We start from the raw sequence: 144179 nt of genomic DNA on the forward strand, positions 1-144179 counted from the left end.
AGAATTTACATAAGAAAATGTATGTGGCATCTTCTTAAACGCAATGTTAATTTAACAGACAGTCGGAGAAGAATTGGACGAAGCAAAAAAATATCGCTATATTGTCTGAACTTATTTTAACAATGTGAATATGAACCTGTCGATCTTCGAAACGCTGCTTCTTTATTTGAACATTCCGAGCTTGAATTATATATAAAAACTTGTTCACATGTTCCGAAATTACACACACACACACACACATATGTATATATATATATATATATATATATATATATATATATATATATATATATATATATATATATATATATATATACACTGCAGATGAAAAGAGCCTATGATAAATGCATTCATTTGTCTCCATGTATCTGACATATTTTGTAGCTGTAAATGTTGAAATATCGATGATTCTGATGTTTGCATATTTCCTTTGGCAGGATAGACAGAAGGGCTTATCGTTCTCCGTGCTGTTGTCGGCTCACTTTCAGGTCTCCTTGTCATCAGTGTACTTCTCAATTACTGTCAGTTCCGAGAGATCCGAAGGCGAGATATTAGAAAAGCACATACGTATCGTTTCTTAAATTATAACAGATATAGTTTTCTAATTTAATGCTGACAGGGACAATCAGATGCATTTAAACGTGCTTGACCGATTCCTTATTGGTTCCGCAAATGCAATATAAACATTGCAGTGCATTCTTTAAAACAGTGCTATTCAGCTCCTTTAATTACAGTCTTAAGCTGGTGCCAACGATGCTAATATCATACGCGATTAGAACGCCATTGTTTATATTTGACAATGCTTTAACGGCTGCCTTCCCTGGTCACCGTCGGCTTGTTCGCATGCATGCAGATTGAATCCTTAATCCACCGTAGAAACCAAATCTCGATCAATGATTTTTACTAAGTCTCACGTTACAGTATGTCCAGGGCAAATATACAAACATATGGATACATGTCATACATCAGATATGTTAACATCGCTCACCATTCCATCGAGCGATGTTAACAATCATAGAGATTAAACGCGTCTGCTGTTGAAGTCCTTTGCGTGAGGTTAGCTTTCTCTATAGTGCATGTGTATGTGATTAAAAGTTCTAAAACTTTGTCAGATATGAATAATACTATGACACAGTTAAGCCTTCACCAAAGAAGACGAAATTGCGTTGTTAAATAGTTGCAGCTAGTTATCAGTTGGAACGTGTTTAATCGGAGATCTCGACAAGATTATATATTGATGTGTCCTACTCTATGCAACACCATATTGACACTATATAACACATTTAATATATTAATATATCCCTATAACTATGTTACACACTACATCAGTAACTCGTCCTGTGTTCACCCTTACCCGATATAAGATAAGATAAGAATCCGTTTTTCAGACTACATAGTCCATACATCTATATTAAAACATAGATATAAAGTAAAAACATTGTAAACATAAAAGAACATCTATATCATACGTAAAGGTATACAGATACATCTACACAATTAACTGCCCAGCTTTGTTAAGAATGAAATTAAGTGGCACATTTAAAGAGTATTTTGTTATAGATACATACCCATTATGTAAATTGTTTTGTTAACCTATAATTGATTATAGACTTCGCAACATGTGTGTGAGATAGTGAGAACGAGAGACGTACCATTGATTAAAACTATATTTCGTTGTGGAAACAAAATATGGGAATATCATTATGTGCATTTTATTTAATGTATGTTGCTTGTATTTTCTTCAACTTACAAAATATTGTGTTTCATTACTGTCAGATCGCAAACGGAAAACAAGAGCAAAAATAAATTTGAAGAGGAAAACAGGGAGTATTACAATATGTATGTTAAGGATAAAACCAAGATCACAAGTATTCAAGATGCATCATCCACCTCCTCCACCCAGATTGTCTTGAATGAATCACGGAGTGATGATCAGGGATACACAACACTCAATGAACTGGAGAGAAATACTGAAAATGAGTATTCGAACCTGAAACTAACGTAAAACACAAATCTGCATGAACAAATACCATACAACCAGATATGTCATATACCAAGTTATTTAACAATATACTGCAACTATGTAGGTTCAAATAAAAGTGTATTGTACGTTTTAATTTGACTGTGATTGGACAATTTAAAAAACCGCAATGAGACGTGTTCTTATATTTAACCTTTTACTTATAACTTAATATAATGCCGTAAACATATGATAAATAATATACATATTTGTCTTCATTGATATGTGTGTGTGTGTGCATATATATGAAATGGACTTACGGTGTTGTGAAAATAAATAAATAAATCTCAAATAATCCTAGAATTTCGAACACAAGTACTAACGATTTAAGTTCTGAAGAAACATTAGTGGTATTCTAAAACAAATAATCCAATGCCGGAAGTGTTGATATGCTTGTGGTGGCCTGTGTTGTAAGGATGTGCATCAGTCTTTCCCTGAATCATAAGAATACAATCCAATATATTTGAATGTATCCTTAATTGAAATTTCACTAGATATCCAATCTATTTTACAAGAATGATTTTTGAGCACATTTCATTTACAGAGAAGAATAACATGAAATCCATACCTTGAAGAAATAAAGTCTAGGCCAAGTTATATACTGGACACAACAATAACTAACACAACTGCTTCCCCTCAGATATTGCAGCACGAATGAATATTTTTTTCCAGGAACAAGATTTTATACTGATCTTCCTGAGAGATCAGATTACTTATGTATTTTACATGTATTGAGCCTGTTTTGTAGGAATTATCATAACATATTTATCTACGACTTAAAACCTGGGTCACAAAACGATAATTATGCGAACTGATTATACAAAAAACAAAAAACAAAAGAAAAATACAGAGGCGAAGTTAGTCTCGTGAATGGTTGAACATGGCTTTCCTAGCTTTTCAAGGAAAAATTACTCTTAGTAGTTGAAGAATCCTAAAGTTATAGCGTCTGCCGTCGTCTGGAGGAGTGAACCAATGCAATAATATCTCAAAAACACACTCGTGTATTTAGATCTCATCATTGACAAACGATACGTTCTGTACTACCCGTTACAGTGTACTTGAATCACTTGACTGGACAATATACAATAATGGAAGGTGAAATTATAAAAAATAAAACAGATGATACTGAATATACAGCTGAGGTTAGAGTTGGTGTTAACAATAACGATATAATGTCGTTATTTGACAGTGTTACGTATATAATCAACGGGAGAAATATTGAATGAATTCAGAAGGTCGTCGACTTTGCCACGACGATAATAGGTCTAGCAAGATATTCAGATGATTATACAAGATCAACGGGCCCGAAAATGATATTTTACAAAGACGATACTGACCATCCTGACATCAGACAGTATACTATAAGACGACCAAGCAACTTTGCCGACAACGCTGACGCTGATGTTTGGCAGGTGTTTCATGGTTATAATCAAGATTACAACTTAGGATTTGCATCACGACGATCAATGTTGAAGGCTGATCGTAGAAGATTTTCATGCGCAATTCCACTATCTTACATCTTTGGATTTTGTAGAAACGTGAGTAAAGTTATATTTGGGGCAAACACACAGTTGCACCTGTAAGAAAGGCTACCAACGATGATGCAATTTGGCGACCTGCTGGTGACGCTGGTAATGTAATATTAACGATACTTTCTTTGTGGATGCCCATAATGACTCCGAAGAACAAAAACTACTTTCTTTTATGGATCAGGGTGGTAAATCATTATCATGGTTAACAGTTACCACAGACAGTGTTCAAACTAGCGCTAATGGTTTATTTACATGTTATATAGCATCACAGCAGGGTGTTTCTGCACCACAACCTATAGGTTTTGCTTTTCAGGATTTTGCGTGAGTAAATTCACAAACACGTAGTCATAAGATATCTGACAAACTTGGTGTTAGTGAAGTGTCTTTACGGATAAACGAACATCAAGAACCACTTGAGGATATATTATTCAGTTTTTATCAAATTTATGTAGCACGTGCATATCATCCGTTAATGACATTTACAGGACGCGATCAAAATGTAGAGACTGGTTTGCAAAAATCACAGCTAAATTTTACGACGCTGTTTCCGATTTATTACTTTTCGTTGGAGCATCTTGATTTATCAAGACAATCAGTCCTTGATATTCATTTTCGAGTTCAAGTAACACAACCTCCTGTACAGACTCTTGTTGCCATAGGCGGTCCACCAATTAGTCATGGTGAATACAGAACAATTGCGGTTATACTCAGCGACAGAGCAATGCTGCTTGAAGGTGTTGGTGAACGAATGAGAGTTATTGATGCCCCCGTAAAAAAAAACAATAATTAAATCACCTACGATATTTATAATGTCATATCATCATGTTATTGTCAGTCTGACCCCTGGCCAGATTAAAAAGTTTCAGTCAAATTCAGCAAAGAACTGCTGAATAAAAATATCACTAAAGCGAGTTCAGATCACAGGTGTTCAAAATAAATTATCGCTAACTGAACCTCAACCTAAACAAATAGCACAAAACAATCAAAAACGGGCGATAAAATTAATATTCTGCGGGTGCGACTTAAGACTCAATTAAAACAGGTGGCATATTTCCACTTCTCGCAAAAATATCAGCATTCATAGCCGCTGCACCTCCAGCTGTAGCAAACGCAGGTGCACTTTGTACTTTTGGATTTGCTGGTCATAAGTTAGCCGAAAAATATATAGGAAAAGGTATAAAAAGAGGGAGCGATCTAAGATTACCAAGAGCTTATCGACTCGGACGCGGCCTGAGCCTTCCAGGAACACTTCGCTGATTCTTCCTGTGTCAAATTTTTATTTACTTGATGCTGCTAAGCGATTAAATATCAAACATTTTAGAGGTGTTTTTATGCGTGATCAATTACCAGAACGACCAAACAGCGTTGAAACAGGTATCATTAATCTTGATAACAGTTTTGGTCCTGGTATTCATGGGTGACATACGCAATTGATCCACGTGGAATTATTTATTTTTATTTGCATGGGTTTGCTCCAAGGAAAGAATTTTTAAGTTACGTAAAAACATTTAAAACTCCAGTCTGGTATTCAACATTACCAACACAGACAGTAACCGATCCGCCAATATGAGGTCGTGAAGCGATTGCTTTACTCGACTCTATATCAAAATCAACATTAGCACCTCATAAAGTCGTGTATGAGTATAAAAGTAGCCGTTAATCGTTTTAATCAGATCTTAAAGTATATATTTACTGAAGATCTTCTACGATCACTGGAGGCAAGAAAAACAAATTATATCGATCTGTCGAATTACGCGACTAAAGATGAACTTGCCGGTATTATGAACCTCTCTGGATCTGACCCAGATGAAGTTGTTTTTTTTGGGTCTTGTTTAAATGCTTGGGATATTACAGGTCGACTTCAAACAGATGTCCGTGGTCACCGTGGATGTTGTGATCATGCGCGTCCCTTTTTAGACCAATGTACGCAGTATCAATCCACTGAAATCCGTCAAGATTATGGGGTTGCGCCGTGACCCAGACATACAAACTATTGTCATATAAATACATGATGTGACTGTTGGTGTAACAGGATTATACCCTGATACATTGGTGATGTTGGCACAAGCCGATCTGTGACTGGATATTTCGCCAATAAGCGATCGCTCGGTAGACAGATGCTCCTCGGTATTAGTGAGCAATACCGGCTCGAATCTGGTCTCGGACAACAATGCACTCTAGCCTATACACGGTTACGAAAAGTTTGAACACATGCATATCGGTATCACGCAATGTTCCAAACACGTCTGCGAGCAATGCAGCGTCCGTGCGTAGATAAAAATCTTGACAAACGCAGACGCGCTAATGTACTCTACAAAATAAATTGAGTTGGGATGCCATTCTTATCATTATGGCACCAAAGCACCTGTTTAATTACAATCCTCGTCGCTGACCTCATCAGAAACGTCAGGCACTGTAGGCGATATGTCATGTTTCTTTGTGGGTGGAACTCTTTCGATATTCGATATTCTACAGCTTACATTTAGTTTTGCTTGTCTAAAAAGTCTGAGTAAATTCGTATGCCTCTAGTTCTGTGATCACCCCAAGATTTACCAACTTATCAAGGCGCTCTGACTTTGATTCGGATAATTCGTACAGCATTTTCTGCGCCTCTTTAATGAACCTATGTGACTTATTCAGACAATACAACGATCTCAATTTTTCGGTCATATTCTTTAGATTTCAATAGCTTGAAAAATGTACGCCGCTCCTTTTAAATTCCATATACTTTTATTGTATATATACAGCCAATGATAATCTCTTTAACACGAGAATATGTTATAACTCTATTATATTTGCCTTTGTATATATACCCGTAGAAAAATCAATACATCGCAGAAACTGCTATAGGCACAATATCAAATGAAAACATGTTCTATATAGACTTAGCAGCGTGTGCAAATTGATCGTTCCTATAGTCACACCGAAGATTTATATTAATAGTCTTAGTAGCATGTATTTATTGATCGCTACCATATATTTTCCTCCCTGCCTGCATGGCAGCAATATCATCACTCTATCTGCGTTATTTTTCTTTCCACATTCACTACAGAGTAGACTAGTACGGGAATGCTGCTTGACCTTATTCGATACACCATGGGGACACGGACAACAGTACGAGACTCTCATCTCATTGCCTGGCGTGCTCGAATCACGTGTGTGTTTCACCTCGATCAGAAAAGTAATCAAACATCAATGGGGGATAGCATGTAATGGTAGTTTTGAGGTGAGAACGAGTGTCCAGGGACTCATAAGGTATTGAATGAGGCTAATGAGGCAAAGACAGCTTTGTCGAGTGCAGTTTTAATTTGAGATGAATTCTTGTTTGTTAAATTATGCATTGGGATTACAAATTGTTCATTGATAGTTTGGACTAAAACGTTACTTTTGGGATTGTTATTCGTTCAAATGCATTCTGGATCATATCATTGTGATACACATTCAACATAAAAATTAATTCAGAGTACCAATATAATTCATTCTGAGCACCCAATTAGTTAAACAACTGCGTCCATAGTAACGTCAAAACTTTACCTTGCTGAACACAAGATTGATACTGTAGAAAACGTTGCTCGTACAGATGACGAGTATTCTTTGGATCTTAAAGTTTTATTTCTCAATAAGTTGTCTTCTCAGTAAATGGATAGTTAGAGAAAAAATCAGATTCAGGATAGTAATAGCAATGTTCAGTCTGGTACAACTAACAAGAATAAAACTCCTGATAGGACTGCTAAAAAATCCTTAACTCTTCCTACGTGCGCTTATTGGAAGAAAATGGAGCACATTATATCCAATTACCTTAAGTTAAAAAGTAATCAACAAAATAAAGATAGAATAGTTCCAACTGCTTTTGTTTCTCATTGGTTAATGGCATTCACATGTATTGGAAACAGTACATTTGTGGGGTCAAACAAACCTCAGTCTAATTCTATTATGGAAACTTATGAAATATTCATGTCACTTATTGCTGATTCGAACAGTCATATCTCGATTAAAATATTAAGGGACAAAAGAGCTTCATAGAGTCTTGTCTGGTACAACTAACAAGAATAAAACTCCTGATAGGACTGCTAAAAAATCCTTAACTCTTCCTACGTGCGCTTATTGGAAGAAAATGGAGCACATTATATCCAATTACCTTAAGTTAAAAAGTAATCAACAAAATAAAGATAGAATAGTTCCAACTGCTTTTGTTTCTCATTGGTTAATGGCATTCACATGTATTGGAAACAGTACATTTGTGGGGTCAAACAAACCTCAGTCTAATTCTATTATGGAAACTTATGAAATATTCATGTCACTTATTGCTGATTCGAACAGTCATATCTCAAATAAAATATTAAGGGACAAAAGAGCTTCATAGAGTCTTTTATTGTCAGGTCCTTTGCTTTTGTCTGAGCCATCGTCTTCTTCTGACAATGTTCTTTTTCATGGAGTAGAGTGCGGTTTTATTCAAATTCCTTCCCATAATGCTAATTTAGCATCATACTTAGTTTCAGGGCCAGTGTCTGTTGGCGCTGTCAGTTCTACACCATTAAGGGTGTTGTTAATTTATTGCTAGGCAATCACTTGGCTGGAGGTAGGGTTGTAACTGATAAGTCTTGTTTTTTCAGAAGGTTAATCCTATTGAAAATGAGATACCTGATTTAGTCCCCGCTAGTGCAGTTTCTTGAGATATGGGAAAAGGAGCTCTTGAGAATGATGTTGATCAGGAAACTAGTCTTTTGACTGACACATGTAGAGGTCACCTTTGCTTCTGTTACTGATCAAGCACAAACATACTGATCGTTTACTTCCTCATTTAACCACTCATTCTCTTATGTCTAATCAGGGTGACAAACGACAACCGCTTGTCGTCGAACAGGAAAAAGATCCCGAGATCTCATATTTATTTCAGAGAGCTATTAGCGATGTTGGATCCGTAGTGGTATCTAAGTCATATGGTATAAACCTAGAAACTCATTTGGCTGGTCATTGGGAAGTCCTCATAACTTACCATTAAATTTTCCATCATTTTTATTTGCCGGATATTAATTCAATGTTTTCAAATCGTGTAAATCTTGTTTTTTATTTGTAAATTGGCCAGTTTAATTCTTTTAAACAACTATTTGTGCATGTTGTCCATGAGTTGTTTTTATAGATTCCGACATTAATCTCTTAGATTATGTCTTTGATTGTGAAATGTTTACAAACAACATTCTTTTTTCTTACACAATACTGCCATTGAGGAAGGTCAAAACGTCAAAGGTGACATTGAGGCAGGTCAAAGCTTCAGAGGGTAGAACTTTTCAACTTAGTGATAAAGTTAGAGATATCTTGCCTCTGCTTCAAAATCCTGTTCAAGATAGATAGAATGGTCCGTATAAAGTTGAAAAGAATGTGACTTCGAGTATGTAAACACTAATTGGAAGCGGAAAAAGAAATAACTTTGTCACAAGTTATATACGTATTTCGCGGGAGTATGTTGCTCGAGATAACTTTGTAAATCAGTCAATATATTTAGTTTTTCCTGTCCGACACAATGACACTTGAAATGATGACATACAACCGGAAATAATTTATCTTTTCAACCAGTCTTCAAAATTCTAAATTATTATAAAATAAGGACAACATAATTTTGCATCTACAGCCAGAGGAATAAAATAGATTAAAGCAACTAATATGTGAATATGAGCTCATGTTCTCAGATGTTCGATCTCAAACAAACAAAATTTACCAAAATGTTGAAGATTTTAAACAGGATTAATCATCTTAAGCAGGAATGTTTGAAGTAGGAAGTTCAGTATTTGCTGGAGAATGACTTTACTAAACCAATACAAAGTAAATGGAGTTCAATGTGTATTCGTGTCCTGAAACCAGATAATTCTTTCCTAACGTGTACATACTACAGAAAAGTGAGCAGCGTCACCAAAACTTACTCATTTCTAATATCTATAATTGCTGACTGTATTGACAGGATTGGAAATACACAAGATATCATCAAGTATGACATGTTAAAAGGATTCTGGCAGATTCAACGTACTGAAAGAGCAAAATAAATTTCGGTGCTTGCAACTCCCGATGGCCGCTATCAATATAATGTGATCCCATTTGGCATGAACAGTTCTCCCTCTACATTTCGTGGCTTAATGATCATGATTACATTTGACATATGTGGCAGTGATGCACACATTTACAACGTCATTATTTACAGCTTTTCCTGAGGGATCACCTGGAAAATATCAGGATATTGTTCGATCGGTTGAGTCAGACAAATTTGACAGATAATCTAAGTGAAAAGTTAATCTAAGCGAAAGTAAATTTTGCCAGACAAATAAAACTTGTTTTTCATACTTCACATTTTTAGGATATATTGTGGAACATGGTAATGTTAAGCCTGTAAATTTAAAGCTCTCTCTGAATTGTCTGTGCCTATCAGTAAGATGCAACTGATGCGATGTTTGGGTATGGCTGCGTATTATCGGATGTTTGCTCTACTCCCAAACCTTTCCATAATTGCTGAGGCCCTGAACAATTTATCAAATATGAAGACCCATTTTAATTTGTCTGACAAATGTCAGGAGGCGTTAGAAAAATTAAAGCTAACCTTAGGAGTGCACCAGTCCTCTCAGCTTTCAAGAGGTCGAACTTAATCAAATATATTTACATTTCAATCCTGTTCATATAGTCACCAGTTCTTGGTATTGAAAATGAGTTTGATTTGGTGCCAGATTTGACTTTTCTGTGGTATGTACATATTCGGAAGAATTATCTGTTTTCGGCACAAGAATACACGAATAACTCCAATTACGTTTGCTTGGTTCAAAAAGTAATTCTCTAACAAATATTCAATTTCCTTCTGCAACCATTCCTGATTAAGAGGATTCATCCTGTAATGGTGCTATGTTTTTGGTTTTGAATCTACAATTTCAACATCATAGTAGAGTTTATTTGTTCTAGTTGGATCATCTGTGATCAAGTTCTCAGATTCACATATTAACTGATGTAACTCATTCTTCTCCACTGGCTGTAGATATGAATGTTTATGTCGCGATTTAGTAATAGTTCAGTAGTTTGAAGACTGGCTGAACCACATTCATTATATTCTGGTTGTTTTTCATCATTTAAATCGTTATTTTGTGGGACAGGAACAAATAAATTTATCGAATGATTTACATAGCTATCTCGATCAACATACTACTTTAATATATTGATATGGCTGAGTTGTTTCACTTCCCGCCTCCCAGAAGTATAGATAATATAATTTAAATCATTTACTTTCGTTTAAACTGTATAGGGACCATAGTACCCTGCATGTGCAAAAGAGCTAGAACTTTATGATCAGGTTGAAAAGTTGTTTTATTTGCAATTTGGTGACATCTCATTTCTATCTCATATCTCATATCTATCCTTTGACAGATCCTATGCAACAAAAGTTTCCAGTTTTGTACAGTATGTGATAAGATTTTTTTTTCCTTTCAAGTGTTTTCAGATATCGCAATATTTATCTCTCCCACATTGTTTCAGTCAACTCATTTCCTTGAAGACATCATTTCCTCGACATAAACAACTTTAACTTAAATATAGGCCTCTGATATAAAATCAGCTAAAGTGTAAACAAGAACCAAAATGTACAAAATAATGTCTCTTTTTTATACATGTACATACAAAATGTTATTTTTTCCCCTTATATGTTTTACCAATTCCCTACAAAGGTAAAACCTTTATCCTCAGTTCGGTAAAGTCTGTTTCCATTGCTGCAATCATTAAGTTGCATCAACTGAAAAATTACTGCAGTATGAGTTAATATAACGAAAATGAAGATATATGAGAGTTACATGTGTATTACTTCTTGAGCATCTTCATGCATATTAACTCTGGAAGAAACATCTAATACTGTTTTTCATCCTTCCGCTTTGTCCTGTGAAGATTTAGCCGATTGGTCCATACATGCTGCATTTAATTTCTCGATATAAACATTCTTGTTTTGTTATTTAGAGTTATGAAAAATTCCTACTATTTCTTTGTAAGCTGTTGACATGAACAAAAGACAACTCGTATTCACTGCACAGGAGAATTCGAAGAGTTACACCTATGACGTAATATAATAAGGAAACATGATTGAAAATAATGCTCGAAGAACAAAGCATTTTACTACGTCTCTTTAGTCCATCAAATATCATTAATTTACGGCCATACACACTAGGTGAGAAAAGAGTATAAATAAAGTGAAGTAAAATATTGATAAGGTGAAAAATCTACCTTCAGTCATGGAGAAAGCGATTAAAATATTTGCATACGTAACAATCTATCTCATTTGTTTTGATGGTCAGTGGCACATATGCATAGTTGAGACTCATGTGTGAAAGATAACAATATCTACAAATACATTGCGAATGAGATAGCTGTTGGTTGCAATTATGCGTGAGCTGGGTTCTATTTTCAAATTTAAATCAGCTCATATAAGAAAACAATAATACGCGGTGTTTTGTTAGCAAACGTTTTATAAAGCACTTGGGCAAGATTCAATTCTGTCTGGCCTCAACTCTTTCCTAGTGATCACGAAAATATATCTGCCAAAAGCAAGCCAGATACTACCGGTATATTGTTTGTTAGATTTTAAAAAGGTACAAGAAGCCTGAAATAGATACGACATACTGTTTGGGAGATAATATTTGGAAGAATGGGTAACGACAAGAAAAATGGCACAATCTATCCGTTTCATTTTTGTATATGTACATGCTATTAGTTTTGCTTTGAATACGTTATCTCCTTTTCAGTAAGACATACTTCTCAGTTACAGCATGCTATGCTACTTACTATTAAGTCCTTCATGTACATAAAAGATACCATACCTGTAAAATCAATTTACATATATTTATGTTTTATATATACCTGCATACCTCAGAAATGTACTTAATGCTATTCTAACAGGTTCATGTGAACTTTAAAGCAAAAATAATTCTTGTTCAAATTAAATTAGATTATAAATTTAAAATCAAATTATCATAGAACTGAAATGACGAAAGCCCGTAGTAAATAAGAAACGACCGGAAGAAACTGTATATTGAATCATGACAAACCAATAAGTGTGTGTAGCAAAATATAGAAAGAATATTAATAGTTATTAGTGAATGTAGTTTTACTTACAAATATACTATTATATATTTCCCTTCGCTTAGTTACAATTTTTCCATGGGTTAATGTGTTTAGTGACTTTAAGGGATGCTTTGGCAACAGTAAGTTCCAAAACGTATTTGATAGTGTACATATTGGTATGTTTCGTGTTAAAATTATTAAAACATTGCATAATTTAAAGGGGGGGGGGAATGTAGCTGTCCATATATGATTTCAAATTTATGTTTCATTCAGAGTGCTGACATAATCGTGACTAAATGAAAACAATGCTATTTAATGTTATTTATATCAAACCATTTCCTAAACATTGTCAGACGGTATATTATCTCCTTTCATAAGAAAGGGTCTATTAATAGAGTAAATATTAACAAGGCATACCCTATTTAGTTCACTTGGATAACTTGTCACAATTATATGGAATGTTATTTGATGATCGATAAATGTTATTTTGTTATAATGAATCATAGTTTAAGAATACGGAAGACACTAAGGATGCAATTCAAATTTGTATGCTTTAGTTATCCATGCAATAAAACGAACAGAGAAATTATATTGCGAAATCAGTAATTTTAAAAAAGCTTTTCAAGATGTTGTTAAAGATAATATACGATACAGATCTCTGAAAATTATTATTCGTGGCAAACTGTTAAATTTTATTAAGAGTTGCATGCAAATGCAGGGACAAAGGATTTAATAATTTTCACGCATCTTAGTAGAAAAACAAAGCGTTTTAATTTCCAATTACTTGTTTTAATTTCCTATTACTAGATGTGAGGAAGAATATAAATTCTACATTAATAGTATAGACAAGGTGGCAATAAGTATGATAATACCATCTTTTGTCACGTATTATTATATTACTATCATTTTCTCTTGATTAAGTAATTGGTTCAAAGAAAAGGAAAGGTCACTTTAAAATTGTACTGTAATATATGGAAATTATCATTGAATATTTCAATGTAAAATACATACTTATATTCTGGAAAAGTGTACCTCGAAATTAGACATTATTCTTTCATAAGAAGGATATAGAGACTATAGAAAATGTTTCCTTATTTGGGCATTGTTATTACAGTCTGAAGCTTATTCCAGAAACACAAAACACCATCTTTCTGCCCATGTTCTGAAAGTTAGCTAACATTTATATAAATATTTTACGTATATTTAATTTATAGTATGTGCCTGAGATCTGTCTTTGACTGTGGGTAGATATTCGACATAACTACCATTGGCATGTAAAATCTACCTGATTTTGTCATTGCTTTAAGTGTTAAACAAGACGTATACTACGCTTTAGTCGAATGCCAGATATTGTTAATAAATTAGTGAATTGTTATATTAATACTCATGAGTTTTCCAGCAAATTGTCATCTTAAAATTGTTCTGTAATATTTGGAAATCATCAATACATAATTCAACGAAAAATAAGTAATTATAATCTTCAAAGGTGTAAGGCAACCTCAACATTGTACATGTTTCTTGCATTAGAAGGATATAGAGATTGTAGAAAATGTTTTCTTATTTGAGTATTGTTTTTTACAGTCCGTAGCTTAATCTCAGAAAATCAAAACACCTTATTTCTGGTTAGGTTCAGAAAGCCATCTAACATTATTATAATTATTTTATGTTTATTTAATGTATAGTCTATGCCGGACATTTGTCCGTGACTGTGGTTAGAGTTGCGGCCTAACTGACAATTGGCATATACAATCTACCTGAGTCCAATGGCGTTAAGTGGTAAACAAGATATATATTAACGTTTAACTTGAAGGCCATAACTTTTAAACCATAAAGTGACTTATTCCATTAGAAATCATTAGTTGTCCCGCCAATTAAGTCGGGAGAGAGTCCGTATATCAAGGTTACAAAGGAAACAATTATTCATTTCTGTTTCATGTCGGCCTTTGGGAACCTATAATCAGTGTTTGAAGTCGTGTATAGTTATAATTTGAGAATAAATATTCATATAAATTATTCAACGAGTAAAAATCAGCAAAATAAATTATTTCCCTAAAATACAGAATGAAACTTCAATGGCACTTACAGTATTGGGAATACAACCCCAAACAATACTAAAAGTATATACTTTTTCGAAAGAAATGCAATCATTTTGAATGTCTAAATGTATAGAAATGACATAATCCAGACTGTCTTTGAATGAGTCCTCAGCAGTCCCAAATTAGTGTTAAGTTCCAAAAGTAAATGAGCATTACTGTATTTAACATTGCATAATTTATATGAATAATTCCTCTTAAATTATATATGAGCGCAATTATAAGTAATTTCAGAGATTGATTATAAAACAGGAACGAAGTTTATTTTTACAAAGTTGCTATAAACACATAATTTGCTTGATGTGAGACAAGCTATTTTTTATTATGAAACAACCCCCCCCAAAAAAAAAAAATAAAAAAAAACAAACTACGAACTCGTAAAAATCTTTCAATCTTGAATCGACATTCAAGTTAACATCTTATTTACTTATTTGACAAACTTCAGGTAGCCACAACCCTCGATCAAGGACAAAACTCCAGGAGACAATATAGGTATACATAACAGATGTCGGTTAGGGGACGATTAATCTCTTATCATAGCCGCAGTTACATATATCTATTAAATTCAGCATTCTTTATTTTCCGCAAATTACGCATGTTGGATATTAAATCAGTCGTTTACATGTTAAATATTGTTCTTAGGGGCATTGATTTTTTGCGATTTATAGAACTTTACTGAATTGGAGTTCTTTTACTTCATGATATATCAGTCAAATTTTAGTTTAGTAGTTTAGTAAGCCATTTTACGATGCAATGTCAGGCTTTATTCTGCATCACCACCATCTGAGGGTAAATATAGTCATAGTACTAGATATGATGACCTGGTTGTGGATTTTGAATGACTTGAATGACATTTAAATTGAGTTGCTGGATATATGGGGCTGCAAATGGGAGCATTTCTATGATCGAGACAAACGTTTGGTTTGCCAAAAATGCAAAGACAACACATGCTGGTGCACATGCATTACCTGTTTGTAGGTTAGAGCTTTAGACCATGCTATATATCATAACAATGTGTTTAGCTCTTGATTCACATTAATATTTCCAAGCTGGAAGTGCCTTCTTTTATGTTGTTGTTTTCACGTGGCGGTTCAGTATTAGGTTGCATTCCATTGCAAGAATTGAGGCAATTAGCTACGATGCGATTAAATGCACATCCAATATAATATCTTCAACACATTCAATTTATTATCTGATTTTATGGTGCTTCAAATGAGGGCATTCAATTAATGCTAAAGTTCGGAATCGTGTTAGAGTTTAATTAAATTGCTTAGTAGTGAAGAAAGTACTAAATGTGCGTGCAAATGAATATCTTGATGTCACAAGGAATGCACATTCGTATACATTTATAATGATGATATGGGCTGAACCGATTTATACGAACTATAGTTGTTGGGTGAAGGTATATGTTTATCCTGTCTGCATATTATTTTGTCTCGATATAAATGAGGGTCTATCTTGTGCCGTTCCCACAAATGGATATCACGGCGGTAGTAATGGAAGGCTACCTCTATAGTCATTCCAATACCATATGGCAGGTTTCGCCATAAAAAATAAACTAAAACTAAATTGATTCAGAAAACAATTAATTTTTCTTACCCGCATGTGTCTACTGCTTTCACACGGTTAAAGTATTGGCAATTGACATGTGTTTTCTAGGGTGAAATACAGGTTCGTAACTGCAGTAATCAATGATAATGTCGATATAATGTTGATGTTGATTGTGGTTGGATTATAAGCAGTTCTACATTTACGCCGGAAAATATATCACATTTAAGAATGTACTAACGGAACAATATCAATGATTTGTTCGTAAACTACTGAATCTTATATAGTGACTAGAAATCTGGTTCTAGGGCTATATTTGTTCACTAATACATGTTAGTCTGATTAGTGGTATATTGAATATTTGATCCAGAATGAGGACTAGTGAATGAGTCGATACGAACTGAAACATTATCGTCTAGTACGTAGGGATAAAAGGCATTTGTCCCGGTGCAAACTATCTGTTCGTTATCAATGTCGGTCAAGATGCAAAGATCAATGTTGGGCACGCCGAATAACTGGAAAATATTCAAGTACTTCTGCCATATCGTATGTGGCTAACTTGTGCTTGTTTGAAACTTGTATGACAAAACTGCCCGGATAAATTCGGTATATAGAAATTTACCTGAAACTGAACTCTGTCATGGACTTTTTAAAAGTCCTAATTGCAGTATTGTTTGGCTTTGGGATCACGAAAACAACTAGTTTATCAACTTCAGGTAAGTGAAATTGTGTAACACTGCTAATTTAAGGAGTGAAACAAGTACATACATGGTAAATGACAATGTATAACATATTCATTTATGTTGATATTCGAAATGAGGAAGACGGTTACCAAACTCAAGATGAGCATATTAATGACTGAGGATGATTAAAATTAAATCCTGTACACTGTGCCATGACTTTTTGTCGTGCACCAGTACTAGGAAGACATGCATAGAGCGATATTGGGAGGAAAGATCTCTCTCATTAACCATGTCCATAATTTCACGACAATTGAGTTATTTAGATGGTATTCATACGTTATTCATACTGGTCCTTAAATTATATGTTTGTTGTTGTACAATGAATTCTCATAAAGTAAATGAACAGAATATTCAGTTCAAAATTGAGAAGTTTGACAAAATTGCTAAAGGTTAGTCACTAGTTAAAGTGTGTCATCCCGATTTCAACTCGATATCTATTTTCTAACTTGCTACTGCTTTTAAAATGTGCTTAGGTGGGACTCCTTATCCACAACGGGATAAGGGAAGAATGACGGAGACTGCAAAATATATATTTGAATGATATTGTTCATTACTCTTAGCAGATAACTGCATTAACATGTACTGTATCTACCTATCTATCTATCTCAAAAATATATATACCATTTTTGTAATACGTATGATGAGATGTATATTTATTTGGTAGTATCTGGAAAGGATAACTTTACGACATCAACTGATACAACGGATTGGATCAGCTCGTGCAATGGACGAAAACCAGCTTTAGTCAATGTTCACTGGGGCACACTCAGCTTAGATGATGATATTCCAATCCCTGAAAATGTATCAAGAGTTTGGATTGGGTACTATAGACAATATCAATATTTCAGTGTAAAAGGTATGTAAAAGTGTCGTACCTTGCATGTACAAACGAACGCAAGCAAAACCGTGATTGGATGAAAAAACAAATGATTGGATGCGTTTCTTTAAATTGTGTACATTTAGGCCAAACTATTTTATTCGGAAGGAATTTCTTTCCTGCTCAATTAAATATTTGTTTATCTATGTATCCTTGAAAGTTTGAAAGCTGGGGTACATTTTATTATTTTAGTTTTAACTAACAGGTGAACGACTAGCAGATATTCTGAAGAAAGAAACTTTTAGTTTAGTAAAGCGTTAAGTGGGCATAACATGGAATTATTTACCATATTGGCTTGAATTAGTATGTGTTCAATAGCGCGGCATATAAACGTACTTCCAACAAGCCATTACTACCTAGCGCCTCTGGCATTTCGATTATTGTCAATCAGAGACTCCTAAGGACTCCCATTTAACCATGGAATTGTTAATACAGCATAGGCCCATAGAATTTTAATGCAATAATGCAATTGTCTCCTAATTTGCTTTCACAAAGGTCTTGACGTTTTCCTGGAGTTAATCAGGTACACTCTGGAGAGGAGTGTCGATAAAAATTGACTCACAGAGACAGAGGAGAGGAATTTTAGACATTTATAAGAAAGTGCATTGGTTGAATCAAAAAGAAAACATTTTTTGCAATCCCTTTTGGAGTTCATCTTTGAATACATGACTCAAGAAACAGAACAGTACCGCAAATGTTTATAGTTTTACCCATTCAATCAAACAGTTTATTTAAAATATTGATATATTATGCCATCAAATGAAGATCTGTACAAAGAAGATAAAATAGTATGAAGCAAAAGAATGGTTACATAATAGAAAAAGGACTTACGCCTTTCAAGAAAACATGTCAATTATTACCCTAGGAAATTAGTGTAGGCAGGCCGTGTGGAAAACGGAAGGTTGTCCATATATATTCGTAAACAATATTACAAAAACATTATGAAAATGATAGATGTATCTTTTATATATGCGTAATGAGTAAAAATAAAATCGGAACAGGAGAGATGACATGTACTTTACGATGAATTTAAGTTTTCTGAAAGGACGAAAGCCTCTAAAATGTCTACGCACACATGTATGAAGAAAGAGATGATACTATATATCGCTCGTAATGTTATCGACGAACATTGACCGAAATCATTCTTTTTGAAATACTCAATAGGCACAGTCTAGCATAAAATAAATACTTTTTAAGAAAGTGACACAAGTTGAATTTGTACTTCAGCTGACTTGTGTTAAGAAGGTTACATTATTAAAATTGTCTTTGACCAAACTCGGTTTGTGAGTGTCGGTTTCCCTAGTGTGGGAATAAAATGAGTACCATGTATGACGGCGTTACTTCCCTGAATTTGTATTACTGTAGCGTTCATACCTTTGCAGTTTCATGCTCTGTGGAATGTATCAGGGGCAAACAATAAAAGGTTGAGCTAAACAAATTTGTTACCTTTAAGAACATTTTTTCCAAAGATATAAACCAAAACCATGATGTTTACAAGTACCTCTAATTAATAGTTGAATTATTTTAATAGTGATTTAGGATATGATCGATGCTGATTTAGAATATAAGCTTAAAAGAACTACTGCTAACGAGGCACTCCGAACCATGGTAACCATCTTGGAACTTAATAGTGTTGCATTGTGTCTAATGAATTATATTTACTGGTTACTGCATTTGTATGGGAAAACGTGAACGAGGTTTGTGTTCTCGTACTACTGCCCCGAGCAGAGACATTTAAACTTCGTTGCGCACTCGACATTACTTTAGAAACATTTCTCGTTTTAGTCTAATTAAAATTGAAATTTAGATACATATTTTCAATGAATACACATTAAGAAAACATGTCCAAGTTCGTCTGTAATGGATGAATTTTGTTTAGCTTTTGATCAAACTCAATTCTGCTTTCTGCTTATTATGGACTGGGTTTATTTGGTCCGATCAGTGCAGTAAGGAGACAGAGATCTCATTTGGAAATCTAGTCGAAATGATAGTTCCTGTGTAAATAAGATTTTCCATGACATGGGAAATGCCATTCTGATTTGCAGAACAAACAAAGAACGGACATTTTGAGGAAATTCAGGATGCTTATATGTATGTATATTTATTATAATTCTTATGACTAAATAAAGAAGACATACGTTTATATCATGTCACTTGCATGACCGCTGTTGGAGGGACTCAGTGATATGACCCGTATGATACGGTGTATGTCTTTTCTCGTTAGTCTAACATTTTATCAAAATAGTTACACGGGGAAAATTGCAAAGCAGTTGTTTTGTGACAGTTCATTTAGCCAAGGGAAATACTATTTTTTTATTCATCTTTACTTATAAACTCTGAGGATCTTAGTTTCCTAACAAATTCTTCAGCTGCATTTTTTCACCAATTTCGTGTTTGATTGACTTGTAAAATGGTACTTTATCGATCGATATGCGATATACCTTTTGCATGATATATTTAATGAACTTAGAGAGCACTAATCATAGTCGAAACCTATTTGTTAAAAGGTACGATTATTTCTTCTAAATAACTGTTTCAATGATCAGAACGGGATTTGCATTTACTACATCATTCACGTTTGTTGTTGATATTGCGAACGTCATGTCCATTGGTTTACTTGTTTGAAAATTAAGTTAAGTGACTCAGTGAGCTACTTTCACATCGTTACTTTTATCATCTCTAGTTTCAAATGAACGAAACTGCTTGTTTAGTCCATTCTCTAACAGATCTAAGCAGCAGAAACCTAAAGCGCCTAGTGCATGAGTGTACATGGTGAAAAATAAACTAGTTTGTTTATAAGATGTATGCATATTTATTTGCTTGTACATCCAAGCAGAGCATATGAATATCTGAAGCACATGTACTTCATATTTCTTAGAGCTGTTTAAATCAAGATTCGTGGTTCAAAGCTGTAGATGAATAATTTCGTTCAAAGATGAATGTTGATTCGTCAGTTTCATGGGCAAATATTGACTAATTACTGCTGTTGCTTTATATTGTACATATCAGGTGTTAGGAAACATCAATAACAGATGTCACATCAAATGCTAGCAGGCATCAATAACAGAAGTTACACCAAATGTCTCTTTTCATTTACTGAGCCTCATGTACCGGTTATATATGCACTTTTGTTGTATTGTGATTACCCGTTGTTACTACTTGCATAATTTATCAGGTTACAATTCAGACTTGTTTATACAAATGATGTTGGTGAAATATGACCACAGTAAAAATTGTACACTTATCACAATGCTTATGAAGAACACACAAAGCAGAGAGTAAAGAGTTGAGACTGGACATGTTTCTACATAATGGACTAGAAAAGTTATAAAAGAAACAAAAACAGCACCATAATATCAAATTAATTTTAAATTCATAGAATAAGTCTAGAGCAAATAAACCGAAAATATGAATATTTTTAGAGATGAGACTTTGAATAGTCTCCAACACATGGTGCCGGGTTGGAAAGACCATTTTATAAGTGGATATAGAAATGCTGAGGTCTATACCCAAGATGTGTAAAGAGTTCACTATCACCATTATGGAAACTATTGTATGTCTTACAAAATAAAGAAAACTGTAAAATATTTAAAGCCACATTTGCTTTCAAAAACACGAAATGAGCTTTGTAGTGTTTTAAGTCGGCCACTTCAATACCCGTTAACAGGTCATGTTCATATTAAATAGATTCCAATTATTAGTTTGGTTTACTACCTTCAGTAACCTATTACGCTTTAGTAAGGGTAGTACAAAATTGAACACTCTGAGATAGAAGATGCGCAAAGTGACCACGATATATGAAAACTTGAAACTGAAAAGTGTTTTCTATATTTATTCTTGCACGTTATACCGGACAACGTCCCTGTACGCGGTTGGTGAGAAGACAACACACAATCATCACTATTTAAGTTACATGGATAATTCCAGATTATTGCTGGCAGAACTTACACATATGTGTAATACAAATATATTTAATACTTAAATTTAGAAAACGAAATTGATACATTTATCACCTCGCTTGGAAAAGTTATGTGATTGGCAAATAAATGTCGTACATTTGTCGACCACAAAGCTGCTTTGATCACTTTTCATGTAGACATCGAAAATAAAATAAAACAAACACTATGTTAACAGCACAGAGGCCGACTTTTGTATATGCATACTAATTATGTTTTCTCTGGTGTCGCATCAAAATGATAGTAAATCAAGGCATAATTTCTCCAGCAGCGTTTCAAACTTTAAATCAATGTCTTCGATGAACATTCGGATTCCAAAAGCAAATAAAGAACTATTTTAAGACACTTGTGATATAACAAGTAGAACCATTTGGGTTTTAATTCACAATAGTATAAGTTCTTTAAATCTGTATTGTCTATTCTATGCAATTATTTGTTGCATTAAACGAAACATATAGTTTTTACTCTTTTACGTTACTTTGTTCACGAACATAGAGCATTCCTTTCTAGGTCTGAACTCATTGCTATATTTTATGTATTTTAGGGTGTGCTTCTGCAGGACCAGTAGGTAAACGTATCGGAAACGTTGACAATCCACTTGGACACTGCTTCTATCTATGCAAACACTTCAAGCACATTGGCTTAGCGGTAATTTATTCTCAAGACTTACACAACTAGCTACAGTTCGTCACTGGAAATAGACGTCTTTGCACCAGTGAACATAAATGTGAAGACTCTTTCAAGGAAAATAATTAAATTTGGAAAAAAATGTACTGGCTAAAATGCATTGCTTTAGCATGAATACACAATAGAAATAAATTAAATACGTCCTTTTTGTTTGACTATAGAATGATCTTTTAGTAAGAAAAGTATTTTGACTAGTTGTGTTTGATCTTTAAGTATCAGTCATATAAAATAAAAAGAAATATGCAAGTTTTAAATATTTTCTCTCTTTTTAAGCATTTACTTTTATTCAATTATAATATAGGACTTCTAAGAATTCAATATATATCCAACTAGTAAATTCTAAATATTAAGGAAATGTCAAGTGTTCTGTCTAATGCACACCATGAAAGCGTTATCGTCAATTGTTGAAGTTTCTTATCTTCTCCACCAAAAAAAATTAACATACGTTTCAAGCTTAATTACGCAAAAAACCATCAAGCGAACGGCAGGGTTATTGTTATATAGAAAACCAAATATATACGTTGACTGAATTTTATTAATATAAAAAAACGAAAATTAATTTTATTTACTTTTGTAATATACGACAGAGTTTCCATATCTTATAGGGTGCAATGTGTTATTGTTTACCAGACGACACTTATACAGCTTTACCAATCAAAAATGCAACATGCTCATATGAAACATGTGGGAGCGGTCTTGTTTGTGGCAACAATAGGACTATGTGGATATACGGAGTTGGTGAGTACGAGTAACTAAAATGTAACTGGAATTATATGCTGTTGACTATGATATATTAAATGCTTCACTGTATATGTCTATACTTGAAGAATAATTTATTCAACAAACAATTTTGGTTCCATAATGTGACATGTTCAATGTTTGCATATAAAATAAATTCATAGGATGCAGCTTTCATGGTGATCAACTTCCTTGAATTATTATAATATGACATCTAATCGAACAAGAAGCAGTTTACTATATCATTCATGGTCAATGGCTATGTGTGGAAAAATAACCTATTAGTATGAAACTTACGTATGTATTAGAAATCAGTGTTAATACTGTATTAATATACCATGAAAGTAGGTTTTCCCCGGATTTACAGTTTGAAATGAATCTGGCAATGATGTATAATGGGGATATTTTAATATAACGCTGTTGCTGTAGATCTTGCGTTGAAAGTGGAGTTGTGGTAATAGTGTTTGTTTTCCACATCAATTCATGCAAAATTGCTATTTCATAAATTGTATTCATCAAGTTTATGAACACAGATTGATTACATTTAAAAATGTTAGCTAGAGCACAAAGAAACCAACTCTTCCAGATACAAAATTTTATGTTGTGTGCGTGCATATTAGGTATGTTTATGATATGCATTTGCTATGATATTTATAATACACTTTCTTCAGGTAGAATGTTTTCTTTCATGAAATTCATGCCTTAGTTTGATGAAAGACCAGAGTAAGAAACGCTCACATTTTGTTATTCCTTCCTGTTTATGCTGCCGAATAAATCTCCTGGAGAATATATATTGTGTGTGTATTTCCTGGGAGCAATGCCTCCCGCACATGTTTTCTGGGTTTATTCAATACTATTGAGTAATTATGTCTGCGGTCAAATCACAATGATTATCATCTCATTTTCTGCAAAACTGTGAACCTAAATTCACAGGATACCATAGTTCTTGCATACAGGTCTTGCTAGACGTGCTTGTTTAGTATGGTATGCAGGTGGATGTAGACGAAACTGGTGTGTTGTTTGTTTTACTTAATTAGCGAACATCAGATACAAACAAATCGCTATGTTCCTGCCTATCACAGAATAAACCAACGATGGCTGCCAATAAAGGCTCAAAGTGAAATGACCATTAATTCAGAATGTATGCATATGAGTAATAACTTCTAATATGAGAGCCTGTAATGAGGCATTCAATTAACGGAAATCAGATTGATTCCTACGAATTTTGAAATAATATATTATTGCAGCAGTCTATGAGTTTTAGCGATACTCTTTCCATTTACTGCACGTTTGTGCATCAACGTGTCAACAAGACTTACTCTATACAATCGAGAGCAATGAGTGTGAACTTAATTTATTTCATATCCTTTTTGATTACCACCTATATAATATTTAGAGACATTAACCGCATTTGTGCCATGAAATACACCTTTGTTATTGTTGATGACTTTAATTGGTCATCAATAATGATCTGAATTAAATGATTTTGCTCACAGGAGTTAGCCAAGTATCAACAAATGATGGCAGCAAGCCATACACGCATCTAGGGCACACATATTTATACAAAAACGTTAGTGATCTTGGCAATATATGAAATGTTTGAATATTAAAAAATAATTGTTGTACGAGAGGATTTACTTATGAATGTTTTAATTTTTGTGTGCTTAATCTACAAATTTTTTCTTTCAGAAGGGAAAAACTTCAGTTGGATCTCTACGGACCATAATAGTGTCAAGGAAAAGTGTGTGTCGCTAACACAGACTACAGTTGGTGCAACCTGGCATGCTAACGAATGCAGTAGCGGTTACCGATCACTTTGCATGGAAAACGGTACAATAATACCCGTTACTATAGACTGCACTTTTCGAACGACTTGTGCAATTTATGTCGAAATTGCTGACAATATCAAAATTATTGACTGGTTATTGATAGAAGCAATGTTTGCTGTGTATAGTTAATATACATGCATTGCCTAAACTTGTATCCCGACTAGTCGTCAATCTATGGCAGTTGCTCGCAGTCTGGCAATATGATAACTGTACACGATTATATAGATAGGTATTATAGTTTTGCATGAGTTAAAACAATGCATGTAGATGTAAAGCGTATGATCGTTTTAATACTAAATCTTAATATATCATTGAGGAAGGTACACGAAGTTTATTTAAATACACCATCGTGCTAGAGAACAAAAATACGGAGCACAAAACTCAACACATCAGGAGCGAAATCCGAACTATACCAAAAATATCTCTGCTGGCGGTTTCAGAAAAAAAGGTCATGGTTATAATTACTCACGGATGACCGTAGAATGAATATATTATAAACATACGTCTTTGTTAACATTTCTAACGTCAGTTTTGCATACTTCAATGCATTGACGACGTATATGTGTATTACTTTTCTAACAAACCTGTTATAAAAACTGTTGAGAAGTTTAGATTTTACAAGACTATTTTTTATTAAGGATTTTGATTTGTTCATTAATTTTAAGTTTTACATTTTCAGTAATTTTGTAACAATTTAGATAATTCTAGTAACAGTTTTAACCACATTGTCAATTCAAGAGAGTTCAAGATTGTTCAGCATATACATTGCATACAATTAGAGTATTGCAGACTAGACGAGATCCGTAGTAATTTGTATTTAGCTTTTCCTTCACATCATTTGATTCATAGTTAGTATTATGCAATCTCGATTCGTGCAGATAAACTAGTGCAAGCGTAAACTTTTGGTCAATAAACTAATTTATAATTTTCAACTGTGTTTGCAAAACATTTGTATAAAACATTGATATCGTTAGGGCAAAAACAATTCTACCATCATGTTATGAGTAAATATAAGTGATGAAAGGTTAAAAATAACTAACGGTTTAAGCCAATTTCTAGCAGATATGGATATCACGGTGAATGGAACATTCAGTAATGAAATGAATGAATGCAAAGGTTTTTCGTGTACATAACCCTAATTTATGGCATTCTTTCACACCTTGAACAAAATGAATCTTTCTGTGCCAGCACAATATTGGCAGAGAATAAAAGTCTTAAAGCATTGTTTTCGTTTCCAATTTATGTCTGTTATGCCTGTTTGCACCAGATTAAACTAGAGACATGTTCATTATTGGTTATTGTTGGAAACAACAATGCCATAATGTTTTAACAAACAATTATACTCGATCTCCCAAAAGTATCTAAAGGGTTCGGTCATTTAAACATTATTTTTAATAATCACCCGTTGAACATTTTCTAGTTCTAAAATAAATAATTATGATATAATATCACAACACACGTATAAATTCCTAAAGGTAAGAACCTAAACAAAAAAGGATCATATCAAGTGGTATTTAATACATTTGAGTTTGAGTAGTGAAAGTGTTTCAGCTCTTTTAAGAAGAAAGAAGTGAAGACAAAAAAACCTTAAAAGATTTAGGTAAAAATGGGAAAAAAACTTACGGTTTTAGAATCAAATCCAAACAAATTCCAAGAATAATCCAAGAACTAAAAAATAGAAGTCCAAGCAATAAAATGTTCTAAAGAATCTGAGTTCGAGTCTCGACGAAATCCAAAATGGAAGGCAATGACGTATGCTGTAGTCAGTGTAATACTGATGTGTCTACAGTTCTTTGTTGAATTTCGGAAAATAATATTCCAGTTTATTAATTCTGTCAATTTTGACAACTGTCTTTGTCCAATAATCAATTCTGAGCACAAATATTTCCAAAGAAACTTAATGTCTTCGAATCCAAAGAATTGGAAGAAAAAAATAAAAAATAAAACTCCAACTTGTCACAACAAAAAGAAAACACTTAGACGTCTCAGTGTTTAAAGCCCAACTGAAATTATTTCTCAAAACATCATTATCAAATCTGGCTACTGCGCCAAACAGGCGCTCGGATGAGGGTATGTCCACTATAGAAACCAGAGTTTCAAAATGATTGCTACATGTTTCTAGAACAACATATCAGCTATTTACATGTCTATATCACCTAGTTCCAGTACGGCCTCAATTTTACTCTATGCATCCCACACTAAGAAAGAATGAAAACAATATAAAATAGTTGCTCACTTCAAATCAAGAATTAAGGTCAGAGACTAGGTCAGCATTAGATACAAAGTTTCCATATTTGTATTAACGAAAAACTGAACTTCATTTCTGGAAAATGTTAAATCCAGTATATAAAATTACATTACAATAGCATGTCCTGGAATAAAATAATTAAATAAAATTGAAAAGAAACAAACGAACAAATAAATAAATCAAATATCAATATTATCAAATATACCTAACAGTAGGTTGGAGCAGACATAATATGGAGTGATGCATGAAATTAATGAATAAATGTCTTTGTTGTATATCACTGATTCTTCCTAATTATACTCCAAAAGAATCAAACAACATTAAATTTATTAACATTTACTTTAGACAGTCCTAATACATTTTTGTTATGATCAATGCTCCTTTGTATTGGTGGTTAAACTCATTCAAGTCTTTGCACCATTACTCTGGAGTGGAAAGGAAAAAATGCCATATGAAAGATGGGTCACACTTAAACAAATGAGCAGTTGTAAATTGTCTGAATTCACCTGGCTTATCTAATATAGTGAGATTTACATTTGGTTGATATCAGTAATACAATATAGTTCGGTTTTAAATCAAATCTCTTATCATGAGAAATAGATTCCTGTTATATAAGGGTAGTCTTGAATATTTTGTCAATGGCATATTTCAATAGAAAGAAAGATATCAGACTTCAAGACTTTGACCTATATCATTAACCGACAATACTATAGCTCTTATCGCGCAATAAACAAAGCAGCCACTGTTTATTGTTTAACAAGTTATATTTAGGCCTATGATACTGTACATTTCTGTGCATCATCAGAACTCGGATTATTGATCAAACTACACTGTACATTTGGTTCTATATAGCTGTGTTCGTATTATACGTTAACTGTGAATCCAATTTACACAATATAAATGAAGTAAAATTTTAATGTGTAGAGTATTTTGAAAGAATGTACAAGTCCATCTGATTCTGGGTTTAATCTGATTTCAGTGTTTAGTTTGCATAACGTTACGAAAACGTTTAAATTTCCTTTTGTCTGAAATACATCACAGCGATGTCAAAGCGGCCGAAAATATGCCGTATAAGGTGTTACACACATGTTCCGAGTAAACTAACCAGCTTAGTAACTATCACGGAACATCAAAGATGACCAGTTTAGCTAATATTATGAGGAAATATATTATTTGATTTTGTGCAGGAAAAACTGACATTGACAAAACCACTTAGTAGTGATAACAAAAGGAATAAACACTACAATGATGCTGAAATATAAGAACAAAACAAACACCTGAATATCTTATCTTACTTTTGATGAAGATCACCAAATATAAATCACCTAGGAAAATCCTTTTTCTGTGACAATATAGATAGGAACAATCTCAAAAAAAACATTGGAAGACAATTATTATCTATTACGATGTGTATAATATTTTTAGAGCACAAAAATACAATGTGGGAGTAATATTCAAAACAATCTAATTTGGTAAAAGCTAATCATGATAAAATCGTCAAACAGCAATGGGTGCAGACTAAAATGACTTGCTGGGTGGGACAACTAGAAAAAACCATTATATACCGAGGAAAGAAACAGACAAAGGATCAAATCAGCTGCAAAACATAAGATAACAAAACAACAGAAAATTCCATTAAAAATAAACTTTCCACACATAAAAATGTTCAATAGCATCGTCACGTAATCCATGCAAACGTGTGTGCTATGGAAAACGTGAGCTATATGGGACAACGTGTCACTGAAAACACGTCAAATACTCTGGTGGGTGCTCATAATGTCTTAAATGAGACATCGGACTACAATCACATAATCATATATCCTGACCATGCTAGAATATTGTCATGCACTCCGGCGACGGTTCGCAGTGCAGATATTGTAGATATACCTGACGAGGTTGTATAAATGCCTGACGATGTTAGCAGCGTTGAGGAAACATCCGCAGCGTCAGCAATGGTAATGGAATAATAGTCTGGATTCAATTAAGGCAACTCGCGTCTGCTCGTGGGAAAAGAATTATAATACGTACACAAGAAGCGGCCATACATGTGTTATTAGGTCCAAAACAACGCCGCCTTTCAAACGACAATTTGACAATTTGTAATTCTTGCACGCTTGGTCTAGGATAATCAAGATTCTTTGTATTGCAGATGACATCACCACTGAGGCAGCTGAATATGCTCGTATAAAAATCAGCCGATGCCGTATTACACATAGCATCGCTATTGAGGTTGCCCAAATACCGGTTTTTACACTTCACTTCACCAGTGTTAAAGTGATTTATAAAATCATTGGGTAAATATTCCTGTCAAATACGTACCAGGTAAGTCCTGGTTTTATGTTTTTCTGAAATGCGTCCAAAGACCGTATCAAACTAACAGCTGTCAAGCAAATCTGGAGTTAAATCAAATACTGTTTTATATGTGCGTTTGCGTAATCTTACATCATCTGACACGGATGGGTTTAAGACCACAGCCTTGATACATTATTGCGAAACGCTCATAATCTTAAACCGCAAATATACCGATGCTATTAATGATGACATTTAAAAAGACTTTGAAAAGATTACCTAGGCCTTGGAAGAAGGAACAACACAAGAGTTGGATTGACTTTTAAAAGATGAGTGATAACTGAAGTGCATATTGTATCACACCTACATATTTGTGAGTTGAGTTGTATTCCAACACCAGCATGTGTTCTACCACGATTAGTAATTGACGTGAGCATTGGCGACAATAGACTTTTCTCAACAATTGGTGTTGTATCCCTTGAATGATCATACATACCAACCTCGTAAACGTTTGTCTAGGGGAACTTAACGTTCCTAATTTCTCATGTTAATAAGTTTGAATGACTCAGCCATGATGTTGCCGTCAATGTGTTTGGTTGTAACAAATGTTCACAACCAAAACGACTATCCACACATACACATAACAAAGATTCATACAGCCTGTTCAATGCTGATTTGCAATTGTTGCATTATTCAGAGTCTAGTTACAATCGTTTGTGCATCACACGTTTCTACGAATGGTATACCGCCATTGTGATATCTTTATTCAATCTATATATAACTTATACAATTTTGCCTACATGACCTTTGTCGTGATTTTAGATTGCATACAAGATGGAATTTATTATATCGAAGAGAGAGAGAGAGAGAGAGGATGAGGGTTGCTAAACAATTATTTATTACTGTTTCACATTACTCTTTGGGAAACTATTGTTAAACTCTTCAGTTATGTTAAGAGATATTTTGAGGGGCGTTAGTTGTCTGATTTACAGAAAGCTCTTTGACAGGAATTAAAGAAAGCTGATTGACATTTTGGACTAAAATCTATTTTGGGAATACCGAGATCTCATTCAAAGACATTATAGATTGTATTAATATGATACGACAATTCATTCACGAGTATTGACAATCGAAATTGACTCTAATAAAACCTACATTGTTGGCAGGTGAGTTAGTCTTGGACGTATGTAAACTCTTCACGTGCTAGTTTTATTACGACACAATTTAACCATTGTTGCAGCATCTTATCCAAATGCTCTACACCGATGCCGATTCGTTGTTCTTGCATATAATTATACTGCAACGAGTACCCGGGAGAGCATCCGTCGTTTAGTAACACCAACATAAAAGTCATATGAATATTCAAAGACGAAGGCTAATGTAAAATCCAAAATGCATTACATTTTGGTTGGGACATTCAATTTCCTATGTTGATCAAGCAAAAACGTGTTCCGTCGATTTAATGCAGAACATAATCTTTTGCAAGAGATGTATGTGGAACGTGTCCGAGAGTGACGTGAATTTACAAACAATCAAATATGATTCGGTCGCCAAAACATCACATGAGTGTATACCTACGAATCAAGGTGAGTTTATCGTCGCTTTACACCTAACGATGGATTGTCCCTGATGAAATTACCATTTACAAGTCATGACCTAACGTGGTTGGTGTAGTAATTCATTGTAGTAGCTCCATTTTATCAGGGACGGCCTACAATTCCTCTTGCACAAATTAACTGCTTAAAAATTTGGGGAGTTCATCACCAGTTGCTAAATGAGAACGTGTTGATTGTCTTGGAGAATTAATTCTATCTAAGATTGTAAATAAATCAATTGAAAATCCTAGGGTAGTAGTGCGCCTTTGCCTACCGTCTAACTCCGCATGTGCATATAGATAGCGAAAAAAAGTTATTTCTGAGTGTTTTTAACGGCCAATGGTTGTTAAGTCATTTTGTATGCAACGGTGATAGTTCTTCATAACATCAAAAGGTTTTAATCCAATCGTGCACTCTATCTCTTCATGCTTCCTTTGATGATACATCTTGCGATTCGTTATCTGACGGTAGGGTTACTTGCATTTGCTTTGTAGATCAATGTATTATTCGCACTCGGCTAGTAACCCAGACCAATACAAATTACAATAGCAGGACATGTCTAGGTTGTTTACTCCGTGTGAGGCTTTCTTAGAAATTCAGGGAAAACATGTACTAAACATCATTGACGATAAGATGATGATGCGGGACATAGATCCATTAACAACAGAATGATGATATTGTTCGACTACGCTGGCTATAACTCCAATTTTAACCTTTGAATGATGGAGGCAAAGTTGTGTTGCCAACACAACATTGTTGGATACCTGTGCTATCCCACTTATTGACTTAAAAAGACCGTTTGATGCAAACTTAAACCGATTTAATGATGTTGTTTCTAGCGGACACCAAAGATGTGGACCCAATAAGTGAAATTCAGTGACATTTTACCTGGCAAATAATTACCCATCATGGTCTTAGTGCAAAACACGAGATAACAACCAAACCTGTAGCAAGATGATAATTTGCCACTTGCAAGCGACTGAAGCTTCTCTGCGATTTAACGGTATTCAGGAACCCTCTGAAAAGTTTGCTTTCTTACATTTATATACATTATGTGGCACGTGTGAATCTAAATATGTGGTCGTCCATGGGTCAGAATCAAAACGGTGTTACGGTTCTGCATGACTTTCGTACGTTGTATCGGAATTGCTAATTTTAATTGGAACACCTAGAGTTGTTCTTTCAGTCCGTGGTTGACAAGCACTTTCGTGCCAGTGAACTGACAGAAGAAGTTACTACTGATACAATATGATGCAACTGATAAACGATATAAATGGTTTCTGTCTTCGGGCAGTTGCAAACAATAGGGCTGGAAATGTATGGAATAAATAATGCAAAGCAACCCTGAAATATTCTCAAATTCGGTAAGTGGAGCTTGAAGGTGGGATTCAGGTTAAAATATAACCAGAGAGTTGTAATAAATATTGGTACCTATATTAAGAATTGTAACCATTTAGTATGGTATGGCAACATTATGTACTTAGGTGCAGCTCACCCATGTCTTTACATTTAGCCACTATATTCAATGTGTATATTCTATTTGTAATTTTTCTTCAAAACGCATCGCTGCAATTTTCAAACAAGTGTACTCCTCTGCCAAAACCTGACACCATTCCCAAAAACTCATTATAAAATCACATGCTTAATTAAGAAATATCTACATTATGACGATAAACCCTATCACATGAGCCAATTATATTAGCTTAAAAGTTAATGGATTGATGTTAAGGTCTGCTTGATTTAGAATGTTTATCAATCTGATCCTTTAATCACACTATCCTCTATTTCAAGTGAGATATTGGAAATAATATGGGCATAACGTTACACCAAGTGTATTTACGACACTGTTGCCCATATGTATGATCTTGTTTTACATATAATATCTCATATGCATCTTTTGAACTACAGATGGTACCGTTGACAGAAAGGAGGCTGCTGTAGTTAGAGGTGTTTCCTGGGATGCTGCTCTAAAGATATGCCATGATAAATCGGAAAATCTTGCAAATATAAGTCATGAAAGTTATCGGAGTGTCATACTAAATCAACATATAGAATTCCTTAGTACAGGATGGACATCATTTGTTCGCGATCTGGTAGTTGGCACCGAAGGTAATTGGCTGTTAGATTGTGTACACTGTATCAATACATTCATTTACTGTATATATTATTGGAGCTGACACAATCATTGGAGGGATATAAAGAGCTTTAAAATGAACACAGCTTTTAATTTAGCTATATACTGTTTAATATCTAACGGTAACTGAACTTTAATTTGTTCCTACTTACTACATTGGAATTTCCTCTTTGAAGAACAACATCTTTATATTTTCTGCTTTTCCCACTTCTGGTTAAGTTCTCTTTATGAATAAAAGAATATAGTCATAAATGTAGACCATTTACACTATATATGTTAATAGTGCAATAGATAACAAACACACATTTCTTTACTAAATCGTGTTGTCTTAGCATCTTAATTCTTAACGGCATGCAACACGACGAAACTTGAAATGTATGCCACGTTTGAATGTATGTAGCCACTACCAATGTATTACTTTTATGTCTTTCGTTCCATAGATTTTGATGAAAAGCCAAGCGATCTAGTTGATTGTGCAGTTATTTATAAATCAGATGGAAAAATAAAACTGGACTATCAGGGTTGCAGCGAAAAGTTTTCAGCAGTTTGTTTGAATGGTAAGATTTGAGTTCACTTGCTCTTCTCTATCAATCATTATTACACTTTGGTCCTCGTGCGTTTCTTTAAACATTGCACTGTAATTAACTTGTGGATAAGATTTCTACATTGCATGCATGTCTGTTTGTCCTTCTGTATATATGTATGCATGCATGCAGGTAGGCAGGCAGGTATGCATGAATGTATGTATATGCGTGCGTACGTGTAAGTATGCGTGCTTATGTATGTATGTATGTATGTATGTATGTATGTATGCATGTATGTACGTACATACGTACGTTCGTATGTATGTATGTATGTATGCCGCTTAATTTCAAGATGCCTTCTTGAAAAATTGACAAATGTATCGGTACTCTATAACTACTCACGTTTAATATATACATAAATCTGATGCATCACCAACACACATGTGTGCACTGTTTGCATCAAAATCAAAATAAAGTTGCGCTATGGGAATGAAAAAGGCAGATTATATGAAAAGAATATTAAGGAAATTCCATACAGCATCTACCAATTGTTACTTACAGCTACGTCTTTACCTTAGGCTCATGTCCATTAATTGCAATGACCTATAAATAACTATTTTATGTATTTTAGTATTTTATGAATTCTTAATGATGACATGTGTTTGGCAATTTCCCAATGAATCAGTAAGTTACGTGGTTAGTGTTGCTATGTCCGTCAGGTGGGGTGTTTTGCGATATAAGCCTCGAGAGAGGTATTGCGATTTAAGGTGCAATAGGGTTCAAAAGATGCATATAAAGAACGACTTTGATTTTTGTCCTAATTTTCTATTTCCTGGCAATGGCAGTATTTCTATATCAGTGTGCAGATGTATTTAATGTTGTGTTTATATTTAATCTCAGAAGAATAATTTGTTCGGATTGTTTGTCGAAATCACTAATTGACTTTCTGTTAAAAAGTATTCTGGGATTATCGTTAATTCATCGAATTGCGATTAGCAAAATGCCATTGCGATACATGAAGACAGTTGGCACTTAAATGCACAATAGTTTAGACTGAATTTGTGACATTTATATATTTTAACTCAATAAATACTATGCAAAAGGCATTTTTTTATATCTGAAGTACGTAGAGTTTATAATTATGAAATACGAGCGCTCCGATATCTTTGTACTAGCGTAACGATCTACTGTCTCCATCTCGAAACACGTGATCGGCAATGATCGGCAGATCCCGGAAAGAATTAATATGACCTAAATTTGCATAATTATACCCTATTTATTATCTACACCGAAGTCGATGACGTAGAAAATAAACACGGTTCCATAACGTGCAACATTTCAACAACGGTGAGTACGATATTTTCCTTTATAGACCCTGTCCTTTTTACTTTGTTTTGAGAGGAAGTAATGAAATTTATTTAGAACTACTTTTATTACTTTTAATAGATATTGTTAAAAAGCTTTTGTTGTATAATAATGATTTTAAATGACGTGCTTTGTAAAGTATTGCAATAAATCCTTTTATACTCGATTTCCGATTTTCTTAGAAAGTGACCTTCCTTTTAGCTACGTAAGTGAATTTGTTCATTTCCTAAAAAATACAGATCAGAAATAGGTGTTTTTGAAAATCTAAACATGCAGCATCAAATGAAGGAGTAACAAAAAGATTATGCATATATTTCAATACTAATTTAACAAAATTCACATACACACACGTATATATATATATATATATATATATATATATATATATATATATATATATATATATATATATATATACACATACATACATACATAAAGAGGGAGAGAGACAGAGAGAGTGAATTATTGAACATTTTGGTGATTTTGCTTCCCCATTTTAATTCCTTACAAACGCATATTATTCCAGTACAGTTTGCGTATAGTAGGTAAGGAGTTGAGTTACCAATATATGTGACTGGGATAGGGAATCTAGGTTAAAATCGTCTATCAAGTGACAAAAACGGGTGTGCTAATTTGTGTTGTACTATTACTACTATATTCATACAAGTTTAACAAGTACTCATGAAGACACCAGTTGTCAAAGTATGAAATGCTTTAAAAATTATCAAAATTTATTATTGAGAAAACTGGCCTACATTATCAATTATAATGTGTAGTAAAGAAGATACACACTCAATAAACTCAAACGTGCAAACTTTGTTATTACTCAGACTGAAGAAATCTGCTTGTTTTTCTAGTTCAAGTCCAGAATCACCTTTAAGAAGGAGAGGAAGGAAAAGTCATGTTGCAAGAACCAGAAAGGGAAGAGGAGCATGACATGCGTACAGCCAGAAGACAATAAAGCTCACTAAACTCTGCAGGTACTTGAAATGTGGCAAACAATAATGAGGGTATTTGGTTTTATTTGTGAAGCAAAGCAAGTATTGATATGTAGTGAAAGGTGCATGTATATACTGCCAGTCACTCCCGATATCATTTGATAAAGAACATTCACACAAATACTGTAGAAAATACAGAGACCATCTCATCTGTATGGCAACCTTTTCTGACACCAAACATAATTCTCGCCATTATATATTTTATCTTGATCATTAAAGGATGCCCGTACAACAATTGTCTCCTTTTAATCTAGGAATCTCTGTTTTTAATGATGTAGGGCTATTGGTCTAGCAATTTGAACAACCATTCTTATCAAATGATGCAAATCAATGCTTGTGATGCTCTTTTACCTCATGTGACCAAATAAACATACATTTGCTAAACATATGTAGATAAGATGTGGAATTCAAACAAATATCCATTTATTTATCCAATATAAGTAAGCTATTTATAATATTTATTAAACAATTCAGAATGATAACAAATAACGCAGTAACATATTATTTTGTAGTCTAATAATTAGACCAGGCTAATTAGCCTAATTGCGGTTAAACGAAATTCCGCCGGTACCTACAATGTCTTACTAGCCCAGAATTTAGAAAAATATGAAGGCATAAAAGAACTATACATTTCCATCATATTTATATAACAACTATGGCAATAATTTGAATTACCCATGCTGCTAGGCATTTAGCTTTCCAAATCTGAACAGGTGATTGCTAGAAATGATTTATATAATACGAAATTTGCTTGATGCAATGCAAATTATGAAACATCTGAGATTTACATATGATCCAATTGCAGGAGTCTGTGACTCCTATAAATGCTCACAAGGTACTGGTATGCCTCTACGGACTTAAGTTATGTAACAGAAAAAGAGCAAATAACAAGATGTTTTGTAAAATTAAGCAAAAATATATTTGCCTAATATAGAAAGTGACAATGTAACAATATGTTCCAGTATTGTGAATTAAATCCCAGAAACGTTATATCACAAGTCCAGAAGTAAAGATTAGTTCCAATGAGTTGCAGTGTTGATCCTAATGAATTCCAACATCTTGTGTTGATGTACCAATAGCCTTGAATAATTTGCATATGATAACTATTAATGTATCAAACGATATGATCCTATATATCTTTAAATGAATTCACAGTAATTACAAAATATATAATGATTCCTTAAGTTTATGAGCACATTGTAATTCCATTGAACACTTGAAGTAAATGAGCAATCGTAATTGAACACAATAATTGAAAACAAGTAAATGGCTGTATCCGCTACATATGTTTAAGATATAAATAATACTTATGTTATTCACCAGCTTCATATTAAAAACTACAACACAATTTACGAACAAGGATGAGGGTCAAATATTAATTTCCAGAACATTCCACGTGTTAACAAGGTCAGGTTCTTTAACAGACAACAAATCAGAAATCACGTGAGCCAATATTTCCTAATGGGAAACCAATAACCTGAAATCAAATCCCATCAAATTTGTCAACAACAATAAATTGTATACATTAAAATTCCTATTGGAAACAAAAACATGTTCACTCAAATGAAATTACCTCACCACAAAGTAAACCTCGCAGTGGAACATATTTACTTTTTATTATGTTGTCTTCCGAATGACCCCTATAATCTCTAAGCATAACAATTAATGCATAGTGTGTCCATAGGTAACATTAAACGGAGTTACCCATCTTAACGTAAAGTGTATTTAATATCAGTTCATGTTGTGAGAGGACTCTCCGTGCTTATATCAAGCTGACAACTTTATGCAATGGGTGTGTCAACAATTTTACTTGATGTGATAAAAAAAATGAAATTTCTTTAATTCTAGCAAGAACGTACATGTATTCCTTGAGTATGTCTACACTTACGTTTAGAGCTTCCATGTATTCAATATATATCACAAAAAGGTACTTAATAACTGTAGAATTAGGGTTAGGTATATTGGCTACATTACAGAGCTTCACAGTACACACATGTAATAACTGCATATGAATGTGAAACTTCCCCTCTCTGAAGAACAAATCAAACCACTGCGTACATCAACAAACAAAAGTACACGTAAACTGTACCTAACATCAGTTCAAGTTGTAACTGGACTTTTGATATTCAAATAAAAACCTTGTGCAATTTGAATCTCATGTTGATCCATGCCTACTTTAAAATGGAATCTGGTGGATGTAATTTGAAGGAAATTTGAATAATTACATATTTATATTAATGATTTTATTTGTACATAGTCTGCATTTAGGAATTGCATTTTAAATTGGAATAATTTTTCAGGATTTTCAAGTTCTAATCCTGGAATGGGCTTTCCCGGCCATAGCCATTATGTATAGATGCCATAATCCAGTCCTTGATGAGTGCTTATATACATGATTCCTACAGGCAGTTCATTCTATATCAACATGGTAGGCTGCGGTCAAGAGAGAGAACTGTAATTCCTAATGCTGTGCATATTAGATACATGGACAATATCCCGATGCTTTTCGATAGTATACTATCTTCTTAACCTCTAGGCCCGCATGAACACCGATACTTGTGTTTAATAATGGGAATATAAATAAATAAAAGTGACATTTTTTTGTTTTGTTGTAACTGCAAATAATATTACCGCTTTACTGCATCATACGAGTATCCTTTCATTCAGATTTTTAAACACTAGTATATGTCTGCCCCATAAACAGAGTGGGCAACAAGATCAGAAATAATCAATATATACAGTTTTCAATGATTGCAGGTGTTGATTTTGTTTTTTTCCAACTGCTACTATTTGGAAAATAAAGTCTCACCTGCTGTATGTAGCTAATGTCAACATGAAACGATCTTCACAAAAATTTACGTTGATGGCAGTTACTAAGTAGCCAGGTTTTTAAATCTTCCTGAGATGACCCTCCTTGAGATATCTCGTCCATCCCAGGCACTGCTTGACCCCACGTAGATGGATAAGAACTTTAGGTACAAGTTCCTTGATGTTGTAATGTATTATTCTCATTCCAAGAGAAACGGACCATCTGCCGCTTTTCTTGTTATAGCATCTTTTTGAACTGTTTGAAAGAAAATATTAACTTGTGTGACAAAAGTCCACTTGCTAACCTCTCATAACTTCTCATTCAGCATTAGAGCATTGCTCCCTCAATATTCCACGTACTCTGAAATTTCAGGTAGACTAATTCTCATAGACTATATACCTACAAGACTGGGTAAACAATAAACATGGATAAAATACATATTCAAAGAAATCAAATCATACGTAGTATCAACTAAAACTTGTTTTGCAAAAGTGTTTTATCATTTTACAGTTGCAAACATTTACATTTATCTGAACAAAATACAAAGACAGAAATCTCACAAATATTCGTTCATAGCTAGTTGCAGCCAGCATGAAATCCAAAAGTGGTTCTTGATGTCTTGGACCGTTGTAACAAAACCACACTGTCTATTTGTTTGGCAACCTTATAAAAGGCAGATAAAATAAAGTAAAACGTGCGTAAGTAGAAACCATTAAAACCTAAATAGATTCCCAGTTTCTTAGGCCTTTTTTGCAGGAATAATTTCAATTCAATAAACTACTCTTGTGCTCCGTTTACCAATATTATGCAATAGCTGACAAGTATGACCATAAAGGAGTTAATAAAAGAGTTAGATAGTCTGGTGAGTATTCTCTGGGTAACACGCAGAGTCTGAAAATAATTCTCATCTCAGGATCACTTACTTTTTTATTCCAATATAAGATGGTCTGTTACATAACCATGTGGATCCTAATAATTATCTTTTTCATGCAGATCCAACATTTAGTGCAGCATATGCAAAACGATATACTCAAGAAAAAAGTTTCAAAGTACAATACCACTGTTTAATTACTCTCTATCTCGTGATATATATATATATATATATATATATATATATATATATATATATATATATATATATATATATATATATATATCTTGGCATTCGTCCGTCTACGGGAGACGATGGCGTAGCTCCAAAGTAAGCTTTTGTTTATCCTTCTTTCTAGCTCTCTTTTCAGCTTGTTTTATTCTTCTCTCTTCCTCTGCGTTTTGAACTCCCTGCCTGACACCTAGACGCCAGCTGGAACGGTTGTTATTGATGTTTGCCGTCTTCATATCCTTCTTGCAAACATCTTTGTAGCGCAGATGTGGTCGTCCAGTTGGTCGTGCATCTTCTGCTAACTCCCCATATAACAGGTCCTTAGGAATGCGACCTGGGTCCATTCTCTTGACATGGCCAAGCCAGCGAAGGCACCTCTCGCTGAGAATGGAGAACATGTTGTTCATGTTGGCGCGTTCTAGAACCTCTCTGTTGGGTACTTTGTCCTGCCACTGGATGTGCAGAATGCGCCGCAGACATCTCAGGTGGAAGATGTTGAGTTTCCTCTCGTGTCTTGCATAGGTGGTCCATGTTTCGCTGCTGTAGAGAAGTGAGCTGAGTACGCAGGCTTGGTAGACACGCAGTTTGGTCTTCTCTGTGAGGTTGGGGTTGTTCCAGACTCTCTGGTTAAGTCTGGTCATAACTGCTGCTGCCTTGGCAATCCTGCCGTTCACCTCAAAATCAATGGAGAGTGAGCTGGAGATGTTAGACCCGAAGTATGTGAAGTTCTCGATAACTTCCAAGTTGTACCCATCGATGGTGACAGAGGGAAGGGTGTCTGCGTCCTGCGCCATGACGTTCGTTTTCTTCAAACTGATGGTCAGTCCAAATTCATTACAAGCATGGGAGAGGCGGCATACCAGCTGCTGCAGTCCATCTTCCGTGTGTGATGTCAAGACTGCATCGTCGGCGAAGAGCAATTCACGGATGAGTACCTCTGTGACTTTAGTCTTAGCACGGAGGCGGGCGGTGTTGAACAGCTTGCCGTCAGCCCTGGTATGGATGTACACTCCCTCGCTGCCGTCCTTGAATGCGTACTGGAGAAGCATGGAGAAGAAGATGGCAAAGAGCGTCGGCGCAAGGACACAGCCTTGTTTGACTCCGCTGATAGCTGGGAATGCTTCAGATGTTGCGCCATTGAAGCACACTGTGCTGTGCATGTTCTCGTGGAATGACATAATGACAGCAAGCAGACGTGGGGGGCAGCCGATCTTCTGCAGGAGTCTGAAGAGTCCACTCTGACTAACAAGGTCTAATGTCATCGCCAGGTCTATGAAGGCAATATAGAGGGGCGTCTGCTGCTCGCGACACTTCTTCTGCAGCTGACGTAGTGAGAAGATCATATATATATATATATTGGACTGACCATCATATATATATATATATATATATATATATATATATATATATATATATATATATATATATATATATATATCGCCCTATATCTACATCAACATCCAAATTGTTCAAATAAATCAACACTAATTCTGTTAAAATATTTAATGAAAAAATAACTGGCCACTGAAATAAATATTTCACGTCCATGACCGCAGCTTAAGAAATATTGAGCTATTGACTTGTTTACTTTTACATAAAATTTGCTGAGGGTAAGAATTGTTATATTTATTTTTATTTGCTTCGTAATGTGTTGCTTGGTATCTTAAAAACACTTTCAGAACAATTGGCTGTTTCATGCTTAGGATGTTAAAAAATAAGTGCCTTTCCCAAGGAGTCACCAAAGCAGATGTGCCAGGGGTGGGGTGGGCTATCATAACCCTAGCCTTTTAATATTTTAAATTTAGTTTCATAGACAAAATTGTAAAGGACCTAGCTGTTAATGTTACAAATGTACAATTTGACACTGTACCCTAAGTAATAAATGTACATACAATATTTTGTATATATAAACAACACCTGTTAATTCAGAACATATGTGAGCAAGGATATAACACCCATGACAATGAAACATAAAAATCAACAATAAAACATAGCATTCACAATGACATTCATATATTTACCTAAATTGCAATATATTACTGGATTGAAAGAGATTATTAAAATACATATTTAATTTATGACTTACCCAGTTTTCATCATTATTACTACTACTAGTTCCCGTCAATTCTGGATCAGAGACATGCAATTAATTGAGGAAAAATAAACGTTCTTGCTATAAATAAAATTAATATAATTTATATTAACATGGTGATTTACATCAGTATTGTTTTAAAAAATAGTTTTTCTATGTCCATTAATAATTAACTGTGTTGATATATGGGAGGAGAATGTCCACAGTGATTACACGTGGGACATAGTTATAACATATAACATATTACAGAGAAAGCAAAACGGGACATGAAACACAATTTCAAAATATATAATCACTGGTCCTCTAAGTACTGATTTACCAGTAGTGACACTTGTGGGTGACTTAGAGGGCGGAGACAAATGATCTGCATTCTAGGCAACATAGTATACTGGATCATATTTCTATAACAAAATCATTTACAGTAAGAGAGAGAAACAGACTTTATGGTATAGTGTTGACTCTACATCCTTGCAGCATCGATAAATAATATATTAAAAATTAAACAAAATATACGTTATTACCTTCCTCACTCAGAAGAAAACGCTTGAGATACTCAGGGTGTGTTTGTCTCTGTGTCTTGCGAAAGTACTGTCCAGACATGATGTGAAGCATGTTGATGAAGTGACAACATGTTCCGCATGATTGGGTACGTGTGTAGCTACATTTGTTGTCTTCGTACCTGAAAAATGTAATACATGTTCATCTGTGGATAATTAGTAAATTAAAACTATTTCTCTCTTCTGTATTAATCAAGTCAACACTTACAACTAATTTACTTAATTTTAGCAAGGGTGTATTGTGGTAATACATCTGAATGTTTGTTTTCTGCACGTAAAGTGTACCTTGATTGCAGCCAAAACAAAAAACTAAGAATATAACAATGTCAACCTGCCAGCCTTTAGAATATGATAACACTATAACATCCGTTCACGTATTATTTGTTTTACACATTAACATGCACAGGTTATTACTCTTTCCTGCAAGCAGTATGCTTGTCCCATTATTGCAACATGTATGTGTGTGTGTATGAGAGAGAGAGAGAGACAGAGACAGAGACAGAGAGAGAGAGAGAAAGAGAGCAGCTGTATATGGATGTTTTTATAATGTAATTTCACGAACCAGTCTAGACTTGTATACAAATAAACTGGACAAGCTGTTAGATACTCCTGTATACCCCTCAAATAACGCAAATACTGAGGGAAATATCGGTCACATGTGGGACCAAAATGATGTACAGGGTTATCTCTACCAACATAATACTTATACATTAAAATCCCAAGTGTATTAATGATATAATGTAAGTCACGTACTTTTGTCCTAACTTTGTAAAACAAATAAGACTTTGAAAAAAGGACTTCGACGTGTGGACACTATAGTCAGAACTGTATCACCAGGCTGGACACACCTTTGCATTTCTGTCATGCCTTGATTTTATTTTTTATTTGATCTTATGTAGGAGACCGAAATTTACGATACTAATAAATATTAGTAGTAATGTTTAATTATTCGAAATCCTGTGATAAGTCGTAGTCAAAGGAGCTTAGTGTTTGAAACTAAAATGTCATTTTTATACGACTTAGGGACAACACTCGGTTAACTCACTTACCACTCGTCAACAGCTGTTACCTCATGAGCTCTCTATTTTTTCATACTAAGCACATTATAACAAAATAGCAAATAGATGCTTGTGTCGGATTAGTTTGTCAGATTTACATCTGAAACAAAAAGGAGATCTAAGGATCTTGTTCATGTTCGACCATGAGCTATTGTGGGTTGTTAACCTGTTTAGTAATAAGGGAATCAGTCGTACAAAGAGGATCACTGTGATCAATATATCACCATTGATCCATACAATGAGCAAATGTGACCCATCAAAAACCTGACCAAACGTTGTGTCTCTTTTAATGAATAGTTTCCTCATCAACATCATATACAGAATATGTCATTACCATAGCTCTAGTAATTGTACAAGTTGGATATTTACCAGGGGTTCCATTTTCAATATGATTGACCTTCTGATTGAAATAAGCTGTAACTGTATCTCCAGCTGCTTCATTGCCTAGTAATTACTGAATACGTTCGATGTGTAAGGACGTGACTGTTCCGACTGTCATGGGTTATGAGACTATGCACGATAACCTATATGACCTATATTCACACAGTGAAGCGAAATATTGGTTACTGTGAACTCTACTCCCTGATACAGAGCACTTTCATTACAAGAAGTTTACACAGACAAATGTAATATATATGATATCGGAAGACTCTGATATTAATGTACTTCTTTTTTCTCTAAAAGGGGGTAATTACATAATATTTCTGGTAACATCAAAACTGAGATTCTGTATAAAGTGGAAACACATGTTCCAAAAGTAGATATCACTTTATAATGTTTTGCGAGCTCAAGGAACATCTTTTGAAAGGAAACTAACCGTTCATGCGTAGCATTTAAAATATAATTTCGCACTTAGAAGACACTGTAAAAGCTTGTCGATTTCACTATAGATTTCTCAAATATGTAAATGTAAAATATATAGGTCTTAGATATATCACATGATATATCTGATACAAATTGAATATGAATTTCAGACACAAATGGGGGCTTTCTGAAATATTGTAGAGAAATTCGTATCAGACGAGTACCCTTAATTTTCTACACCAAACAAGAGTAAATGAACACATTCATCCAAGTCTTTCTGGTATGAAAGCAATATGACGGAATCCCTTTCTTTTAAAGTCTTATCGAAGTTAAGGATGATATGCAGGTGATGTAAATTGTTGAATATCTAATTCATAGATAGTTTGTTGGAAAATACCCGACATAAAATTAAACCATTGAATAGATTGGACGGAGTCCAAAATGTATAAAGAAATTTATCAAGGTTTGTACTACGGCTTTAGTCTTAATAATCCCTTTTGCAATCTTGTCGACACAAACATCATGGTCAGCACATATTGGGTGACAACTTTGTCGTAGGTAAGGTCCAGACACTGTCTATCATTATTCTGCTAAATGATAAATCAAATGCAAGAATTGATTGCAGATGAGCCGTAGGGGTCTTACTACCATTTCACAAGTGTGACAAGAACTGCAGTATTTGGAAAAATTACTTTTAGTTTAATGTTAATAAAAAGGATCAAAGATCTTTTAATAACTCATAATGCTTATTAAATGATCCAGCCAATAGAGCTATAAGCTAGGATATACGATTCATGCAAATCAATTCATTAACTCACTGACCACTCGTCAATATCGGTAGATCTGGTTGCACCACATGCTCATAAGGATCCCATTTTAACAAAAAAGCAAGTTGGTAGGTAATGCTGTTTCCGTTACGCTAAAAGCACTTTCAAACGCACAGATCTTTGTCCGGCTCGACGATAAATGGTTGGGTTTTGTCAGCCTGTTTGGAAATGAAAGAATGTGTGGTAAAGAAAGGTTACCAATGATCAATCAATATCAGGAGCAAAGTTTTCCTAACGAATAATATAAAATAATATGTGAGTCAAAGGATTAATTTCCTGATCATCTTCGGTCTCTTTTTTTCACAGTTATAGTAACTGCAAGAGCAGGGAATAAGTCATGGATATTAATTTCAAACGGATCTAAATAAGCCTTGTATGTTACAAGTGGATTAACTACAACCTTATCGTTATCTAGGTCATTTACTTGTAATGAATGGACACCCTCATTGGGCAAAGAAATCCCCAGTTCCGATAGTCACTTGTCCTGAAAATACGTCTGATGTCATATTAACATAAAGGAGTGGAATATGAATAAAGACCTAGTCTACTCATCGAACAAAACTTTTGGAGAACAAAAATCTCAGACAATAGTAAAACGTACATGGTAATAAAAGAGTCTCAACATCTTCTGTGTCCTTTAATATTGTAGCAGGGATAGAATTGGCCGAATCGCCAATATGTTATATAGATTCTCTTGACATGAATAGTTTATACTTCTCCATAATAAAATCACCAAATATATATATCGACAGTATGTATGCATATTTTGCACATTTTTCATTTCAACTCAATCTAAAATACTCGTAAATTACTCATATTTTGTCAATTGCTTAACAGGGCTTCAAAGCACAAGTACCGTTACTATAACGATAACATCTACTACACCTATGACAAAAACAGGAACAACAGAGGCACCTACGACAACTGGTTCCACCACACCCTTATCTAGTAGATCAGCTAATCCACAAGCGACAAGTACCACAAAGGCAATCACGAGAACGATACAACCGAGAACCTCTACCAGGCACACAGTGTCCGCAGGCAATATCTCAACAGAAACGTCAGAGATGAGCAGCATCGAATTTGGCAAAAGTACAACTACTACTACTACTCCTCCTAGTAGTAGTAGTAGTAGTAATAGTAGTAGTAGCACACAGAGAGCTACGGGTACCAGTAGAGCAACAGGTAGACTTGTATTATATGGTTAGATCTACAACTATTTATAATTTAAACAAAATTGTTAAGAATAGTTGAGCATGTAGAGCAGATAATTACATGCAAATTAATGTTAGATATCTGAGAATATTATTTGATCTGCATGAACATTCCACAAGGAAAGATATAAAATTTTTACGAGAGATATTTTACAAATTTATCAGTGTATCTTTAGAACAGGTTATGCACATCGATGGTACTATTAATGTGCAGTTGGAGTAACTTATGATGATGATTTATAATTAAGAAAATCGTAGTTACAATTACGTACTATGATCTGTTCCTGATGATATTATCAAGAATTGCAAAAGTCAAAATTATGATACCGAATAGATATGCTGCGGCAAAACACGAGTGTAGCCCTCATGAAAGTAACTTTCATGCAGATGCTTAGATCAAGCATAAGGGCAAATATGAGATGTCAATGTCAAGGGGATTTTTATATGACTATTTGTGAACTGAAACTAAAAGGTAAATCAACATAATTGAACGATCGAAAAATATGTACTGATGAACAGAACTTCATAGAATGCCAGAATTAATTGATATTGTGCAGACGACCAGTGTCATGAACCAAACTGTAATTTGAATCATTTAAACGAACATGAAAAACAAGTTAGCCAAACATGTTTATGATAGTCTTAGCGTGATAGATCTAAATCAAATGTTAATTTATGATTTATACTAAACAAGCAAAAGTTAATGAAAAGTATCCTTAGACAATATGAAGATTAATAATATGGTATTCGAATGCACGGATGTTGTTGTTTAAGCTCGAAATTATATTAAAAAACACAGACAAAGATAAAATGAGAAATATGTAAACGCATAAAAACAAAATGTAGTTATGTATAATTATTGTCTCCTTGGCAACAAACCTCGTTGCTTCATATAAACAGAAGCTATATGCATTGATGGTAAATCCAGTACATATTAATGTAACGATGGCACAACATAGCTGGTTGATGTTATCAGTACAACTACTTTTGATCATCACAAAGTAGAGCAAAAATAGCCACATTCGATCCTTGTGTTATAAGGACTTACCTGCAAGTGATAAACATCTATAAGTACGTTATCAGGAAAAGCGTGATCAACGTATAGAAGTTCTACTGTAATACAGATCTAAATAGAAAAGTACTCGATTGGATACTGTATGCGTGTTTGAGAAACTTAAATACCTGTAGGTATTTCATGAAAAGTGTTATATTTACAGGTCTTCACTTCGCTTTAATGTATATTACCATTGAAGGAACGTACAAATTCATACATTAAGTACTTCAAGGTTAATAATTTCCTGCGTAAAGATTGGATTGCCTACATAGTGAGATCTGATTAAAACTGTTTCATTTATTTAAAACATTTTTCTTTTCTAAACGTTGTCCAATGATCCACATTATGTTCTATTTCATTTATATTTTTATGTTATGTTCATTTTTTTATCTTAAATTATTTCTTTTTTTTCTGGTATATGTTATACTCGTTAATTTATAATGAGTATTAGTTTTTTTTCCCTATATCATCAGCATAGTTTAAAACACTTATAACAATAGCAAGGTTTTCACACTGTTTTAATATCTTGGATAAAGCATTTCATCTTAATATTTTGATCCAAAACGGACATTGTGGAACTAAACCCACTAAAAACAAATCTTTCGAAAAGAGTCTCATAGTCTCGCAAATGTGTTTTTGGATACAGTTGATGAATATATATATATATATATATATATATATATATATATATATATATATATATATATATATATATATATATATATATATATATATATATAAGTTTTTTTATAACTTAATTGACAAATAATGACAGAATTTATCCAGCCAGCTACAAAACAATTTCGTCAAACTATAGATCACATACAACCTATAAAAACCAGAATGTACCATACTGCAAGTATGTGGATAGAGCAAAAGCCAAAGAAGAAATCACGTATGAACTGACTTTCTTCAGGCTTAAACGAGTTTCCTTTTTATGAACAATCAATCTCCATAAAGCGACTGCTTGCCAAAGCAAAATTATGATTTGGCGGATTCTTTGTAACCACTATGAATGAATTTTGAAAGTATCATCCATCCATAGAGACATAAGAACATTTGCAAATGATAAGGCTGAAACAAAATATTTCTGCTTGCAGTGGTCTTGATAGTATAGTAGGCAGGTGGTTATTCATGTTTATCTTTTATGATATGTGGAAAGGAGCTAATGAATTGGAAACATATTTTTTTCTTTGTGCCTTTGAACTGGTTGTTTTTACAATTCATCCGCTAGTTGATTTTTGTTTTTTCATTACCTGATTTCAATGTAGGTATTGCCGTATGTTAAACATAAGCTGATAATGATACAAGGATAAGCATTTTTCTTGTGTACTTATTATCTTCACATTCCATCAGGGTTTTGTATTTGATGAAATTTCAGGAGTCGATAATTTCTATAAATGCTTACATCGTACTGCAACTATTGTATGGTCTTAAACTAAGCAAAAGAAAAATTAAAAAGCAAGAAATAATTTATTTGCCTCCAATGGAAAATGTAAATGGGAAAATAACTAACTTCTTGGTGAATTAAATCCCATATAATCCTAATCGTTTTAGTAGTCCAAAGTATAGAGTACTCCAAATACGTTCCAGTGATGATTTGAATGGGGTCAAATCTGTTGAGCTGAATAAGGTTAATAGCTTTTTGTATATCAATATTTTTGTAATTTCTGGTACATAGTTTTGATAAATATTTGCAAGTTTTAAGGCTCTGAATATCTTGAGTTAGATTATGAATGACTAGAGTTTTCTTTATATTCGATTTTAATTATATGCTGGCGTATATGTTAGAAATTACTAATAATCATCCCAATAATAAAACTTAATGACAATTCTGGGGTAATATCTCATTGGCTGATGGGGTTTTATATTAGGGTTAGGTCGCATGAATAGGAAGTTTGGAGATAAATTGAGTAGTAAAAAATGTTCCGTGTAGTAGTTGTAGGGTTTAACGCCATTTTTCAGCACAAGATAGGCTATACATGGCGGCCAGTATAATTGGTGGAGGAAGAACCCTGGAAAACCCCGGGAAGAACCACCGACCCACGAGAAGCTACTGGCAGGCTTTCTCACGTACCCACGTTAGCCGAGCCTGAGACTCGAACTCACGCAGACAGAGGTGAGATGGCAGTGATCCGTAACGGTGAGCGCTTTAGACCACTCGGCCACTCGGGGCCCCAAAATGTTCCGTGAGGTATGATGTGAAATATGATGGTCGTATTTGAAAGTGTATATAAGGTGAGAACTGGAAGGTCAAATTCATTTCTATTATATAGTCATCCTCACTTCGTGTCTTCCTGTTGCATGTCTATAGACATGTTTTACGTTTTACGTATTTCTTATTCTACAGGAAAATAATTCGTTTGGACTGTTCAGAGGAAAAAGAAAGTGATTATTAATTGAACATTGTTACTATTCTGGAACTTGAAATTTATACGGCATGATAAAAATTCACTAGCATACTATGAATATACATAACAGTACTCCGAGTTTAACATTAACTGTACTTAATATTAGTTCCAGTTATAATAGAACTCTTATGGCTTATATAATAAACACCTTGCACAGTTTGAATCGTATATTACTACTTGTTTATTTTAAAGCGAGATATGGGAGCGTAAGATGAATATATTTGAATAGGAATGTATTTCTATTATTTGTTTTATTTAATATTTTTGTGATATAAATAGTGTATGAAATTGAAATAATTTTCTGGATTTTCACTTTCTAATACTTGATGAGTCTATCAGCCCCTTGGTCAGTGTATGTATGACGATGAGTTCGATCTGATGAGTGCCAATAGACATGTTGCAAATGTGCAATGGATACTATGGCAGCATCATTGGTTCGGGTCCACACAAAGACATGTCATTTCCTCTTGATGTGCTTAGACGATAGGTGACAAATATGACGCCCTTGGACAATGCACTCGATTCGTCACGTCTAGGCTCTCATTTACTTGTATATAAATGACACAAATGACCTCATTCCTTTATTCGCGTTGAGACAGAGCAAGAAGCAACAGTGATGGAAATTAATACTGCAGTACAAAGCATGCAAGGCGTGGCTCCAAGATGGCTACGGGCAAACGCAGCAATATCCGTTCTGACAATAAGGGCCATTAAGGCTATTGGTTTATCTCCAGCTTCAAATTGGAGCCTGAGAGCTGGAGAAAGAAGAACAACATTATTATTAGTCTGGGACTCTAACACTAAGGGTGCATACCTTTATATCGGAGAGAGAGGCTTTTGTATTGCCAAATGGAAGAAAACCAAGAAAAGTAACCAGAGAAGGAATCCTGCCCACAACGAGGAGGCTAGCCACTCCGTTACTCTTGCTTCTAACTTAGGCGGTATACATTGGCAAACAACAACCGGTAAAGGTGTCCCAAATGATTAGAACAACATCCACCTCTACCAAGACTAACGTTCAGCAACCAAACAAAAGGAAGGATGCTGTAACACAGATGGACATATCCACAAGGGAAGCTACCACAATGACTGAGAAGCAGCCAGAAGAGCTTACGGTAGCTGCGGAAGGAGGGAAGGACGAGGATAAAAAAGATATAACGTTTGAGCAATGCGCTACGTTGTTGGGCTGCCAAGACAAGCTGACAGATGGTGAAAAAAAGCCCAAACACTTAATCAGCTCTATCAGGTATATGGCCTGGATATCACTTCAAACCAAGAAGAAACCCTACACACAGCAATGGCTATTTGCTCAACGCACATTATCGCATTACCCTATAGCCTATAAGGACTGCTCACTCTCTACCTTTCTGCAATATGCCACTGCGTTCTCAGCTTACTATGAGTACGATGCGATTCGCACAGAGATATACAAAGAACAACGTAGTGCGACTGAAATATGAGAGGAAGGATACCTTAGGCTGCTGGCATAAAGAGCCCTTTTCAGGTCTTAGAAATTGAATCTTATCATTAGGGAACCATTATTGCTTGGTATCCATCCTTGATAAAACTATATTCACACAAACTTGATCCATCGGATTACCACATCAATCTTAAAACCTTTTGTGACCTAACAGTGACCAAACTGTTTATATGTCGCTTAGACATATTAGTTAAATAGGACAATTAGGGCATTTTACGTACACTAAGTACTAGAATTTGATAGATTAATTAAAAAGTAGGAAACTTTTCAGACTAAGTGCACAGGTGGCTAACACATTATTGGTATTCTTTTGTTGTCCAAAACTGGACTAGATTTGAAATAAGTACGGGCTGGCGTTTATGTGAGTACACAACATCCATGGCTGGCTTCTTTCTGACCTCACTCGGACATCGACGGAATTTTGGACCATTTCCACCTGTCAAAAAACCAGGTGTCCTAATGTGACGTCATCGCTCAGACCAATCGTAGCAGACCTTAAATACTGCTTGGGTTGACACCTGCTTTGTTAAATCGCAACTGGATTCCAACTTTTAATCATGAGTGCGTGTTGGGTTCATTCTTACTCATGACGGCCCTACATTCAGGTCGTTAGGGACGAATTAGTCTCACCATCTGTGAACAAATTAATCAGTGTTCCGTGAGCATATAAATGTTTGGGGATGAGGCACCAATTCCTTCTCCCAGGAGTAATTAAACATCCAGCTGTGCTGGAATAAACCGTCGAACGTGCCCTAACGGGCGAAATCCACGTTATTTTAACTTACTTACCTACCTCATTCCTTTTTTCATTGTAACTGCACATAATATTAGGTCTTTGTTGCATCATACAATAATGCTTTCATTCCAAGTTTTTTAACCAGTAGTTGTTTTCCCTTATAAACAGTTTGGGCGACGAGATAATTAATAGTCAATATCAAAATGTTCCGCATTAGCTGATACAACGTTATACTTTGTTTTCGACTAATTATATTTACTGGATATTAAGTGAAGTGCCAATTACCTCTATATAGCAGTTTCCTATTTTAAATAGATAATGTCAAAATCGGGAGATCGTCATCAAAACATACGTGGATGGCGGTTCTTGAGGCGTCGGGTTTCTACTAATTCTCATGGGATCATCCTCCTTTAGTGTTCTTCTCCGTCTCATTTCGTGTATGTCCCCAAGTCAAGAGATAATATTCTCCCTAATGTGGGGATGTGTTCTTCTCTTTGAAAGGAAAGAGAGAACACGTGTCACTTATCTTGCCCTAGAATAAATGTTACCTATTTAAACGAGAAGTTTATTTTCTAGCAGTTATCCCCATGCTAACCCATATTGAAGTTTCATTCTTTCTTAGAGCTCCATGACCGGTTCTTCAATGGATGAGTAGTTGATAGAACTGTTTTAGGTCTTACATGTTTAATTCTGTCTCCTGAGTACCACTTCATTCAGGATGCATTTTATACCATCTCTTTAGAAGGCGATATATTTTCGTGAATAGGGAACATCTAGTATTCAGCATCATGCCTGCATTTTTATATACCTTCTCAGGAAAGACCATGACTAACAAACATCATAAGTAATGTGCTTCGTTCCCTCTAGTTTAGAAAGCTAATAGCATCGTATCCTCGACCTAAGTTGTTGCACTGGACAGTAAATAAACATATTCCTTCATTAGATCTTTTCGAGTTTCGCTATTAATATAAAGTGTGGCCTGCCTTTTGTAGGGGTTGACAATATTTAAGTACCGAGATTGGAAATTTATTTACATTTCATCAATATATAGTTGGTTCCTGAAAATAATGAAATCCAGTTGAAAACTTTGAGAATATGTAGACATTTATAACAAACAACATAACATTCATTTGTGTCGAAACATGAAAATTGGCTTCAGAAGTATGGAATATATTTGGGGACTTTGCAAATGTCTGTTTCATTTATATAACATATTATCATCAAAAAGAATATTGAACGATTCAAAAGCCATTTCATTAATTATTCATTTTTGTCATTGGCATACAAGAATATATAACACCTAGCATCACGACATCACCAAGCACTAGTTCCGTTACGGCAACGACAACATTTACAATACCTATGGCAACCACAGTGGAGCCAATGACAAAAGGTTCCACGAAATCCACAACTAGTATCTCTCATCATCCGCCAACGACCAGCAACACAACATTATTCTACAGGTCAACCACACAGCCGACAACGTCTGCCAATCTTACAAGTACCACAAACAGTACCCCAACATGGACATTTGTAGCGAGCAGCACAAAATCTGGCACAGCTACTGTTATTATCACACAGGGAGCTACAGATTCCAGCAGTACTGCAGGTACAGTTAGTTTTAAAGATTTAAAATCCTTAATACTTTGGGTACAACAGAAAATATTTTATATCGTTGTCGTGTGATATGTTTGAAGACTTTAGAAATGTATCTTTACAATTAACTGAAGGAGCAACAGCAAAGGTGACAAATTGTGCAAAATAAATATATAACAGAGATGCTAAACTGTCAATTTGCTTACAAGGAATCGAGTTTATTGTCGGATATTGTCGGGCATTGAACCTTAATCAAAATATTCTACTATAATAGGAATGAAGATTCAAATAAAACTGTAACACTACGTTGCAATGGTGATGACCTAGGCATGTACATAAAAACTGTTAAGGAAGGAATTTCAACTAATAATGACTGTGAAAAAGCACAGATATCAACATAACTTAAACCTATCGGCAATTCCAGGCAATACCTACACAGTATACGTAACCAATTAAAACAATAAATTGTTACAGCCGTATATTAACATAGGAACTCAAATGTCATAAATTTTGTTCATTCGTTTTCGTTTTAAATATCTGAACAATACACTCTCAAAAATGTTGCTATGACATCGCATTCCACAAGTTGAAGTTATGTTCTCGTATGTTACAAACGATATATAAATTATATTTCTGAGCTTTCAATGAAACACAAATTATACAGTGTAAATCATTAATCACTATCATACACTGTTGTTTTCCTTTTTGCACAAATTTATCAATCTTAAGGAAGGTAGTGATACCTGGATATGTGTAAATCAGATGATCTGCCCGTGAAAGTCTATTACTTCTCCATTTCATGATTCTTGCCAGTTTAACCTGTTGTATATCTTTTTAATAGCATGTAATGACCGTTATCGGCAAAATAAATACATTACCATAGGGAAACAATTGTTTATACGTACTGACTAAAATTCACTTGAATAGCACCTAATATAAAACCTATTTTGTAGTGATTTAACTAATCAATACATACCTAAAGATATTTAGACTTCACAAACAAACAAAATGTATCCGATTTAGTAAATTTGCCATTTAGATCTGTTTTCTGTCATTGTAGCATTTATACACAACTGCATCCATCAACGTATCATGTTGTCCTTGTATATATATGTCCTAATTATACTATTGTATAGGTTGTATTTTCAAGGAGAGAATACATATACACAGTATTTAACATTATTCATTTCTTTGCGTATACACGTTATCTTACCATTACTGTTTTAATTGAATAACTTATATAGCTTAACCCACACCAGTCTTGAACTGGAATAAACATAATTTATCCTTCAATAATCTGGGAAGAGCCATACTCACGTTAGCTTGCTGCAGTAGAAATCATAAATTAACATTTTATTAAGATCTGTTGCTCTAAACATGTTTTGACTATTATACTTTTCTCCGTACTTAAACTGATTAAAACCATAATTTGGTTAATTACACTTTTTCCTGAAAATATAACCTATTTCTGTTATTCGCTGAAATTGTGTTTGTAGCAAACTATTATTTGTGGGCTCAAAGAAATCTTGACCTTGACATCACATAATCTCCACCATATCCGATGAGAATATATCCACCATATCCGATGAGAATATATCCACCATATCCGATCAGAATATATCCACCATATCCGATGAGAATATATCCACCATATCCGATCAGAATATATCCACCATATCCGATGAGAATATATCCACCATATCCGATGAGAATATATCCACCATATCCGATGAGAATATATCCACCATATCCGATGAGAATATATCCACCATATCCGATGAGAATATATCCACCATATCCGATGAGAATATATCCACCATATCCGATGAGAATATATTCAGTGGAATTCACATTATTTGCACTAGCATATCTGATCAGTATCGTAATAATACTTTCTCTAATTTTATTTGTATTATTTCATCATGAACAGATCATAGCATATAATGAATTAATCCAATTACACAATAATAATGTTCATGACGTAACTTGTTGTTCTATATTGTCATGTTTTATGCACATTTAGTTTACTTCGTATGCTTGACATTGCCCGTTACCTGGGGTATATATTTCTTCTTTAGTTGTTTCTTGTAAGGATATTGACTTCGATTTTACTTCAAGGCCTAACATTATTTCGACGATTGGAATGTTCTAGAATACATCTAGTGATCCATAAGCTGTGCATCTGATTGTGTCGCAAGTCTAGTGAAAGTAGTAAATCAGTATGTGGTTGACAAAGTTATTAATTCCTCTTTTCAGTGGAATTATTTACTATTTTGTTCAGAGTTAACTTGTGAGTAATCATTTTGGATTATTGTGAAGTCATTCAAAGACATTCTAGATTATATGATTGTGATACATCAAGATTGATGGAGCATCAATACATTTAATATTTAAATTGATATGCTATATTCTAAAATTTTGGACTTGTGATAGAACATTTGGATTGTTTGGGATTAAATACACAATAACGTAAGTTCATCTTAAACTTTTTTCTTCAATTCAACGAAGAATATATTTTTTAACTTTACAAAACTTATTGGCTTCACTTATTTATGTCACTTGATTTAAAACCTAACAGTTGTAGCACCATTAAAGTAACATCAATCTAAAACAGCTAATATTCATACGTCAAATACGTACAGAATATTCATTTACCATGTAACTCTTGGATGTGCGCACCTCTTACATCGTACTATAGTGTACACTCATTCATCGTCTTATATTTTAAAAACTTGAAGGCTCTTTTCGTCTACAATTGTTTGTCTCTAGCCTTACCTAATGTGTTTCCTTAACGTTGTTACTGAAATGAATTTATCATGATATTGTTGTCCCTTATCATCAAGTCTATTAACATACTAATAGCAACAGTAACTATTTAGTCCTGTCTTCATACATTATAGCACAGTATTTATTTTTCAAGGAGTCAGATTCAAAACAAACCGTCTGAACCAAAATCACTAAACTTTAAAAGCTTCAAAAAGTAATTTCCTGTTCTCGCAAATATTTTTAATATAAAGTTGTTGTAAGTAAATTTAAAGAGGTTGTTTATATATCGCTTTATAAACAATGACATAATTGACGCAGCTACACAACAATGACGTCACGTTATTTATTACTAAACAAGTACAACCTACAATGTGTTAACATTATAAACAACCGTGAAGATAATGCAAGAACACATATTCAAAGATAAAACAGCACATAAATCTGCTGATAAAACTGGCTTAAATTAAACCTTTAATAATTGTTGCGAAGTAATCGGCAGAGAGAACTTACGCTCAGGATCGGGTGTACAGCCGTTTTCTTTATACAAGGACATCTGTCAAAGGATAATAAATCATTTAAAGATTAATATATTAACACACTTTTAAAGACTGTATAAACTCTGTTTACAAAACATATGGTGCTTACATTCATTTTACTTTGATGTATTTGCAAAAAGAATTCGTTTTAAAGTCTTGACAAATGCATATTTAACTAATACTATTATTTTAATTCCCACAGACACACCAAGCCGGTCGATACGATCTGATCTGATTCCGCTGTCATACAATTTATCTCACCTCTAAAGCTTACTAAACACTATACTGACCTATCGAAATGGCGTGTTTACTAGTTTTAGGTAATATTTAAATGTCTGGACTAACAGTCACGTGTTCGAAAGATGTGAACACTTTTATGAAGCAGGAGCATATACACTTTTCGCTATGGCAGCACGCTAATCGCGAGAGTGCCTGGTATGTGCATTAATGTATGATGCATGTCATATGTAATTAATTTATATTGAATAGCACACTTATGTCATTACCGTGATTGACAGTTGTGAATGGAGTGTTGTCTGCATGACGTTTGTCATGATTTAAACTGTTATAAAGATCGTGAGTATACACTTTCCACCGCAAAGTTTGGTTTCCCAAAGGAATAGATTGCGTCGTAGCTCAAGTAGGTGTTCGCTTAGAGAAAGAAAGTATTTGTTAATTTTACAACAATTATTGGTTGAATCTGTTATAGACATTTAGACCTAGTGTCATAACGTGTGAATTGGTCAGCGTAGAAGTTTTACACAAATATATTACCGATTGAATCCAATATAACAAATTTGAAAGTGTCCCAGCATCATCCATAGCAAGCAAAGTGTTCGTATTTCCTTTTGCCTTTTATATGCATATAGTATGTATTCTTTAGTAACCCGTGAATGCGATCGAAAGACTTATAAACTCATCACCTTAATTAATCACCTTTGAGATGTTGCACAACGTTTAATCTTCACATTATGAGTAAACCTAATCAACTTTTCATGTATTTAGTAGGAAGCTGATATATATTAGCTATGCAACTGAAATCTATTTTTTATGTCAAATAATTTATCTGCATTTTTCAGTCTTTCCAATGGTTGGACGGATTGGACTCGGTATTCTTGCCATCCTAGTCGTCGCTGGCGTTGTTCTTGTCATCAAAAAGTAAGTAAATAAAAACTTTCACATATTGTTCTGTAATGTCTACAGTAAGTCTAACAGGTTGTCACGTATACTCTACTGCACCCACGCATCATTCTGTAGGAATAGGCATTTTAATACGATCATTAACCGACTCTTTGCCTGTGATGATGATGATGATGATGATGATGATGATGATGATAACGACGACTGTTGAGGTGAATATGATGATACGACTGCGAAGATGCGGCTGCTACTGTCAATGATAGTGGAGGGTGTTTTGGCCAATTATAGTATCACTGCTGTATTTTCAGTTACAGGCATCAAAAGCAGGGCAGTTTCATAAACTTGATGTTCTCATGTAGAAGCCATTTCTCCCTCAACCTCTCGAAGCTTAATGTTAGTCAACACCTCTCAGATACATAGGTCCTAATGGAGCATGCAACCGTTCAGTCTTCTTCACTTTACATAAATCAGTGTAAGGGAAACTACGCTCAATGTAGTTCTTAACATTGGTACCTATTTGGTTCACGATCAAAACAACGATATACAATATCTAAATAAAAGAAATATGAAATGTGAGATTACAATTTTCAAAAACGATGCGAGAAAAGTGATAACGCTAATTAATACATATATTTAAAAATGAACTAACTGAAACAGTAAATGTATAATACCATCAGAGTAACGAGCACTTATATTTATGTCGTTTCATTCCAACATTATTGCACATTTAGAGAATCTGGAATAATAATGAAGCTAATGGTATGATATGTATGTTCACTATTAAATTATATTAAAGGGAATCAAGGTTGTTTTATTATTGCAATCATTCTGTTTCAATTTATTACGGCAATTTATAATGTTCGTGCATCACATCCTCTCTGTGTACAGACAAGGAATATTCGGTGGCTTTATGACATCTCCTGAATGCTAATTCCCGTGTAAAACTGGAAACAGATCTAAACTAGATTATTGCAAATTTTTTTCTAATATATGTATCATTTGTATTACAAATACTGAAGCCTGTCGGGAGATACATATCTATATTTCAACTACTTAAGCTTGTGTATGTCCAATATCGTACAATTATTTTATAAAGCACAACAATTGCTTCTTTACCATTTCCCATTCTTGATTAATCTAACGCGTATTTTGTTTTACTATTGCTATTTAATGATATTTATAAGAATAAACAGGTTACAAAATTAATTACAACCATGATGTTTCGGCATCTGACTGTATCCTAAACTATTGTGTTCTGGCAACCGTTAAACTTCAGATAGAAACCGGTTATAGACTGACTTCAATCTCTAATAGGAACATATCTTTCACGTCAAAATATGTTTTAAATATTTTCAACCTGTAAATAATTCACAATGAAAAAGACTGCAAACCTGTTATTTGCTGTCTATGTTTGCAAATTTGAAATGAACCCGATAAACACGTGCAATGTTCTTTTATTTATTATTACTCTACCAAAAGGACATATTTACAGATTCATTGAGTCTGCTCACGAGGAAATACACTCAATACACTACGCTTGAATTGCAATATCCAACAATATACATGGAGGCTAAAGCGATAAACTTTCCGGATCACTGCCATCTCACCTCTGTCTGCGTGGGTTCGAGTCCAAGGCTCGGCTAGCGTGGGTACGTGGGAAAGCCTGCCAGTAGCTTCTCGTCGGTTGGTGGTTCTTCCTTGGGTTTTCCAGGGTTCTTCCTCCACCAGTTATACTGGTCGCCATGTATAGCCTATCTTGTGCTAAAAAATGGTGTTAAACCCTAGAACAACAACAACAACATATAGCCGTATCGAGAAAAAGGAACAATGTCTAATTTGCTCACTGACGCAGATGGACATTAATGCACATATACATTTACGCACTGACGCACGAACACAATCACATACAGGATTGTAGCTGAATGAATTTTTTCGACCGAGTGAAAGTACAACACAATTTGAGTGAATCGAAGTTTATGAAATGAATAATGTATATTTGCGACAACACACACACACACACACACACACAAGTAAATTTAAAATAACACCCACTACATATGATACAAGAATCCCAAGCTGAACATGTTATGGAAAGAAAACATATTCACATATCTCTCTCTATATATATCTGTCTATTTATCTAACTATCTATCTAACTATGAATATGAATATGGTTCATATAACTAAACGATACGAAGAAATGAGCATGGTTCTTACATTCACTATATCTATCTATCTATATCTATCTATCTCTATCTATATATCTATCTATATCTATATCGTAATATATCTATATATATCTATATCTATCTATCTATCTATCTATCTATCTATCTATCTATCTATATATATATATATATATATATATATATATATATATATATATATATATATATATATATATATATATATATATATATATATATATATGAAATGAGAATGTTTCCCAAAATCAAATGATACAAAGAAAAAACATTTTTCATACAACCATATGATACAGAAAAAATAAGCATGGTTCACATAACCGTATGCTCCGGAGAAATGTGCATGGTTCATACAACCAAATGTCCTTGTAAACGTAACACAGTTTATACTGCCCTTATCCAGAGTTGGGAATTCACATTAATAGTCTTTGTCCTTTTCTAGAATCCATAATTCCTATTCTACACGTCCAGTCATGTAGTAGCATATACACTGTCAGTTGAACTTAGTTCAGTGGCTACGCTGCCACACTGCGAGTCATGCGCTTACCGTTCAGGTTCTTCAAGCCCATCCATCCAGCTATAAACATACCAAGCCCTATAGCTGTAGTATGTCGTAAGAGAACATACACTCATCGACGAGATCATGCGATCACTGTGTTGCCAAAGACAATTAGTGCCGGATTACCAAATAGGATGAGTAGGAACCGGCCTATGGGCCTCACGCTTTTTAGGGGCCCCGTGACAATAATTATTTTATAATTTTTTTTAATAACCTAAAATGTTAATTTGTTTAATAGCATTAATAGTTGTTAATATTTCTTTTGTGTAATAAAATTGGTTTATTAAAATTGTTGTTTGGTATAATTTGAGACGTATTAGGAAATATTTTGCGAGAGGACTCCTCAAGATTTCGACTGCCAAAAGGCCTCCACAGGGTTTACACCGGCACTGAAGACAATAAGTAACTGTACACATCGTGTTATATTGATATCTCGCCGCTAGTGACCTACTACGAGATGTATGTATTGCCCAGTCACAATAAAAAATATGTACTACCCTAGGTAACGCTTTATGCGTCTAAGAAACCAATTACCCATTTTGTTCTAAGGCAATACCTAATTATGATCTTGATTTTTTCGTCACACACACACACACACACACACACACACACACACACACACAATGGTACTAACAGCTGCCTCGCTTGGCGCTCAGCATTAAGAGGCTAGTGTTAGGACTGGTCGGCCTTGTGTCAGATAATGTGACTGGGTGGGACAGTAGTTAAGTGGGATACCCTAGCGTCAATGGGAATTAGCATTACAGAGACCCCTGGGACACTCTAGCGTCAATGGAAAATTAACATGGAGAAAAATTGTGGGACAATCTAGCGTCAAGGGGAATTTAACATGGGAATAAATCGTGGCACTGTCTAGCGTCAAGGGGAATTTAACATGGGAATAAATCGTGGGACTGTCTAGCGTCAAGGGGAATTGAACATGGAGAAAAATCGTGGGACTGTCTAACGTCAAGGGAAATTGAATATGGGATTTTTTTTATTTTTATTTTAAAAAAGTTGTAGGCAATTGAAAGTCATTCTCTTTTCGAGAAATGTGGGTGGCCCTGAAAAGGGCCTTCGGGTTTATGTTAATGTATCCATTAACATAAAGGGCACCGCATTGGTCTTCTTCTTGTCCTTAGGCTGCGTTTCACTGTTGGCCCGTAAATCAGCACTCTTTTGAGGCATCCTTGTCTTTCTACGTAGATCCTACGTATCTACAGACTGGTGTCCGTCCTGTGGACAACAATCCACTTAGACCGGACATACATGAGCATGTCCGTCCTAAACATCATTGAAGACACAACGGTGGATGATTCGACTGTGGTCCACATCTTGAAGCGACGAGAACAGGTGAATCAATGCAGTGAACTGCGCTTATTTATAGGTAGAGGGAGGATTGAAACAGATTGAGTTCATTCACCAATCCGAACACGCGTTGCAAAAATTCAGTCAGCCCGCATCCAATCCGAAGAGAGCAGTCTGTGACGTCACGTGGTCTATATAGATTCGCTATCGCTTGTGTGCAGTCAATCTATGCGACAGTGATTCAACATGACGGAAACCCAGAAAACGATCCATTGGGGTGCACCAGCAGGGGAGACCGCCCTAGGGAACCCGGACTTACTTTCAGAAGAGGTAAATTGGGATTTTGTGGATTTTCTTACCTCGCAAGAATTTGTTCCGGAACCTTCGTCACCTTCTTCATTACCGCAAGTGGAGAATTTTAGACAGAGACAGAAAGAAGAATTGGAGAAATTTATACAGCGACAAAAGGAAGCGGAACAAGCTTTTCTCCTACAGCGACAGCAGCAAGAAGAAGAGGTAAGAAAAAAACAAGAAGAAGAAGAAGATGAAGAAGTAGCAGCAAATAAACAAGAGGGTGAAAATCAAACGGTCACGGTACTGTTGGACATTTTAGCGGAGTTAAGAAGTCTGAAACAAATGTATCAGACTTCTTTATTACGACCGAAGAGAATACGACCTTCCCGAGCTAAACACGTCAACCCTATGACTAAGCCTGTCGTACCACCCTTAGTGATTTCAACCAAATCATCATCATCAACAGTACGCAGTCCAGAAGTAGGCCTTGGCCGTGGCAAAGGCTTAAGGCAGTTAAAGTTGATTGCTTAAACTCACCCCTACACCAAAAAAGGCCCTTTTCAGGGCCATCCACGTCTCTCGAAAAGAAATACAATTTCAATTGTCAATAACTCAAAAACCATTTTACCCCTATAGTACGTGTATATGAGTGCGTGAGTGTAAATTATTATCTTAAAATCAAAACTGAAAGACACTTACCTTATATAATTAATTTATTCTTTTATCCATAGTTACAATCCAATTCACAACTTACAACAGAGCACTTTAAAAGGTCCATAGACTTCTTCTGTCTCCTTGTTTAGTCTCTCTGTTTTTTGAATTTCTTCACCGTCACAGGCTTTTCCTCTTCTTCCTCCTCGCTTTCTTCCCTTCTTCTTTTCTTCTCCTGTTTCTTTTTCTTCACCTGTCTGCTTTCTTCCTCTGAAGAATCCCTCGCTTCTTCCGAAGAATCCCTCTTTTCTTCTGAAGAATCCCTCTTTTCTTCTGACTCCTCTTGTTTCTTTTTTGGGCAATCTGGAGACCAATGTCCTTTTTCTTGACAATAATAACAGGTATCTTGACTTTTGTCTTTTTTAGCCCCTGTTTTTTTTTCTTTTTTGACGGTCTGGACACTCTGAAGACCAATGCCCTTTCTTCTGACAGATATAGCAAGTATCTTCACTTTTATCTCGAAAGGAAGGAGAGTAGTCCGTGGGGTGGTCTGAAGAGAATTTTCTAATGACCCCTCGCAAAGCTCTGATGAAACGTTCGATTTGGCTAGTCCCTTCCATCGTTGTTCTCGGTTAGAGAGTGAAATGAATAGTGAAAGGCCAAGACACACACCCTTTTATATACGCTGGTCTGCCATGATTATAAATTAGTCTATGGTGTTTAAACTTGAGTCATTTGACGTTTTTTACTGAAGATGAAACGATCCTATTCATTCGAGAAGAAAGAAGAAGAAAGTAAGAGGCAGAAACGTGATCTATTGCCTCGTACCAGAGCTGAAGTCTTGGTACAAATTCATGCCAGTGATTTTGAAGAGGACATGAGTGAACCAGAATCCAAACCCTCTAAAACAAGTTCGCCACCCTTAGTCAACCCTGAAAAATACTATTCCATTCGAGAGACGGAAAAGCGCTCCTCTAGAAAATTTAGAACCACGGCTTACAAATACACAGTGAAGTTTAAAGATTTCAAGGCTGAAGTACCGTTAGAGAAAGAAGAAGTGTTCATCACTGGGGTGTGGGATTCTTTGCTCACCACACTCAAGCAACAATGTCAACCCAAAGAAGACGATCGCTTGAGACTTTCCATATAACACGACGGTTTGAAATCCCCTGTTTGGATCGAGTTTAGCACCCCGGCAGAATTGACCGCTTCCAAAGTCATGGACAAGATTCAACACGTACAAAAATCTAATGACCAGTTTGACATCACCGATGGAAAAGCCACACTGGATATGACCCACGTCTCTCCTCCTCAAGGAACAGGACGCAAAAAGATGTTATTGGTGGACGACCTTCGCAACACCAAATCATGTCTCGTCCGAATTAACAACCCTCATGACCAGATGTGTTTAGCCCGTGCCATCGTGGTGGGACGAACCTATGCCAACAAGAACGACACGGTAGAATGGAAAAGAACCTGGAAAACTATTCAACAATCCGACCGAGCCAAACAACGAAACGAAGCAGAACTCCTGCTACAACAAGCCGGACTGTCCAAAGACACACCCTGTGGCATTCCTGAGATGCAAAAATTGCAAGATGCCCTAGCTCCACGATACACCTTGAAAGTGCACCCTCAAGAAATGCGCGGGCCTCTGTTGTTTCGAGGCCAAAATTTTAAGGACGGAAAATACATTCATGTTTATTATCACGATGACAATTTCGATACCATTACCAGTATCACTGCATTCCTGGGGTACGGTTATTACTGTGAGAAATGTGACTATCGTTATAACAATCGAGAGCAACACAAACATTGTGGATGGAAATGCTCAGGATGTTTGGCCTCTCCACCCTGTCTGAGCGAAGAACCAGTGACTTGTTCAACTTGTCTGCGCACGTTTGTCAGTCCTACCTGTTATCAACAACATTTGAAGACGCAAGGTTCACAGAAGAAATGTCCTTGTCAACTCCTGAGATTGTGCCCTACGTGTGGACAAGGCATACTTACCAATAATGTCAAGGCACACGTATGTCGAGGAAAGAAAAAATGTCACATTTGTCACCACATCGTGGACTTGGAACACCAATGCTACGTGCAAAAATACCAACCCCCACCAGAGAAAGAGGACGGTCACAAGAAGAAAGGCAATTTAATCTTTTTCGATTTCGAATGCATGCAAGAGACCGGCATTCACATTCCTAATTTCTGCGTGGCTCATCTAGCGTGCGAGAAGTGCATTCAGGAACCTATCTTCAGTCATTGCCCTCACTGCAGCAAGATTCCCGGAGGGCGTGAAAAAATCTTTCGGGGACCGAACACGTTAGCCGATTTTGCCCAATGGGTTTTAGACCCCATCGACAAGACGTGGAGCGAAGAGGACATCGAACGTTACGGAGATTGTCATCGTCATGCCACGGTGATGGCTCACAATTTCTCCGGATACGACGGACAGTTTCTTCACAGATACTATACGGAACAAGGCACCGAGGGTCCTAAAGTGACTTTGAACGGAGCCAAAATCATTTTCATGCAAGTGGGACAAGTACAGTTTAAAGATTCGATGAGCTATTTGGCCATGCCTTTGAGTCGAATGCCTAAAACGTTTGGAATGACAGAAATGGCTAAAGGGTACTTTCCACACTTTTTCAGTACGGAAGCCAATCAACACGCCGTTCTACCCCATTTACCTGAGGCTCACTATTACGACCCCGACAACATGCGTACCGAACAACGAGAAGCTTTCTACGCTTGGTACCAGGCTCACGCCTCGGACCCTTTCGACTTTCAGGAAGAAATGTTAAAGTATTGTCGTTCCGACGTGGACATTTTACGGCGTTCTGTGGAAAATTTCGAGAACTGTTCATGGAACACGGAGGGGTCGATCCTTTGAAAGAAGCTTGCACCATTGCCAAAGCGTGTTCCTTAGTGTATCGACAACGATTCATGCCTGAAAACACCGTGGCTGTCATCAGTCCTCAAGTGACCCACTTTGTCAAACGTCAATACTCGGTTAAAGCCCTACGTTGGTTACATTACTTGTGCGACAAGGAAGACAAGTGGATTCAGCATGCCCGCAACGGAGGGGGTGAAAAGACCATCGGAACGTATTCGGTCGATGGCTGGGACTTAGAAAACCCCAAGATTGTGTACGAGTTTAACGGTTGCTTATTTCACGGATGTCCCGCCTGTTACCCTGATCGTAGCACTAAAAATCAGTTTTTACAACGAACCATGGAAGACTTGTACCAGGACAATTGTCAGCGGCGCCTAAAGATGGAACAGGAAGGATACCAAGTGGTGGAAATGTGGGAACACGAGTACGATCACCGTATGAAAACCGATCCCGAGTTTAAACGCCTCGTGGAAAGTTACCAGTTCATGGACCCGCTGAACCCGAGGGATGGTTTGTACGGAGGAAGGACCAATGCCACCTGTTTGCTGTACCAAGCCGACGAAGAGAAAGGAGAAGAAATCAAATACTTGGATATGTGTTCGCTGTATCCCTACGTGTGCAAATATTGTCACTTTCCTACAGGGCACCAGCAATTGTTCACGGAAGACATCGACCTGGTCAACATTCGACAATACGAAGGCTTGATCAAGTGTAAAGTTTTGCCTCCCACGAACCTATACCATCCCGTCTTACCTCACCATTGTCAAGGCAAACTGATGTTTCCCTTGTGCCGTACTTGTGCCGAAACGTGCAACCAAGATCAGCCTTGTCAGCACACCCAGGAAGAACGAGCCTTGACGGGAACCTGGGTCAGTGTAGAATTGTTCAAGGCTATGGACATGGGATACCAACTGTTAGAAGTGCACGAAATTTGCCACTTTCCCAAGACAGAACAATACCACAAGGGTGACCCCACTCAGAAAGGCATTTTCGCCGACTACGTGGATGCCTTTTTGAAACTGAAGCAAGAAGCCAGCGGCTATCCTTCCTGGTGTCACACTCCCGAAGACCAAATAAAATTCAAAGAGAAATACCGGGAACAAGAAGGCATCACTTTAGACCACATAGAGAAAAACGAAGGCAGGCGATCGTTTGACAAAGTGATGTTAAATTGCTTGTGGGGTAAAATGGCACAACGACCGTGTTTACCCAAGACGGAGTATTTGACAGAACCTTCCCGCTACTTCCAGATGATTCACGACAAAACCAAATACATGAAACACGTGGACGTCGTTCTCGAGGATTTGATCTTGGTCAATTACGAAGAAGATATGGACTTTGTACAAGACGACCCTTTTGGAAATGTCATCATTGCGGCTTACGTGACAGCCCATGCTCGCTTAAAATTGTACGAAGCTTTAGAACTGTTAGGGGAACGCGTCCTGTACTTTGACACGGACAGTTGCATTTACATCCATCACCCGAGTCAACAGCACCCTGACATCGAAGGAGACCGTTTAGGAGCCTGGACAGACGAGCATCCCGACGACAAGATTCTAAGTATCGTCAGTGGCGGTCCCAAAAATTACGGCTACGAATACCGGGACCCACAAGGAGAAGTGCACACAACGTGCAAAGTGAAAGGACTTACTCTGAACTATCGTACCAGTCGTGTGGTCAACTTTGGGGTATTGAAAGAAGCCTTGCAATCGGGAGAGGATGGAAACTTTAAAGTGACCACCTATCAACCGAACAAGATTGTACGTTTACCCACTCACCACATCGTCAGTCGGCCCTTGGAAAAAGTCTATCAAATCGTGTACCAGAAGCGAGTTCGACTTCCCAATCATTTCACCTTGCCGTATGGACACGTCGGTATTGGTCTGTATATAAAAAGGAACCCTAGGCAAGATCGATAGTTCATTGTGACTACCAAAACCGAGCGAACAAGATGAATACTTTCAGAGAAACACAAAAAGGTTGTTTAGAAAGGCACAATTCAAGTGTGGGGCTTCTGAAGTGGAATGCGATTGTGAGCCTTGCGACGGGTACGATGCTGTACGTTGTGACCTGAGCGATGCCGTAAAATATCATGGGAACTTTAGTGTCACGACCCCTATCATGGAAAGTGATGCTGTGCGTGTCAAACCTGAGGGATGCGAAAGTGATGCCGCTCGTCCTCTTGGACATTTTACTGGGTTTCGTTTTAAAGGGGAAAGTTCACCTTCACGTCTACCCCCCTACGGACGTCATCCAGCCCTGAGCAAACTCCTACCAATGTCACTCAACCCTCATCGAAACGAACCTGTGAAAGACGAATATTCGTTCCCTGTGCGTTTGTCGGAATACTGCGACTTTGAAAATCGTCTTCAATCGTTCAAAGGAAAATGACCTAAGTATCTGGGAGGACCGACCCCCGAAGAATTAGCCAGAGCCGGATTTTTCTACTTGGGCGAAGGATATAAAGTCAAGTGGTTCAGTTGCGCTGTGTCACTTCACCACTGGGAACCGCAAGATTCGGCCTACGTAGAACATGCTCGATGGTCACCGAACTGTCATTACTTACCCTTAGTAGGACCGAGACATTGAAGTGACTTACCAGAATCTGTTCATGGATACTTTACAAGAGAACATTCGTGCTTTGCCTGTGGAGTTGAGAGAACGCATTTACCGAGAGCTGGTCAAAATACAAGTGAAACGTAAAGAACAGTTGCATCCGTTACGTCACCGCTGCTTGAACCACTGGTACCTATACAAGGACTGATTCAATTGAAAGTGTTCCATTGGACAGACATTGATCAACGATCCCCTAGTTTTAAAAAGGATTGGTTTGCTTTGGATGATTCTATCTACTACATTGTAAACTTACTGCATCGAATTCCAGAGGAAGAGTTAACGAATTACCAACATCTTGTTCACAATGTCAACTTAGTGAAAGAGGAAACTTCTGAACGAATTGTAATGTGTAAATTAGAAACTAAACGATTTAAGTTCGACACTGAAGTAAAACCATGTCTGTGCAAAGAGTACATTTCTTGTGTCAGACCAAAGAGGATTTAGTATGACCTATTCATGGATACTTTCCTAGAGAACATTCGTGTTTTACCTGTGGAGTTGAGAGAACGCATTTACCGAGAACTGATCAAAATACAAGTGAAACGCAAAGTCAAAGTTATTGAACCGTTTTTAAATTGTGCTCTGTTCCAAAGTATAAGAAGACTGATTATGAGTGGATATTACATCAGGCACAAAGGTAAACGAGGCTATTGGCCACCACCCAAGGATTCCAAAAACAGTGTATATACTTATGGATACTTTACAAGAGAACATTTTGGGCTTGCCTGAGGAGTTGAGAGAAAGGATTTACCGAGAGCTGTATTGCTTCCGAAACAAACAGACTATAAAATCAGGCTGCCATGCCACGGATTATGTCACAAGTGATTGAACAGATTCCGTGGAAGGAACTCAATGACCAGATTCAAACCTTGGATCATTACCATCGATCATTACAAGAACTGTATCCATTCAATTTGGGTCGACAAGTAGTGTGTGTCTAGTGACTTGTTTTCTGGGATTTCGTTTACCAGCCGATTCTTTGTGGACTCTTTACGAACAGTACTTACCATACCCGCATGGCCTTAAATGGTCAAGAAAAACTCCTTTTGCTCAAAGCCTTGCGGTTTCATCTGGATACTTCTCGACCTCTACGGGAAAAAAAGATTCGTCAACTTTTAGCTACCCAAGACGTGTATGACGATGTGTGTGTAGCTTGTGACTTACATCCCCACTGGACAGATGTCCGTGCCTGGAAAGAATGGGATTTTGAGGCTTGGACCCAAGAAGTGGCCCAGTATGCACGAGAGTTGTTCAAGGAAAAAAGTTACTTTTCAACCCGTGTTAGTGACGGTGCCAGAAGAACCCGTCACCCAGGACAGGACTGTCGTGGACAGGCCTGAAAGACCCTTTCGGGAGGACACTTGTGTGACCTTACCACCTACTATAGAACTGGTTAGAACATTACCCAAAACATGTTGTACAGACACTTGTGTTTATTCCACGTTAATGGTTATCATGTGCCTTTTATCCTTGTACTTAAGCCTTTGGCTTTTATGTATTTTTGTCTTTCGTATTCATGTTTGAAACATTCAATAAACATGTTCTGAAAAAAGTATATAAACTCTTGTCTTGTTTGTTTTCGTGTCAGAAGTGACATTTCTGACACTATGGCTACCTCTGCTGTCTCTACTCCCTCTTCCTCTACTGTCAAAGTCATCGACGAACACTTAGATCGTGCCAGTTGGGAGGCTTTGTATCTTCGCCATCCCTTTAACATGCTCATTGCTGGACCTAGCGGTTCAGGCAAAACCGAATTCGTCAAACGTTTGATCGAACATAAACATCATTTGATCGATCGGCCACCTCAAATGATCGTGTGGTGTTACAAGGAGTGGCAATCGGCGTACAGCCTCTTGCGAGAAAGTCAAGGCGATTCCATCGTGTTTGTGGAAGGCATTCCTAAAGAAGACGACGGCATCGTCTCTGACTCCCGTCAAACCCATTTGGTCATTTTCGACGACATGTTAGGAGAAGACGAAGAAGAAATTAAACTGTGATTCACGCACAAAGGGCATCACCGTAATGCCAGTGTCGTTTACATCACCCAAAATTTGTTTCAACAAAGTAAAGCCCATCGCACCATCAGTCACAATGCGCATTACGTGGTCTTGTTTAAAAGCCCTCGAGATAAATTGCAAGTGCAAGTCTTAGCCAAACGGTTAGGAACGCCTTGGCTGACTCAGGCGTACGACGATGCCACTCAAACTCCACACGCCTATTTACTCGTCGATTTGAAACCTACGACCCCCGAGGATTTGCGATTTCGTACCCACTTGTTTCACCACTGGTGCCAAGACGGAGGGCCTGTCCTGTACACGTCTCCGTCCTCGACTTAATTTCACTCCACATAAAAAATCTATAAAAGCCTCAGACCCTTTTCGTCTGTCTCACACAGTGTGAACATGACGTCCCTTCAGTCGCATCTTCCCGTCAAATTGATTCGTGCCTTGTATGGCATCAGTCGAGAAAAAAATCCACAAATACGAGCTCGTGTCTAAGAAGCTAGTCTCAAAGAAGTCTTACGATGGTTCACGGTGACGGCACGTCAATTACTCCAAGGAATCATTCAGATTCCTCATCAAACCAAACGCTTTTTCGATCGAAACAAAGTCGCTTTGGTCCAACTGGCCGATCCCCGCATCGACACTCAAACCAAAAAACAAATCATTTTTAAAACTGGAGGGAGCGGTACTCTAGGAGGGGTCATCATTCGTTCTCTTTTAAGATGGGATCCTAATGCCCCCAAACTTCTCCCCAAGAAAAAAGTCCAACAAAGCCCCAAGAAGAAGAAGAAAAAGTCCAGGTCCCCAAGAAGAAGAACTTCTCTAGTGGCGGGACCCTCCTCTTACCAGACACCACCCCGGAAAAAGAAAAGAAGCCCCCAGAAAAAGAAAAGCCCACAGAAGAAAACTAGTCGCAAGAGAGGCACTTCGGAGAACTGAAGAGTACTTGGAGACGTTGATCACACCAAGAACTTCTCCGTTGATGACCCCAAAAAGAACTTCCCCAGTGGCAGGACCCTCCAATTTAGTGGCAGTGGCTGCTGCTCACAAAGTACCTTCTCCCAAAATCAAAGTTCAAGAAAGATCGGGCCTGTTACAGAGTTTACTGGATTTGTCCAAGCAAGAACTGGCTCGATTTAGTCCGTTACGTACCCCTGCACGACGTGTCATGCATGTCATGAAGTTGATACGACGTAAAGACAATCAGTGGCGACGCGTTCCAGTATAAAAAAGGCCTGTGACTAAGTCGGGGGTATCAGTGTTTTGGTGCTCCTGAAGATGTCACCCTCCAGAAAACCCCAAGGAAAGAAAAGGAAAGGACTACCACCACGTTTAGTTAAACATGGGGACATGTTATCTGTCCTGTCCAAAGCTTCTCCACCTCTACGAAAAAAACTCATTCAATCGGCCTCCAAAGAGGTCATCGATACCGTGTGCGAATGTTGTCTGAACGTCTTGAAAGGCACGATCCCATTGTCCAAACACCAGAAACAATGCTTAAGCAAACATCGTCACGTTCTTCGCCAAATGGTTCAAAAGAAAATTCCCATTCGTCAGAAAAAGAAGATGTTGGTCCAACGTGGAGGCATTTTACCCCTCTTGTTAGGTCCCTTGCTGAAAGGAGTCTTGGGAACCATGTTGGGAGGACTGGTGGGAGCAAGATAAAAAGGCCCTCAGAAGTCCCAAGATCTCAGAATCGACCGCTGACAACCCCATGGAAGGACGAAAACTAGCTTTAGTGCCTTATAAACGATGGATGGAATACCATCGGTGGCAAGAACAACGCACCCCGCATTTACCTCCCAATCCCCATTTGAGCGAGATGTCCCAGTTACAACACGAATTGCAGTCCTTGATGGATCGCCAAGATTTGTCCGAAACAGAAAAATCGCAAAAGTACTGTCAACTCTTGCAACGACTGCAACTCTTTCACCAGAAAGCTTTAGACGAAACAGCTCTACCCACTTTGAAAAATTTTAAGACCTTGATGAAAAGTGCAGCACCATCACCAGTACCAGTACCCGTACCACCACCACCAGTGACCAAGACAGACAGAGGAGAAGAAGAAGAAGGGTTTCAAACTCCACCAGAAAAAGTACGCAAGTTAACAACACCACCTACCTCCAGAATTGGATGGATTAAAAAGATGATGGCCACCCCTTCTTCATCACAAGAGAAAAAGAAAGTGAAGACAGAAGTGAAGACAGAAGTGAAACAAGAACCGATATCCCCCGCTCAGACATCCTCCTCTTCAACACCTATTGCCGGTCGCACACGCAAAGCATTGCAATCCAAGAAAATACCCCAAGAGAAAAAGAGTAGCATCCTCCAAGAGTGGGTGTCTTATTAATACAAACAAACACAAAAAATGGAAAAAGTCTTAGCCAGCATTTACTACGATCCCTCTCATACTGCAGGTTACGCAGGAGTTCAAAAATTGTATCGTGCTGCCAAAACTCGATTGAAAAGTCTCCGTTTACCTCAAGTGCAACGATGGTTACAAGAACAAGCTACCTACACTTTACACAAACCCATTCGACGCAAGTTTGACAGAAGTCGCACCCGGTGTGGAAGGCATCGATCATCAACGGCAAGCCGATTTAGCCGATGTCTCTCATTTGGCCAGCTACAGTCGTGGCTACAAATATTTGTTTTGTGTCATCGACGTCTTTTCCAAATTTGCCTGGGTCGTGCCCTTGACTTCCAAATCGAGCAGCGAGTTAGTGCGAGCCCTGCAACGGGTGTTGAAACAAAGCGGTCGTCACCCTCTTCGATGGCAAATGGACAAAGGCACCGAATTTCTGAACCAAGCTTTCCAAAAAGAACTAAAGAAACGTAACATTCATTTTTTTACCACCGAGAATCCCGAAAACAAAGCCAGCATCGTGGAACGTTTTCAACGCACATTGAAAGAACGCATGTGGAAATATTTTACGCATCACCACACTCTGAAGTACATCGACATCTTACCGCACCTGGTGCAACCGTACAACCAATCTTAACATCGAAGCATCGGACGTGCCCCGCAAGACGTGACTCGCGAGAACGAAGTGCTGGTGTTTGAGCGCCTGTTTGGTACGTCCCCGACGAGGGCTGTCCCCAAGAAAAGTGGAGAGTTGGCCGTAGGAGATTGGGTGCGCATTGGCAAAACCAAACGCACTTTCGACAAAGGTTACTTACCTAACTGGACGACCGAAATGTTTCGCGTCACTGGACGAGTGCATGGCCGTCATCCTGCCGTCTATAAATTGGAAGACATGAACGGAGAAGTGCTCAAAGGAACGTTTTATTTGCCCGAGTTACAACGTGTGACCAAAAAAGAAGACGACGTGTACGACATCGAAAGCATTCTCGAACGCAGAACCCGTAAAGTGGGTAAACGACGTGTCAAAGAAGTCAAAGTACGTTGGAAAGGATATCCACCCAGTTTTGATTCTTGGATCGACGCTTCGCAAGTCATCGACTATAAAAAGAAGTGACCATCATGCCTTTTCACACAGACGCAGCTACGTCGACCACTCCTTCACCTAGTTCTTCTGTGCAAGATTTACAAAAACAACCCTTGTGGGTGTGGTGTGGAGAACGTGTGCCTTAAACGCAAATCGTCTTTTTCTGTCAAATCTTCGTGGTGTATTGTGTCATCGGGGCAGCCATTGCCAATTTGAGTTTGCAACAAGGAGACAAACAATTGTGGACCATTTTATTGAGCAGTTGCATCGGTTACCTGCTTCCCAATCCCTCCCTGAAATTCTCTTCCAACGGGAGCCACGGGAACCTTGTGTCCAGTGCCAGTGCCAGTCACCACTCCAACAATAACAACCACAACCAGAACTCCATTTTGGACGGAGACACGCCTCTGACGTCCAGTAACCCCTCGGACAGCCACAGAACTCTGGAATTATGAGTCACCAAAACCAATTTTACTTAACCTTACCCAGCGACAGTTCCATGGAGGTGTTTCCCAACAACACGTTGAGCTGTTACACGGCCAAATTACCTCAGGCCATCCCATTAGATCACGAAGCCCATTGGGAAGTGGCTTTAGTGGAAATCATTCACCCGACCCAAGTCCTCAAAGTCCTTCCCAATCAAAATAAATTTGATGTGGAAGTTCATGACGAGCAATTGCAACAGCAGTTGGATACCATTGTCAAATATGACAAGAAAACCCCTGGCACAAAAAATCAAAAGTCGACTATCTATCACTTGTTCATTCCCCCAGGCTATTATTTTACTGGTCAACATTTGGTCAACACCATAGCCACCAGGTTTAATGGCGTGTTTCTGAAATCTTTGGAGTATGTCAAAAAAAGTGTCACCCTGGAATACCACAAAACAGCTCGTCGCTTCCTGATGAAATTTCCTGAGGAGGGTAAAATCGTGTCCATTTTATTTTGTCCTGAATTGTTTGACATGTTGGGCGGAGACATGAACATGAGAATGACCATGATGAAGAAAAACGAATTACCCATCGTTTACGACAACGAGTCTTTTAGCAAGTTATTTCGTGCCCCGGTAGAACTGAACCAAGGACTGAATTTGATGTTTGTGTACTCCGATGTGGTGGAGTACAACGTGGTGGGACACACCTCCGTACCGTTACTGCGTGTCTTTCCTTTCAAAGTGGATTCTGCCACGAACGCTGACGAGGAAGGTGGAAACACTTACCACGTCCACCGCGAATTTGTCCATCCTCACTATTTGCCTGTCAGCAAGTCGTATTTGGACACGGTCAACATTGCTATAAAAGGAGATATGGGACAAAATATTCCATTCACCAAAGGAAAAGTCACGGTGAAACTCCATTTTCGAAAACGGTTCTCTCACGACTCGTAAGTCATGTATCCAGTGTACCGAGGGGTTGCTCGACAGCGAGGACACGGTTTAAGAGATATGCTGAAATCGGCCTTTCGTTCGGTGGCCCCAGTCTTGAAACCGATGGTGACACGCGAATTGTACGCCTTGAAAGATGCGGCACTGACGCAAGGCAAAGAATTTCTCCAAAATGTCATCATCGACAAACAAAACCCTAAAGAAGCCTTCATGAGGGCAGGCAAAAATGTCTTGCTGCAAACGGGGAAAGACATTTTAGGCCGACGATACACACCTATAAATGCCCTGCACGCTACCGAGTCAGGCATTCAGCAAGGACAAGGCAGAAAGAGACGACGAAGAAAACACCCTTTCACCAGACTTCAAGCTAGAAAGGCCAAGAAAAGAAGATCCGTTCGAGACTTAGACGTTTTCGATTATTGAGAAAGAGAAAAAAATGATGCACCGAGAGTCTTGCGCTTGTTCCAAGACGGAACTGGATCTGTTTGCCATGCCGCCCACCATGATGACGATGCAAGAATCCCAATGGGTGGAATTTCACCCGGTCTCCTCTTTGACGGATTCTGCTCCCATCGAGTTTGAAATCAAAGGACAGCCCGAAGATTACATCGATCTGAATAGCAGTTACTTGTACTTGAAAGTGAAAGTGATCGAACCACCCAACACTAACATAGACAATGATGATGTAGTAGCTCCCGTCAATAATTTCATGTATTCCTTGTTTAGCGAAGTGGACTTGTACTTGAATAACAAACTAGTCAGTAGCAGCATGGATACTTACCCTTACCGAGCCTACCTGGAAAATCTCTTGACGTACGGAAAAGAAGCCAAGAACACTCATCTGGATGCTTGCGTGGTATGGAAACCTGACTAAGCGACTAGCTGCATTACAGTTGCTGGGGATGCTCAAAATACAACGGGATTTGTAGAACGACGAAAGAAAATTCATCTAAGTCGTAGTTTAGAACTGATGGATCGCTTGCATTTGGACATGTGGTTACAAGAAAAGTATTTGCTGAACGGGGTGGATATCCGCTTGAGACTGAATCGCAGCAATGCCCCTTTCCATTTGATGGCTGCTGATGGTTCCACTTACAAAACCATCATCCAAGAAGCCAGATTCTACGTGCGTCGTGTGGAAGTGTTACCTAAAGTGGGAAACGACGTCAGTCAAACGTTGAGCAGAACGACTGCCAAGTATCCGATACGAAGAGTGGAAGTGAAAACGTTCACCATTCCTGCTGGACAGCGATCCATGATCGAAGATCATCTATTCCAAGGACAGTTACCCAAACGTTTGATCAAGATATGGTCAAGAATTCAGCCTTCAACGGACTCTACCAGGAAAATCCTTTTGAGTTTCAACATTACAATGTGTCCAAAATCGAAGTCAGTCGCGATGGCAAGACCTTGTGTACCCGACCTTTCGAACCTGAGTTTGGTGACAGAAATTATTTGAGATCGTACTTGTCCCTGTACGAAGCCACTGGTCAGTTAGAAACCAACACCAGTCACGGTATTACGAGGATTATGTAGGAGACTATACTTTGTGGGCTTTCGATTTCACTCCAGACCAAGGCAGCGACGAGGGACATTTCCACCCTATAAAATCCGGCCAGATTCGAGTGGAACTTCAGTTTACTAATGCTCTACCAGACACGGTGAACGTCCTCCTATATGCAGAATTCGATAATACCATAGAAATCAACAGTTTGAGAGAAGTCATTCTAGATTATTGGAAACCATGGAAGACTGTTATCCCTCTTTACCTAGTGGAGAAACTTTGGAGACGGAATGTGAGGAGACCGTGGAAGAAGAAGAAGAATCCCAAGACGAAGAAGTTATCATGATGAAGTCAAGATGGCCAGAACAAGAAGCCCATTTAGTCTCCTGTTTTGCTACAGTCCTGGCAGATATAATGAAATAATTGATCAAGGAAGAGTGCTATGGATGTCACAACGATCATCCCAGTCAAATTCAACACGACAAATGTCTGATGTTAAGTCAAGAAGAAAAATTGGACGAATATCTGGACAAAGCTTGGGATCACATCGAAATAGAATTCGTGTTGAACGAGTGGTATAAAGGCTTGGATAAACATTCTTCTCCTCCATTAACGTCTCTGGAGTGCCGTCGCATCGAATCTCTCTTTGACCAGAGTAAGAAGTCGGATCTAAACGCCTTTTACTTGTCAGACATTTTCAAGCAAAAAGTCAGGATCGAATTGATCACTTATCATTACCTGTGAAGAAGAAGAAGAAAAAGACCACACAAAACATGGATACCTGGGAACTTTATTACCTTTTGAACCACAGCTCGTACACGGCTTCTTAGAATCCTGTCGTCTGTGCTAAAGATGAACTCCCTCATCGCAAACCTCAAGACCATCATGCTTATGTGATCAACACGGACGACAGTCATCTCCCAGGAACCCACTGGGTAGCCGTTTACTTTCCTCAAGAAGGATGTGTGGAATATTTTGATTCGTACGGATTGCCCCCTTTGGAAGACGATATCATCGACTTTATGAGAAGAAATGCTCAAACCACCCGATTCAATAATGTGAAATTACAAGGCACAGATTCCTTGGTGTGTGGACAGTACTGTGTCTATTTTCTGCATCATCGCAGCCTGGGCTATTCCTTAGAACATTTAGTGACTCATTTTGATCCTCGTTCTTCTAGAAACGATGTGAAAGTAGATCGATGGTTTTGTGACCATTATGCTTATCTTTTGTCTCAAGCTAGGAAACGTAGTGTCCATCAATGGCCTAATGACTTCCAACAGTGGAAATCACAATTTCATTCACAACGTTGTCAGCCCTGTTTAAAGTATACTGTAAATTGAAAAAATGTTTGTGATTTGAAAAAATTGTTTGATGTTATATGGTTGGATTATTGTTAAAAAAATGTTAGAGTTGTTGATGGTTAGTGTTAAGTGATTTTTGAATAAAAAATGTTGTATTTTGAAAAAAATGCCTTTGTCGTTTGTTTGGGTATAAGAATGTTTGTTTGATGCTCTTTAATTTCTTACTATCCCTCTCATGACACTCATTGAACGTTGCGGCTCGAAAACCGTGGAGGGATGTTTTCCTTCACGTCCGCGCTTTGACTTTTAAGAACCGGGGCAGTTTTCAGTCTAACCATCCATTGTCGACTCATCCTCCTACGAAGATATGCTCCAAACTAGCTAAGCTAAACGAAGCCTACGTAAATTTGCATAGGGTCAGACACAGTCTGATACCGAAAGCTGAAGAGATAGAGAATGTGAGAATGTTAAAAGTCACTGAAGACCTGATAGAAGAGCTCTTCAGAGAAGAAGTGAACAGGGAGAAAGAAGAATGGACAGAGAAGTACAGACTTCAGAGACAGCAGCAGCAACAGCAACAACAACAGCAGCAGCAGCAGCAACAGCAGCAGGAACTTGAACTTGACAGAGGCTTTGTCGATTGTCGTATCGACACCAAAGAGTTCTTCTTCTCTTTCCGAAGAAGCAGACCTATCGTCAGAAAGTCTATCCTCAGAGGACGACGCATTCTTAGAAACTAAAAGATTGCCATAGCAAACAAAAAACAAAAAAACAGCCCTTTTCAGGGCTACCCCAATACTCTAGAAAAGAAATAACCATCGATTTGCCAATGTGTAGGTAGAGTAGTGTGAATATAAACACTGACTCTTTTTTCATAGTGTGAGTGTATGTGTTTGTGTTAGTGTTTATAACTGATCACGTAAGTTGGTGTGAATAGTAGATTATGGGTTTCTTTATTGTTTCTTAGCGTATGTGGAGAGTATAGTTTGGGTTTTATTATATGAAATGAGAAAGTAGGGGGATGTTTTCCTTCACCTCCGCGCGTTGTTTGGTCATGATCTAGGCAAGATCAATTTTATGTTTTTAGGGGATGTTTTCCTTCACGTCCGCGCTTTCACTATAAGAACTCACAAGGTTTGATGTTGGAACCATTCTACGGAATAAAGACAAGGAAGATGGTAGCTGTAACAGAATTGTTTAACCAGTTGAAGGACATTTTGTATTGGATGGTGGATGGAGCTTATGCAGTGGAAAGGATTGAACGAGAATGGAAGCATGAAGTTACCCGAGATTTTGTCAGAAGACAAGTGACCAACCTGAAATTAGCTATGGATCTGGTGAAAGAGATGATAGAAGAAGAAGTAAAAAGACTAAGAGGCTTTATAGATCCAGAGTATGTAAAGACTGGTCACTTAAAGGAAGCCATGGATAATGTGATAGAAGTAAGGTGCTTTTTGAAAGACGTAATGGAATGGACAGAGTGGTCCTTTGTCAAAAAAGGCCTAGACCAGCTTAAGAAATCGGAAGAACTTATGAGAAAAGTAATGGAGGAAGAAGTAAAGAAGATCAAAGACAAGTGGAACAAAGAACGAAAGGATAAGGAAAACTTAAAGAAAAAAGAGGCCTTTGACAAACTCAACAACAATTGGATCATAATACAGGAGAAATTCCGAGCAATAGGTCATCCAGACTGGATGCCAGAGAAGGAGAAGAAGAAGAAGAAAGGAATACTGGTAAAAGTGAGGACTTGGTGGAAGAAGTGGAGGAGTTAGAAGAAGAAGAAACCCAAAGGCCCTTTTCATGGCCACCCACATTTCTCGAAAGGAGAATGACTTTCAATTGCATACCCCTTTTTTTAAAAAAAATAATAAAAAAATCCCATATTCAATTTCCCTTGACGCTAGACAGTCCCACGATTTTTCTCCATGTTCAATTCCCCTTGACGCTAGACAGTCCCACGATTTATTCCCATGTTAAATTCCCCTTGACGCTAGATTGTCCCACGATTTTTCTCCATGTTAATTTTCCATTGACGCTAGAGTGTCCCAGGGGTCTCTGTAATGCTAATTCCCATTGACGCTAGGGTATCCCACTTAACTACTTGGGACATTATGCTATATGTCTGCGGCATGATGCCCCAGTGATAGACATCTCTATAAATTGCCTCACTGCATACACAGTAGCGATAAGACTGAAAAATTGTTAAAGCTACGTTAACAATCCAAATCACACACACACATACACACACACACATACATACATACATACATACATACATACATACGTACATACATACATACATTCACCATAGTTCTATGTTAAAAACATAAAATGAAACATAATTTTTATATACTCCATTTTTTCTAGCTTCACTAGAGCTTTCTACAGTCTGGAATAGCTTTATTGAAAGGTCTCCAATCCTAATGAAACAAAATATATGTTGTTTCCAAATTATGAGACACCCCCTAATCACACACCCCCCCCCCCCAATGAAACACATTAGTCGATGTAGATGATTTCACTCGGCATAGATTTAAATATGTTGTAAACATGATTGATTCGTAATAGTAACTGGACATTCTGCTACTAGTTCTTGTATCAAAGGGATATAAATATAATCGAATTTCAGAAGATTTCAATGTAAATGACAGTTTTATCTAAAACTGTTCTTAATAAATTGCAGGATCACCGCCACAAAGAAAGGGCTGCATTCTGTCCAAACTACAGCTGACTCTTCTGATCACAAAGCTGCGCTGTTCAAAGGAATACCTATGCTCGGCGTCAACGAAAAGGAAGTGAGTACCAACGATGGTGAAAATGAAATAAAGACGAAGGGCACTAGCAATGATTGTACCAATGACGGGGACGTAGCATCTGATCCTAGTTACGAATGTATACAGAATGAGAGCAACATCAAACATAGTAACGATCGTGTAGGGAACAGTACAGGGCAAAAAGATAACGCACATTCCACAAACTGTCAGTATGCCACGGTTGTCAAAGTGGGTACAAGTTCTCCAAAAATAGCCGAAAGAACCCCAGAGTCCGACACCAATACGTACGACATAACGTACGAACATCAAGAAAAAAACAGTGATACTGGTGACGATTATCAACATATATATGATCACGCCAAATTCTAACAATCCGGAATAAGCGTGCACCTACGAGAGTGAGGTTATGCCAAAGACCCACAACATAGAACAGATATAGATATTTGCGGTTGTTATACCATATGATAGCAATTTTGTGTTTAAATTTATGTCGACGTTTATTAATATGTCTTGTCTGTATCATTAAGCATACTCCGATGTATTACATGTAAAAGTTTCAATCATAGATTCATTCATCTGTATCATGCATGCGCCTGACAAACTATTTTATACTTAACAATGAAATTTTGAAATTTAGAAAGACATTAATGTTCTTATACTTTAACAGAAACTAATATGATCTCTGCTCATAATAATATAATACAACAATTGGAAATTTCAGTGCACATAGACAAAAGTGAATGAACGAAATATGCTTTCATAACAATATCGTAAAGTAGTTAAATACATTTAAGCTGAGTACAAAATCACGAAATTGAATGAAATAAAGATGAAGATTGACTATTTAATTAAAGAAATGAAGATAATTCTAAATTCTTAAACATTATATTATTGAAGGACATCGATATTAGTAAACATATTTTACAAAAGTACACACACACACACACAATTACACCCCTCTTTCAAGATAGTAAATATTTTTCCTATCAAATTATGATAATACACATTATGGCACTCCCTCATTCCAATTGAGATTAAAATATTACGATTTATGGTCGTAATAATAATTTGAAACAAATACAGATTTATATCTTCTCCATCTATTTGCCACATTAACCAGTTATTCAACTTTCCTTTGCCTTATCAAAGAACATCTCTTAATGTCATTGTAGATTTCAAGTGAAACAGTTGGCATGTGAAACGTTTTCCATTCTCGAATGTAAACACCGATTGAAAATTCAATTGTATTATCCTTTCATACATTAGTTCGTTTGTGTATAACTCCCATTTGCTGTGTTACATGATTAGAAACTGTATGATTTAATAAAGCTAGGTTTATATTTTTCATTTATAATGAATGTACTCTAAGCAGTAAGTCCATTTCAGTGATGCTGTTTTTGGAGACATGTCTCTTTGCGCTCAAAAGACACATGCAAATAAAAGAGTGAAAAAATAAAACAGTTTTTCAATTGTATCACCATTCTTGTGTAGAACAAAAATAAGCCTGAAATGTAATATATATTTGCCATTGATCCGTATCACTAATTTCCATTTCCTCAAATGAAAAAGTTATTTCTCTGATGAAATAAATTTCTGATATTACCAGTGTTTAAGGACGGCATCGATTTGAACCGATGCACTTGTATTAAGGGCAGTTTTCAAACATTTCAATATTGGATAATATGTGAATATTGTGTATGATTAAATACATTGTTTTTATTAGCATGTGTTTGTCATTATGATGTAACAGTATGCCAAATAGTAATTTTCTAATGAATTCATTGCCTGCTTCTTCCTATCCCGAAACATATGTATTTTCCAGCACAAGACTCGAGTACACTTATAAAAAAAATTTAGACATGTATTTAGTTTTCTCTCGGTGTCTATCTGTCTCTGCCCGCCTCTATTTTCATATTCAACCCCTTTTATCCTACCTAATATTTAAACGTCACTTCACGATACTGACATTTGACAACTGTCAAGATATATATTTGTAGGAAATCTGACATCTTTCAACAGAATGGGTCAAAAATGACAAGATGATATTTGAGAAAGGCACAAGCAAATGTTCAAAAGGGGATCTATTAAAGCGAAACTCAGTATTCTTTGCCCAAAAGTATCTTGTAAGAACGTATATACTGAAAGGCGTTTTCTCAGAATTAACACTTATATCGGGTGCTACAATAGGCAGCACCTGACACACACAGGCAGGTACACACACATACATACATTATATATATATATATATTACAATAGGTAACAATGTGGACTTCAGATTAGCAGATTGAAGGGGAGGTGATATTTTACAATGAAATTTAATCTTTCACGGACAATTCTATTCAAAATGACGACGATGAATCTCTAAGTTGAATAGAAGCATATGATATGACGATTGTTTTATCATATGGGAGCTATATTCACATTGAAAGCACTAATAATAATAACATTAATCATAATAACAACAACAACAACAATCATAAGAACAACAACAACAACAATCATAAGAACAACAACATTAATAACAATAGCAACAACAACATTAATAACAATAGCAACAACAACATTAATAACAATAGCAACAACAACATTAATAACAATAGCAACAACAACATTAATAACAATAGCAACAACAACATTAATAACAATAGCAACAACAACATTAATAACAATAGCAACAACAACATTAATAACAATAGCAACAACAACATTAATAACAATAGCAACAACAACATTAATAACAATAGCAACAACAACATTAATAACAATAGCAACAACAACATTAATAACAATAACAACAACAACATTAATAACAATAGCAACAACAACATTAATAACAATAGCAACAACAACATTAATAACAATAACAACAACAACATTAATAACAAACAAATATATATATATATATATATATATATATATATATATATATATATATGAATGATAGCTATAAGTAACAAATAATAATAATAACGTAACTTTATACGAGAGTATAAATGTGATAAGCCTTAATTCATAGATGACATGAAGCGGAGAAACACAATCTAACAAAGTGTAAGCAGTGCGTTTATCTCATGGAATCAAAATTAAATTATACTACAATGAAGTATGCGTATAACGTGTTTATACATATTACAACATGAAGAAGAATACAAAGACCCTTAATGCGTCTACAAAATAATTATGAACATAAAATAATACTCAAACAAATTGTAAATAGAATCGAAACACAGGTTTCGTTCCTCGTGTAAACGATCTTTAACAAGTATATATCGCTTTTAGAAAATGACAACTTTAGGCGTTATGCCTAAAGCAGATAAAAGTGAAGAAAACAGATTGTACTGAAAGTTATTCTGCTTCGTGATGATGAGAACATGATAAAAGGGATAGAAGGTGGCATGAAAATATTTTATGGAGAAAATAGATCCCTCCAGGATTTTGTTTGAGTTCTGTTTGCTGACATCTTCAACTACGAAGGTCAAACCCAGAGTATTGAAAAGAAAATGCTCGGTACCGATTTATATCGTACAAGTATGGTTTTCTATTTTGTAATTGAAGTGGTGGCCTCACCTTGAACCGGGAAGTGGGCGTGGTTTAAACAACAATTTTTTTTCTCTGATTGGCTGTAGATATTCATCACGAATCACAGTTCTGTATCATTGCTCCTTTCGAATGAAATTAAAACATGATTAAATAAAACAACGTTATTAAACTATGAGTTTATTTAATTGTTTATGCTGTTGAATTTAAATAGAAAAATAAACGATCACAAGTCCAACGAAGTATGAATTCAAATTATGAACCACAAAACTGGTTTATACAGTTTGCAAAGTGTTTCTTTCGTTTTGATACTTCGTTGAAAGTAAAATTAAACATTTAATCAATAAATCTTAGGCTAACAATTTACCAAAACAATCACTTTTCCTCTTATAGCGCAAATTCACATTTGTTTCAAAACTATTAAGTAGTTTTTGTATGTGTCTATCAGAAACACTGCAATGCATTTGCACCAAAATTTGTCACTTTTGGTGTTTCAGTGCTAAATGTGTGTGCAATTCCAGGCGTATCCAATGATCTAATCTATGTTACTTCCAAATTTAAATTGTTCTTCATATCGTGAAAATATCATTACAACCAGCGTTATTTACAAAATAATCGAACTACCAGAGGATAAAAGACCGGCGCGTCGCGTATCGATGCGTCTACTCGCAAGGACTAGGTATAAAACGATGGGGAGGAGGCGCATGCATTTTTCAAATGTGTTCGGTTGAAATTCACTGGATAGTGAGAACAAGTTATGTAAAGTTTAACAAAAAACTAAAGATGACACCAACAATAGTGAATGATCGGGCGGCATACACTGACAGTATAGAGTCAAGGGAAAATTAATATCAGGTCCCCTGTACATCATCATGGCATGCATACATTGACATTATAGAGTCAAGGAAAAATTAACATCAGGCCCCCTGTACATGATCATGGCATGCATTGTCACAGGATGAAGCCGGGTTGGGACTGGATTAGGGAAGACACCAAAAGCAACTGCGTATACAAGATGTTTATTTATAAACGCAATTTACATATAACAAATCTGACACCATTATAATCAAAAGATAAGGAAAATTATAAAGTTCCTAACATGGAACTATCAACAATTAACTCAACGAAGAAAACAAAACTCCACATTAATTTAACGAATGAAATTTCAAAACAAACGTGAAATGCTATCACCGATCAACAAAATAAAATTGACCTACACTCCAATATAAAGAGTCTTGAATGTATCGTTCAGATAACGATATTGAAAAGCAGTGTAAATTACTAACCTATCGTTCATAAAACGATATTGAAAAGCAGTGCAAATTACGAACCTATCGATCGTAACTAGATATTGAAATAGGAATGAATGAAATGATGAACCTATCAATCGTTCACACAACGGCATTGCAATAGGAATGAATAACATAAACCTATCGATCATTCACACAACAGCATTGCAATAGGAATTAATAACATACCTATCGATCGTTCACACAACGGCAGTGCAATAGAAATGAACAACATTATAAACCTATCGATCGTTCACACAACGGCATTGCAATAGGAATTAATAACATTATAAACCTAACGATTGTTCATATAACTCTATGAATGAATGAAATTATTAGCCTATCGATCGTTCACATAACGTTATAGCAATACGTGTAATTAAGAACATATCGTTCGTTCATATAACTATATAACAATACGTGTAATTATGAACCTATCTATCGTTCATATAACTATATGAATGAATGATATTAGCCTATCGATCGTTCACATAACGATATAGCAATACGCGTAATTATGAACCTATCGATCGTAAACCGATATTGAAATAGGAATATGAATGAATGAAATGATGAACCTATCGATCGTTGATATAACGACATAACAATAGGAACGAATGACAAATGCAGTTGTGGAAATAACATGGAACACTACAACTATCGTGGCGCCCATTTGACGACCAAGATGTTAACTCCGGTTCCACGCGCTCTAGTAAATGGCCAGAGAAGCACCCACGCATGGTCCGCTCCTCTCGGTCTGCTGAAGGATCCCTCACATCACAGACCCGTTGGTCGCGAAGCCCTGGTCCTTCGCACCGAGAAAACCAGTCCACTCTTCCGACCCAACGTCACCAAAACACAGCGTATACGTCACAGGAACCCCCACAGAGTTCTGTGACTCCACATCAAACGATGTACAAGGCATGGCAGGCATGTGTAAAGCAGCTCTACAGCTGGTGACTCCACATCAAACCATATACAAGGCATGGCATTTAGGCAGCTAAAATGATAACTAAACCGTGTAGTACACATGACAAGTTTAAGTACTTCTTCAGTCATATATGTAGCGCATGCGCGCACATGAATTCATTACCCAATACATTAATCGGTTAATGCAAACAGCGTATAATTAAATTCAATTTGTCTGTTCGGTTGCAACAAATAGCTAACTCGAACCAGACCATAGTATTTATAATATATAGCGATGTATAACCTAGGTATTGACTCTCCGTAGAATTTAGAATTCATATGTTTCCTGCTAGTTAGCTACTGCATTCAATGAGTATGTTTGCAGATAGAAGTCTTTTTGAAACATTAAGGTTCTAAAACATCTAAAGTATAAAAACAATTCTGTCATATAGACGAATAATAATAAAGAAATTACCTCTACAGCTGGAGATTTGCTCCGGTAAAGGGGTAAGCGTCCTGACAAGACTTGGCGTAATGTAATTTGTTTATAGAGATTTTGCTCTGTAAGTACACTAGCTGTGACAGATATGCGCAGCTAGGTACTTAGTTTTCCCGCTGCAAGCAATTTGTTCGTGCAGCATGGTCTGAGTTTCGCTCATGATTTCGAAATAACTAAGCCAAAAAAATATACCACCCTCGGGTGACGCTGTACGCGGCAACGAACCCCGAGTACATTTTTGACAACATATACATATTGATATAACTCCTACACAATTCCGTGACATGCATACATGGACATTCTAGAGTCAAGGGGAAGTTAACATCAGGCCCCCTGTACATCATCATGGCATGCATACATTGACATTCTGGAGTCAAGGGGAAATTAACATCAGGCCCCAGGTACATTATCATGGCATGCATACATTGACATTCTAGAGTCAAGGGGAAATTAACACCAGGCCCCCTGTATATCATCATGGCATGCATACATTGACATTCTGGAGTCAAGAGGAAATTAACACCAGGCCCCCTCTACATCATCATTGCATATATTTTCACAAAATGTATTAAAGACCTTGCTGAATGAAAAACAGAAATTAACTAATAATAATGATATTGCGTTTACGATATCCAGCCACACTAATTGTGCTTTTGATCTGGATCAGATATATTATACTTGAATCAGCTGAAAATTTTGAGGCCTCGTCTTGTACTTGTAGCTCCTCTAAACCACCTTACAGATGTCACAGGCTATTCAGTTTACACATTGCTATGACAACAGTAGACGAGCTTCCTGCATTTCACCCATATCCTTAATATGCCACATCTGCTTATTTATACTGGGAATAACATTGTTTGATTAGAGGTCAAACATTTAGTCACTTTACAAGATTTGTCCAAAGCAAGATCCTTTTCAAAAATTGTTTAAGAATTTATAGATTTGTTATGTATAACCCTATTGTACATGTGAAGTGGGTTGTATTACACTCAATTTTGAACTTTGTAGCCTTTTCATTGTTATGAAGTATGATATTAGCTTTAAAGAAAATAAAATTATATAAGAAAAATCAATTTTCACAACTATCTCAATGGTTTGTCATTTTCCTTGAAGGATCTTTACAATAACATCTCTACAAACAGGAACATAAGTATCGGTGTCCCCAACTTTACATATCTTTAATAAGCATTTTGATTTATTTCGCCATAAATCTCAGGCTACAATGTCCATGCATCTGTGAGATATTTCCTTTCTTAAACTTCCCTTTGTTTATTTGGGATATTAAGGTTATCTTGTATTGTCTTTACATTGTTAAAGATTGATTCAATACCTTGCGCTCTTTCATTGTGTTCAACGTAATGCTTTCATCGTTTATAAAATATAAATAAGGAATGCAACAATTATCCAATTTGAAGAGGTATCTCATCAAAATGTATACAGCACTGCGTCATGCATCTTTAAATTTGACTTTTTGTTGAGATTTCTCTACGGTTATGTGTCATGTATATCTGTATTTTGAAACTGACTTTTGTCCAAAACCATGTTACGGGTCTACCTTAATAGCGACATTTATTTTGTAAAACTTTAATACGTAGCTAATATTTCTCTATGATTATGGATTAAATATTCAGATCATCATAAATGGAAGTAAGCATAATTAACTGTATCTGTGCTGTGGACATTAGTTTATCGCTTGGGGGTTCCTGATGTAGTTGATAACGTAAAATGCTTTAGAAAGGAATCTGACCTACAACCAGGTTATATTTGTATGTCTGCGCTTTTAATATAAATGTGATTTACTTTAAAATTACTCATTTATATCTGGACATCCGAAGCGGAATTAGTCTTACTGTCGCGTTCACTTCTTAAGTATTATTTATTCGGATTAGTATTTATTGGAATCACAAAGTGCTAAATAATACTTTTGAATTATTGTGAATTCATTCAAGGACCTTATGGTTTATAATACTGTGTTACTCAATAATACTAACATATCGCTACATTCCAGGCAATTGACACATTAGTACATTCAAGGCTACGAGTACGTCAGTACACGCAATATTCGAATCTATTCGGCATCATCAATGGAAATTGATGTAACTCTTTACTTTTAGACTTGCGATAGAGTTTGGAGTACTATTTGGGATTTAATTAACAATATCGTGAGTTTCTTTTAATTTTTCACCTTCTTTTCTAGGCAAATAAATATAAATTGAATTTTACTAAATTTATTGGTGCTGGCTCTTTTATATTACTTCGTTGAAGACCATAAAGTACTAACAACTTGCAAAAGATAGCGCGCATCGTATATATATATATATATATATATATATATATATATATATATATATATATATATATATATATATATATATATGTATATATATATTCATGTATATGCTGTGACGAGTCTGTGACCTTAAACTAAGTAACAGAAACGAGCGAAAACCAACAAATATTTATTTCCATATAAGACAATAATACAAAGTTAAAAATATTAAAAAAGATTATATATTGTATATTAAATCCCATATAGTCTTAACAGTTCTATCGCGAGACCCAATGTATGAAGTTCCAGTGATTGTCCAAATAAATTCCATTATTGAATATGTCAATGTGCCTGTAATCAAGAATATGCTAATGAACCAATTGTCTTGAATGTGGCGATGTGCTATCGGTTTTTTTGATGTATCGCAATAATACAAGCCAAAATGTCCTTGACTAAATACACAATTGTTATGTATATCTATATCATTTGTAACTGTTGGCTACATGCATGTCTGTATTATTTGCTATTTGTGTTCATGACTATGGCTTGTTGTGATCGTCTGTAGTCATTATATTCGATGACAGTTATAGGGAATCATTGTGACACTTATACAATTGTGTGCACAACGGCATTCATCAGTTAATGATCTGATTAATCATTATAGCAAAGTACGGAATAAAAAATCGCGTTATTTATATAATACTACCTCATTTTTACTAGCTAGTGTAGTAAAATTAATGTTACAGTTGGATTGCATTTTCTTGTTTCACTAAATGGTTCAGTGCGTGTCTTTGTAAAACATATCACAAAAGCGTTGTAAAAGCGTTTGTATTTTGTTACATTTGCACTTCAGCTTTATTATGCAAAAGTTGCAGTTCAGACTATGCAGAAGAAAGAAACGGAAACGGTACAGCCATCTTCGTTGACATATTTACAGTTGTAAATATTAAACGAATAGGAAATATATGCACTTATGCAAGATGCTGGTTGTTTGGATTTTTAACGTGAACTGATAAAACGGTCAGACCTTATTAGATTCAAATGAATAATACATTAAATACCGTGCCATATGTTACTTTAAAGAGAATTTATATTGAATTGTACGATCACATCTTGATTTTATTAATATTTACAACGACAAATGTGCCTCCACAATCAGATTGTACAGGCACGTGATCTCCATCTCGATCCTGGACTTATGAAAGAGACGGATGGATTGTGTCTGAGTTTATGGACATATGATTTGTATAATTTTAAAATGTTTGATTTTCAAATCCTTTACTATTTGTATTTACCTTTAATTCAATCTAGCAACTACAAAATAAAACAATAAATGTAAGAAAAATATTTAAAGAAAACGAACCAACACATGCGTATAGGTGTCCCTCTAGAAATAGATAACAAAGATTAAAAATATTTTCCTAGTGAGAACAAAAAGAAAACAAATAAATCCGCTAATATGAACTCTTTTATGATTGCATATAACAAAGTAAAAAAATAAATAATAATAATAATAACAATAATATTTAAATAATAATAATAATAATAATAATAATAATAATAATAATAATTTTGCTCTTTAAGTCTGCAACTATAGTGCCAGATTTCCAAAACAGTGTTATAATTGTTCTTTTATAAACCATAGAATTTTTTATTTGATATCTACAGGGTTTTGTGAATGGTATTTTGAAATAACTGTTACTCAGATGATTATTATATATAAATCATTTGCTTTAGTTCATGAAGTATATTGTGAATAATACGTGGAAGTATGTTGTATAATACCAGGCTATAATCCAATAATAGTTTGCTTATTACAGCGAAATGTCTAATTTCTTTCAAACAGTGACGGTTTCCCTGCCTACAGGATTGGCAACATTGATATCACATCAGTAGTTACTGCTTTGGTCGTAATGTCTCGTGCATGAATAGGTCAATAACGTGTTAAATGTATCATTCAAACCAACTAACAAACAAACTATTCGACTGATAGGAATAAATGTCATCAATACGGAGCAATTATAGCCACTCTTGAGCTCCGCACCAAGTTTAAATAATGCTAGTTGAAACATAATAAATTTAAAGGTTTAATTCCTGTAGAAAGAGCCATGTAACGTTTTGCAAACACAACGGTATTTGTGGTTTATTTGTTTGTCTTGTCAAGGTTTTGCATTTGGCTTGCAAAAGACTCATGAGTTATGGATGTAGGTTCATTATAATGCAGTGTCTGGACTCTGTGTGTGTGTGATTTGGATTTTTATCGTATCTTTAAAAGAGTTCAGTCATATCGCTACGATGTCTACAGTGTGACAGTTTATAGTGATGTCTAGCACTGGGACATCTTGCCGCAGACATGTAGCATGATGTCCCACCCAGTCACATCATCCTAACACCAGGCCGACGAGTCCTAACACTAACCTCTTAATGATGAGCGCCAAGCGAGGCAGCTGTTAGTACCATTTGTATAAGTCTATGATATGACTCGACCTGGGATCGAACCAACGACCTCCCGCATCCGAGGCGGACGCTCTAACCACTAGGCCAACGGAGCTGTTCAGTGTCTGAAGTGTAGGTGACTGTATTCAACCATTACTTTATATGTTGTAACAATAACCTAAATATATTTCATCTTTGGTTAACATAATAATGTTGTACTTCTCTAATGTATTACACACATTGAGAATAATCAACCAGAAGTTGTAAAGATCACCGAAACTGTATATTCATAGAATATACCACATATATTTGATGTACAACGATGTATATCAATAATTCATTAAATGGTAACGAAAATTGCCGAATTTAATTTCAATAAAACAATTATACTACCATTGATAAAATCAGAGGTACAGCGTAAATATTATTTATTTATTATTTTTATACCACATACAAATACAATAGGGTACATTTACAACCGAGATAAGATAGACTATAGGCAAATTTGTATTGACGGAGGGAGTGAACTCGTCACATCCCCGACTGGTGCATCGGCTGGGAAATGTAGTTCTGCGACTGTTGCACATACTTTGACTCAGTTTGAAATTGTTCACTGGACTTCTTGTTTGAGATTTTATACTAACACTCATAGTGAGTAAAAAGAAATAAAAAGACACTTAGGATTTATACGTGGAAGGAAGCTTAAATGAAGAATGTAGCAATACGGTGAAATTGACTTCATTGTGTAAATAGCTTAACGTTCATCGACGTTACAGTCTACAGAAGGTCAACATTTCGCATTTCAAACATTGTGCAGCAATCTACATTTCAAAGGAAATAACCTATAATTATCACATAAAATATAGAAAGTATACATATAAACTCCATGCCCAAATAATTGCCTTATCGCTGCCGCAATCCTCATCGCAAAAGTAAGCCATCATTTCAATTTTATTTATTTTCCATTGTTCATCACAATCACTTGTCAAACTATTCTGGCAACTACTGCTCTCAAGCCAAAGTTCCAATACCATAAGCTAAATACAAATATATTCTTCACCATAATCCACATCACAATTTGTTTTCAAGACAATTAAAACTTTCCTTACATTTGCATGTCCATATTAATCCACCTATATCACCCCAAAAATACATATTTCTAATCCTAATACAAATACATATTTTTATCCTAAACATTATATATATATATGTCATCCCGTGATTAATAGCCTCTCTGTATGCTCGCTATCAATCACTACAATATATGTTATTCCTAAATTAAAACCACATCATCCGTTAAGGCAGGTTAATCTCAATGTTTATCACATTTCTGGCTTTTTCTTCCTGTTCTTCTTCTGTCTTTCATAATTCAAAATTATCATCTAATGTTTCTGCCACAGATTATAATGCTTTCTTTGCTGCAAATTCACATTTCCAATAAATACCATCTGCATCAACAATGACTCCGTTCTCTCTGCAGCGCATGTAGATCAAATTAGTATTGATTCCAAAGCGTAATGCAGTCTCACATACAGAATGAAATCTACTTTTCTCTCCTGTAGCAATCTTTGTCAAATTAACAGTCCATTTCGTCTTTACTCTAATTTCTCCTAAATAAAGTAATCTTGCAGTAAATCTTCGCTTCAACCTCTTTGAATATATACTCTTCCGAAATCCTTCACAACAATAACAATAACTAGCTGAATAATATCATATCCACAAGTTCACATACCACCGATAATGCTGTCTCAAAATTAACCCTTTCTCCTTCTTTACCATCCTTTAAACGATGAAGAACACATTGTCTTTCCTTGGAGATCCTCAGTCATGTCATCTACAAGTGTATTATTCACATGGATGACATTCACATTACTAAGTAAATCCACTTAGGTACATACTTCATAAACGAATCTCCCTCGAGTCATCGCAAACATAAAAAATTACATAGGAAATATGGTAAGGATGTTACGGTCAATGTGACCAATATTCAACCAAATGTATCACTCAATGTTACGTGTAGCAACACTGTAATAAGTATGTCTGCCACTTGTTACAAACAGCATACCCAAACCTTTAACAAATCATACGTACCTAAATACAAAAACAATATATCGCTCCAAAAGTAGCTCTCACAAAATTTAAATTCAGCACGATTGAATTCCTCAAACCAGCGACTTGGCCATCAAAGCTCTTTAATTTCCGTCAGCATCGTCAATCTGGCTTGCTACCTAGTTGTTTAAACTTAATGTAAATCTCTTGTATGTCTCTTGTATATCAATAAAGACATATTTAGTGACATAGAAAAGGTACACTATAGTGACACAATTAAGGATATGGGGACATTAAAAACCGTACCTAAATTTAGACACGCGCTACATATTTACAGATATACACAATTATAAGTGTAGACTCAGTCTACAATAGTCTACACCAATAATATGTTATATACATTTAAGAATAAAAACACAGCCCCAGACGATCCGCCATGCGTTGGCAAAGATTACACTTTTGATCCCCAATAGATAAAACAAACGATACATAGAAAAATAAAATAAAATATAAAATTAACGACATACCAATATAGACGTTAAGTTAGTATACTTAGAAACATCTAAAATACACTTTATAGGAAATAAAATAGATATAGAAATCCAATGGATATAAACTGTCTCAACCAGTGTACCAATTCTCATAGATACATTTAGCTCCAGCTAGATTTTCCTTCCTACTCTGGTCGACCGGATTTGTAAACGTTCGTCTTCTTCATTTACATTCTAAGCTAACACATACCGTTTGGAGTGTGTGTGTGTGTGTGTGTGTGTGTGTGTGTGTGTTGGTCTTTGCTCGTCCCTATAAAACTCCCTTTGTCCCTACCTAATTCATTTCATCTACCTACCTACAGTAGCTAGTATTCAGGTCAGTCACTTTCTACACTGTTGCCACTATTCCCCTAGTGTCGACTGCAGTGACGTCATTGAAACTAGAAAGTTTGAGGTTATAAGTACAGACTGGGGTTTATGAATATGAATTTCCACAAGTTGTAGCTATAATTAGATGCTACCGTTTTTTTCCACACATTATTTTTAGTAGTGTAAAAGATAGTCATTTTGTGAGATTTTATCTCATTCACTTATATCTTAAGCTAGAACGGTGCGTTTGGATAGTGAAAATGATATAATGGATGGTAGAGTTGGTGTAATGGATAGTATTTTTGTGGTGTAAGGGATATTTATTTCATGAGATGTCATTCTAGCTGTCACGCTTACATCCTAATCAAACACATGTTATTTTGAATAGTGAGAATGATATGCAGGATAGCATTGTGGTGTGATGGATACTATTTTGATGGTGTAAGGGATAGTCTATTTTGTGAAAGTTTATCTTCTTCGTTTATATTCTAAGCTAACACAATGCGTTTGGAGTGGGTTTGTGTGTGTGTGTGTGTGTGTGTCTGTGTGTGTTTGTGTTTGTGTAGGTGTTTGTTAATCCCTATAAAACTACCGTTGTCCCTATAACATCATTTTGTTCCTAATCAAATTCAATTCATCTACTACCTACTGTAGCGCGTATTGAGGTTATCCACTTCCAACACTGTTATTTAGTAACAGACCGATTGAGGCCAGCCACTTGCAACACTGTTGCCAATTGCTCCCCATTGTCTAGAACCCTGACCTCATTGAGCCTAGACGTTTTAAGGCTTTAAATACAGACGTATTTTTATATCAGAATTTCCGCAGGATGTTGCTATACATATATACTGGGTTTTCCATAGGAATTTCCGCAAGTTGTAGAAACAAATAAATGTTAGGTTTTTCCAAAAGAATTTCCTACCAGTTGTGACTATAAAGAGACAATTTTTTTTTCTAAATGGACTTTCCTGCAAGTTGTGACTATAAATATACACATACATTTTTCCATGTAGTATATTTTATTTCATTCTCTTACATTTTAAGCTAACACAAGGCGTTTGAATAGTGAGTATGATATGATGGATGGTATAGTGGGTGTAATGGATAGTATTTTGTGGTGTACGGGATATATTTCATCTCCTTCTCTTACATTCTAAGCGAACGCAATGCAGTTTGGATAGGGAGTATGATATGTTGGATACCATAGTGGTGTGATGCATACTATTTTTGTGGTGTAAGGGATAATCTTTTTTTGTGAGATTGCATCTTCTTCGTTAGCATTCTGAGATTAAAAAGAAGATAATTTAGGAATAGTGTACTTAGGAGTTGTTAAATAGTATAATTAATGTGATTGATTGTATTTATTGTGGTGTAAGGGATATTCTATTTCGTGAAATTTCATCTTCTTTGTTTACATTCTAAGCTATCACATAACGTTTGGAGTGTATGTATGTATATATGTATGTGTGTGTGTATGTGTATTGGTCTTTTTTGTCCCTTAAAAACTCCCTTTGTCCCTATCAAATTCATTTCACCTACCTACCTGCCTACAGTAGCACGTATTCAGGTTTGTCCCTTGCATCACTATTGCCATTATTCCCCATGTATCTATTACAGTGAAGCCACTGAAGCTAGAACGTTTGAGGCTATACATATAAACATTGTTTTTTTCCATAGGACGTTCCACAGGTTGTAGCTATAATTATATATTATGGTTTTTAAATAGAATCGTCACACTAGTTGAGGCTATAAATATTTTACTGGGTTTTTTCCAGAGGATTTTCCACAAGTTGTAGCTAAAAATATATACTAGAGCTTTTAAATAGAATCGTCACACTGGTTAAGGATATACATATATACTGGGGTTTTTCCATAGGATTTTCCACACGTTGTAGCTAATAAAAGATGGAAGAATGAGAAGAAGAAGAAAATGAAGAAGAAGAAGAAGAGGAAGAAGAAGAAGAAGAAGAATAAGAAGAAGAAGAAGAATTAGAAGAAGAAGAAGAAGAAGAAGAAAAAGAAGAAGAAGAAGAAGAAGGATACAATAAATATCATGGAGAATATATTTTGCTAATAGAGAAGAAAAAGGGAGGAGAGAAAGTAGAATAAAGCTGAACGACCCTTTTCATAGCGACTCATATGTCTAGAAAACATGTATATTCTCTCTTGCCAAGAACAATTATTAGTTCGTTTATTGTGTGATTGATTTATGCTCATAAATCTATGTATGTCTATGTCTCTGTCTATATCACCATCACTGTCTCTAACCAAGTCTCTATCTCTACGTCCTTATTTTTTCCAAGAGTAGTGCGTATTCAGGTCAGCCCCTTGCCATACTGTTCTGCCCGATTCAGGTCAGCCTCTTGCAACATTGTTTCCAGTGTCCTGTACCGTGACATCACCCCCCTCATTTTCTTATTGACCCTAGACAGTCCCAATTCATTGTCGCTATGCATTCAATCTATTAAATTCCCATTGACCCTAGAGTATCCCACTCATGTTAAATTTTCATAGACCCTGTATTACAGTGGCCCATTTTAACAAAGAAATCCTATAGAGCCCATAGTATCCGCATTCACTACTACAGTAGTGTTATTCTTATATCCCATCTCTCTTTATATGTTGGTCCATTTAACTACCAGTATCATCATCCAGAGATATCAAGATATCATCGCATGTGACGGGAGAAAATAATGTTATGCTACATTTTCGTAGACTTTCACCCATGGCCTGCGAAGATTGCTGAGAGAGAGAGAGAGAGAGAGAGAGAGAGAGAGAGAGAGAGAGCTTTACGTAATGTAATATTTGTTGTTACGATAACATACTATCTAATCGACTCAGGTGCATCAACAATATTGTATGTAAGTTAAAGTTCAAGGTTTTCGTCACGTTTACACTATTAGTGTGTCTAGAGTATATGTGACAGGAGCTGTTGGGTTATTAATTTATATAGAGAATGTAACAGTAACTATTTAGATGCTAGTAAATCTAGAGTCCTTGTTGGGATATATCGAATCTATGTTGGGGTTTGAGCCCGAAACAAGGAAATCCCAGTCAAGGGTTTATATTATTTGTCTCCCCACGAGGCTTGCTCGAGCGGGGAGACATATACTATAAACCCGCGACTGGGATTTCCTTGCCTCGGCCCAAACCTCAATGTAGATTATTTTTCTCACCAAATATTTTCTTTAAATTAAAAATAATTCTTCAATACTGTTCACGTCCAATGTTTACATGCGGCGCATTAATATAAATATGTTAATGAGGGCTGTGCTGTTACCGTTGCGTCCGAAGTACATAGTTCATACGCGTGAGCAAAGAAAAATAACAACATCAAACGTCGCATAATAATGAGGTATTATCATATTTAATATATGGATGTTATATGAAATTTACAATAAATAATTAATATTTATTACAAGAAACTGCTTTATTTTCATCAGTTCCAATTTCAAAAGTTATATTGTAAATAATAAAACGATATTGTTACACAAGAAGTATTTAAAACTAGTTAGGTAGCTTTAGCTACATTTAAGGAAGCTGATTTAAAATTGTACTGAGCTAAGACTGCATATAAGATTAAAATGGCCACGCTGTGTGGAACGAACAAGGATAATACCAAAAATGCTCACATCATATGTGTTTGTCTTTGTCGCTGTCGAAATATTTTTGTATGGTGTGTTCTCAAACATGGCTTTAACTTAAGTTACTATGTTTTTGTTATATATTTTTGTTGCTGTTGTTGTTGCTGTTTGATTTTAGTAGAACTACGTCATGTACAGCAGAAGACAACAAGGGTTTCTTCTTTAAAAGTAGTTCTGAGAGCGTGGACACTTTGACCGAGACGACTGGTTTGAGATGACTAGACTGAGACAAGAAAAGTAAGGTGGCAAAACAAGTAGATGTCTCTGTCGCATGGGTGAGAAGTTGATATATCTAGCTGATGATAAAACAGTTCAAGGTTGTTTGATAAGCAATGATAAATGAATCATATTGTCATATTGTATATAATTCAGACACTTTTCGGAATTTCGCATGCTAAAGAATGTATATAGTGTTTATTTAATGATCAATACATTGAGACATTTGGTTCTAAAATTAAATTCAATTTCAGTATGAATACTACAAATTTGATACAATCTTATTTCATAGCACATATCCTGCTATACCTAAATTTTCGAGATACCTGTTCTGAGCAAAGTAATTATGTAACAAAAGTCGCTATATCCAAACATTTTCAGATATGTTTTTAAGTGAAGTTCATTGTCAATGATGTATTGACACATAATCTTTTTCGTTAGAGATTTTGCACAAAATATACATATTGTCATCTTTTGCAACAGACATTGATAAATATAGCCAAATGAAAGTATTCTAACCTTGTCAGCTCAACAACAAACATTTGCTTCACGTTGTAGGTTGCGGTATCTTTTACGAAATCTGTCTTCTGGCTTCATTCAAAACCAAAATGTCAGTAGATATTTGCATCTTATATACAGTGTACTAATTATGCCTAACGCATGATGCATGAAAGCGCTCGGAGTAGATTCAGACATATGAAGAATATATTTGCAAAATGAGCTTTTCTTTATCCTTGAACTTATTAAACATCCATAATACAAATAATAGTAAAAAATGTGGTATATCTTCGAATCAATTTTATGAAGTAATTTAAATACATGAATTTTTTATCATGTTTAAATACTTCAGTCAGCATAACCTTCAATGCGTGCCTTGTTTTAGTCATCTACCATCTATCATAAATATGTGCAATGAGATTCAATCTTCATCTTGATAGGACCGTACAATTTCATAACTTTCTCTAGGAAAAACAAATATTTTGTGCAGTTTCCATACTGATTTTAAATTCCACTCCAAATAATATTGGGAATATCTTGTAACTAATCAGTAGTTAATTACTAATAATTAAATCGTCTGCATATACGATGTATATAAAGAATCTCCTCTGTTTTGTTTAAGCTAAGTATTGTTTAATAACTTCTGAAAAGTTTTTGGCAAATTCCACTCACGAAAAGCTCAAAGGAAACTTCGGCATTCGTGACTCCAGATGGATTTTATCAATATAAAGTGATACCGTTTGGGATGCAAGGTTCGCAAAGTACATTTCAACGTCTAGTGAATATGATCATCTCTGGTCTAGATAATTGTGATGCTTACATCGATGAAGTCATCATCTGCAAAGTCACCTGGAAAGAGCATTTAGCGAAATTTCGGAAATTCACTGATGCAAGTTTGACAATTAATTTATCCAGAAGTGAGTTCTGCCATGCTTGTGTTACATTGATATGACATATGGTGGGGCATGGACAAGTTGAACCTATATATGCTAAGGTCAAGGCTATCTCTGAATTCCCTGTGTCTGTTAGTAAAGAGCAACTGATGCTATTTTTAGATATGGCTGGAAACTATTGGAAATTTTGTTCCAATTTTTCTATAATTGCTGAACCCCTGACAAATTCATTGAGCATGAAAAACAAGTTTATTTGGACTGAAAAATGTCAGGAGGCTTTTGATGAATTAAAAGCCATACTTAAAAGCGCGTCAGTTCCTACAACTCCAAACTTCAGCTAATCATTTAAGCTGTCTGTTGATGCAAGTGATGTTGGGGTTGGAGCAGTATTGATTCAAGAAGACGAAAATGGTGTTGATAATCCACTGTGCTATTTTTCCAAGAGATTAAGTAAGCACCAAAGAAAGTATTCAACAATCGAAAATGTATGTTTGGCTCTGATATTGGCATTACAACACATTGAAGTTTACATAAGTTCAACTCCTTTTTCTACAATTGTGTTTAGTGATCACAAGCCCCTTACTTTCATCGGCAAGATGAAAAATAAAATTTAAAGACTACTAAGGTAGAATTTGTTATTACAGGAATATAATCTTGATATCAGGCACATCAAGAGGAAAGAAAATTTAATAGCAGATGCACTTTCAGGTGTACAGAAATGCATTATTTCATGCACAATTTATATAATTCATAAGAGTTATTCTTATGTTATATTTTTATACACAAATCTCACATATAGTTAATCCATTTCAAAAAGAAAGCGTTGTCATATAAATCTGTCTTTTTTCTTTATGGGGGAAGTGTTATGCATATTGGATTAAGTTATATTTGATTTAATTTAATTGTGTGTTTGTTAGTTTTAATTTTTTAAATTCCATATTCCATTACATGCTAGTGTAACGTAAATTACTGGATTTGACATTTTCCAGAAAATCAGTTCAGTTCTATTTTAAATGACTGTTTTTCGTAAGCACTAATAATATAAACTTTGTACCTATTGCTGATCTATTTCCTGACCTTGATTCAGAAATCAGTAAGATTTGATGTTTGTTGTTGTTGTTGTTTTGGGGTTTAACACCATTTTTCAGCACATGATAGGCTATGCATGGCGGCCAGTATACATGGTGGAGGAAAACCCCGGGAAGAATCCTAGACTCGAACCCACGCAGAGTTGAGATGGCAGTGATCCGTAACGGAGAGCGCTTTAGACCACTCGGCCACTCGGGGCCCCTAGTACGATTTGAAGTACACAAACTGTTTTTAATTTTAAATTCTTTCCCAGATTAAAAATCATTGGTTTTAGTCAAGGCCATACAGGGAGTACCTAATGTTAGGCATGTAAAAAGCTTCTACATTGTTCTAGAAGAGTGATCACGTGACGCTCATACGGTAATCTGTTTTGCGTCTTTAGTGTATAATTGTTTTTTAAAGTGAACATGGGCAGTCGAGCTGTAAACATTTGACACTTAAAGGTTTTCAATTGTGAGCAGTTTGAGTTGAAGATTTTTATTTTTCTTCAAATTATTTAGATTCTAAGAGATTATTTTTCACTGGAAATAGTTGTGCTCTAAATTAATTCTTGGACAAAGACAGTTATAACAATTTACACAACATTCAAGCACTTGAATATTATTTTCTGTGATTCAAGAAAAAACTGCTGACACATCAGTACGACGCTGCCTAGAGCATAGATCATCGCCTTCCATTGTGGATTGCATCGGGATTAGACCTTAGTTTCATTAGGACCTTTTAATACTAGGAATTAATTCTTTGATTATTCTTGGATTCTATTAGGATTTGATTCGTAGAACCATAACGTTTTTCTCATGTTTACCTTTTCTTTATAGGGACAAAAATATTTATTTAAATTTTACAAAGCTTTATGTCTGCACTCTTTTCTTGTTACGTTTTGTAAGAGCCTAAACGTAACACAACAGAAACGTGGGGTCTAATGTATCGTACTAACTAATGAGATTTGATGTTTTCGAATACAATTTTATAGAAACATAGATCTTTACATTAAAATGTCATAGAATTGGGTTGTAATTTTCGTTGTTTCTAACAGTGATGTATTTATCATTGCATCACAAGTGTTGCTAATACATCTTTTACACATGTTGTGCATTTTAGGGCGACCTCTGCTATTTTAATGCTTAATTAGTTTTTCTGATCTAGACACCCAACCTTTCAAATGATGAAAGTATATTGTGTAAATGGACTGTTATGAGGCTGTCGGGGAGAAAAATACGTAAAAAAAGAAATGTAAAATCATGGTGAAAAAAATATTGCTTTCTTGAAGAATACAAAACTGACAGATAGACAGACTGACATATAAACAGGGAGTTAATGATTTCATACATTTTGTCTCTGTATGATGTGAACAATTAACAACAAGTAGTAATAGCGAAATATATATTTAATAATACCAGATACATAGTAACGTGCCACTATATGTCTGCAGAAACACATTTTACTCCGTTAACGTTAACACCAGGTCTGCCATTAAACATATATACATATGAGTTCCCGCCGACGTAGCGACGTACGTTTTACATCCGGGATATGGATCCAAAAATATAAAAAAAACAGTGCTCATATATATGGACTACCCATAATTATATCCCAAGTTTCAAGGCTCAATCTTACTCCTAGACCGATTCAGTCAATCATGTGGACAACATAACCTAACCCCTCTATTCTTTCCAACGTTTGAGAAAAGTGTACATTTGGTACTGAGCTGTGTATACAACTTCCCAAATAAATTAAAGATAAGTCCGAAGTAGATTAATCACATCATTTTTCTTCACTTCAAAATCATCAACAACAAATCGTTAATAATAAAACGGCATGTGTGTTTCTGTGTTCACATGTTTTGGATATTAACTTATATTAATGCGATAATTAGGGAATGTATATATATATATATATATATATATATATATATATATATATATATATATATATATATATATGCGAGTGTGTCGGTAGGTAAACATTTTGGTTGGTAGGTTGTAGACTACAGATAATGCAATAATTATTATTTAATTAGCCAACTTAACAATGCAAATGTAATTACCTTAGCATCAAATCATATTGAGGGCAATGACACTGGCTGCTTGACTGTTATAAAGGACAAAGAATATACCATGGAACATGTCAATTGCAAACGTCAACGTCGATATCCATGCGAAACTCAGCATAATGAGTTTTCCACATATTGAAATTACCTAAGAGTTAATGTGAGAAAGATTCTCTCATGATGCTGCTTGGTTAACTGTTGCTACTCATGTGCTTGGACTGTATTAAAATACTATACATTAACAAAATGAGTGGTACAGGTTTCAGGTTCCTATAACACCTCTATAGCTAGTTTTGCAATACTTTTTTATTTTTCTACTTATTTTGTTTTGAATAACGATCACGCATAGTTCGTTAGTGCAAAGAACGTCTGGTGTTCAGCTTCTTCGCATGACCCCAAAAAGAATTGTAAAGAACGCATACCCTCTATATAAACGACTTGCTAAGCAATGTCACTTCATTCTAATATACACAGCTTTAGAAAGAAAAACAAAGCAAAGCCCCATTCGAAAACTATGTAATGAAACATTATAATATTTTACTTGTCGATATATATATATATATATATATATATATATATATATATATATATATATATATATATATATATATATATATGACTGTTATAGTTGTAATTACCAAGTGTTATCCTATCTGACTATGTAATTACCAAATTGTATGCTACCTGACTGCGTTATTACCAAAGGGTATGCTATCTGTGTATGCAAATACCAAATGTTATGCTATCTGACTAAGTAATTAGCAAATGGTATGCTATGTTATTACCAAATGGTATGCGTTCTGTCACCGTAATTACCAAATGATATGCGTTCTGTCACTGTAATTACCAAATGGTTTGCTATCTATGTAATTACCTAATGGTATGCTATTTGACAATGATATTACCAAATGGTATGCTATTTGACACTGTAATTATCAAATGGTATGCTATCTATGTAATTACCAAATAGTTTGCTATCTGACTACGGAATTACCAAATGCCAATGCTATATGTTAACATATTTAATATATTGTATGCTATATCACACGTCAGAATGACAATACTGTGTCACTTGATAGGAAGAACGATGAACTCCGTTATTGAACGACTTTCGTTTTTAGTATTTTATATAGTTTCAAATGGGAAAATTAATGGTCATGTTTGGTAATTAAAATAAAGTGATTAAAATTGCTGGACTATGTTGAAAACTCGTTAACAATGAGAATTTGAGAATCAATGATATCTGCTTATTTTAATATTATGAGACTTTTAAAGATATCCCATTAGTCATACAAAATTAAGTAATTTTATCATTTTGAAAGGTCCTGTAGATCATAAAAAACCTTTGTGCATTTTCGTTGAACATGCATGTTTAATTTTTAGCATGGAGAAAACAGAAACACATTTTTATGGAGCTTCTTGCAAACTCAAGCAGATATGTCAGTATCTTATTCACAACGTTAGCTATCTGTACATGTTTACCAATAATAATAATAATAATAATAACATATAGCGCCTAATCTTTAGTAGCTCTATGCGCTTTACAACATTAGACAACATCTATAAGATAAAAAACATATATAATGACATGATTACAAAAACAAACACCATAAAATTAGAAAAAACATGCTAAGAATATTTAAGTTAGGAAATATTATTAGGTCTTTAAGTTTGTTCTTGTAGTCGAAATAAGTGAGTATTGAGAGCACTTTTGAATGGGATCACTGTGTCCATGTGTCTAAGTTAAGTGGGCAATTCATTCCACGTTGCTGGGCCCTGGTATGCAAAAGAACGTTGTCCATATGACTTTGTTTTCATAGTGGGAATAATGAGTATACGATTGTCAGACGAGTAGCGTAAGTTTCTTGCTGGTGTGTTCACATGAGTGAGGTCGGATAGGTATGTTGGACTACAGTCCGTCAGTGAAACGTAGCACAGTGAACACATTTTGTGTTTGATTCTGGATCGAATGGATAGCCAGTGTAAGGTACAGAGCAGCGGGCAGGTATGCTCTGATCGCGGTACTCTAAGTATGATCCGAGCAACTGTGCTTTGAACTTTTTGAAGTTTCTGGAGCAGATATTGAGATGAACCACACATAATTGAGTTACAATAGTCCAGTCTCGAAAGTACTAATGAACACACAAGTGTTTTAGTGGCATCAACTAAAACCCATTCGCGAATGGATGTGATGAGTCTCTGCTCAAGATATGCAGCCTTGCATATGTTCATGATATACTGGTGCAATGTGAGAGTACTGTCCAGAGTGACACCTAGGTTTCGTACTGATTGTGTGAATTTAATGTGGTGTTACTGATATTTACTGTTTGAGGTGAAGGATGTGAATGAGAAAGACTTTCTGTTGTGATCAGAATGGCCTCAGTTTTTTATCATCATTCATCTGCTGCTTGTTACATGTCATCCATGATTTCACATCAGAAATGCACCTCTTTACACCTTGGATGGTAGCATCAACTTCAGTTGGGTGGCTAGATTTGTATATTTGGGTGTTGTCAGCGTACAATTGGTGAGACACTGGATGATCTAATGACACTTGAGAGCGGCTGAGTGAATAGAATGAAGAGAACACGTCCAACAACAGATCCTTGTGGAACACCACAATATCCCTGTAGATCAACTGGGCTGGAGGGTATTCTCTTTGCAGACACAATTTGTGTCTTGTTGACCAAGTAGGACTTAAACCACAGTAAGGCTGGGTCATGCATGCAAAATACATGCTGGAGACGGTGAAGTAATATATCATGGTCTATTGTGTGAGATGCTGAAGACAAATCAAGGATTGTGAGGACTGTAATCTTTCCGCAATCCAAAGCAGAGAGAATGTCATTAACTACTTTTTGAAGAGTAGTTTCAGTACTGTGGCAATGGCGGCGATATGCAGATTATACATTGCTAAAAAAACTGGTTGAACTCAGATGAGATACAAGCTGGAATAGAACAACCTTTTCTAAGATTTTTGATATGAATGGGAGATTAGAAACTGGGCAGTAGTTCTTTAAATCGTTATGGTATAGTGTTGGTTTCTTCAGCAGAGGCTTTACAATGGCAGTTTGAAAAAATGATGGGAATTCCCTGATGGGAGAGAGGTATTAATAACATCAGTTAGTGAAGGCAATACTGGATCGAGGCACTCAAGCAGCAGTGATGTCGGAATTGGATCTAGTTCACATGACTTTGGTGCACTCTTCATCAGGATTGTACGTACGAAATCCATAGAGACAGGTTCAAATGCTGCTACGATTTGCCGCTCAGATTCTGTATCCCAATTGTATGGTGACGACAAATGAGAGTTATCTTAAGGCACAATCCAACATAAAGGGCAAACGTTATTCACAGAAAATAAATAGTACAGTGCAGTGAAGACTATGATGTTAGCTATAACTTCAGAAGGAACAATGACGTCACCGATATCCGGTATATACAAAACAATACGGAGTAATACTTTATATAATCTTGGCAAAAGAAGAAACTAGTACCTTTTTAGGTTAGTGCACTGGACTCACGACATCAAAGGTAAAGGTTTGAATACTACCATTGTATCAGTCAGGGCCTTATGTGTCGATGTGTCGTAAACATAACGAACAAAAATAAACGATTTTATCATTATTAATCATGATGTCTATAGCAATACTACTACTACTACTACTACTACTACTAGTAATAATAATAATAATTGCAATGACAATAATGACAGTACTAGTAGTATTGATATCATTTATAGTACGCATTTCGTATTGCGTGTAGGCATTTAGATTCATATCTACCCACCTACTCGTACATTTGTCTTTACATCTATTGGCCTGGACCTAACACCTGTTATTTTCATGTAATAATTTGTATTCAGTTTAATGAGCGTGTGCATATTATTTGTTTCATGTTAGAACACCGAAGCTATGCAGTACCAATGGAAAGAAACAACATCAACATCAACTTGTTTACTTGTCTTTATCTCTCTACTACTGAAACCTCCGGGCAAAATAATAAAAAAGAACAACGTCCCCATAAATAAACACTGATTGTCAATTATCATTCGTAATGAGCATGACATCAACACTTTTTCAGGACATCTTTATCTTAACTGACAGGTTTGAAATTTAATGTAAACTAGATACGAATATCTAAAAAGATAACAGCAATCTAAGCGAACGGTTCGAATTCCACTGTGCTTTGTAAATAGAATTTATATCGTTACCTGATGCACACGTGCAAGATAAAGTACATGTATTATCTCAGTGTGATGTTGTAGAATGTAGATGGATCTTCATCATCCGCCCATCTTTTTGATTGATTTGAATAGATATCTTAACACAGCTCAGTCGTCATATATGTATAGCGGTGTGTTTACACTGTTTATTGTAGTCGTACAATATGTATTGCGGTTTTTATACACTGTTTATTGTTGAAGTGAACAAAAGATAATTTGTAGATACACTGCAATTCATGTCGCATGCAACAAAATATCCATTTTGCTAGTGGTCCATTTCCCTTGTCAATAAATTACTGAAGAGAAAGTGAGAAATCATTTTCTATGACCCTTACATGTCGCCTTTCTTTATAGTTATATTTGCATAGGATGCATCTATAAATAATTCCTTAAAAATACACTTGTTTGTCATTTATTTCTAGCTGACATTTTGCTATAGACAGCTCAAGTCTCCATAACGCAACGTTTCTGTGACGATTCGCGTTAAAATTTTCTTAGAAAGATTTTATGTATACTTTCTTTCTTTATCATAATAAAGTTGCTTATTTGTGTGTGTGTAAGAATGTGTTACTTTTTCGCCTACTGGACATCAGTTTTTTGTAATAAATGTCCCTCCTTTCGTATTTTCTTCAACACCGAATGATAATAGAGGAGATTTAGTATAATATAAATTCAAACTCATTATAATGCCTAAAAATACACAAAGAGTATAGCAACAAATTATGTTCATATAAGTAAACTGTTCTAATAATAAAAACAATAGTGAAAATATAATACTACTAATAATATTATCGTCTGTATTAATACAGTAATAATCATTATTACTAACATAACATTGAGGCAGTTTCATTACTTGGCACATGTACCATATATGTCTACCTTCAATCCATCTCTGTTCTTATTCTCAACTGTACGTACTTTTCGGATATATGAATGAATGAGACTCATATATAACGTCTGAAATGTGCCTTCTTCCTCGTACTTCAATATTGACGACTAACACTTATACCTTGCACACATCAGATATGTCTACAAATAAAACCTTGCCGAAATTAGTCCTCAAAACCCAATTTTTTTGTTGCTGTTTTATTTAAACATTTAATTCTGAAGTTGCGAATGTTCATCAGTAAACAGCTCTATATGGTTTATCTCCTCCGGAATAGGGAGGAAACTAGAGACCAAAATAGAGAACTCTACACCAGAGGGCCGTGACATACCCCTGATATCCAGGGCGTCAGAATCAGCTAGAACAGTTATTCCGACTTTGAAGACGGACAAACTTGAGACGATATCTGTACTTGGTATATTAAAAAACAATATGTTGGCATGAAGAAAAGAATTGGCATTTAATTATTCAAAGTAGAAATTATAAAATATATTTATTCCTATTTCATCACGTTAATATTTCCACGCTAATTAAGTTATACTTGATTTTTCTATGTTTCATATGATCTGCTAAATTGTAAACTTCTTCCATTCCTTACCTAAAATTTGACGAAATGCCAGAAGAGAATAATCAGTTCTGCTAAATAACATATCATTTTACTTCAAAGCAGATTCTTTCTTTTGAATTTCACCACTATATAAAAGGTTACACAGCAGTTTATATATTAAAAGATAAAGTGTCAATATAAACCATTATATGCAAGTAACGCGTTAGCAGATACACAATGGAACTGACAGACTAGCACAAATCTAGTAAATAGTTGGTACAAAATAATTGATACACATGGAAAATGACAGGAAACAGGACATAACAAAACTCAAGACAAGACCAAAAAGGTAAATCTAGCACGCATATAACCATCTTCAAACTCAATCTTTTGTAGAACGAACATAACAGCATGAACTTAATTAACTTGTTTTGGGTGGTGTCGGTATGAAGGCATTATCGAACAAATGGCTCAGTGTTCATGTTACATAGAGAACAAGATTCATTTAGTTTCTTATAATATTAAGATGTTACAAGGCGGACAATTGAATACACATTGCAGCATATTACATGAGGTAAATACAGTTCCAAGTGTCTACTGCGTGATATATATCTCATACTTCGGGGGTTGCAATAAGTAAAACTGATTTTAAAGTATGTAAGCAGTCTTATCCATAATGACATTCTCACATTGATACCATTTTGTGACACACGTGCATTGGATGTACCACTTGTCCTTATTCTCCCTATTCACGTGACATATGCATATATATATATATATATATATATATATATATATATATATATATATATATATATATATATATAAAGAGAGAGAGAGAGAGAGAGAGAGAGAGAGAGAGAGAGAGAAACTTGCAATGTGATCAAGTGTCTTTATTCCGGGGATGGGCACAGTTGTCACGATATATATATATATATATATATATATATATATATATATATATATATATATATATATATATATATATATTATTCTGCGATATTCTTATCAGTTGTTGTTATCAGGGTTATCAAGTGCCATCGAGTCTGCTCATCGTGATATAATTGAAGACTACAATGACATCGTGCCTTTCGAATGTTGGGATAAACTGAATAGCTATGAATAGTGGAAACGTATTTAAATGCGTGCGACCGTATTTGCTGTCAAATAGTTTATTACCATGAAATAGTAGTATTCTCTGAATCATGATAAAAGAACACGCATTTAACCTGCTACTGATATTTTACCAATCTCTAAACAGAACGATTGGATTCAATAATGTCACAATTAATCCCTCCACAATAATTATCTTCCCAATTTAGTGTATATCGACTTGAACATAAGTTAACACTTACTGGTCAGATGTGAACAATTTATATATGCCAAAGGTATATGTCCCATAGATGCCAACACTGTATATGACCACATATCTGCAGGAAAATACCAGGGTTTTCAGATTGACTTCTTATCCAAGTTTGTATTATATGTCTCTAAATGGCAATGTTCCCAAATGTCATCAACCTGATATGGTATAACGTGATGCCCCGATTGTAGGTATTTATTTACCTGTATATTCGGATTATTGAGATTGGCGATGCCCAAATACCGCTTTTACTGATGTTATTTATATTTTCTTTGTCAGCATCGACTTTAGACGTTACCGTTCTACTTGTTGCTGTGGTCTCATCTACCGGTCTACTTATCATCAGTGTACACTTTAATATCTACGTTATCCGAAAGAGCCGGATCCACTGCACACATTATTAAAAGGCCCCCGTGTACAGCTGTAGGCTTCAAATGCATATCTTGCTCTTTCACGTATCATATAGTACATATATAAGAACATGGCCAACGCGACTCATACGTATCGGGAGTGTTTTGAAAACATTAACATTCACCATGCGAAAATTAATTACGCTATTTCTCAGGTGTACTAGGTGTAACAACATGAAGCTGACATGGAATTATATCTAGTAAAGATAATGAACTCATATGAGATGTTCATTTATAGCATAATTGAATGATGAATAAATCTGACATCATACTCATGCGCATATAGTCCAACAATGGACTTAACATAATGGTGCACACATAGTTCAACAATTCATATTTTTGGAAATGATGTCGTCCTTCATTGGAACGAAGGAGGATATGAAACTTCAAAGCATAAATGAAACTAAAATTGTATAAACAAAAATGAATGACAAATGAATCTATCAACTTGGATGATCAATGTACAGAATTTATACACAAATGTAAACAAAGTATGATTGTATTACAAATTATTATTGACTGAACTCATATAGCGATATTGAATTTTATTGCATCAATTATGGATCATGTCTATCGCGTGGAGTCCATTTGACGATCACGATGAATTTCCGGTTACGTTGTACTCGTCGAATGGTCAGATAGCTACCAAGCATGGTCAGTCCCTCCATGTCTGTTGAAGGGAACATCGAGAGCCTCCTTATTCTCTAAAGACCATTTTAACCAAATTTGTTCAGTTATACAAATGGAAATTTGAAAAAGACTTTACTTTACCTCATAGCAATATCTAATGTGACATATATCTGAATCGCTGCAAATTTAAAATACATTATAAAATATTGAATACATAAAATATTTTGATCTAATAAGAAAGAATCCAGAAAGTAATGCATTTTTAGATTTCACCTACAGCTGAAGACTGCACCGTAAAATGGATATCTTCCTGACATTGTAATAAAAAAGAAAGGTTACTTAATAACTAACCTGCTTGTGGTAAAAATCAACTACCAGAGAACTCGAATTAGTAAAGATACTCACTAAATGAATTTCTCGCGTGAAACCATGGGCAAACCGAGCTCAGTGTGACATAGATAGGGCTACAAATAAACCATCCTCACGAATGAAGTAAGCTGGAAAGAAACTCGACTACAGTTTCATTCATGTACAATGTATACATATTTTACTGCACACAATTCCGTGAAACATGGCTTTAATAAATTCTCTAAATAAATACTCTAATAAAAGATGAAACGGAAATGTATTTGTGTTGGTCCATAGCTATATTTGTATAACATACATAAACTGCTATTTTGTATCTAGAGTATGACGTTGTAATTATTAGCGTTTTGGGCAAATTTAGTAGTGTGAAACTCAACATGAATTGAGGTAACAGAGGAATCTTACAAAAGCTCGTTTTTATTGTGAAAATTTGTTTTTATTTTAATAATTTTATTACTATTTGTAATTACTTTCAACATTGTTCCAACATCGTTTTCAAGTTTATAGCATCTACCTATTTAATATATTTGAGAAAACTTTCGTGTAGATCATTGATAAAGACGACATATTTGAGATACGATTCTAGTCGGTAACTGATAAAGACGACATACTTGAGAAAAATGTCTAGTGGATAATTGATAAAGACGACATATTTGAGGTTACGATGACAAGTAATAAATTGCAATGTCTAGCACGACTGTATAGACATCACATACAATTGTGTCGTCTTGCTCTATGCAGATTGACATCTTCACACCCTATGGAGATTTAGCTATCTAATTGTTACGCCTCCTCTGTCACTTTGTTAGAATGCATAGAATGCAAATGGAGAATACAAGATAACTACCCTATACGACTCCGATGCCACCTGAAGATGAGATAGCGAGATATGATATTATACCAACACCTGACTAAACTGAAATCTGTAATGTACCAGCTAATTCTGTAACATCGCTGTCTGCATGGCATCGTACAAATCACCGGACCAAGACCAGGATCGATACCGGACACCTAATGTATCTGGAAAAAATGCCGCATACGATTATGTTGAATAATAATGAGAGAGAGAGAGAGAGAGAGAGAGAGAGAGAGAGAAACGCCTTGACAGGAGCTCCAAAGGAGAGGTTTACCCTTATGCTTGAACTGTTAACTTGATATTTCATTCCTTTCGAACATTTTAGTATAAGATGAATTGTTCATATATGAATTGTACGTTTATGAATAAATACACACAACCTATTAACTTAATGAGTGCTATTTCACTAATGGGGTGTAAAACTAATTATGGTTACGCATGTTAGATACCTTTACATTTTTTATCATTTTAAAAAGAAATATTGAAGTGATCTCACCTCTACTTCAAATATTGTCATGCACAATGGAATAGTAATATAAAATATCAATGTCAATTTTTGCACCATTGTCTCATTGTTTGAATTTTACCATAGTGTTGCTTTAATTTTGCTAGCATACGTTTTAGCTATTATTGTATTGCTTATTACGATCCTGCAAAATAATAAACTAAGACAAAATTTCAGTACGTGGCACGATACAATTTGAACATATAAGTAAATAGTTTATCGATTTATCATCATTCTGGCGGATGACATATGTTGAGTGAAGCTTGAATCTCTGACTAAATAATTGATATAAAAGTACTGCGTAGGAGTGCAATTCATCTGTAAATCCTTGTTTAGTAACGCGTATCTGCAAAGAGCGGAGACAATGTCGCTACCCACGTGACTAAATTTGGCAGACTCTCCTTCCCTGAATAAGAAGTTTCTCATTATCTTCTAATATATGTTTAGGCTAGGTACGTGGCTATAGTTTAATATATATGTGGGCTAGGTAAGTGGCTAGAGGTCTGTAGGATAGGTACATGGCTATAGTTTAATATATCTGTAGGCTAGGTATGTGGCTATAGTTTAATATATCTGTGGGCTAGGTATGTGGCTATAGTTTAATATATCTGTAAGCTAGGTACGTGGTTATAGTTTAATAAGTCTGTAGGCTAGGTATGTGGCTATAGTTTAATATATCTGTGGGCTAGGTATGTGGCTATAGTTTAATATATCTGTGGGCTAGGTATGTGGCTATAGTTTAATATATCTGTAGGCTAGGTATGTGGCTATAGTTTAATATATCTGTGGGCTAGGTATGTGGCTATAGTTTAATATATCTGTAAGCTAGGTACGTGGTTATAGTTTAATAAGTCTGTAGGCTAGGTATGTGGCTATAGTTTAATATATCTGTGGGCTAGGTACGTGGCTATAGTTTAATATTTCTGTAGGCTAGGTATGTGGCTATAGTTTAATATATCTGTGGGCTAGGTACGTGGCTATAGTTTAATATATCTGTGGGCTAGGTATGTGGCTATAGTTTAATATATCTGTGGGCTAGGTATGTGGCTATAGTTTAATATATCTGTAAGCTAGGTACGTGGTTATAGTTTAATAAGTCTGTAGGCTAGGTATGTGGCTATAGTTTAATATATCTGTGGGCTAGGTATGTGGCTATAGTTTAATATATCTGTGGGCTAGGTATGTGGCTATAGTTTAATATATCTGTGGGCTAGGTATGTGGCTATAGTTTAATATATCTGTAGGCTAGGTATGTGGCTATAGTTTAATATATCTGTAGGCTAGGTATGTGGCTATAGTTTAATATATCTGTGGGCTAGGTATGTGGCTACAGTTTAATATATCTGTGGGCTAGGTATGTGGCTATAGTTTAATATATCTGTGGGCTAGGTATGTGGCTATAGTTTAATATATATGTGGGCTAGGTATGTGGCTATAGTTTAATATATATGTGGGCTAGGTATGTGGCTATAGTTTAATATATCTGTAGGCTAGGTATGTGGCTATAGTTTAATATATCTGTAGGCTAGGTATGTGGCTATAGTTTAATATATATGTGGGCTAGGTATGTGGCTATAGTTTAATATATATGTGGGCTAGGTACGTGGCTATAGTTTAATATATCTGTAGGCTAGGTACATGGCTATAGTTTAATATATCTGTAGGCTAGGTACATGGCTATAGTTTAATATATCTGTGGGCTAGGTATGTGGCTATAGTTTTATATATATGTGGGCTAGGTACGTCGTTATAGTTTAATAAATATGTAGGCTAGGTACATGGCTATAGTTTAATATATATGTGGGCTAGGTATGTGGCTATAGTTTAATATATATGTGGGCTAGGTACGTCGTTATAGTTTAATAAATATGTAGGCTAGGTTTGTGGCTATAGTTTAATATATATGTGGGCTAGGTACGTGGCTATAGTTTAATAGTTTAATAAATATGTAGGCTAGGTACGTGGCTATAGTTTAATATATATGTAGGCTAGGTACGTGGCTATAGTTTAATATCTTTGTAGGCTAGGTACGTGGCTATAGCTTAATATATATGTGGGCTAGGTACGTGGCTATAGTTTAATATCTTTGTAGGCTAGGTACGTGGCTATAGTTTAATATCTTTGTACGCTAGGTACGTGGCTATAGTTTAATATCTTTGTAGGCTAGGTACGTGGCTATAGTTTAATATATCTGTAGGACAGGTACGTGGCTGCAGTTTAAACTATATGTGGGCTAGGTACGTGGCTATAGTTTAATAGTTTAATCTATATGTGGGCTAGGTACGTGGTTATAGTTTAATAAATCTGTAGGCTACGTACGTGGCTAGAGTTTAATATATCTGTGGGCTAGGTACGTGTCTATAGTTTAATACATATGTAGGACAGGTACGTGGCTATAGTTTAATAAATCTGTAGGCTAGGTACGTGGCTATAGTTTGAAATATATGTAGACTAGGTACTTGTACATGACCAGTAGCATTTTGCATTTTTATTCTTGTCGACGTTGGAGCAAAATATTTTGTTTTCTTTTTAAAGAAAGATGTTTTAAAACTGAGTCTTTTCTCCACTAGCGCCGCACTGTGTGACAATTTTCATTAAATTATTTAATCAATAACATTTTTCTCGATGTTTCTGCCTTATTTCTGAGCGACGTCTATTTTGAGAGGTTATCAAAGGGATTTCGTTTGTTACAAATTATATATATATATATATATATATATATATATATATATATATATATATATATATATATATATATATATATATATATATAAACTCCTTTCATCGCTTGGGTAAGTCTATTGAAACTTTGTATGCCTGGTATGTTGGAAATTGTTTGAAAAAGTAACAACTGGGATATTATACTTAAAATTCTTCGTAGTTTCACCACCCGCCATCCCCATCTGCTTGTTGCTTTTGCTGTCAGCACGAAAACATAATATGTTGTTGGTGTGGATTTGAAATGAAGTCTTACTTTTCTTCACACATTGTATGCAACAGCATATTACAGAAATAGGGTTTGTCGGCACTTTACTCCCACCCCACATTTGAGGATTTTATTGAAACAGTGTATGCTATTCATGATGTTGATGCTGTTTATTAGCAATAAAATCGCATATGTTTTCATTGATCTATTCTTTGGTGACTTACCCATTATTCATTGTTCATGGTCACAGTGTGAATAATTATATAAGGAATTTAGTCCATCGTTGTCTTCCGCTACTTAGTTGGTGTTAGATGCACTCGTGCAGAGCAGACACACTTGTAATTAATTCTCATCTATCTACACAGTCATTCCGAATTCCTATTTTATAAATCAGGGTATATGTATTAATTAAAGAGAATTATAAATATGCTAAAATATTCTCCTGGAGAATATTTTTCCAATAGTATTGACTGCTCCAGCGATAACAGAATCAACACCAGCGGATATTCCAACCTGCACCCCCGAAGGCCAATTTGGTGTATATTCCAGTTATACCAAACTTCACAGTGGCCGCGGACGATATACCATATGTGACATCAATGATTCTACTTACATGTTTATATTGCTAGAGTATATGCTGGCGTTTGTCGATTCCCGTTCGCATTTGAGTCTTTGTGCCCCTGATTTTATTACGTCGAAACTGCTATGGGTCCATTATAATCTAATTCTGGCATTCTAAGTATTGACCTCTAATTGGAGTGCCGTGACACTCCCACCGCAAGCTCGATGTTATGTAAAAGAAAGTTCCACACAGTAAACATTGTCTGCTTGAGGTAGATTTTTGTCATCCAGGACTGCTAGAAACACAATAACTTTTCAAACTACTTCCCCGCTCGGATCAAATCCAAAGATCTCTTCCAGTTTTACTAACCATCTCTTGGGCTTAACGGCGGTGTATCTGACGGGGGTGGGGGCGCGTTGGACACTAATAACGAATTGTGTCTGACCGTGTATTGACACTTGATAATTACCATTATGTTCAGGTAAAAGAAACTAAAATATTCGTCTTGTCTTATTCCCAACCACGCCTCTGATCCAGATTGAACTACACGTGGAAGTCGGTGATCATAGATAATTTTAGTTCATTAATTATGGTCGGTGGTATGCCGTCTCTTAATCACTCAAGGTTCTTATATAATAATCGAGCGGTGTCTCAGGTGCAGCTTTTTAATGAATCCGTAGATTGCCGCTATCCCGATCACTCAATTTATTAAGATAATAACCATATTGGTTTGCATACAAGCCACTACAAAGGGGTTTGTCTGGGTTCTTCCGCTGCTTTCCCAAATAGTTTTTAAACTGACTAGGGGGAGGGAGAGCACTAACTTCATCCCCAAGTTCTCTGACTTTATACTTAGTTTGACCTCGAACAGCTTGTAACGATTTAATGCTATTTGGCGCTTTTGTCGCCGGATATTCCAACGAGGATAGTCACGTGGCACTATCTGTAAATTTTCACTGTCTGGATTTGTTTCTTCACAAACGGCAATTACTCTGTTACATGCCATATGCATTTCAGTTAGTAACGATAAAATGCTATTCTGCTCTTTCCAACGTGACGAGGTTGTTGGCAATACCAGAAAGTTTCGATAGAATTTCATTGGAGTTTCCAACAGATTCGTCGATGGGTTTACTATCGTCCCGGAAATCACTAATTGATTTATCAACTACACCCAACTGGTTGTGAGAGTGTTTATATCAATCTTGCCAATTTCTAGATCAGACTGTAAGGCTTTAACATTACTACGTTTTGTTGCGTGGTTAAGTTTGTGGCAATATGGGCAAGGTTTGTTCAACAACATTGGGCTTTCCAAATAATTCATCGATGGTTTTAGAGTTGTCGATGACATTGCTAAGTAAACGGGTAAATGCCTTTATATATTCTTCGTAATCAGTTGTCTCTGCAATAATTTGGATTTCTGCGCTTGACAACCTTTTGTTCAGCTCTCCCTTACATGTTTTCACAACGTCCACGTATGTGGTTTTCTCGCCTCCATCTGGTTGAGGCACGTACACTATGTTGATGTTGATTCGGGCTAAATTACTGGCGACCGACCCTGACATTCCAGCAATGATATCGGTCACCTTGACATTGCAAGTTTGTATTTGAGCAAACTGTCCATAAACACGACAAGAAATTTATCGCGTATAAATAAACCTCTCAAATGCTTGATTCTTACTTTCTGTGCCGTTGCAAGTAAATCAAAATATTACAGTGTTGTGCGTTCTTTGACCTTACTCATGGAGGTAAGTGTAAAACCCAGCAAGGCACTTTCACACCCACTTGGAGTTAATCTTCATCCTAGGCCTCCTTTTGTTTATACTCCCGGCCAACTCTCCTCCCCTCCCCCATTACTTTTTATGCTGTTTTATTCCCTGCAAATTCTGGGTCACCAAGGGCAACTGCTTTTGATACGGCGTGTACAACAGCGTTGGCGGCTGCTCTTCCATTTTTAATAGTGCTAGTATTGCTGCGAGATAGTGGAATATTCCACCACATTTGGACGTTTCTTTGATCTAAACGGCGGATAGCATTATTTCCATTCCATAGCTTGGTTTGCATGCCTCAATGAAATGAATCATCATTCTCTCGGTTTGTGCTAGTTTATTTGGCCCCCGACCAGCCGCTGCTTGATATTCACAGTATTACTCCAGTTATTTCTCGAGGACAATCGTAGTTTTGTGATTTAATTTTGACTCAGTGTAACTTTTACGCGGTTGTACGTGTTGTTGGGCATGTTTATATTGCTGACACGCGTATGATCAATTGCACACGGTGAGCTAGTTCACACTACAACATAGTCAGAAGCCGTTACTTATTTTCCATACGAGTATTAACGACCTTCATTCGAGCACTGATCCCTTCAAGAAGTAGTGTTTTGCCCCACACTATTACAGCGTTTACTCTGTAATTCGTCATAACTGCTGTTTTTTGCACATGAGCTAGAAAATGCAAGTCAACAACGGCTGACTAATTAATCCTGATTTTATAATTAGAAATAGTATTTGAGAAACGACGCTGTGAAATCCTTCTGATATATCTGGAGGCCCGTATTAACATTAAGATCTCTCCCTACAAAATACATCAGGCCAAGATGAGCCGTTGCGACATGATTGTTTTTTTAATTTGTTATTACTTTTGTTAATGTTAACGTTGATGATGAAATTTTGTTTAACGACTTCCGGATGTCAAACAGGTGGTCGCGAGTAGGAAACTCGCCGATCCCAAGTTTATTTCTTTTATACCTATTTTTATCTATCAACTTTCTTTCAAACTTGCCGATCAAAAGTACTTTTTGCTTTTTATTTTTATGTTAAAACTTTCTTTTATCACGACGGTCCTACGACGGGCAATTGAGCTATTTAAATTATATTTTTTTCCGTTGACAAATCTCTCTTAGCTAAATGAGTGGGGACTTAGGCAAGTATATCTACGTCAGTGAATACAGAAAGATAACTGTATAGGTTGGTAGGGTATTTGGTAGGTATGTAACGATTTTGGAAGTTTTGAGAAAAATGTAGATATGTATTTTTGTTCAAACAGTTGTAGATTGCCCTTGAAGCAAACATGAATTGTATCCACACAAAGATATTACTTATAACCCAATACTTGTAATTACCGTAGCAACACATTATACTAACGGCAATGACACTGTTTGCATGACTTGTACAATCGAACAACTATTAAACGGCACTGGTCAATTGCACACATCTACATCGATATCTATGCGAAACTCAAAATATTACGCTTTCCACATACTGAAGTTAGGTATTAGTTAATCTGCGAACAATTATTGCATGATATACCTCTTGTATTTGCTGTTACGAGAGTGATTGTGTGACATCTGTATTAAAACATGATTATTTAGCAAAATTATCGGCTGCTGGGTTTTGTTCCTATAAAATGCTTTAAGTAGTTTTATAAACAATTTTTCTTTTTCTAATTGATTCTGTAACAATAAGAACAACACATATAGTTGCTTTGTGTAAAAGCCTGCTTGAACCTTGGATCTCAACCGTTAATATCGTGTACATACATCATGCTCATTATATTAATGACGTGCAAACCAAAGTCACTTAACTCTGATGTACTATATATCATAGTAAGAATAAAATCCTTTCAGATTAGTGATTAGCACTGATTTTGAAAAACGTGCAATCAAATTTGACTATCATTTACTTGTGTTCACATCGAACCATACTTCACAAGACAACCTTCTTCCTGGTAATTTCGACACTATATTATCTATGAGGTATCAGCAATTTCCATAGTTTAAATTATACATATATATATATATATATATATATATATATGTGTGTGTGTGTGTGTGTGTGTACTTCCTTGTATCGAGTGACATTAATGTACACATGCAATCCAGAATGTCTTTCAATGAAATCACAGTTGTCCAAAGTAGTATGTATAAGTAAAATAGTAAGTGAGTACATTAGTAATTTAAATGATTATTTCAGTATCTGATTCCTCTAGAACTATATTTTATGCCAACAATACACCTCCGAAATGTGTTTGATCTAAAGTATGAATTTATAATTTGCCTACCATATCCGTATTATACATATTTTAACTTGATCTACGTCGCAAAGGAGTAAGAAGCGATCCAATAGAAAACAAACACAGCTAATTGTAAACAAAACTGGACTTGAACTCAAACGCTACGTAAACATTATGTTCACAACTTACATTTATGTAAGAATACTAGCTACGTAAGCATTCTGTTTCAAGTAACAAGCAACGACAAAAGTTAACACAAAATATAAAATATATATGCATTACAGTACGAAGAATACACGCTGTTGATTAACGCCATCACCTATTCAACTTCAAGGTTGGGAAACTATATTATCTGGATGAAATTATATATTTGTGAAATATCATTATATTTGCGTATACAGTCATATATCAAATTCCGATCACCGATTAATTAAAGGTATGAGTCATGGTTAGAAAGAGAAGATAATGATTTTTCGATAGCTCAAGAAAAGTCGATGGCAAATTTGGAGAAAAATATAGAAAATAAAAAGTAGCCCATACACATTTTAAAAAGTCATTTTGTTTTCAAAATTCACTCAGAATATGTTGCTGTTACATTTAATATGAAAATCTAAGAATGGCGCATACATTTTAAACGAATATGGCTAGACTTAACGCCTAATAAACAATGTGCAATTTATGTCGAATATTCGTTATCAGTTAGCAGTTTATGTAAAGGAAGGGCTTCAAGGTTTGTACCTGAATAGCCAGGTGTTTATTTACTTGTGATAAACTAGGACCTTCCGCTAACAGTCCATGTATTCGAATTATCTTTCGTAGGTCATTCATATCGAATATGACGTAATGTACACAATAATGTCAAATTCGTTTGTATTACAAACGCACTATGAAGGTATAATAAAACAACCTGTAAAACATGTACGTCGTTCTTCTTTATTGTGGTGGTGGTGGTTGTGGGGAATTGCATGGGGTTACAAACATTCAACTTGAAATAATGACATGCCTTTAGTGCCAGTCACCTGACAACTACACAAGAATACATGTCTTTAGTGGCAGTGATCTGACAACTACGCAGGAATAGATGGCTTTAGTGCCAGTCACCTGACAACTACCCAGGAATACAAATTGTAGACAACAAATATGCACCCAATATTGCATCACATAAATAATGTACATCAATACTGCATAATAGACCATTAGGGTAAGGATCTCCAGTGCAGACCTAGGATGATAATGGAATGTGCCCTCCAGAACCAGGGAGTGGGCCGCACGTCTGTGTAACCGCATGTATGGCTTCAGGTAAACAACACGATCAGGCAAGGAAACTCACCCACAGGGATCATATTTCAAAAGTGGGAGGTGGATGGGGGAAATGATCCCAAACATAAACGCTTTGGCAAAACATAGATAGTAAAGAGTTCAATCTGACTAAGAATCCCAAAATTAACACAATAACCATAATAGATATTATATTTTGCTTTAAGGGAATTCCACGTACACAAAATAAATGATATAAGACATATAACATGTACATACTCGTGTACAATTCGGATAAACGAGGAGGTTTTCTAAAGTTTCAGGTAGTTAAATTTGCCTGGTACGGGACTGTGAGGTGTCCACAAGTAAGACATGAGAATTGTGAGAATCGCTTGAATATAGAACCAAGCGTAGCGAAGATTTTACAATATATATATATATATATATATATATATATATATATATATATGTATAGGTGTGTGTATGTGTGCATTTTACAATATGTGCCCTTGCTTCATATATATACATAGAGGAAACTAGGGCACATGAGAAAAGGGAAACAGGCATCTTCTACACTGATGCATAACTAATAATAATAATAATATTTGTACTGTGCAGATAGAAGTAAAATACACAAACTTGAATATCTTGGAAACAATAGCAAATCAGTTATTTTAATTGTCATATTTGAATTCAACCTATTAAACTCCATAAAATATAACACCTTTTATATCTGAAGCAGACTACTTTTAAATAAATTGTAGACCAGTCTTATACGATCGTTGGGAACTTAATTTGTAGCAAAGAAGGCTCCTTTTTACTACATTTTTGCTTTGTATTGTGTAGATAATACAATTTTAATCATTAATGTAAACCTAGATGTTTTCCTGTAGTTATGGTTGTTTCAATCTAATATTTCCCCTGTCCTGTTTATGTAACACTTTAGAAAAAACATCAAAAGGGTTATATCAATACAATGTATTATGAAACAAAGGGCAACAACATATTAGGTATATATATAAGTACATAGTTTAGTCCTTATTCAGAATCTACTCGGCGCTTCTTGACTTGTCTCTTGTATTCATTAAAATCTTGGCTTGTCTCTTGTATTCATTAAACGGATCATCTTTTGTCGCTGTCAAGCAGTAATTTGCAATCATTATTGGGCTCCAATTGCCCTGACGGCGTATCTTTGACCTTGCTATGTCCTGGTGAAATCGCTAGCCGTGCTCGTCGCTCACTGCTCCGGAATTCTGTGAAACAAATCTAGATGAGAGTACAGAACAATTATCTTTCGTGATATGTTACAACCAAGACTTTTGTATGCCTTGAGGAGGTTTACCACCAACTCCATGTAGTTTTCTGCCTTCTTGTTTCCGATAAAAGGTGTTGCCACTAAATGGAATGCTTTCCATGCGGTCTTTTCTTTGCCACACAGTACAATGTTAAATGAATCATATCGAAGAAGTTTACTAATATGAGGACCAACAAAGACGCTTTCCTTCTCAGCTTCATTTAACCTTGAAAAGTTTCCACGGAGGTACTTGAAAGTTGCTTGTGTTTTGTCCTTGGCCTTCCAGCAAAACAGATTTAAGAATCGTCTTCGATAAAACAATGAACAGTCTCCACTCGTCTGGATCACGAACGAAGCTGAGGGCTGCCATCATACCATCGATGTTGTGCAGGCTAGAAGATCACCTTCCATGAAGAAGAATGGGACAAGAACTTTTTCACGGTCGCAGGACATAGAAACACTGACATCACCTGCCAGGCGATTCCATTGTTGTAGATCTGCCTTACTCTTGGATAGTTCTAAATTCCTGACAGGGTCATTCAGTGCATCTTGTGTTATGAAGTGTATTTCAGGAGATGGGGGAAATATTAGTCATGTGACATAGATGATTCAGGAATAGAAGTTTCATCCTCTTACTCTTTCTCGTCTGACTCAAGTGAGAATCATTCTGGTGCACCAGGAACCGACAGTCCTTCTGTATGGGCTAATGAGCGTATATCTAATGAAATGTTAGGATAATGTGCAGTCCAAATCTACTTTTTGACACCCCTTTCCCAACTGAAGGCACCATGCAGAAGTAACAATTGCTGAAATGATCTGTTGGCTCTCTGCAAATCATTAGCATTGTAAAAGTCATATATTTATCTTTCCTGTTCAACCGCTGGCGAAGATTTGTTGCACAGATATTGCAGCATATATGTGGGGCCCAACTCTTGTCCCGATCTCCAATGTTTCAGCAACAATAAAGGTGATAGGCTTTCTTGAGCATAGTGTTTATACTCAGCTGTTGTGATGCAAAATACATTTCACCACAATCATAGCAGAAGTTATCTGCATTGTTTACACAAGTACGCGGCAATCTCTGCTCATTTTGGCTAAACAGAAATGTTTCCTTTTGCAAAATTAAACACTGACAAATAAAAGAACACGACATTATGATTTATAGAGCTGATATAGGAAAATTTGTTCAGAAGAGTGATGTAAACTTAGTTATGATTGCATCATCCATGACTTTTAGGATTAACGTGATGCAATTAATATCATGTATGACGCAATACCAGCTTAAGACGCATTATTCAATGTTTGAACTAAACCGCAGGTACCGTAAAACAATAACAGTCATATTTTTATTAATAGATCCAGTCAAAGATGTACTACAGTCATTTCTGGTTTAAATTGCGATCCCTTTCCTATATAACTCACTTATCCTCCGCCATTCCCATGTCAAGAGTCGCATATACTGACCCAGTATCATATCTTGAGAACGAGAGCCAATCAAACATTTTAAGCATCATTATAGTTCTCAATGACCCAGAATTAATCAAGTTTGACTACCTTTATTTCAGACGCATTTTGGCTGCACAACATTACAGATTCAAGTCCTAACAATTTATAGTCCTGAATAAAATTAAGTAAAAGTCCAGTTAAACTCCAAAACTGAGGGCGATGTTGTGTATGTGGTAGCTTTTAGAGTATTGATGGGCCAAAAGTCTTTTGTTGAATCACAGTAATATAATTCCAGGTTTGAATTTACTATAAATTCAATTCAATGTCTCTATCCAAGAATTTTATCGTAACGCTTTTGTAGTTAAAGAGAAAATAATCAATTGAATTCAATAATTTCAGGAAAATAGATTCCATCCCGATATAATACAAGACACAAAACTTGATTGTACTAGAACTTACAACACGAATGTATTTTCCATGCAGTGACAAGATTATAGAGTCTTTTACTTAACCTCAGGCCACAAATAGTATTTTCTAAAACAAAAATTATTAACTATCCGGAAATCACATTATAGAATGATCCTGACGTATTCCAAATAAAATTTTTAATTATTATTAGAAACCAAAAAAATGATGATGTCAAATACAAATTCTAAATTCAAGACTTAGACCCAAAATAATATATTTACTTATATTAGTATTATTTCTGGTTTTGAAAACATGCACATACAAATTTAGCTATGTTTTAGTTGTTTACAGAATAAAATCAAGCAGAAAATGAACTCAGTTTTGGACAAGGTCAAGTCCAACATACAATGTTACACTACAATAGCATGTAATGAAATACTAAAGAAATTTAAAAAAATGCAAATTAAATATTTATAAACATTGATGTATCTATGTGTGTGTGTGTATGTATGTATGTATGTATGTATGTATGTGTGTCTGCGTGTGTGTGGTTTTCACTCGAATATAGATACCAGATACACCTGGATTCTAATTATAATTGTGACACTGATACATTCACAAAAACAGAAGCAGTAGATCATAATGGTGACTACCGTTAAGAATTATCAGTTCTACCGCTCTGTCGTATGATCAAGGAGCTACCATTTGGAGCCCGACCATCTCACTCTGTCCGAGGTTCCATCAAGAGGACCATCTCACTCTGTCCGAGGTTCCATCAAGAGCTCTCTTTGCTTGTTGTGAACCCCTGGGTCCCTTAGCTATAGTCAGTCAAAGCGAGACAACCGCTATCTTCCTCCAGGCCAACGTCATCACCGACAGCAGCACACGGGTTATTCAAAATCCACCGAGTCCTACGACTTTGTATCCATTCCATTAACTCTACGGCTAAATATCACACCTCCAATTTCAGACACATGGTCTCAACACCAAGCATAGATATCCAAACATCAAACAGTCTCAAAGCTAGACAGCTGAAGATTTTGCTCTAGAACAAAGATCAGCCCCACCATAAGTTAACACCAACATTGGGGACTATATTTATATGCTTCGGCTGCTGAATGCGAAATATCTAACAATTTATTCAGAAGGCTGGATGTCATCATCTAAAGAGGACAGCCTTCAGCAACATCAAACGTAATGTCCAATTTATAGTGTGAGAGCGGCAAGAATCATCACTGAACAGCAAGGCATGCACGATGCTTGTAAGATAATCTTCGGGCCGAACTCATAAGGAACATCTCCAATATTGAGTACTGAGAACGTCAGAATGCTCACTGACAGCTAACATATACTACAAAAATGGGCATATAACTTTCACAACACTTTCAAGCTACAAACATCTATCATTGTGGAAGCAGTCGATCGACTTCCCCAAGTGACAAAACATACATCACTAGCTAATCCTATGGAACAAGCTAAAACTGAAAAAGCATTTGACCTGCTGTCAAAATGACAGATTACCAGGAGAGGACTTTATGCCAGCATAAGTGTACAAAATTTGCACATGGCACATACATTACCTGACCATTCCAGTCAATGTGGACTCAGGGAATTTCATTCCCGCTGTACACGGATATATACATTTTCCACTTATACAAGTGAACACGCAACTCACCTTAATTCTGCTGGAGAAAAGTATGTATCCCATTCATTATGGGCTGATGCCTAGAAGTCGGTGAGGTATCTGAATCATACACAGTCGCAAATGGAGTGAAGCAAGTTTGTGAGCCGGACCTAGTTTTCTTCTGCATGATGCTCTCGGCCATGTTTACTGACGGTCTCCGTGCCTATCACATTTGGAATGATAGTATATCTTGGACTGATTACAAACTCATCAATCTGATGAGACTGCAGGCAAAGACCAAGTTACAGGAAGTGACTGTGTGTGATCTCCTGTTTGGAGACAAATGTTCCTAAAATGTTCAATCTGCGTCTGACATGCAACGGGGTGTGGACCATTTCTCGCCAACTTGTGAGAATTTTCTGTCTCACAATCAGTATCAGGAAGACATGTTATGTACCAGCCTGCATAAAGAAAGCTTTACGTGGGGTCTTACATCAAGGTAAATGGATAAAGCCATCATTGCAGGGGTAAGTCTTACCCATCTCTTGAGTACACTGTCACGTGAGGTTCGCATCGACGATGAAAGAAACTACAGATTTATCAGAACAACTGTAGCATGCAACCCGGTCTAGATCTTACAATGGACTCTCTTATACTAACTTAACTTCTAAATTTTCTCAGATTTTTCTATCCTCCCTATAATTGTTCCTGACAGTGACATATTACAATCTTTTCCAAGATCACAAGGTCATTAAACCTACATCTGAAGCCTATAACAATATCACTGCCTAGAGAACACGCACCAGCCAGCCTCTGTCCTTATCATATCGTCTCTCCATTTTACGGCACCATTAGACAAACACACTGACCTAGTGTGACCTCTATAAGTTAACAGGTTAGCTTTGGGAACTATTTACAAAGTCAGCAAAGATACCTTGCTACAAATTACCCATGCCTCCGATTAAGTGTGTCCTCACACTAAAACCGCAATATATTTAGATTTTTTTTAAAGCTTCAAAAAATATTCAATAAGACTAGACATTATAAAAGAAAAATTGTTGCGATTAAAGTTCTTTTTGTTTAGCATAAGCAAGCTCTATTGTATAATTCAAGAGTTCTAAATGTATAGTCACACACTGTATATCCAGCCGAATATTTCAAAATAATTCCTAATTTAACTTAATGGTATTCACTTTCAGCACTTTTTTTATTTTTTAAATTTCCACAACTGAAGTTTATAGTAACTCATACGAATTTTGGAATTAAAGTTTCTATCTAAAACGTATATTCTTTCCACCAGATCGGGCGTCGCCTTTGACGTCCTCTCTGGGTCGTTGGTAACGGGTGTTCCGAGGCGGTACTTTCCATAGGGTACGGCCAAGGTAGATCCTTATTTCTGGATATATCATCGAGATTAGTGTAGCTAGCATTGTCATGCTCATCGATATCATCATCACTTTGACGCACATCCCCATTATCGTTGTTATCTCGGACTTTACAAGATTTAATCCTGTCCACGTGAATCACTTGCGATTTGCCCCTATATCCACACTTTACGCAGTATGTCACATCACTGAGCTTTTTAACAACTTGAAATGGTCCTTTTCACCAAGACTGCAATTTACTTGAAAGTCCTGTTTTCCTTTGTGGAGTATAAACCCAAACCAAATCACCTGGTTTGAACTGTTCCCATTTCAATCGACTGTCGTAGAATCTCTTCTGGCGTAACATTGGTTAAGGTGGTTCCTTGCAAATTGATGAGGTAAACGCATCGTTTCCGAAATGATTTCAATCCAGGTATTTCGAGAATATGTATCTGGTGGCCGTCCAAATTGAATATCGAGTGGAACGGTCACTTCCCTACCAAGCATCAAGAAATTTGGAGTGAAATTTGTAGACTCTTGGACAGCTGCGCGATACGCCATTGTTAAATATGGCAAGTGTTCATCCCAGTTATACTGATATTCATTTAAATATGCAGAAAGCATCACAGCGAGCGTTCTGTTGAACATTTCAACCATTCCATCGCTCTGTGGGTGGTAAGCAGTTGTCCTTGTCTTTTCCATACCCAGTAATCTGCACATTTCCTGGAAAATTTAAGATTCAAATTGTGTCCCTTTATCCGAATGAATTTGATGGGGCAGGCCAAATCTGCAGAATATCTCTTCAACAAGTACACTGGCTATGGCTACGGCATCTTGATTAGGCAGTGCAGATGCCTATGTCCATTTAGTAAAATAGTCTCCAATTACCAGAATATATTTATTCCCAAGTGACGTTTCTGGCAACGGTCCCATAATATCCAATGCTATTCTATCCATCGGACTTCCTGACTTGCAGAGTTGCATCGGAGCTCTTCTCTTCTTGCCTGGGGACTTTTTATTGCACATAATTCACATGTACTACACCAGTCCCAAACATTATGTTGTAGTCCAACCCAATAATATCTTGCCTGATTTTATTAAGGGTGTTTGAAATCCCTAGGTGGCCTCCAGTTTTACTATCATGAGAAAATTTTAATACACTTTTCCTGAGCTCATGGCGGACAATAGCTTGATGACGTCCCGCTTTACCATCACACGTTTGGTATCTCCGGCACAATAATCCATTGTGAAACTCAAGTTGGTCCCATTGATCCCATAAACTTTTAACTTCATTGCTTTGGCCTGATACGTCATTCCAGCATTGCCTTAAGCCACCAGTCACCCACTGTCCAACTATGGATAGGTCATTATCGGCGTGCTGAGAATCCAGCAGCTTTGATACCATACCTGCCTGTGTATACGTACCGTTATTATGAGTTCTGGAACATAACGTACTTACAGCAACTGTTGGTAGTGCGTTTTTCTCGTCGTAGTTTCCAATGTTTGCAACATGCGTTTGTCTCCCGTATTGTCGGCATGGCTTTCTTGATAATGCATCCACATTTCCATGACGCAGTCTGGTCGGTGTAGGATTTCAAAGTCATACTGAGCCAGCATCTCAAGCCATCTAGCCAGTTGACTTTCTGGGTCCTTTAACGTCATAAGCCTACTCAATGTATTGTGATCAGTCCGAATGAGAAATCGTTTCCCATAAAAGTATAGATTGAAATGTTTCACAAAGTACACTATAGCAAGTAATTCTTTCCGTGTCACGCAATAGGATCGCTCTGATTTTGACAGTGTCCTACTTCCATACCCTACGACTTTTTCGGGAACTTCGTGAACCTGGGAAATTACTGCGCCGATTCCATTTTCACTAGCATTAGTATCCAAAATGAATTGTTTTGAAGTGTCAGGGTATGTGAGTATTGGTGCTGTTGTTAACTTAGATTTTAGCATTTCAAACGCTTCTCCGCACTCCTTAGTCCATTTAAACGCCCTTCCTGACTCTGTCAGTTTATGTAAACAACTAGCGATTGACGAAAAGTCTTTTATGAATCTCCTATAGTAGGAACAAAACCACGGGAAGCTGCGAAGCTCCTTCACATTCGTTGGCGTAGTCCAAAATTTCACCGCCTCGATTTTTTTAGGGTCGGTTTTAATTCCCTCTTCAGACACGATATGCCCTAAGAATTCAACTTCGTGTGCAAACAAGTGACACTTGGAGGGTTTAAGTTTAAGGCCCGCCTGTTGCAATCGAGTGAAAACTTCCTGTAGACGGCTTAGTTCCTCGTCGAAAGTTTTGCCGAAAATAATTATGTCGCCCAGATATATCAGACACGTTTTCCATTGTAAACCTGCTAAAATAGTCTCCATCAGCCTTTCGAAGGTAGAACCTGAATTGTATAATCCAAAAGGCATTACACGAATCTGATATAAGCCATTTGGTGTTATTAAAGCTGTTTTGGGTTTATCTTGCTCTTCCATTTCTACTTGCCAATATCCACTCATTAAATCAAGGGTAGAAAACCACGATACACCTGAAAGTCGATAAATGAGTCGTCTATACGTGGTAGAGCATACGCGTCCTTCACAGTCACTTGAGTGACTGCTCTATAGTCGATAAAAAATCGAATCGTTCCACCCTTCTTACGCACCAGCACTATAGGCGAAGCCCAAAGGCTTAATGATGGCTTTATAATGCCTTGAGTTAACATACTCTCAACATGGTCTTCAATTTCATCTCTTGAGTGAATAGAAATTTTATATAGCGGTTGTTTTACTGGTCTTGCGTCCCCTGTATTTATCTTGTGACGTATTTGATTGGTTCTGCCAAGGTCATCTTTTGATTTAGCAACTAAACCCGAGAACGCACATAGAAGTTGGTCAACTTTTTTGCATTGGGCCAATGTAAGACCCTTTTCCGTTTCTTGAGATAACTTTTTCAGGTGTTCAGGCATTTGGAAGGTTTCCACTTGAGCCAATAATTCTCCAGAAACATCACCAACATAATCGTCATCCACCGGTACATAAAGACCCATAATAGTTCCAGCATGGACAACATTTGTTTCGTCGGTAACGTCGATGACCCTTAGAGGAATGACATCGTCGGATGTAGCCCTAATAAGTATTTTTTCCTACTAGAAGTTGCTTATTTTCAACAAATCGTCCCTCTGGTTCTACAACCCCGATCAAACCGAACGAGTGGTTATCACCTTCTGTTTGTAATTTGCGAGGAATGTTCATTTCGTGCCTTGTAGGGATCGATATTGTCTCTGATAACACAACTCTATCGCACTCCATCGAAATTGATTTGATCACATCGTATGATAAAATGGCGTCCCGAATAGTTAAAATGTGATTCACAGAGTCAATTTTGCTTCCTACTTTTTCTAGGAAATCTAATCCTAACACTCCTTCTGCTGTCAAGCCCATCGTTGCAACGATAACGCAATGCTCGTGACGTTTCCCTCCGAACGACAAGGTAAACTTTCCTTTACCGACTACTTCTAGCGGTTACCCATCTGCACACAGAACGTTCCCAGTAACCTCATGTAACCGAGGTCGATATTCCGGCGCCATCCTCTCGTAGACACCCTTTGCTATCATGGTAACCGTAGCACCTGTGTATATTAAGAAGTTGACACCCAATCCGTGTACAGATCCCGGAAGGTACATCCCAGCATCTTTCATCGTTGCCTGTCCAGTTATATTCATAGGCCCGGAATCACGGTCCCACCCCTGTCCCATGGGGTGCGCCCACCCTAGTTTTCCGAAAGTTTGAGCTTGCTTTTTGGACAGTCTCTTTTGAAATACCCTATTTCTCCACACTTGTAACAAGATCTTGCCTTCGTTACGTTTTTCCTTGCAGATTTTGCCTTCAAATCCTTTAGTAATGTCTTGAGTTCCGCAACCTCTTTCTTAAGTTCCTGGATATCACTTAACCCTTCATCAGACATTGTCACGGTTCGTGCATATCTTCCCAAATCCTTTCGCGGCAGTTCGGCTCTATTAAAGGCTTCGAGTTCTACTCCAATCTGAATGGCTCCATCAAGGGTTTTAGGGCGTGCCCATTGTATTCTTAACCTAAGTTCGCTGTCAGTTAAAGAATCGATAAATTGCTCCTTCGACAGCGTTTCGAGTAATTCTTCTGGGGCCTTTGGATATGCTTGGGAAGCGAGTCGGCGTTTCGCTTGTCCCAATTCTGGAAGTGTTTCATGTTACCTTCTAAGGCGGCTTTTTAGATGTACGCTGTAAATTTCCGTTTGGTTTTTTGGCGCGAACCTTCTTTCTAGTGAATACATGAGCCTGTCATAATCTGAAGTTCCAGATCCCAGTAGCTGTTGGGCCTGACCCCTGAGACTCACTGCTAGATAAAGCCCTTTCTCTTCTTGAGTCCATTTGTTTATCCCGGCACACGAACTAAACTGTGTTTGAAAGTCCATCAGTGGTGTGGAACCGTCGAACGTTTGTGGTGTTACAAGCGGTCATCACAGTTTATTTTGTTGCAAAAAGTCTAATCTTCTTTGGGCTGCTTGATTTTTTTCCAGAGGTCTCGATGGCGTTATTTGATGTTCAATTCCGATAGTCATAGGTGTACTTTCTTCTATTTCAAGTTCCAGTTGCCGAATTTCATGATTAATTCTTTCTTGTGCATCCATCATTTACGAGACTGTCCGTGATTGCGCCATTTTCATTTATTCTTAAGATTTTCCAGGGTTTGCAGCTACTTTACGAAAAAAATGACCACACCGCTGTCACCAAAGTGTGTAGCATGCAACCCGGTCTAGATCTTACAATGGACTCTCTTATACTAACTTAACTTCTAGATTTTCTCAGTTTTTTCTATCCTCCCTATAACTCTGACAGTGACATATTACAATCTTTTCCAAGATCACAAGGTCATTAACCTTAAATGTGAAGTCTATAACAATATAACTGCCTAGAGAACACGCACCAGCCAGCCTCTGTACTTATCATATCGTCTCTCCATTTTACGGCACCATTAGGTAAACGCACTGACCTAGTGCGACCTCTATCACTTAACAGTCTAGTTTTGGGAACTATTTACAAAGTCAACAAAGATACCTTGCTACATAACTATGGCCTTTTAAAAAACTACACGCAAATATGTGGACGCTCATCAAACTGCAGGCAACATTGAATGTTTACAAAGCAATTTTTTGGTAACGCATCTTATGTTCATGCGTAATATGGACTGTGTACAGACGCCGTGCCAAGAATATGAAATGTTTTCACAAGGGCTGCTTGAGAACACTGAAGGATAAAATGGCAGGAAATGGTCCCAGGCTCAAAGGTTCTCACACAGACAGACATTCCAAGCATCCACACTCTTCAGATGAAATCACGGGTGAGTTGGATACACCACATTACCAGGTTGTCAAAAGATTTCCCAGCGTTATCGAAATGATTTTAAAGTATTTTAGTTTAGGTACGACACTGGCAAAGTTTCGACTGTGACTTTGTAAACTACGAAACAAAGTCACGTGGGACAATAACAAATGGTGCGCAAATTGCAACAAGAAACTGAATAATTTCACCAGAGTTCGAAACTATGTTATATTCACCTAATATAATAATATTTTGACTCACCGTGTCACTGAAAGAAGAAAGTGGATGTCAGAATTTAAATACAGAATAAAATCCAATTATTGGTGTTCATATCTAATAATAAAGACGTGTTACATAACGGTATACCTGTAGTCAACTAGCGTGCAGAAATAGTAGTTACCCTGTTGGAGTTGCTATACATTATCTATGTTATATATATATATATATATAGAGAGAGAGAGAGAGAGAGAGAGAGACAGAGAGACATAGAGACAGTGAGAGCGAGGGGGGGGGGGGGAGGAGGGGGAGGGAGGCGGTTTTCCTCATCAGCTTGAATTTGATTGAAAAGTAGCCGACGGGTGTCCTAATGTAAAAGATTTTTAAGGAGAAACTGCACGATCCACGTGACTGAAGTTTCGATTCTATGACAATAACCGAGTTAACAGAGATCGTTGTGATATGATGGCCCATTGTTGTACAGGAGACATGGCACACGTTTTCGTCCACATATACTCTCGGCAGTGATAGTCACAATGCCAAGACCTCACGCTCAGAGAATAATACTGTATTGACGACTCACCGTAACCTTGTTTGGGTACCTGGAACTGGTCGCTCATGACCGCCCCATGGTGGTAAAGTTCCCACGACATACAAGTACAAACATATATACACGCACAAACACACTAACATAAACGGAATGGATTTACGCATTATTATCAATTTCATACATGAATCATCTCATTTAATTTTTCATAATCGTCTTCGTCACCGTTGTTATTGCCAAAAAGACAATATCAGCATTATCTGTATCATCATTATCATGAGCAAATCTAAGGATGAATACACCAGACACATGCGTCAGTACATTTTTATTACAAGAATCCTTATAGGAAAGTGGCTATTCATGTTCACATCTATAAAGTCACACATCCCGAGTATATGTATACTTACAACACGGAAGAAAGCACCAGAACGTTAATAGGTTTCTTTTTTCTTGTTCAGATATGAATAATAGCACAGCAGGAGATGGTGCATTTAAGTACTGCCGGAAACTGTTCATAAAATGACGACATACACATGCACAGTTGTTAAGTACATGGATCGAAATTGAATTAACATGGCATGGCAGTCGTTCATTAACAAACATAGGACATCCAAAAGGACAATGGGACTACTGTACATCATAATTAGTCTTCTTGTAAATGGTACGTATTAACATAAAGAAGTTCATCTACCGCGGATACAGAGCAGTTGTATCTCTCTCTCTCTCTCTCTCTCTCTCTCTCTCTCTCTCTCTATATATATATATATATATATATATATATATATATATATATATGCCGATATACCACACACATTATTACATACATTAGTAATAACATGGCTTTTAAAGTTTTGGTATAAAGCAACATGTTATAAAATATCCCATTACTGTTGGTTTATCAAATTGTGATCCTCCCATTAATACGCATATATAACTATTGATTCAACATTAGGTTGCATTTCAACAGCAGGCTACTGCTTCTATATTCTCTAAATCTGTGATAAATATCCACAGATGAATCATTTTGCGTTTTAATAAAATGACCATACCAATATTAATAATCCCCGTCTCTTAAATAAATGACCATGTTACAGATTTTCATCGAATCCTCTCTGCTATTCCCGTCTCTCTTATATGCACAAGGGAGAGATAGCCGGAAATAAGTGTAGTGAGAGAAAAAAAAAGAAAATTGAACTTGCTCCATGTAACTTACAAGAACTTGGGATTTTGTAACGGTTAGATGCACACGCCTCACTGGAATTTAAAACAGTGTTCACAATACCGCTGATACAAGGTTGCAATAACTTGTCAATATTTGTATGACACATCTATTTGTAAAGAAGAATACAAATATTGTAATATGTTTAACGATTTTTTTGTTTTTATTTCTTACTGCATGTTTTATAACATCAATTAATATGGATTTAAATACATATTGTTTCACATTAAAATTTCGGAAGCCACCTAATATATTGACAAACCAACAAAGAGAGAGAGAGAGAGAGAGAGAGAGAGAGAGAGAGAGAGAGAAAGAGAGGGAGAGAGAGAGAGAGAGACTTACCTCTATTAATCTGCTGCTTTGCCAAACAGTGTGATAGAAATGCTGACGGACCTTCGGACAATTTAATATTATGTAATCTGGTTTTAAAACCTTATTGATAAGTTTTGATAAGATAGGAAGAAAACAAATAAAGCATTACACAGTACAGTATGTGTGTTCCTTTTAACCAAGAAAAGTCTCGACAGGCCATTGCAACTTTGTATCATTGGTACCGTGAACACTCTTATGTGTACACCAAACCTCAACGAAGACAAAGGTTCTTAAGGGTTACTTGGTGCAAGTTCAGTTTCGTTTATCGCTCACTCCACTCCACATAATTCCCTGTATTTTGCCCCTTGTGCATGAGAGAGAGAGAGAGAGAGAGAGAGAGAGAGAGAGAGAGAGAGAGAGTAGATGGGATTATATACCATGTTTATTTCATTTACAAAAAAAGACAAAAAAAACATGGACAATAGCTATTTTGTCGTTATTTTCTTACGTCGGTAATGATTATTCAGTAGAAATTAATTATTGATTTAGAGAGTATTGAAGCAATTTCCTGCTATTAATACATAATCTACTGCAACAACAATGTGTATATATGTGTATTAAAGCCTCTCCTAATTTCATTTTCTTTTGCGGGGTGCTCCAAAAGTAGTGATGTGATGCATTCGACAAATTCCATTAGTGACTGATCTAAAAACAAGAACATTTGCACGTGGCGCCCAAATTGTTTCGAGAGGGAACAAGGATAGGCAGGCCTCGTTTTAAAGAGGATCTCAGAAGAAAATCATGCATAACATACAAATAATACTAAGTTAATATTGGTGATCAGCTGGTGCGCTTGAATATGCAATGAAGCGCGAACTTGGGCAGAATACAATCAGACATAGCGTGGTATTAGTTACTTATGTTTACAACGGTGACGTCATCAAATCTTGTGTACCCACTTTCGACTGAGATCGGTTGAGCCACAGGTGTCGCTGATCACAACCGGATTAATTCGTACACATGTGGAAAATGACAGTGTATATCTGTCTGAAGGAGATTATTACAGGGCTCGTTATGCGATGAAACGTCTATATTATCTAGTTTTAATGGAACAAAAGCACGTTTAAGGACAATACCCTTCATGATTCAATACTATTCAGATTATCTGGTATATACGACTGTTGCACTTGAGGGTGTGGTCGTGTCTATTACACGCCATGGGCGGATCGCATTTGGATGCACTTATGGTATTGTTATATCAAAACGCAAAAAAGCCATGCTATTTTTAAAGTATGTGACATATATATATATATATATATATATATATATATATATATATATATATATAAAGAGAGAGAGAGAGAGAGTTGGGGTGGGGCATGGAGAAAATGGAATAGGGAAAGACAGCCTAATTATAGTTGAAATGAACGTAGATTACTACGTACACAAATTCATAAATCTGATTAAGCAGATACATGTAATGGACACATACATATTCACTTGTGCGAACATAATCACAGACCAGACACGATAATGCGTTTTCTCTTCCTTTGAGATGTACTCTGAGTTAAATATCCACTTCCACGACTGTGCCTAACAGCCATATAACAGCACACAGTTCCTAGCGGGAAAAGTAGCCTCCGAAATACGACTTTCACTTTAGAAACTATATATTGGAATACATATATCTTAAATGCTGGTTCCTTTTATATGTACCGTACTATTCTTTCTTCATAAGAGTTTTGATGTTTTGGGGTAGGATCGCATTTCCTTCATGCTACAATGCCTGGATTGATGAAGGGTCTTAGTGTTCCACCAATATGCATTTTTAAATATGTGGTTTGTAGCAAATATTGGGGTGGGTGTCTTTATCAGATGCCCGAATTATGATTAGAACCATCGATGTTTTGGAGACAATACAGTGTTGATATTATATTAAAACAAGCGTCTCCACGCGTATACCACAAACCGCAAAGGAAGTGTGTCGTACATTTGAAATATTCGACCACATAAATGAATCGAGGAATTTCATCATCAGAGTAATAATTCATTTCAGATGTAAAATGTGACTTTGTCAAGCCTAGATAGTATGTAAATATTTCTAGAGGTAGCTTCTACAGTTTTCTACCTGTGGTTGGTCATGGTGACAACACCACAATTACGGCCATAGTGACAATTTGAATTTTGTGTGGAAAAGCAGAAACCAAATGAGAGGAATGATTTATATGCAACACTTTTTAAGTCGCAAAGAATATAGAAATGGCGTCAATATAATGATTTGCACAGAAAGGCGGTTCCAAAATAAGATTCATCTATTCTGAGTCATACCTACTACATAATTATCAAGGCGAGAAAATTGCTAAAAAAAATACAATTTCTGTCTGTAGGGAAACATTGCTGAAAATATTGAATATATATCTTAATTGATATACATAGTGAACGGTGCAATTACACAAATAATAACTCCCTACAAATTTGCAAGGCGAACATGTACTATTTTACGTATAACCCGGGTTGTTCACTCTTAGTAATGTTATAAATTATGGAGAAGATACTGGAATCTCAGAATATACAACTGTGCAATTACAAATTGACACATAAAACATACGAAATTGTACTTCCTGACATATATACATTGCAACAGGATCATTCCGCATAAGTGAACATATGTTCCCAGATATTTTCTGAACTTTTTCCGATAAATAAGTGCAAAACGAACGTTTGCGTACAATTCAAGATTTTTTTTTTGTTTTTTATTGTTTGATTTTTTTTAGAAAGGAGCCGCATGCGCCTTAAGTGCTTTTAATGTGCTTCTGTGTATATGTGGCCCTCTGCAATCAATTATTTGCCATTATGTTGTTGTAGTTGTTGTGGACGATGTTGCTGTTGTAGGCTGGATACTATTTTTGATATTTTTGAGCACAAGACTGACTACACACGGCGGCCAATATAATTGTTAGACAAAGAAGCTGGGAAAATCATAGGAAGAACCATCGACACCACGGGAAGCTACTTGTACACGTTCTCACGCACCCTTATAAGCCTATCCCGAGACTCGAACCCACGCAGAGAGAGTTGAGATCCGCTATTATCGGTATGGGCGAGCACTGGATACAATTCGGCCACACATCAACACTAACATCATTTTGGATACAAGATATTGTGCGTGAGAACAAAAGTTTATTCGAGTAAACTGCATTCATTGTAATATCCCCTCCACCCATGCAACAATGATACATTTCCTGACAGATCTACAACTGAGAAATTTTTTTCATGTACAAAATATTCAACAGAAAGAAATGTATTGTGAGGAGGGAAAGATTAATAGAAAACTAATTGAGACATTGAACATTACACCAAGGATTATTCATATATGAGTAGAACGTAGTCCAATTTTAATGCCTTTCTCCATAACTTTTAAAATAGTCAGAATAAATGTGGTATACTTTCAAGGGACATAATCCACAGATGCTTATTGGATCACATTATACTCAATCCTCGTATATGTGTTGAATCAATACTGACAACGTTTGAGAAAAACTTACTTTTTTAAATGGGATCTATGATACACTGTATGTACGATAGCCGCTAGGACAGACTAAAGCGCCATCAAACCCAGAACAGATATATAGTAATGGTTTATTTCAGCATCTATTTAATTATTTATCTATCCGTTCCAGATGAAGTTCACTCAGAATTTGAAGTCATGGAGTCTCCAAGCCCATCCTTGTGGATAACAGCCTTACACCGTTGTAATAGTAGCAGACGCAATTGGACCGTTGCCGTCCCTGCTGTAGATTTAGCAACAATGACAGTTACAGATGAAATCGCTTTGAAAGGAGAAGCTTGGGTTGGCTACTTACAGTCATATGAGCATTTACTTTACATGGGTAAGGTTGTATCTTAATGAGAAGGAACGATATGATACAAAAATAGATATCATGTCAAGTCGCGTGTGTATTTTATTACCACGTATATTCTTCATTTTGATCAATAAGCAGTAAAATATATTTGATGTCGATTATAAATGCTCAGTTTAAGCAATAATGTATATTCTGAAATTCTAAATCAACAATACGATCTTGTATCGGAGGAAGGACAATACCAATTTTGGATATGTTTGGCTCACATAAACACGTTGATAGTGTTTGGGACACCATATCAACAATCAGGTTAGACCTTATAAAATGGCAACACTCAGGTTAGACCGTAAACAATGATGAATGAAATGACTAAGATTTTGACTTTTATATCATTCATGCCCTCTGCTTTAATATAGCATGGGATGTACAAACACACGGAATGGTATGGGAATACAATAGTCGAGGTGTCTTACTTCCTCATGGTGTCGTTTACACTTGTCATCAATTCAAATACAAATTCGCATTTATATAAGATATGTTTAAACTATCTTATACTTCCTTAATGCATTATTACATTCTTATGGATTAGTATGTATTCTATGCTGTATGCAATATTGATTCCAGTATCCTACCTCGTATAAAGCTGAAAGAAAAGATCTTCACCTTATTGGGAAGACATCATACTTGTAATAATTACGTTTCTCTTTTTGGAAATACAAGTGTTAGAATGAGATTTAATCAATGAACTGAAAATAAATCAATATGCTCTGTGTTTGATAACGATTCTACGTTGTTAGCAACTTCCGTCAGAAACCAACGTATCATACGTACCTAAACGTAGCATAATATAGTGTTCCATTAACTTTTTTTGAGTCCTTTGAGAATTTTTTTCTAAGAGATCTTCGGACGATTTTTATATTTTCACAATTTGCAGATATTCCAAATGGAGGGACCGATGTAGCTCTCTGTATTAACTATGTCTAGCATATATATAAACGAATGTTTAATGCAGTCTAAAGGCAGCAAAATACACAGCAACAAGCGAAACTCATGGCGTCCTTGGATAGTTCTGATCACTAAAAGGGTTTGAAAACCATCCATCAAAAACTAATTTATATTTACGCTCCGACGTTGGTAATCCATGCTTGAGTCATTATGCTCTTTGTGGGAGGGAAGCGGATAGCATGGCAGACCCATAAGTTTCCAGCGATGCTTCGAAAGCATACCATACTTGTTCGTTTTCAGTAATATGAGTAATTGGATGTGTAAGGGCATATCATTGTATCTTGCATGAAGTTCTGGAATCCGCTTTCATTAAACTTTGAAACTCTGGTAATACTCGAACCATACGTTTGCCCTCTGTAAAATTAACACGCTCGGTATTAATCCCCACAAGAAGTAAGACGTTTAAAACCGAATGCTTCATGCAAATATTATATCACAGTGTATAAATAATAAACTGTTATACAAGCTGGACATTGCCTATTTTGCCGATTGAATACCGAACACAATATCAACCTAATACATACAATTTTTATTGTATTTGTATTGTATTTTCAGGTTGTGCTTCTCAAGGAATATTACGACCATTCGTATCTGCCGAATTCAACCTTGGAAGAAACGCGAACCGACCAGGTCTGTGCTATTCTGTTTGTGGATTACAGGGATATATCGGTCTACAGGTATTACATGTGTTATTCATTTCATGTATTTTAATTTGTGCACCAAGGTTCAGATGGACTTTTAAAAAAGAGAGAAATATATGATACAAATGTGCAAGCAGTAGGAGTCTTTAACATAGGGCAGATGATATAAAACTTGTTCCTAGAATATAAATGATCTGATTGACTTTAAAGTTTCGCTAACATAAACGATTTTCTGTGATATTTTGTTTGTCTTGTCTACGTTTTGTATTTGCCTTTGAAAAAGACTCATCAAAGAGTCGAAAGCGCTTAGGCCCGTTAGATGCTAGTTTCACACTGTTTGTTGTCAGTTTATTGCATTTATCTTAATCAATCCCTGACACACGTGATCCCTTGCTGGATCCAGTGCACTTGAAACAATTAGTATTCGCCAAATGATTTGTATTATATATATATATATATATATATATATATATATATATATATAGAGAGAGAGAGAGAGAGAGAGAGAGAGAGAGTTCTCCCAATTTCAAGATGCATGCACATTTGTGCGCTGTCATCAAAGTATGTGTTCATTACAATATTAATTTTGATACTTACCATGGTAAGTTGGCTTGTTAGAATAAACTTCGCTCACTGTATTCGCATGTGCTTCAAGAAAGGCAAGCAAATGCTATCTGGTACTTTGAAGATATTATTTTCCATGAAACGGAATGCCTCCATGATTATTTTACTATGCCTCATTAAAAGAAAAGGTCAAAGTATTCCATAAATGGTGTCCATTTATCAAGGCTTGTCAATAGTATATATAATCTATGGTTGATTTTTGGTTTCTAAGGTTATTATTATTATTATTATTATTATTATTGATAACTTGTTGCAGCTCTGTGGTCACTAACTAAGTAACACAGAAGCCAAACCATCAAGGTTTGTTAACTTAACAAATAATTTAACTTGCAAAGCATAAAATGAAAATGTAAAAGTAGCATACAGTATAATGAATTATCTTTAAATCATTCCTAGCAAGATATATTGAAGTCCAAAATAATTGAATGTTGCAAATAAATTTCTCACTCTCGAATCTATCTCAGATATGAAATAAGAGTCCGAAATAGAAATGAATCCAAAATAGGGATGAATATGTTTGGTCGGTTCTTCCCTTATGTTCATCTTCAGAAGCCTATTAAAATATTTGTCGCAATATACCCTTCGTGACAGAACGTTCTACCCTCTCTAATTTTTCAAAATACATATTCATGTGACCCAACGCATCCTATGGGAAATAACTTAATCCTTCTAAAAAAAAAAACACCTGACCAGAAACATAGATATACATAACACTTTTCATCATCTATATTTTGCTAATCTTAGTCCCTACCTGCAAGAAGAAAAAAAAAATATAAAAATAACGAGTTCACCACATTATGACTGCTTTGATTTAGACCGGGATTGTTTATATCATACTGCACTGAGTAGAGCCTCTTCCCGCCTAATCTTAAAGCTCGTTCAACTCGTCCGACTTAACACATGGCAGAAAAGCTTTTCAGTGAACGCATTATTATATCATCCTACGTGCAATATTAGTAGTATTACTATTATTGTATTTATCTGTTGGATGCTTTATGTATACAATTAACTCGACATATTGAATATATTTTAGTCAGTTGTAGGTCATTATTCTAAATTAAATAACTCAAAGGCTATTTTTTCATAGACCTTGAGGATGGAATGATTTCAGACCGTACGGTAATAGATAATAAATGATAAATGCATTGAATGAAGTTTAATATTAAGTTCTTTAGATATTACCCACTGATGAGACGTTATTGTGTGCTTCAATACAGTCATATACGAAACAATCTTTCACAAACACCTAAAGGACTTTCTACGTTTGCAAGATCTTTACAATACAATGTCGACGAATAAAGATTAAGAAATTTCATCAGATTTTTGAACGATAAAACGAGGATCGAAGTAAAAATGGTGTATTGTGAATCTTAACTATGTTTATTTTATGTGTCTTAAAACAGATCTTAAAAATGACAGGTTTATGCTATAATATTCAACTGAAACTTTACATAACGCTTTAACACAGTTCATGAAGAACGGTCCTGAAACGGTTATAAAAATGACATTTTGCATGGTTAGAATTATGTACTCAGTGTAGCTCGCAGGCGATATAAATACGCACAGGTAAAAACCCATCCATATAATCGATCGAGACAGAAAAAATAAAACTACATATTCCTCGATTCAACTTTGGTCTAAAACAGATTTGAATCAGAAAGATAAATGAGAGTAAGTCTTTTAACAATTACAACGGCCGCTCTAATCGAAATTGTATATAATAATGCAGTACATGCATCAAGCTCAATAATAGCGAAACGGCCTGCTTGCGAGACACGTAACTGCAACCTCTGCTAACTTCAGTCTTAAATGTGATGAAAATACTGAGTATCTCGATTATTGTGAAAGTACCTCAAAATGATAATGAAAAACGGAACGTGTTTGCCTCTTTGTGTGTACTATATTCACAGCAGAAGATCAAACTAGTTCAAGTGTCAGATTCAGGTCGCGTTTGAGGTAGGAAAAGGCAATCCTGCACCTGTGGTCTACACTGTAAAACACTCATATGAATGTTAGCAAACAAGTATCAGTGTCGGTTGCTTTGCATAGACAACAGATTTAATACGTCTTTTGCATATATTTGTTATTGGCCTTGATTTGATTGTG

General features: G+C 35.9%; 2 protein-coding genes across 10 annotated transcripts in view; both read left to right on the forward strand.

Moving 5' to 3' along the window:
• The first annotated feature begins 16718 nt into the window (after window positions 1-16718).
• Window positions 16719-83101, forward strand: LOC149791227 (uncharacterized). Of its 3 annotated transcripts, XM_089969698.1 has the most exons (11): window positions 16719-16987; window positions 17679-17870; window positions 22392-22495; window positions 23140-23272; window positions 24962-25102; window positions 33142-33342; window positions 33808-33924; window positions 46341-46688; window positions 53687-54007; window positions 58376-58454; window positions 81289-83101. In XM_089969698.1, exons 1-11 carry the CDS (start codon window positions 16912-16914, stop codon window positions 81746-81748), a joined length of 2172 nt encoding a protein of 723 aa, XP_089825824.1. In that variant the 5' UTR covers window positions 16719-16911; the 3' UTR covers window positions 81749-83101. The 3 variants fall into 3 exon arrangements, with proteins under 3 accessions (XP_089825824.1, XP_089825825.1, XP_089825826.1); XM_089969699.1 differs by lacking the exon at window positions 53687-54007 and having other exon boundaries at window positions 16720-16987; XM_089969700.1 differs by lacking the exon at window positions 46341-46688 and having other exon boundaries at window positions 16720-16987.
• Window positions 83102-134831: 51730 nt separating this feature from the next.
• LOC149791228 (uncharacterized) overlaps window positions 134832-144179 on the forward strand; it is a 44947-nt gene continuing 35599 nt past the window's right edge. For all 7 annotated transcript variants that reach the window (XM_089969702.1, XM_089969701.1, XM_089969703.1 and 4 more), the window contains exons 1-3: window positions 134832-135070; window positions 139621-139830; window positions 141364-141485. In XM_089969702.1, coding sequence (XP_089825828.1) covers window positions 134983-135070; window positions 139621-139830; window positions 141364-141485 — 420 coding nt within the window. In that variant the 5' untranslated portion in view covers window positions 134832-134982. The remainder of the gene's footprint in view (window positions 135071-139620; window positions 139831-141363; window positions 141486-144179) is intronic.

The sequence above is a fragment of the Sinohyriopsis cumingii genome, chromosome 9 (genome assembly GCF_028554795.1).
Source record: "Sinohyriopsis cumingii isolate HCF-2022 chromosome 9, ASM2855479v2, whole genome shotgun sequence".
Classification (NCBI taxonomy): Eukaryota; Metazoa; Mollusca; class Bivalvia; order Unionida; family Unionidae; genus Sinohyriopsis; species Sinohyriopsis cumingii.

Bases quoted from the DNA above. Each gene is read 5' to 3' on its own strand.
- LOC149791227 (XM_089969698.1), top strand. From the start codon at position 16,912: ATGGACTTTTTAAAAGTCCTAATTGCAGTATTGTTTGGCTTTGGGATC. The intron at 23,273-24,961 runs GTGAGTACGAGT...TTTTTCTTTCAG, and splicing joins TATGTGGATATACGGAGTTG to AAGGGAAAAACTTCAGTTGG. The intron at 33,925-46,340 runs GTAAGATTTGAG...ATTGCTTAACAG, and splicing joins TTCAGCAGTTTGTTTGAATG to GGCTTCAAAGCACAAGTACC.